General features: G+C 33.5%; 2 protein-coding genes across 2 annotated transcripts; one reads left to right on the top strand and one right to left on the bottom strand.

Annotated features, from left to right (window-relative positions):
• The first annotated feature begins 75788 nt into the window (after window positions 1-75788).
• Window positions 75789-86441, top strand: LOC137398015 (fibrinogen-like protein 1). The gene is made up of 5 exons (XM_068084114.1): window positions 75789-75864; window positions 76383-76604; window positions 77432-77568; window positions 81439-81571; window positions 86287-86441. Exons 1-5 carry the CDS (start codon window positions 75789-75791, stop codon window positions 86439-86441), a joined length of 723 nt encoding a protein of 240 aa, XP_067940215.1.
• Window positions 86442-90289: 3848 nt separating this feature from the next.
• Window positions 90290-122201, bottom strand: LOC137398664 (uncharacterized). Its single transcript, XM_068084849.1, has 9 exons — window positions 122113-122201; window positions 111125-111304; window positions 108978-109137; window positions 105862-106045; window positions 102757-102953; window positions 101776-101946; window positions 99202-99310; window positions 93334-94056; window positions 90290-90721 (listed from the first exon to the last, which is right to left on the bottom strand). The coding sequence occupies exons 2-9, from the start codon at window positions 111298-111300 to the stop codon at window positions 90579-90581; spliced, it is 1863 nt and encodes a 620-aa protein (XP_067940950.1). The 5' UTR covers window positions 111301-111304; window positions 122113-122201; the 3' UTR covers window positions 90290-90578.
• Between the last annotated feature and the right edge of the window lie 21978 nt (window positions 122202-144179).

Below are 144179 nucleotides of genomic sequence, written 5' to 3'. Positions count from 1 at the left end.
AAAAAAATCCTGAAAAATAACAACAACTGTAATTTCAGTAGTCATTGGAACACTGGGCGCCATAATACCGGCACATAAATTTGGCTTGCCCAGATACCGACAGCAATCAACTCAGGTGAGTTGCAGAAAAGTTCACCATTGGGAACAGCTAAGATCTTGAGGTGAGAGCTCAAACTCCCAGGTCTCTAGTAGGAGACTCAAGTTAGAGCAGAAATCACTACCCATATGGGTTGACAGGGTTGAAGAAACAATTTATATATATATATGTATATATATATATATAATATATACTAACAAGTTGTTTAAAATTTATCCCAGTAAAAAAAATTTATTAGTATATAGCTGCACCAATATATTGTTGAGCACTCTAACTTTAGTAATACTAGCTCATAATTCTTAGGAATTTATAGTTTATATAATAATATATATATAACATTAAATTATTATGCTAATTAAATTTGTAAAGGGTTACATATTTAGGATTAAAATAAGGAAACTGTTGTGTTTTATATTTAACAATTGTAAAACTTTGAAAAAACTAGCACAAAATCAAAAATTTAGCACAATCTTTAAGATACAAGTGGTGGAAAATTGGGTTTGCCTTGATTATATTAAACTCATTTTTTCTACATGTGAAGTATACGAAACTTAAAAAAATTATTCAACGCTCTCATACTTTTCTCCAAGCCTGAAGTAGATTTTGACTTTGATTGCTCCTACTCTCAAACATGGCGGATTAGTACAAAACATGATTCCTTCATTTTGTGAGCAAAATACCTTGATTTCATTTTGAGATTCTAAGTTCCAGCAGTTCAGTAAAAATTGTTGTGAAAAATATCTTCTACGCATTTGATCAACCTTTTTTCAGATTTTTGGTACATTAAAATCTTACTTATCCACTCTTGCACCCATCTAGCAATAAAATGTTAAAAGCAATTTCTAGTAGGTCAGCAATAAAAGTTTCAAAGATAGAATATCATTAAGCGCTATCATATTTTATCATGCAGTCAACTCTCATCATATCTAGACTTACAAATGAGCTACTACTGAGGGGAATGTTAGATGAAGCAACAAGCATGCTCAGCTGCGCCATGAACGGAAAAGTTCTGAGAAGAAAAACTCTGAAAGACAGATGGGTAGGTACTAATTCTAATAGGGGTTTGTGAAACACTGTTTAAAACGTAACATTTTAAAAGGAGAGGTTGACAATCCTTCATCATATGAGGGGTTGTCTTGTCTTAGTACTTCCCTTTTTATTTTTTATTTTATAGTGGTTATCTTTACAACCTATTGACGAACCATAGAAAAACTCAATGTTTTTTTCAAAAAACTCTTCATCAGTCATGTTTGTTTTAAGTTTTTGTTAATAATTTTAAATTATTACAATGTGATTATCATCGTTTCAACTTATTGATGATTACAAAAAAGTCACAATATAAAAAACATTAGCATTTTTGTGTCGCCTCAAAGCAAAATGGCTTGCAACACAAAAACTAATCACTTGATTTTGCTACAAACAACATTTTTTTCTGTAAAACAAATAATTAAGTTATTGAAAAAACAAACAAAATATGCTCAAAATTGAAACTTCAAACACATTCACTAACAACTAAGATAATTGATATACTTTAGCATTTAAGAATTTGTTCACTGAAGTTAAATTGAAATAGACATGGATAAAGCAGATTAGTTTAAAATTACAAATCCTTTAATATTTTATATTATGTAGTGATTTATAAAAAATGCTTTTGCTATTTTATTGCTCACACTTATTTCACAAACAATTTTTATATACATAAGCTACTTTTCCTTACTTCCTTAGAGTTCTGAAAACTTTTTCGTAATTTGAAAACTTTCACATTTTTGCAATATCAATTAAATTTTAAATAAACTGGAAATAATGTTTTTTAACTATAACCAATTTTTTGTCAGATCTTGATATAATTGACCTACCTCTTCAATAGTTAACTTCAAAAATCCAGTCTAAAAGGGTTTTTCTGCAGCAGATAAATAGTCTCTGACAAAAGTCTGAGTGTTGGTCAACCTTTTAATTGTTGCAAATATTTATTGCATGCTTTAATTATCTTTAAATTTTGGTTTTTATCTAAATCTTCATTGTACCCTAAAATAATGAACTTGAATTGATTGAGGATAAATGCTATATGCCTTTTCATCAGTAAGTTTTACAATGCAGTGTGTCTTAGAAAACCTAAATCATTTGAGGAAATAATACTTATCAGGAAACTGTTTTCAATTTTACAGTAGTAAGCAGTATGAGGATGAAAATTGTGTTTTAAATTATTGTTTTACAAAATGTTATGAATAATGATAATTTTGGTCATTTGTTTTGGTTGAGTACATTTGGTGTTACAGAACAGTGCAATGGAAAAAATAAATGAAAAAAAAAAAAATGATGTTTTTTAATTTATTCACCAAAAGATTTCTTAACCATCATTACATGTTATAGTCGCTTTGTTTACACTGACCAGTTTTCTTATATTAGTATTTTTCTTTATTTATTTATTTGTTCACATTGATATACATGTTGGCTTGCTATCTCAAAGTAGTTTACATTATCTGAAGTTATTTTTTGATTAGAGATTAGCCTATGTATAGGTTATTTATTATTACATGACTAAGTTTTGTATTTTGAACTTTTGATTAATCAGCCTTTGTATACCAATATTGATAGACATTACAAATAAACTTGACATGAAGATACAAAAAAAAATTATCAATTCAAATATAGTATAAACAATACTCAGTAAACTACAAAAAAGCCAAATAGATTGATTCCAAGACATTTAAATTCAAAATTATCATTATTAATGAGACTACAGCAACCAAGGCTACAAGAAATTAAAAAGTCAACACCATTTTTGAGTAAACATAAATTATTTTTACTCAAAAATGGTGTTGTAGCAATTTATTACTGATCCTAGATAATTAGTTTAAAAGGGGTTTTCAGAATAAACATACAATAAAGTTTTAATTTTCGACTAATATGTTCATAAATTAAAGCTTTTATCAAAACTGCTTGACCGTTACCACCTATATAAGAATAGGTAATAATTAGTTACCCACTGATGCTTGATGATTTCTGTTTTCCCTTGAGCTTGATAAACCTTTGGCAATTTGCAATTATCTCTCCGCTGAGTCTTGTCACAATTATCTAAACCTAACTGTTACATTTGATTTATATTTGAGCTGAAATATCAATGGATGGCGGTGTTACCACTTACTCACTTTAGTTAAATATGTTGAAAAAATATTTCATAGAAAACTCAATTTTCTGTTGATGGCTTGAATTTACTATTTGCTGATCCAACGTACTTTGTAATACAGATCATTTTTTGTTTGGTTGATTTACTCTTATTTCTGAAGATTAATTTTATGTTATATATATACATATATATATATATATATATATATATATATATATATATATATATATATATATAAATTTCTAAAAGAATGTCTGTAGGTAGGTGGGTCATTCCAGTTATAGATCTTAAAGTCTTGATATTAATATATTGCGCATCAATGGATGTGAACTCGCAACAAACTAATGCATTGACAAGTTTCTTATCCAGATGGTCTGGGTTTATGCAAAAGATTTTTGATTGGTGTACTTATTACATACTGTGGAACTCCGGTTTTTCAACGCTTCTTTTCTCCACCAAAATTGTTTTGAACTAAAGATTTTCAAATTTTTTCCATTCGGAGCTCAAACATAAAATCGGTTCTCAATCAAACTGGAGTTTGCACATTGAAACTAAAATAGCTCCGGAAACAACATGGAAACGTTCGGTAACAAACGGAGAAGCATTTTACGCATCACAAATTCTTTACAGAAGGAAGGACAACGCGTCCTCAACCAAAAAAATTTGCTAGGAAAATAATCCCTCCAGTCGAGTTACCCTAAATTGTTTTGGAGGAGAACTCTCGTTTAAATGTGTGTAGTAAATGTTCCATTGCCGGTTATATTTTTTCTTTCTTAAAATTTTGGATGTAACTGATCAATTGGATTTTTTGCTGTTTCTTTATCAATTTCGGCAATTTTTATTATTGTATCTTAACCTTCAAAGTTTTCAGTATTTTAATAGCCAAATGTACAAAATGCCTACTTTTGTTGTCTTTATCCATGATCATAAGAAAATAAACTTTTAGTAAAATTAAATCTGAGCTATATCGTTTTTGTTTATAGTATGTAGTATAATGTACACTTTATGATGTAAAATGTTGAAAAACTACTTTACAAAAAGTTTTTTCACATAAAAACAAATTAAAATTTACATGTTTTAGTTTCAGTAAAAAAGTTGTTTTGGATCTCGATTGGAAACAAATGTTTGTCATGTCAAAGCAGAATATTGAAAATTATTATTGTACAGTTTTAATGCCGAATTTAATACATACTCTTGTAATTTCAATAGACTTGCATGGTCATGCTCCCACATATACTGCAAAGTGCACGAAAATAACGCTTTCACTGCAAACTATGAACAAAAAATGTAAGTTTTCGGTATTAGTGCAAATCTTAAAAATTATTAAATTTACATTATCTAATGTGAACATAACCAAATTTTAAAATTTCATTTGTTTTTTCTTAGGTTTTTTAAAATACGTTTCAAATAAATTTTGTAATCATAACTGTTTAAATATATGGTTTAAAATGGGAAGGTTAGAAAAAGAAGATATGTTTTGGTTTCTGTACCTTAGAAAAAAAGGTTTCTTATTATGAAAATAGCAGCTAAGCTTTTGCTGCCAATGTAATAACACTGTAGTTACTGTCCTTGAGTCCGTACTTTATTTTTCTTTGCATAAAATGTTTTTTCTTAAGAAGTTTTGGTTGTCAAATTGAAAGTAAAAATTTATTAGCAGTATTTTAAGGTATTTATTTAGCATCTGCAGCTTTTTGGCGTTTTTCCCAAGTGCAACCTTAATGGTATTTTTACACTTTTTGCCTCAGATTACAATTTAATTTTTGCTGTTTTCTAATCCAACCTATTTTTTGGGCACTGATAAGCAGGCGCATAATTAAGAAAATTGCTAAGCAAACCAAATAATAGTTTGGTTATGTTGCAAAATTTTAGGGAAAACGTGACTGACTTTTACAGTTGAGCACACCGAAAATCATATCACAGTTAGGCATACTATATTTGGTTTAGCCACGTTTATACATCCTTGCTATGATACACATTTTTAAAGATTTTCCTAGATGTTAAAAACATCTGTACAAACCAAGAACTGTTGAGCGGCATTCAGATCCTCTCTGAGTGCAAAAATGATAAATATTACAATTTCAATTTTAGAGTTATTAATGCTATAAAAATTTATTTATTTATTTGGGCTTTTCTTTTCTTCTTTGGCGGAAGACAAAATTATCACTTTCCAAAAAATTAATTGTACCAAAATTTCTCGGATTTGGATAAGTTTGGACGATTCTCAAATGCAAATTATTTCTGCAATTCATTTAAAATTTATGTATCAAATACAGTGCCTTTAATTTAATTTGCATTAAAATTGTTTTAAATGAATAACAACATTTTGTATTCATTGGCGTACTGCTAATGGTTGTGCAAATACTTTTTTCATTTCAAGTCAAGTATTAAAGATAGCTGCAGTACTTTACTATTTTTTGACCGATGCTTTGGTAACTTTTTTGCTGACTTTTTGTAACAATTTGATGAAAAAATATTTTGGAGTCGCAACTCAATTTACAAACTATCAAAATAGTTTTTAGCTGATAATCCCCTTTATTAACCAAGGGCTTTTATAATTTTTTGATTACTTATTGCATTCGAGTATTCAGCTGTTAAATGTATAATTAAAATAATCTTTATTAATTGTTTATAAGCTGACTCAGCTAGTAAACTTGAAATTAACCTTTTCGATCCTGAAGACGCATAAATGCGTTTTCTATGGTCGAGTGCCGTAGATGCATAATTGCGACTTTCTCGGCAGTTGCTTATTAACCTCACTTCATTTTTGTTGACAACATAACCCTCAGTCTTTAGGACTTTCATGATATTAACAACTTTGTCTGAAGAAATATTTCTAAAATTAGCCCAAATTGACGAAGCAATTTTAAACTTTTGTTTGAGAAACCTCTAACCCAAAAACGAACAATTTTTGCGTGTTTTGCAAAGTACTGTGTGAGTCAGAAAACAGGTAATTATTTATGTTGATGACGTTATAGCCAATTCAGAATTAGATATTCGTGATTATACTGATAATTAAAGTAGCAGCATTGACTCTTATAGTAGTGAAAGAAATATTTGTGTAAGGGTAAGGAACATTGTGGAAGATCGTCTTAGCTTTGTATCGATCATTCGTAGTTTCACATGGCTTTATCATCACACAGAGTATGATCATTGAATTTGCATCTTAATTGAAGAGCATCACATTGAATTTTTTTGGTCATCAGTATTAGTTAAAATGTTGGCAAAATAATAATTGTTACAAAAAAAGTTCTAGCCAGAGTTTGAAATTTGAAAGTACTGTATACATATCATGAAGCCATATCAGCATTTTTCTGTGTGAAATAACTGGCATTATGCCGGTAGGTAAATTGGTACATTGATGGCACTGAAACGGTTAATTTTTAATTTTATGGTATCTCGCAGAACTCTCTTGCTGAAAATATGAAAGACACAATAGAAAAGGCGGCAACAGGACAAATTAATTATTTGAAAAGCTACGAGCTTGGACCAGGTGGTCAGCCTCCTAACATGGATCAGCAAGCAGGACCTTCTGGTATACAACAAGAAACTGTTGCAGAGCAAGAAGAGTCCAGCCAGAAATCTAAAAGACAAAAACGTTCATAATCATCTGAATCTTATTTAAGATAATATAACCATCAAGCATTTGACTTATCACCAACAGTAGAAAAAAATCAACCCTCTACTGCCATTGAAATTTCAGCCAAGAAAACACTTGTTATAAACTCTGATACTATAGCTGGTCTAAGGAAATAACAAAATAAATTACAGGTTTTTAGGATATTTGTGAATAAAGTTTTTAAAAACAAATTTTGTACAAACATGAATGATTTGGACAGTACAATTTAAATTAATAAGAATCAAGATGAACATGAATATATAATTTAGCTAAGGGTTTAGTATTTCATTTGATCTACTTTGTGTCAATGAAGTAGACTTAGAAATAACTGATTTGTCCAAGAGGGTGTTATATTATCCAGAAAAAAATTTTGGTTTTTGGAACATTTGGAGTATCTCTGATCTCGATTATTTGGTTAATAATATTAATATAGCAGTATATAAATACTAAATGCTGGTAAACGCCCGGCATTGTCCAAGTAATAACGGTTTTGGTGCTTCAAAATTATTTTCATTTAACATATAATAACAGTTACCATTCCAACATTCAAACTTCATATAATGAGAAAAGCGTTTTTTCACAGTTTGAATAAATTAAAAGAAAAATGAAACCACTGTTAAGATTTCCAAACTTTGTTGAACTAATGTAGCTATAAAATTTGATATCGCGATGAATTTTTGTGGTTAAAGTCAAATAAATTAAAAAAGAAAATAAAACTACTATACAAGTGTTTAAAAGTGAAATAGTTAGCAAGTAATACATGGACCTATATTAAGTCTGTTTTTCTTTAAAAACAAAAAATTGTTAATGATACAATTAATATGAACTGAGAAAAAAAAGAAATCCTGAATCAGTTTTTGCATGAAATTGTGTGTGCGTGTTGGGAAAATGTTGCTGTTCCTGCAGGAAGAATCTGTGAATGAAATGATACTGGTACATCTCGATACTGTTACAAATGAGAAATTGTACTGTTTTGTCTGAACATACAGATAGAGAATTTAAATCAAATAGCTACTTTAAGCAATTTGTTTTCAAAATTTTGAAAAAATTACTCAGAAATGTCACTGAACGGCCATCAAAAATCTGACAAAGCTCCACAGTTACTTTTAATATTTACCTCAATTTGAAAAATAAGATGCTTGCTCATGGCAATATATTTTGTATGACAATAATCATAAAATGAGATAAAGTAATCAACCCGTTTAGTACCACCCGTAGAGAAATGTTAGTAAAAATTAAAAGCCTTTTATTTGCTAGAAATAGTTTGGAAAAACTGCAAAATAGTTGAACTTGGTTTGTGAGTCATTTTCAATTCTTTCCATCATATTTTTTTTCAAATTATAATAAACTTTGATATGAATAGTTTTAAGCATGTGATGATTTTTTTATATGTAAAATAGGACACAAAACCCTGTACATAGTGTTTTTGTTTACATTAATTCTTCTGAGGATGAAGAACAGCGAGTGATTGATTGTGCTACTTATGAGCAGAGTCTATGAGACCACAAAATCTTCTCTATTCCTTCAAAAAAATGTAAATGGAGCCCCATATTTTGGGTTCGTATAGATCTTTTGGAAATTCTGGTAATTATCTATTAATTTGTATTATGGTAGCAGATTCCCAGCTTTGCTTCATGTAATAGAATCTGCAATAATATTATATAACCAGGTTTGTACCTACATTTAAAAACATTTCATATTTTTCATAAACTATGCAAAAACGCCAAAAACTGTTTGTTTCTTAGTTTAACAGCACTATTTTGGGTTAAAAGGCAGTTGTTATATATTCCTAATGTAACGCGTTTAGAAATAAATAACAACAGGCTAAATGGACTAATAGAAGGTATGGTTACCGGAACTAATGGATATGGCTTAAACGTCTAGGAGATACTATTATATAATAGATAATACTAATATATAATACTATTATATAATAGATATATAGTGACTAGAGACAAGAACGATAGTCACTTGTGATATTACTTTACGGTGAGTGGTTTGTTGCTCTCTTGAGCCATTTATCAGCAGAGAAGACTACTGTAAATTGCAAACCAAAAAAAAGTGGATGAAACAGCAGGCCTAATGAGATTGTAACTAATACCAGCAGCCAAAAAGCTAGCAATCCTAAATAAACATTTTCAAATGCTTTTTTATTTAATTTTGCCTCTCTTGTTTGCACAGAAAAGAAAACTGTACAGTCAAAAATGTTAAGTACAGCTTCATTACAATGACAGCACAATAGCTGTTTGCTTTTAGCAACAAACTGCTAAAGGTTCAAGGTTAAAGTTCAAAGGTCGTTGACTCTGCAAAATAAAACATATTTTTTCTTCACAACCTCCCACTTACAAACTTTTTTTTCAAAAAATTCTGATTAGTGAAGTTACACAATACCTAGGAAAAACGATGAGAAAATAACACAGAAAGGATGCTTTTGTTAATTTTAAAAAATAACTTGTAAATCCAGCAGCTAAACACTTTCTTGTAATACAATAAACTCAAATGGTGTTTTTTGTTATATCTTACTTTCAAAAAAGTTTATTTTGTTATGCAATTTATGTACGGGACAAGCTATTTAACTAACAATGACAATACAATAATAGTGATTAACTACGCATTATAGATTGTAAAGGAACATTTTTTATAATTTGCCTTGAAATAACAAGAATAAATTAATTGAGCTCTATCCTTTACCAATGGTACTTTTTGTTGTATTACACAGATGGAGAGGATGGCTTGGATTATAACGAGAGCGATATAAGATCGTTTTTCTTTAATTTTGTATTTAACCGAAAAACGCATGGTCATCCCCAGACATGAATATAATGTGCTCGTTAAATGCAAGAGTTGTCTACTCTTAATGAAAACATAAACATGAGAGGATAACTCGCACTTTTACTAATATCATCACAACATCCCTTCACAAGCTCAAAAGCTGGCATATCTATATAATGATCTACTAAGATAAATCGGCACATAAAACCTATGACAACCACATAAGCTATCGTAAATTTGTATGGGTAAATGTAACGCAAGTAAACAACAAGAATATTTGTCAAGATAAGGTACGTAATAATATGCAATAGTGATTGTCTAGAGTTCATAGTTTGTTGCTCAGCGATATGATGTAGCAGCATGTCGCAGTATGGTAGTTACCATAGTTCATAGTTTGTTGCTCAGCGATATGATGTAGCAGCATGTCGCAGTATGGTAGTTACCATACTCTTAAGCTTATGCCTCATATTTATCTGGCTGTTGCCTGAGCCGCATACTCATCCTCGGGGTTGCCGTCATAGCTGATCTGACATTAACTCTGCGTCTTTCCGCATTTACATTAGAGTCATTAACTGAGATTACTGCTGACCTGTTCCGTACCAAGTGCTGACCATTATCTCCCTCTATGATAACCTTTCGATCGCCATCTTGGTTAGCTCTGAGTACTGTGCCCTCCTGGCTACTATCTCTCACTATAACACGATCTCCACCACACACTGCTGGAAGATCTTTTACCTTAGGATTGATATCGTGGTTCATCTTCATTCTCTCTTTGTAAAGCTCATTCTTGGCTTTAAACTTCTCATGATCGGGTAGCTTTGGCATTAGACTATCAGGATGTACTGACAAAGTTATCTTCAGCATCCGTCCCATAAGCAATTCAGCAGGAGAGTATACTCCTAACTGTGGTGATGCTCTGTAGGCAAGGAGAGCTATGTATGGATCTTTTTCCTTGCTGAGCAAGGATTTTACTGTTGCAACCGCTCTCTCAGCTGCACCATTGCCGCGAGCATACTTCGAGCTACTTGTGACATGGGTGAATCCATATGCTTTTGCAAATATCTGAAAGTCCTCAGATGAATACTGCGGTCCGTTGTCAGACACTAAACAATCTGGAATACCGTGCCGGGAAAACATACTTTTCATGTGGGATATGACATTCTTTGATGTAGTATCTCTACCTAGTAAAGCTATCTCAGGGTATCTTGAATAATAATCTGTCACTATCAGGTAGTTGTTTCTCTCTAGTTGAAACAAGTCAGTGCCTAACATTTGCCAAGGGCGATCAGGGGTAGCGGAAGGTCTCAGGGGTTCGTATGTTATATTCAATTCTCTCTTACACACTTCACAATTAGCTATCTGTACCTCTATTGCCTTTGCCATAGACGGCCACCACAAACTGTTTCTAGCCCTTGCTTGGCATTTAGTAATGCCTAAATGTCCCTTGTGTATATCTTCAAGAACCTGACTTCTCTGGGATAGGGGAACCACCAATCTCATGCCTAGCATCAGCAGTCCCTTGTTCATAGTAAGTAGTCCTCGCCTTTCAAAGTACGGCCTCAAGATTGTGTCCATGGATGAAAGGTAAACTGGCCAACCCTGTTCAACATAATGAATAACCTGTCTCAAAGTTTCATCTTCCCTTTGTTCCATTTTGAATTTCTCCAATCTGTCGTAGCTTCCATTCCAATGCACACTCTCTTGTACGTAGCTCTCAATCACTTCTATTCGTACTATATCACTCTGTTCTGGTTCCCTAGTGTTATATCGTGATAGTGCATCCGCTGCCTTGTTGTCAGTTCCACTCACATATTTGATATCATAGTAGAATCTCTGTAGTCGCAATTTGAAGCCTTGAATTCTGGGAGGCAGCTTATCTAGAAACTGATTACCGAACAAGGGAATGAGGGCTTTGTGATCTGTTTCAATCGTTACATCTTTCATTCCTAAGACATAATGAGAAAATTTCTCCATTGCCCAGCACACTCCTAGCACCTCCTTTTCTATTGCTGCATAACGTTGCTCAGTTTCACTAAGGGATCTACTAGCAGCCGCCACTAGCTTACGAGTGCCGTCACCTTGAAGTTGACTCAGAGTAGCTCCTAGTCCTTGATTGCTGGCGTCTGTGGTCACAAATGTGGGCTTTTCTGTACTGTATGGAGCAAGAATGCTTGGTTTCCTGAACAGCTCTTTGACTTCTTGAAATGCACTCTCCTGCGCATAACCCCAGTGCCATTCAATACCTGTCTTCAGCAAAGCCCTCAGAGGGGCACTCTTCTCAGCCAGCTTCTCTGAGAAGCGTGCATATTGATTTGCAAGACCAAGGAAACTTCTTACAGCTGTCACGGAAGTGGGTTTGGGAAAGTCTTGTATTCCTTGTATTCGCGGTCCAGCGCTTATACCCTCCTTAGAGATGATATACCCAAGAAACTCCACACTTTTTTGACCAAACTTACATTTTGACTTGTTCAGTGTCATACCCGCCGTCTTGATTGCGGCCAGGACCAGCTCCAAACTTTTGTCATGTTTCTCTCCCGTTTCTCCAAATACACACACATCGTCCATATGAACTATCACTCCTTCAATCCCATTCAGCATTCTATTCATTTCTGCTGAAAATATTTCCGGGGCACTACAAAGGCCTTGGGGAAGTCTTTCATACATGTATCTTCCCTTATGAGTAAAAAAAGTAGTCAACTTTTTTGACTCTTGACTGAGTGGTATCTGAAAAAATCCACTGTTAGCATCAATTTTTGAAAACTTTACACCGTTTCCCAGACTAGCAAGACTGCTCTCTACAGTGGCCATTGGATGAATTTCCCTCATCACATATTTGTTGAGTTGGGTGAAGTCTGTACAAATTCTAACTTTGTCTTGGCCATTTTTTGGTACAACGACCATTGGTGCAACCCAGGGTGTTGCTTCAGTAATTGGCGTGATGACTCCATCCTTCACCATCTCATCTAATGCTTGCTCTGCTTGTTTCTTTAGCGGGAATGCTATTGGTCTAGGGACGTGTATGGCAAAAGGTATGGCATCCTCCTTTAGTGTGATGGAATGTTCACTCTTCACTTTTCCTAGACCCTTGAACAGCTGCTGGTCCACATTCACATCACTCACTTCACATCTGTCAACATCCACTGATATTAACTGTAGTGTTTCACAGGCTTTTCTGCTCAGCAATGGTGTCTGTTGATTCTCAACTACATATATATCTTCCTTTGTGGCAAATTTACCAGCTTGGATGCGGCATCTTATAACCCCTAAGCAATCTAACTGTGTTTTACCTGCACCGTATAATCTTTTAGTTGAAGGCTCCAATCTCCCTTTGAAGTGATTTGGTCCACAAACATTTAGTGCAGCTCCAGTGTCCAATTTAAAGCTGGCTGTTTGCCCCTTCTTCAAGCTTCTGTCTACTTTGACTGTAGAATGCCATGCTCCTGTGTTGATGGATTCCACTAGGTTTATTTCCCCTAAATAAACCTCCTCCTGAACCTCAATTTCATCTTCTTTTAGAACATTTATTTCTGCTCTTCTTCTGCACTGTCTGGCAAAGTGGTTAAATTTATCACAGTTTCTGCATTTTTGACCCATAGCGGGGCACCTTACTTGCTTGCTATGATTCCTTCCACATCTGCCACAAAAACCTCCACCAACTGTTTTTATTGCTGGTTTGGTTTTCCAGCTTTTCCTTTCACTCCTTACTACCTCAATATCTCCATCCTTGATTTCCTGCTTTTCTTGCTGTGGGGTGGCAGTCACATTTTTGAACTTGACTGCCATTTCTTGCACTCGAATTGCCTTGACAACCTACTCTAAAGTGAGCTTCTCATCAGGCTCTCTCATTAGCTTATCACGAAGCTTCACATCATCCATTCCAAAGAGTAGTTTATCTCTGATGAGTAAATCCCTCTGCGTTTCAAACTGACACCCTTCAGCTAGCCTCTTCAGCCTCATAAGATATACATCACATGACTCACCTGACTGAGTGCAGCCGTGGAATTGAAATCTATTCACTATAGTTCCGGACCTTGGGTTGCAATAATCTTGAAATTTCTTTAACACGTCATTTAACTCCCTCCCCTCTGTTCCTTCTTCTATCTCATGAATCAGACCATTTTCATCAGGGTCAGTTGTAAATTCTAGCTGTGAATATACTTCCCTTACATCTTCACCTCCTACATGTCTGAACAAGGCAAGCTTCCTTTTTTCTGCAGCCTTGCTTGTTGCCACCAAATCTATGGCCAGCAAATAATCTTCAAATGATCTGGACCATTTTCTCCACTCTCCAGAGAGATCATCAGCCCTCAGATCTAAGCCGTGTGGAGGCGAAACACCTTGCATGACACCAAGGAACAAGTTTAGACCGCTGCCACCATGTTGTATTACACAGATGGAGAGGATGGCTTGGATTATAACGAGAGCGATATAAGATCGTTTTTCTTTAATTTTGTATTTAACCGAAAAACGCATGGTCATCCTCAGACATGAATATAATGTGCTCGTTAAATGCAAGAGTTGTCTACTCTTAATGAAAACATAAACATGAGAGGATAACTCGCACTTTTACTAATATCATTACAACACTTTTTACCTCTTTTTAGTAGCATAAAAGGTATCTGACAGAAATAATTTTGTTACACAAATATATTTGAACAGGATGTTTTTGAGCCTTAAAATGAATATATAAAATTTCTAAAAGTGTTTCTATAGAAAGAAATTATTAAAATTCAGTTCTTGCTATCAGAACCTCTCTCCAAGAAATACTGATAAATAAGCTTACAGCCAAATGGCAACCGTAGATTACACTGTGAGGCCTTCAGTTATTTATGTTCCTTCAAACAATTGTTTAGTTGTTTAGCTGGCTCTAAGAAAAATGATATTTTCCAACATTTCATCTTATAGCAGTTTTGTTAACCATATCGGAAAAATGGCAATTGAAAAACTTTATTCAAATTTGAATGAAGGCCTGAAATTATGGCTTGTCTCAAAATCATTGATTTTTAAGCGCAATTCAACATCACCAAATTCCGGTTTACCCATTTTCTAAAATTAGTATTTAAAAATAATTGAACGTTTGAAATTTAATAAATTTTACAGAAAGATTTCCGAACTGGTTTACTATGAATTTATTACATGCATGCAAGCTTCCTGAGTAGAATATGTTACAGAAGTAAAGTTAGCAGATATTGTAAATTTGGTTCTACCCAATCGGATATCAAAACCTATAAGGCAGTAGTTAAAACTACAATAGTTTACTTATATGCTTAAACATATAGACATTTAGACCTAAACATCTGTCAACCATAAAAATAATGATCTTTAAAACAATTTACATAAAGACAGGTCCGCAACATACAAGTTTAAACAATTAATAGTAAGCAGTGTTTTTTATCAAAAGAATTTCCAAAAGATCTTTCAGCATTGCTACCTATCCAATAATTTTCATGGTCTAACTTTTTGAATAGTTTCTGGCTATAGTTTGGCAAAAGAGGAGTTCAGCTTACTCTAATTGTCTGCACAATAGGTTTCAACACACCTATTAAAAGGGTATATTTATTTTTATTCCTTATTACCCATCTGACAAAGGATTTCAATGCTTAGTCGCTGTGCTGGGAAAAGATTAGATGACTAAAATCTCAATGAATAAATAGTCTAGAAGAATATTGATTTACTGTTTGGGCCATTTGTAGAGGACTCAAGTGAAATTTGTTCAGGATTCAACAGTGTTAGAGGCCGATGGTGCTGCAATTTAAACACAGGGTTTGAGCTAGGGCTAGAGCAAGATCATTTGCAGGGGAAAGGAAATTTAGTACTTTTGCTGCTGGTTTGCAACGATTGAGAGTAAAATCAACATCAAAAATCAGCATGCACTAAAAAAGGTTGCCTCAAAATATAAAACGATTTATGAATGACATAAATATAAAATCAAATGTTTTAAACCAATACAGCACCATGAAGAAAAAATTATAAAAACTTGAACTTTTCAAAACAAAAAATTCAAAATACGGCGAGTAGCTATTTCTGTATTTCCTATATTTTATTTCTATTTTCTATATTTCTTTAGCTATTTTTACAAATATCAAATTTAAAAAAGGTCAACTGAACAGAAGTTCTGATAAATAACAATGTTTATTAATGTACTTGCTGGTGTATCGTTTTCAAAAATTAGCAAATGAGAGACGCAGATATATTGGGTTCTGAGCATTAAAATTGTACAATGATTCTTTATTGCTGTTTAATTTTAGACACACAACAGCGGGGTACCTAAATTTTAGAAACACTAGATTATTGTAGGCAGTTCTTTTATACTTGTGAACTCGACTGCAAAAGAATGTCATTTGCACCATACTCCATATTCTATTTATATAATTCTCAATGTTTTGTGAACGTAAAATCTCAAAACCTCGTGTTTCTGTCACTTGGTATGTCTAGTTATAGCTATTAAACTTTTAAAACGAAGAACCCGTATAGCCAAAGATTGGCTTTTGAACCCTTTCATTCGCCAGTCAAATATTTTACTAATTGATCTACAAGAGCTTGATAGGTTAATTAGGAAATTATATTGTTACATGGGTAAAAAATTACTACTGCTCTCGGTTCAGCGCAACTTCATGGCGTAACGTTATGGTGCAATGTCATGCAAAGCGATAGTGTAATTTTATGCAATTTCAAGTGTGAGAGCAAGTAGTTTGGTGTTATTAGTAAGCTTACTCAAAAAGCCATTGGCAATGTGCCAGGCTAATAGCAAGTGCCAGGATACTACATTACCTCTCATTGTTTATAAGCTGATTCAAAATTAAAACAAATGAATAAACTTATATAAGCGTTGAAACCCTAAATTGATTTAACTGAATGTAAATCTTTTAAAAATTAAACGATTCTATATGTAGACAAAAACATTACAAGTACAGCACAAAAAATTTTTTTTTCAAATGTTAAGGTCAAAGATCTTGCTTAAGCGCCTTTTTTGTAAAACACGTGCATTAAAGTCAACACTAGTATTGCATCAGCAAATAAGTCCCAAGATTATAATATACATATTATATATTACATATAATTATATATATTATATTGAAAATATATAGTCCAAACACTATGTATTTTTCTTGCCCCCTTGATAGACAGTCTGGTCTTTGTTATGACGACTTTCTCAACGCTGAGCATAGGCTGACTCAGTGCTCCTTTATTAGGTCTGCGAGTGGTGCTATTGTCTGCGAGCTATTTCCAGATAAAGGAAATAGTTTGGCCTGTAGCTTTTGGCAGCTGACTTATGTTTAAGGTCTTCCATCAGGAATGTGGTTCATCATTTGATAATCATTTTAGATGGTCACCTTCTAATAACAGGTATTCAGTCGGTGTTGCCATGCTTATGTCTATATATGTCAATCTCTTGCGACAGAAGGCTAGAATCATGTCATTTTAGGGCTCCTCAACTCTTCATATGTCACAATCAGTGTTCATTTAGCTGATGGGAGTCATTGATCAGAGAAGATGTTTTAATGAATTTTATTGATTCTTCTGAGCCAATATGTTTTGGTGCTGTGAATGATCTTTTTTAGATGCCTTGCAAAAATCTGAAGCTATATATTTAGAAGAGCATGTCCTCCACTTCTGCAGTTCATCTTTAAAATAGAAAGAATTTATTTATGTGTTACAGACCAACATTTTTTCACTCTCAGGTAAACCTGTTTATAAGTATACTTTTTAGTTGCCCTAGAAGTGTTACTAGTGGCAGCTTTGCAGGTTCTAACGCTCCCTTTGTGGCCCTCATATCAAACACTCCAAACTGTGAGTCCATAATTTACGGAGTCAGTTAAACTTCCCCCACAAGCTCGTGATTTTATTTTTAAGTTTCATGTGCAAAAATGGAATGATCCAATGCCCAGCAGGCATATGTTTATTACCCATCTCTCGTATGGTGCTAGTCGTCATATTGTAGATTATTTCGTTAGTCTTAATAATTGATTTTGTTGGGAGAAACTTTAGTGTCAGCTTAACATCTTGCATCAGCTTCCTATGTACATTTTTAGCATTAATATAAGTATCTTCCTTTATGGTTAAAAGCAGCTGAGAGCTTGCTGAAGAAATGGTGTTATAACTTTTTTTACCTTTAGGCCATAAGCGTAGCCATTCCTTTGTTATACAAATTATAACTGGTGGCTACCCACCCAAGATGAAGGCTGTTTGGAAGATGGGCAAATGGCATATCTATATCAGAATCTTGATGTATATTTTTCTGGCATCTTTTGCTAATCTTTAAAGTTGACAGTAAAAAAAAAGTGATAATTGTAAGTTTTTCATCAAATAAAAAGAAATAAAGAAGGAATTAATGCAGCCATGCGAGTCTTAGTTGCATCAATAATGAAGCAGTCAAGAACGTTTTTTGCCTTTAATAATTTTAAGCCTTTAACATCTTAACAATCAAAATCTTAACTTTGTTAACTTAAAAACTGTTAGAAAACAATCTGAAATTACTTGTGATATTTTGACACAGACAGATTTTTTGCCAGAAAACTGAGCACTATTAAGCATCCACAGTACGACTGATGATTGTATTTATTGTGGTAAATAATATGTTATTCTTAACAAAGTTCTGCTGCAATTTTGAAAATATATGATATAAAAAAAGATGTAATGTCTGTGACAACTAATTAGTAATGATAGATTTTGTTCTTTGACTCCTATCATTTTGTTAAAATATTTAAAGTGTTTTGCGATTAATTCATTTCATTAAGAGTAAGTAATTGTGAGAATACCAAATTTTTCTTTAACCATGTTCTTGTCGTCTATGTGCAAATTCAGCTTTTGGCATACTTCTAGCTATTTTTCCAAAAAAACTGTCAATTTGCATTATCTGTATACATTGTTGTTTAGGTTCTAACACTATCTACAACAATTTTTAAGTATTTAATTTGGCTAATATGCTAAGAAATGTACCTATCCAAAAAATCAATTTATATTCATATTGTGCATTGCCTAAACTTTGCGATGGTAAACTCACAACAAAGCTGTTACTTTCCTCTAAAATGTCTCTTACTTTTTCAACACTATTATTTTCACAACCGTCACAATCAGTGTTGTAATTTGTTGTCTTAGTAAACACTACTCGGCTGTTAGCCAGAAAACTTTGTTTTTACTTAACAGGTGTTTGCAGGTGTTTGCAGGTGTTTGCAGAAGCCTAAGAGGAACTGATTACAACTAAGAGAAACTGAGTATCAGAAAGAATATACAGTTTTTGGCTCGCAAAATTCCAATCAAAGATAACAGTTTCTTTGCAAATATAGGCTAGTTTTTGAAAGTACTATTTGGGCAGGTCAGGACAATACCGTAAAAGCACTGAAGATTGTTAATTATAAACCAATAGCATTCAGTTACCACTGAAAAAATTGCCAAAATGTGTTAAAACCAATTGAATATAGATTTAGCACAAACATGCGTACAAAAACGAAATTTTTAAAATGGCTACCATTGAAGCATCTTTTTAGCAATCGTTTATTTTCAATTGTAAAAACAAATATGTGCCAACTTTTAACAAACCTAATCAAAATTTTCATTTTTTATTCAAATTTTTGAAAAGGTATTTGATATTTGAAGTTATCAGCTTGCCAAATTATTGTAAAATTGATATAGACCAAACTTTATTGCGGTTAAAATGCTCAGAAGCAAAATGCATGCCGAAATTAAGCCGCTAGTTGCTCGGCTAAATGTCTCTCCTGTCAATGATACTTCAAGCGGCATCCAAGTTGCATCGTTATGTGTCTATATTGCTTCGGTCATTACGCCAAAGTGCAATTATAGGTGTCCTAATCACAATTTTGCTCAAATCTGGTCATTTTATTCACATTCGAGTTTTGTCAATTTCAATCTTGAACCATTGAGTCAGTTAAATCACTTTCAAGTTGTTTGCTGTCATATTAGCCAATCAAATATATATGAGGCAGGCGAGTGTTTAGGATATGCATGTGTATATATTAGACTGAAAAAACAACTAAACACAAGATAGTAACAGCAATGCATGTTAATGACAGAATATTAGACTGTGCTTATAATAGGCAGGTTAAAGTCAAAGTAAATTAATATACAAATTAATACGGAATAATTAATTCAGCAGTATTGGTCACACAAATATGTAAAATATAGTTTACATGGATTACAACATGTGATAAATTTATAACAATTATCTCAATCATCCCAAGAAATCACACGTAATAAAATATCTTACACTTTTTGACAAGATGTACTAAATTTTGTGTAAGTTTATTTTTAACCTGAACATTGGTTGAACATGAAGTTTCATATTGTTATGGTTCAAAATTAATGTAAAGTTTAAATACTTCTCAATATGGTTGATCTATTAAAGTTCAATTGTTTTAAAGACTTTCAAACTACTGTTATTTCTATAAACATTTTGGAAACACGTAATAACACGTAATTCATTAATAATTTTTGTAGAGAATCACATCAAAATGTATTTTTCGGGATGAGTAATTCGACTGCTATGATTTTTTATGTAAATTGTATAATTTAAATAAAATTTATTAATGCAGTTACTATTATGTATGATTCGTTGGCTGGTTTCCAATTTTTATAAGCTACTGAACATTTTGGTTTAGATACATCTGAAGAAAGTAAAGTAAAGAATCATGGTTCAGTAGTTAGGGTGCCTGTTTATGATCAAATGATCAGTCGTTTGAGTCACACAAAGACAGCTGGTGGTGTTATTAATGGCATCAAACCACAATTGCTTTTTTGTCAAATTCTGTCAAGTTATTTGTGAAGTAGACAGATCTCCCAATTTTGCTCCATCATTGATGACGAGAGTGGCTATGTAAAAAAAATCTGACAAAGAGTGCAGGAGTTCAAAGGCAAGCAAGTCGTCTGGTAAAAAAAGCAGTGTTTTAACCAAAAGACTAACGAAAAGAGCCTCAAAACACTGTTAGATTTTCCCAAGAAGGTCATGGCTATAAATAAAGGGCAACGCCACAAACATCCACATTCTCTCAAACATAACACTTATATAGAGATAGGATTCTGAAACGCTCAATGTTTTTCATCGCTAAGCTGAATGTCACCAGATTTTGTTTTATAGCACTTTCAAGTCTGGCCGCTTTAGTACAATCCTCCCCCCAGTGGCTGGCTGCTTTTGAGGTTTTCTATTTATATAATATGTCTACCATAATGCTAGTAAAGCTAGGTATGAGCACACCATTGTGGAGCTGAAAACATGAGCTTTCATATCATACTAAATATGAGTTTATTCTGATAAATCTAATTTATGTAACTTCAAGACAAAGAATGCCTTTTCAAAGCAAAAATGATATTTTTTCGTAAACAGAGTACAAGGTATTGCTCATTGCAGTAAATACTTTGATTGTATTATATCTACTTCTATTTATGTCTGACATGACATATTATTTCACATTAAGCCTATGATAAGACAAAAAACAGTCAACACATAGTAGTCTGTTTCAAAATTGCTCTCGCTTATTCCCAGTTCGTGGTGATCATCATCATTCATATCCATAGGCATATCACTATCTGAATTGGATCAACCACCAATTCTCCTATCCACTTCACCAGTAATCTAATACAATTATAATGGTTTTGTAGCTATTATTTATAAATGTATGAATAGCCCACAGCTTGCTTCCAAAATCAGTCGGTTCGGGCAGAGGTGGATTGGAAAAGGAGGATTATTCCCCCACACATCACCCCTTCAATCCCCCCACACCCACCCCCCACCCTTCCTATTCCTTCCATACCCCTGACTTTCTCTCCCCAACAGAGAGGAAGGGCGGGAAATATTTGCATGTAGATCATAAAATATCCTACTTTGCAGCAGTATACCCTATAGAAGCAGTTTTAGAACAAGTCTAGTAATCTACTACTATTAGCCAGTAGTCACTTACATATCTAATGTAAGTGACTACTGGCTAATACTAGAGAAAGTTACAATTCTGACATAGCCTGAGGTTTTTGCTAATTTTTCCAGTTTTATTTAAGTTAATGGCAAGATTGCTTTTTGTACACAACGCTAAAATTCACGGCTATCAGAATATCGGCAACATTAGCCGATCCAAAGTCAAGAACTAGTACCATGAACTAGCATAACCGCGGTCGAATTATTTCGATGTCAGCCACTTGGAGAGGGCAACTCCAATCGAAATAATTCGATGTCAGTCTTGAAAGTGATAGACGTTGGTCAGTACTAATCAATAATATTGACAATCAACTCTATTAATTTGTAAACTGTTAAGTAATGACTTGCTTGCTCAAAGCTAAAAATAACCTAAAAAGACTTACACTTTTCCACAAATATTAAACAGAAAATTAAGTTTTCCATGCCAGCTTTGCTGTTTCCATATCGCAATAGGGTAGCTATGCACCTTACATGTATATGGTTTTATGATGTTATTATAAAGTGTACTGTGCCCCTCTCATCCTGTCGGGATTTATTGTTGCTGTCTAGAAACAACAACAAAACGGATGATGAACCATTTTGTTTGCTTTGGAAGCGCCTTAAGGATTAATAGCATCTCAATTTTGTGCCCTTAGGTCTTTTTTTACCTTTTTTTCAAAAGCATATTTCTTTGTAGCTAAAATTCAGTAGTAAAAATACATTGATTAACTAGTTGATTCAAGTAAAGAAATTTAATTAATCGCATTTGCCCCCAAATGACGCATTAGAGCGATACATTCAATTAAAACATGAGAAGATAACTCTTAGTTTGTATTATATGTTGAGGCGTTGAATATAGCAACAGGTTAAGAGTAACAAGTGTTGGGAACTCATGAGGTTGGTAACTAGTGTTGAGTTCATAACTAACAGCGTCATAAGAAGTAGCAGTTTTTTATTCTGAGCATCCATGGTTTATTGCGACCTTGACCTGTTAAAGAACCTCCCTTGACATAGGGCAACCTATGGAAACATAGCGTGTTTGTCAGCTCAGAGTTGTGCTTTAGCCCTAGACACCTTTAGCATTCATTTTGCGCTACCTTGGCTTAACTATGCCGTTATAAAGAAATCTAAGATTGATCAAAAAGCAGCCTACGGGCAATTCAGCAAATAAAAAATTTAGTTTTTTTGAAATTTTTAAGTTTACCAAATTTGCCAGAATAACCTTTAGTTTATAAGTTATCAATCTGGACTGTAAAATGACAGTTCAGCTGTAGTACTACCCATGCTATGCAATGGCACCACAAAAAAACTGTATTTGAGTGATGTTTGACCTTCAACAACATGAAGTTAGAGTTAGACTGAAGTAGATTTCGCAAAAGATTTCATCCAAAAGTTTAATTGGTTTTTGATCATTTGCAATTGTCTTTATTTCTAGAGGTGATATGAATTTCAGGATGTTTAAAGACTTCAGTCAAGAAAAGTTTGTTGCAGTTAATATACCAAGCAGAAAACTTCTGCGAAAGACATCATTATTTGCTATCCTGACTATAGTTGATATCAGCTATTGTATTTAAGTTGCAGCGTTGGGTGCTTCTATTTAGTTTATCTCTTCACAACTAAAGACATAATTGCACTTTTTTTATTAATCTGAGGATTTTAACCGAGCTTAAGTTTTGTAAATTTTGGGCAAATCACTTCAAAGATCTAACCGACCAAAATTTTTAGAAAGATACCAATATTTTCTGCTAAAATCTATCAAATATTTGTTCCAGTCAATATTAAAGTAGAATATTTTGTAGAGAAATAAGTGATAATTGATCATACTTATGGTAAATTATTTAAAAAAGTCAAGCCTTTCAGCCACTAACACAACTTTTTTGCATTTTGTCCTTGTTAGCCTGAAGCAAGTGTGTGATTGCAATACTCGGTAGCACGAGTCGGTGTCAGCAGCTCCTTTCAATGATGATTTTTGTACCAATCTTTCGTAAATGAGCTGTGGTCAAAAGCTGCCTCAGTCCATCCTGTCGCTGTTTCCATCCTGGTGAACAGTGTGTCTTGCTGTATTTTTGTTATTGTAATTGTTGTGTTGTATTTGTGCTAACTTTTTTGTTTTAAAAAAGTTTCTTTCTCTAGTGCATCTTCTTGTTCCCTCAAATAGCTTAGAAGTCTATGATACTAGTAAAATATTGCTATATGTTCTTGTATATAATTTTCTTTTATTATGCTTTTGCTGCTACCTGCAGCATGAGATGTTTTACCAAGTTTATATGATGCTTAGATTTTTGTCATACATGTTGGCTATATTATAAATGTAGTTTATTAAAGTATTTAAGATTGGTTAGTTTATTGGAAATTAGATAAAAATTAATTGTTTTTGCTTTGCATCAATTATTTAAAGTATTTTAGATAAAATATGGCAGTTTCTAGTATCCAAATAGTTATTGTTTACGTGTTTAATAATAAACAGTTTATTTGATGATTGAATGAACTTCTCAAAACTTCTGCAAAAAAATTTTGAAACAAGAATAACTATTTTAAGAGCTATCTGATTATTTGCATTTAGTATTATTCACTGCACATAATATACTTACTAATCATTTAATTACTTTTAAAAAGTGACTTTTCAAATTTGATGATTTTTATTGCCTATAGTTATCTTACTTCTAGGTCTAATTTGCTATATGCATGTATAGGGAATTCAGTGTGATGATAGTTTGCAACTCTTCAAAAGCATGCCTTCTTAAACTTAAAGAACGCAAAAAAATCATTTAGCAATCTAATAATGGATTGTTATTTACAAAGTGATTATTTAATAAATTAGAAATCATAGGAATACAAATTAAAATAGTATTTAATTTTTGTGTATATGCACTTATCGGTCATTACAAAACACATTAGAAAACTAGTTTTTTTCTGGAGTCATTTGACTTAGGATAAGGTGGACAAGAAATAATGTTGGGTTCAGCAAACATTTAATTAATTGTTTTTTTTCACAAAAAAGTCTTTTTAAATAGTATGAGCTTCAATTCATAACTCAAATTTTTTGCTCATTTTTGCCCAAATTAAAATGCTTTAAAGGTTCCAATATTTAAGTGATTTTGTTTTTAATTAACAAAAACAAAATCACCTAAATATTATATATTTATTATCACTTATATGTTAATAAAACAACAGACCCATGTAAATTTTTTTGAAAAGTGTAAATTTAAAATAGAACATAAGCATATTACAAATTATTAAAAAGGCAAAACTCGTTTTTTAAATGTGACAATGTTTAGTTTTGTTTTTTAAAAACATGGATTTTTAGAGGCAGTAGCATTGTTGACCATTGCAACTAAAATTCAAGTGTTCGACAGTTTAGTTTGTAATTGAAATTTTTTTAAGTGAATGGCTACAAAAAATTATACATAATTTACCATTTTCAGCCATACTTTTGTTTTCCTAAGAAATTTACTACCAAAATGAAATAACTTCTGTAAAAAAAATAATATTTTTCAAGAATTCACCAAACAACGTGATGCTTCGGTACGCAAAACGCCAAATAAAACATACTTTTCAATTTAAAAAAATCTCATCTTAGTGATCTATTGCAAAAAACTGACTTAATGATGAGCTGTTTTCAGACAAGGCGATGTAAATATTTTTCAAGAGCAAGTCATCTAACTTTTTAGCATCAACGATTTGCAGGCAGGCGATATTAGCAGAGCGTACTTTGTAAAATGAATTTCTTTTAGACAATGTTTGAGCTTCTCATGAAACTGGTCATGCCTAAATTAGCCAAAGAGTAGTTGTTCTCTTATATTAAAGACAACTCAATGTCAGATGTCACTTTTTAGTTTAGTTTTATAAATGATTTCATGAAAGTTTTTTCATTGTCTCACGAAGACAAGTCCTAGCAACAGAAAACAAATTGTTGACAATTGGTTCACAATCATATTCATTTTGATATTAAAACATCCTATTAAAAGTTCAGTTGTGGCTCAGAGTTTTCAAAAGTCTCCATAGCTTTGTTCACTAAGTGTAAAGTTTGTGAGTGTGTAAAATAGATCAAAATCGCCAATTTCAAAATGTCATTCTACGAACTGCTGTATTGTATACCATGGGAAACTGCAAAATCTCTTAGTAGATCAACATATTTATAATACAGCCAAACTTCAACTTACAAGTTTGATTTCTTTATTACATCATTTCATAGGTAAAACACTATGTCAATCAAATAGACTTTGCCAAATAATTGACATAATTAATTCAAACTTTCCGCAACTATAAGATGCAACATTTGTAAAAGTTATAAACAAATTTGATGATTAACACCTGAGACAAATATTGGCTAAAAGTATATTTTTACATATTGATTAAAAATAGCCCACACTGAAAAAATAGCAAACATAGAAACAACAAATGAACGATGTTATTAGTATGTTTGTTTTTATGTTTGTTTACCTCTGAAATGGGTCATCCACTCTAAGCAAAAAGAGAGCATGGGTAGATGAAGTACGTCAATAATAAAAGGTTTTGCATCGTTGTCTTAAATTCATTCTGCTTAAAAATACATTTTTAAGAAATTTAAGTAGAAATAATTACATATTTGTCAACATAAAAAAGCTGTAAAAATACAAACAACCTGGATAGCTAAAAACCAGAGTTGTTCTATCATGAATATGCTACTGGCGGTAGAAGATAACTCCAAGTGATACAACAAACTGAAACGAAATAATGGTTCTTTAATGAAATTTGCAACAAAAACAGATTTGGATGTGTTCTAATTGCAGCAATAGAAATCAAAAGAGCACAGGCGCACAAATATCAAAGGAGATAAAATACGAAAGGTTTTTTAGTATCGAGATATACTACGTTGAAAAAATCTTTGCCAAAAATTTGTCTTACCTTAAAATTATCATGTTTGAAGTCTTTCGCAAGTAGAAGTTCCACAACATTTTTCTCAAGTGCATTATAAAATAACCATTTTCATGAAACTAATTTTTTATAAAAAAAACTTTGCTATTTTAAAAACTAGCAAAGTTCATGTATTTTGTATTTGGTGAGCTTGAGGCTAGCTTGCACTTTGTCACTATATTTGATATTTTATATATGATATAATATAGTATATAACACAACTTATTATATTACATATTATGTTACATATTGTATTATATAATATTTCATATATTATATTATATATTATATATTATATAATAGGTTATATAATCTATTACAGGTGATGACATGTCTTTTTCGTAAGATGACGGAAAATTTCGATTTTGTTCACTTTTCGCTATTTTTCGTTTCACTCACACGATGTCAAAACTTATGAAACACAAATAATACTGAAGAGAGCAATATATGTTTTTATAAATACATGAATATATTTGTATATATAACTTAGAAAATCAAATAGTTCAATTATTTATTTTCAGCTACGGTCAGTTTCTTGCTAACAACCAAAAGTGTACCTCTGACTCAGTGAATAGTTGACAATGGATGCGCTGCATTAAGCTCCACCAAAAACTGATCATGCAGTAACAAAGTCAAATATGTGCAATATGACGTAATGGGTAGCTGTCGTTTCTATAGTTGATATTGGCAGTTTTGTTCCAGTGACAGTGTTATGTGTTTCCATTCTGTCTGTTTCTTTATTAGTTCAGACGTGTCTTGCTTTTATTTTATTTAAACAGTTCAATTTTTATTGAATTTAATCTTTAAACGTTTTAGCAGTCAGATAACTTAAAAAATTACAGACCATTGCAAATGTTGAAAAAAATATGTATAGTTTGTGGTAAAATGTACTAAACATTTGTGCAAATTATTTTTAAATATGCTAGGTAATGCATCATTTCGCTCCTTTGTAATTGATTTTTTTGTGTAGTTCTTGCTCTATGTCGATAAGTCGATCTCTCTATCAATAAACGGGTTTATGGATAATAGTTGTTATAATAGTTACTTAAATAACATTCATTTCTTTCTAAAGCTATTGGAAATTGCATAAAAATATCCGCTTTATGCAGTTTCTGAGTCAGCACAAATGAAATTAACTGCCTTCTACACTTTGGAATAACTGGTCAGTTACTTATTACAGCTAATATCGGTCATGACACACCAGCTGCCAGGGTAAATTAAATGCAAAAAAATGGTAGGTGAACTTTTTCTAATTAGTGTGTATTGTCAGTTTTTTTGCCTGTTAGTATTCAGTACACAATGTTTGAACTTTGATTTCTAAGTATATAGTTTAAACTAAAGTTTTTTGATGAACAACTAGTGAAACTGTTTAAAAAACTTACTTTACAAATTATTGCGTTTTCGTGTTTTTATTTTGTTCTGTTGTTACAATACCTTCAAAATATCTTAGCTTATTACTCTGTGCTCAATCAGTGTGCAATTTATTGAAAGAAATAAACATGCATGAGATAGTCAGCTGTCAGAATCTAAATCTTCTGGCAGGCATTTTATTGTAAATTGTTTCTAAAGTACATGTACCTTTACTTTGAAACATCAAAGCTAATTTTTATACCTACAATCAATTTTTTCTAAAGGTAAAAGCATACTTTGGAAAACCCTAAAGTTTACCTCTGTTTGACTGCTTGTGGGTGACAAGCTGTTATACATCACCTTGCCAAACTGACAGTGCGTAAATAACGACTGCACGTTTTTCAGACCAGCTTGTCAAAATTTGATTTTGGCTTGTGTCTAAAACTAGGCAACCAATCATCAAAAAATGAAAGGAACTCTATTTATCAACTTCGCCGCCTCTGGTAGAGTCTTCGTATGTATAGGTGTACTCATACATGGTATCATCATTTTCTTCAATGTTAATGTTTACTGGATTAGATGCAGTTTTTTCTGGGTTGTTTTCTACAAGCATATCTTTTTCAGCCTCATCACCTTTCTTGTCAACAGAGTTTTCAGCCAGTGGTAAAGACTTTTCTTTTGTTTGGTCAGCGGGCTGGTTGCTACCGGCATCATAGTAAACAGGGTATGTCATCACCAAGGCTGGTCCAGCAGTTGTGTTTACCAAGCTGCTTGCCTGAAATGGATTTGATACATTCATCGGCTGAAGAGATGGGATCATTGAGATGGGGAGCTGCATCGCGTTGCCACTTTGTGCCATTGGGTGAGGTGGAGGTTGCTGGCCCCATTCGGATATTTGAAAAGAACCATTGTACCTAGACATAGGCGGTGCTGGTCCACTCATAGCAGGGTACCCTCGCTGATTCTGCGGGACGCTAACTCCTTTCAATTGGGATCTTAGATCGGCCTAAAATATAATTCACACTTTACACTGCTAGTTTTTGTTTGAATAAAACGGTTTTTAGTTTGAAGATCAACTTGCACCCAACTTTTGCATATCTTACCCAAAAGTTTCAGTGTTGTTATATAATTTGCAACTGCTTGTAATGTTTGATGGGATCTGACTGTCAGGATGTATCAAAATCAAAATTCACAAGACTTGATTCCGGTTCAAGCGCTCAAGAGAAAGTTACACGCAAAACTAAGTCATTTTTTGGGATCATTGATATAGTTGGTAACCGTTATTGAGGTCAAGTTACAATGGTACTCATCTCTATTTTGTCAATTTCTTCACATCTATAAGCATAATAATCACCTAATTTCCTAAATCGAGCATTTTAGCTGTGATCACCTTTTGTTTATTTTAAACTATAACCATCCTGACAGTCTGACCACCTCCAACATTATAAACATTATTAAATGATGAAGAAACTAGCCCTTTCTGATAAAATCTTTTAAAATCTTGTGTAGAGTTATTTCTAAAGAGTGATTCTAGTCAATTTTAAAAAACATTCATTACTAAGTATAAAAATATTTCCAACATTTGAAATTTTGTTTGTTGTTTACGTGATTAGTTCGTCAGAAAATTTCAGGATTAAAATTGCAAATATTGGTAGAAGTTAACACGCTCAGGAAAAAGATTGTTCTTGTTTGTTTCTCTTAGTATCACATATGCTACCGTATTGAAGGTGCAGTATTTTCTGTTTTTATTGACATTGCTTATTTGATATCAGCTCATCATTGTTGAAATAAAATTTCAGTTATAGCCTCAGAAGCTTTGCTATAAATAGATGTTTCAAATGGTTTAAATTCCTGTCATTTAGAATTTGTCCGTTGTTTTTCTCTGAGTGTTGTGTAAACATATGAGCACTCACTGCTTTCCAAAGCCAGATATTCAGACAGAATGCATGGCTTTCGACACCACTTTTAAAAAAATCTGTAAATAAATATCTTTTGAGCTTCTCAACAGCAATCAATTATTTTTAATGGCAAAACCATGTGGCAGTCACTTGACTTAAAACAACAAAATGAATCTCAAATAATAAAAAATATTTTCAATTTCTTGCAAAAAGTTTCAAGAAATGGTGTGAATTACTCTTTATGTTTTCTTTGTCGGTAAGTTTTTAAAACCACGTATTTTTTGATTGATTGCTGATGTTGCTATGAAAACTAATTTAAAACATACTATTGATGCCTCGATACTGTGAAAAATTTATTTTTTTTGAGATTGCAGCTACGCAGCCGGTGAGTAAAGAGCCTTTTTTAATAAAACGTATTATGTTTCGGATTGATATTTTGATTTGGATTTTTTGCTAGTTGATTATTTATCTTATTTTGTCAACACACTTTTTGGTAGAACAAAACTATTTATTCGTCCGCGTCACAAGAGCTAGTTATTCATTGGTAGGTAAATCAGTAAAAATCAATGTCTACGACCAACTTTTAAAAAGTTTTTTAATCTTCAGTAGCAAAAATAAAAATATATTCAGATAATGACATTCAAAATGTTGCACGTTTGATCTCTGTTTTGCAAAAAAGAAATTATTTCAATTATAGGCTTCATCTAACATGGTTTGCACTGTAATTATCTACATAGCAGTTACAGGTTTCCACATCATTTTAACTTCTGTGATACAAAAATGTTTTATAAAATTTAGGACAGGTATTATAAAAATATTTCTGTGAAAAACTTTTCAAGTCTTTCACCTAATATTTGTTTAACACAAAACGTTATACTTAAGAACTATAAAACAAACCATTTATATGATTTTAATATTTAAATGATGATTTTTTTGATAAAAAAAAACAAGCAGACATTACCATTCTATTGCATGATTTACAAATCATTTTGTTTTTTTGAAATTTCATTATTGCCAATAGAGTTGGAAATACTATATATGCTATTAAAAACAGTGTCTGGCCGTCTTGTCGTGTTTCTAAAGCCTTGCCATGAGCGTTTAAAATAAAATAGCCTTTCACTAGGATTTATCTTAGATATTCTGATCCACTGTTCAGCGCTCCAATCATTACACCACTTACTTACTCTATCATATCTGCGCCAAACCAAAGGGATGCGCTATATGCATACTTCGAGCTAATAAAAATATTTTAACAGCGTAATCTACAGTAACTGTAGTTTGGCTATGTAAACATTTTATATTTTTAATGCAATTTGTTATTAGAACTGACTGATCATGCTAGACACATGACAGCAATGAATGATTACTAATTCTAGGTTCATGGACTATGAATAATTTTTGTTAAACTGTAGTACTACGACGTTATAGTTCATGTTTTTAATAATGGTGTTGCCAGAAACTCTAAAAACACTTGTAAAACACTAAACTCAACCGCATTCTCACTCTTTTCAAGAGTTGCTGAAAAGTGTTCATTCTTCAAGGCATTTGTAGTGGACAGCAGTTCATGACAGCAGTTAGTGTATAAATTAATGATGAATAAATTGCTATCAAAAATAATTTTATAGACCATTTGGTTCAGACGTCTTGCAAGGCGAATACGTAATTATGTCTCAGTAGATATTTATTTTTGTACAGAGAGAGAGAGTTAAATATGCACAAACTGATTGAAAATGATGACCTCTCACATTGTATAGAGCCGCTAAAAAACTAGTTATGTATAACACTAATGTATAACACTAATAATTATATTAATACCAAACAAGCTGAATGCCCGGCGTTGCCCAAGTATAAAAATAGTCTTTGCACAAAAATAATTAATTTTTAATTAATACATATAACAAAAGTTATCATTTTAACTTTCAATCTTATTACACTGAAAAAAGTTTTTTTAGGAAGTTCAAATTAATTAGGAGAAAAAACCGCTATCAAACTTTTTTAATCAACGGTAACTTTTGAATTCCATATCATAAAAAGTGTTTTGTTAAAATAGTTTAGTACAGATGATCAAATAACTGTAAATATAATTAAATGTAAAGGTTATATAATTATCAAGTAGTTACTAGATAAAATCTGTTTTGCTATGATTACAGTAAAAACTACTTGTTTTACAATTACTTGATTTTAATTTGTTTCAGCGCAGACATCGAAAGGCAAAAATACTGTTTATAGTGGAATACAAACTTATATTAAGTTTCTAATGCAAGCACATCTAGATAAGACTGCAATTTTTATATACATACCTAATATCAAAAGTTGTTAACAAAACTATAAATTAACTTTATTAACATTAGTTCCTTTCAGTAACTTTAGTGTATTTAATGGATATTATCAGCAAGAAAAATTAGCAATACAATTTACTGCATACCGCACACAGCGTGGGGAGTACCTAACTTGGAGACAGACATATTACATCAACTTTGAATTTATTTTTAGTAAATTTAGCTTACTAAAAATATACTTAATGCAAAATTTTGTTATGTATTTCACTAAGCTTCAACTTTGTCTTAGGCTAAAACTTCACAACCTATCTGTTTTTAATACACTTCTGCTATTAATCATAAGGAAGAGAGCTGAACTGAGATAGCCAACAACATATATCTCTTTCAGACATTGTTGGAAAATTTTGCCACATAGCTTATCTGCATTTTGTTATTTCATTGTAGTTATTGCAATGACTGCAAAATTTTAATTTTGATGAAACTTTTTGTTGATATCGTGCGACGGAGAAAAGTAAAAAAAGAATTGTTCGTGGACGAGGAGGATGTATAAAAACGTTTAGTTCCAGATATTGAAACAAAGAAATCTTGTAATAGGGGCATCATGGCTGAAGAGTGCACTGTATTAAATAATAACTTTTTATGTGCAAACGCGAAAATGATATACAGAATATAAAAACGGCGATGGGTGCGATAAAAACAACTTAGCTTTGAGCTTTTGAGGGCTTGTTACTAAACTTGTGATTTGAAAGCCATACGTTGGTGTATTCTAAAACAGCTCATTTTCTGTAGATTAAACTTGGCCTACATTGTCTTTGGTGGCCTTAGTTCACCTACGATTGTAGCTGATAGATTAACCACAGATAGACGACTTCAGACAAGCAAACTTTCAAATTTTCTCAGATAAAAGTTAGGTTGGTAAATATTGATACGTTGAATAAAAATAAACTTTCTATATTTTGTGCAACACCGGGCATCAGGCTAAGTTTATGTATGCAAATACATGTATACATTTTATGGACGTATATTGATATATTAAAGAGTATTTATAGTAATACATAGATGTTACTAACTCAAATATATTATATTATAATATATATATATGTATAAATATTTATATATATTATACACAATATATAAATTTTGTAGCAGTAAATAAATACTTATTAACTTTTTTACCAAATGATGGTTGTCTCCAGCACTTTGTCCGGGGTCGATGGTTCGTTTTCTACCGGCATTCGCTGTTGCTGCCCTGAAAGCAGCTCTTTGAGCTTTCACTGCTAAAAATTTTAATGAATAATAATTATGTGTATTAGTAAACTCAAAGATTATCATGCTGAAATATAGCAAATACTTGTGACAACCTTTACATAATAGTAGCAGTGGTTGTGTAATGTATCAATGAATAAGCAAACAATGTATTATAGATCTATATTAGGTACAATTTATGGACTCTACGTGTTTGCAACAACGGTCTGTATATTTATCCAACGACCAAACACGAGCGAAGCGATTGGTTGGCAGATTTATGATAAATGCATATGTGCACACAACTCACAAAAGTTGTACCGAAATATCATCAATAAAGTTAACCATTTTTCAATGGAGTTTTTTAAGTATAATAACAATACAAAATATATCTAAACCTATTTAAATATGTTAGCAAGTCTTTGAAAAGTGTAGAAAATATCCTAAACCTTACCCATCTGATTGGATTATACATAAATAGACAGATTAATTCAGCCAAAAATTGTTATTAAAACATGCCAAGCCTTATTTTTATCAAAATTAAGACCGGCAAATGAAACGCCGAACGACAGAGAATAGAACCATTAAGTTGTGCACATTTCACGACAAAATAACGTGCACATTTCACCAGTCTATAGCATTGTCAAACTGCCGAAGGTTTCTGTAATTAACATAGAAGTACTGAAATATAATCGTTTCTCTTTTGCCAATTTCAAAGTAACTGAAATTTTGGACACTTTTGAGTACTTTAGCATTCTAACTGATGTCCAAAGAAGTAAAAGTAAAGGAAATGACGATGTTATTCTGTCTAACAATTCTTATGACGTTATTACATTATTTAGTTATAAGAATAATTATTTGATTTTATAAGATTTAATTATAAGAAAAAGCATTCGAATTTACAAGATTGAAGTAAAGTAATACTCGCTAATGATGCCACACCCGACCGTCAAGATTATACGGGAGCTACCCTAAGTCTGACTAAGCTGGACCGAAGACTGGCCCTGACGAATTTGGGACCAAACACAGGCCCATAGAATCAGACCGAATACTGGCCTCGTAGGATCAGACCGAATACTGGCCTCGTAGGATCAGACCGAATACTGGCCTCGTAGGATCAGACCGAATACTGGCCTCGTAGGATCAGACCGAATACTGGCCTCGTAGGATCAGACCGAATACTGGCCTCGTAGGATCAGACCGAATACTGGCCTCGTAGGATCAGACCGAATACTGGCCTCGTAGGATCCGACTGAATACTGGCCTCATAGGATCAGACCGAATACTGGCCTCGTAGGATCAGACCGAACGCTGGCCTCGTAACCTGGTTGCCGGTTATACCCCAACACGGTAACTCCTGAACAAAACTCTTGGAAGTTAGAGTTACTCGGCTTCAGGCATGAAATTATCCAACTATCATTAAATGTCTAGTTCCTATTAGTTGGCAGAACACTTGTCTGGCTGAGGTGGTGCACTAGCGTGGATGCAGCTGTGGTTCGCTGTCTAATACCACATGCCTACGCACAGCGTTACAGACTCGCCAAATCTGTCTGTCGTCCCTCGAAGCCTTGTGTGGCTGCAGCTATGAAACGCAGTCTTAAGCCACGGCTTATGAGGAGAAGACAAAACAAATAAAGCTAGTGCTCCCTACTAGATAGTCTGCTATGAATCAATTAACAACACTTTGAGAAAGCGTCAAAGTTTATTTACAAATATCAGCACAAAGCGCAACACGAGCAGAACACTCTAACAACACGATTGCATGTTCTTATATACACACAAAAATGGCAAAAACTAAGATAATTGGTTAAAATAATATAGGTCAATTTTACTGACTGTAATTGGTTACACGCATGGATAAGACAGCAAAACGATAAGATCCAGTCAAATCTTACCACAAAAGTTAGCGCAAACAAACAAAACGAGTGTCTATTACCTCCGCTTTACAAGTCCTCTCTCCGATACGCCCGCTTATTACCCATAAATACCGTAAGCTAGTTCTAACATGCTAATTCTAATGCTCCTCCAAAGCGAGTAGTCTTCGCGATCTGACCTGACTCTCGTGATCGACTCGGACTATAGCCTATAGTTCCGAGCTGATTTTTCCCCCAAAGGGCCCTCTTCAGGGCCACCACCTTGTACAAGAGTGTTGTTCATCTGGCTATGAGCGTTTACTTCACTACCCCCAACAAGAACTGAATTCTGTCCCAGAATAGCTACTTCTTTGTCAACCGGAAACATCTCCTGAGCCTTACACCGGTCCAAGTGGAACTCATCTAGGTATCTGGGTCGACGAGACTTCCTCTTTCCTCGGGGTGACTTCCACACCTGCTGTCTCTGAACGGCACTTGCGACCTGGCGGCCTATGTCATGGCTTTCTTGGGTGTCTTCATTTGTATCTGATTGAGCTGGAGTTTCCTCCATTTGCGATTGTTCCCCTCCCTGCCATAGCCGGATACGTCCTTCGTGTTGAACGGATAGCTTGCCATTTCGGCTCATCTCGTAACTCTGATATGGAAGCACTGCCGTAATGTGGTATGGACCAATGTATTTGGGCTGAAGTTTTTGGCCCCTCCCAGTAGGTTTATAGAAGGATTTCAACCACACCTTATCCCCAACCATATATTTTGATGGTTCTTCACTATCTGAGACTCGAGGCATTAGCTGTTCCCTTCGAAGTTTTTCTCCAGCTATTTGTAAACGCTCCTGGAGTTGCTGGGCATAATCTTCTTGCAGCACGGATTCCTCCCGTTCTTCATGGAGTAGATCAGGTGGTAGTCGCGTTTCTCTTCCGAGCATCAAATAATTCGGTGTTTCTTCTGTCATCCGGTGGGGCGTGGCACGTAGGGTTCTCATAATTTGTGGCAAAAGCTCATCCCATTCTCGATGCTCTGAATCACGCAATAGGGCACGCAGGGAATTCCCTACCGTTCGGTTTAATCTTTCTACCACCGAGTTCCCTTGTGGGTGATAAGGTGCCGTCTTGGTCTTCTTACAGTTCCAGAGCTTGCAGCATTCCGCTAGCAGCTGGGACTGAAATTGCGCCCCCTGGTCGCTGTGTAATGTTTCAGGAATGCCGAAATATGAGAACACCCGTTCATCCAGTATTTTAGCCACGGTGGAAGCTTTACCATCTTTAATCGGAATGGCATCATACCATCTGGTAAAATGGTCTGCTAGCACTAATATTTGCGTATTTCCCGCTTCTGTCTCAGGGAGCGGTCCGCACAAATCTACAGCAACCACTTGCCAAGGCCGGCCTGCCGTTAGATGATTCTTGGGGTGGAAGTGGCGATGGCGAGCTACCTTGGCTTGTTGACACGCTGTACATGACGCCACGAATCTTCGGATGTCTCCAGTCATACCAGGCCAATACCATTTTCGGCGAATAGCTAGTAGGGTTTTGTTGACTCCCAGGTGGGCCTGGTTATGATTTTCAGTCATGATTGGCAACCGCCGTTCCTGAGGGCACACAGTTTGGTAACTTCTATGGCGCCCATCTGGCAATTGGATCCGGAGAGCCCCGTTTGGGCCTATCTCCAAAAATTCTTTTCTTGACCACAATTTGAGAGTTTCTGCCGATGCATGCTTTTCATCAATAGCACCTGCTGATTTCACGGCCTGTAGGACTGGTCCAATGTGTGGGTCAGCCAATTGTTCGGAGGTTATTTTTGACTCTTGAATCTCTGGGTTGTCTAAGGCACTCAACTTAATCTCCCCTGTCAACCTAGCACATTGCTTGCAGTCCTGACACTCTTGGCGACTCAACCCATCAGCGTTGTTGTGCTTGCGACCGGAACGATGAGCCAAGGAAAAGTCGAATTCTGACAGTGTTTCCATCCAACGTGCAAGTTGACCAGTTGGAACAGAGGTTCGTAAAAGCCAGAGAAGTGAGGCATGGTCCGTTCGTATCTCAAACTTCCTGCCGTATAGTTGTGGCCGGAAATGGTTTACTGCCTTGACTATGGCCAGAAGCTCCTAGCGGGTGACACAATAGTTCATTTCTTCCGGGGAAAACATTTTGGAGTAGTAGGCGACAACCTTCTCACCTTCCTTTTGCTTTTGGGAGAGAACAGCTCCAGTTCCCACCTGACTGGCATCTGTGTCCAAAATGAAGGGTAAAGTGTAATCTGGGTAAGCTAAAATAGGAGCTGATGTCAGCTTCTCTTTGAGTATATCAAAGGCTCTTTGACAATTTTCATCCCAACGGAACTTTGCCTCTCGTTTACAAAGTTGACTGAGTGGCCTTTGGAGTTCGGAGAACCCGGCAATAAACCGACGATAGTACCCGCAAGTTCCCAGAAAAGCCCGCACATCAGTCTTGTGCTGCGGTACGGGCCAATTTCTAACAGCTGCAACCTTCTCTTGGTCTGTTGCCACCCCATCTGCACTGACAACATGTCCCAGGTAGTTTACTTGTTTTGCAAAAAGCGTACATTTGCTCGGCTTCAATTTCAGCCCCGCAGCCTTCAGTCGGGTGAATACTTCTTCCAACCTACTGAGATGGCTGTCCAAATCTTTGGAAAACACGATTATATCATCTAGATATATAAGCAGAGTTCGCCAGTGTAGCCCTCGCAGTACTCGTTCCATTAGTCTTTCAAATGTCGATGGAGCTGAGGTTAGACCAAAGGGGAGGACTTGCCATTCCCACAAACCAGAACGTGTGGCGAAGGCTGCCTTCTCTCGAGCTCCCTTAGCTAGCCCCACCTGCCAATATCCGGATGTCAAGTCCAAGGTGCTAAACAAGCGGCTCCCGCCAAGAGCATCCAGACTGTCGTCTATGCGCGGGAGGGGGTAAGCATCTTTTTGTGTGACCTCATTTAGCTTACGATAGTCGACACAAAAACGCCAACTGCCATCTCTTTTTTTTACCAGCACCACTGGAGAGCTCCATGCACCATGACCTTCCTTGACCAGGCCATGTGCTTTTAGTTCTTCAACTTGCTTTTCAATCTCTTCCTCTTGCACAGGCCCATGTCTATACGGTCTTTGTTTGATAGGCCTAGCTCCAGTGTTGAGATTTATGTCATGTTGTACAACATCCGTTCGACCCAGATCAAATTTCTCTCTGCTAAATACTGCGTGATGTTTGCTGAGCAGATTCCTTGCTTTTACAGATCCTTCTTGATCCAGACCTTCACACCATCTGCAGACAATATCCTCCCAGTTTTTGTCTGGTATGGCTGGGGTGGCCATGTCTAGGCTTTCTATTGCTTGCACTGCTGTACAAACCGCAATCCGTTTGCCCGCAGGAATGGTCACTGGATGATCGCTATAGTTCATCACCCGTATGGGTAAGAGCTGCCCATTAGGGCGGTGCAACGAGCTAGCCACTACCACTCCTGGGGCTGCTTGAGTGGTTTCAATACACCCAGCCCCATGTACCCAGACACGATTTAGTCGGGCCTGTATGACCAATTCTGTTTGCGGAGGAATCCTGCTTGCGTGTCTGGCTTGCACCCCGACCTGTAAGGGTTCTCCCTCTTTTGAGCAACAGCTGACTTTGATACCATCGCATTGGAACTGGCAAGTTTTAAAGTCGATTGAGCTGTCATGCTCCTGGAAAAAGTTGAGCCCCAATAAGGCGTGGTTGTTGATGTCCGCCACCCAGAATGGTGCACTTACTTGTAGACGACCCAGCTTAAAGGTTAGTGTTGTGACCCCATCTAACCGGATCTCCTCCCCATTAGCGAGCACCCCGCGACCTCGGGTGGGCGATACCGGTGTGTAACAACTTCGTGGCAAGGTCTCCAGCACCGCGGTTGGAATGACGGATTGTGTACAACCACTGTCGAGTAGCATGGGCATAGTTTTGTTCTCAAACCTGGTAGGAACAAATAGAGCAGATGTGTGCCCTCCAATGTTAAATACAATGGTTTGCCGGATAGGGTCCTGTTCAGCAGGGCTCAGGCTTGACCCTGCTGAACATTGCCATTTTCCGCTTGCAGCTTTGGGGCTGGTCTAGGCATGGTCGGACAACTCCTGGCCATATGCCCAGTCTTTTGGCAACGGTAGCATGTAATTGGTGTACGCCTGGGCTGTATCTGTGTTAAGGCAGCGCTCAGCTGCTTTTGCATTTGCGCCTGCGAAGCTACCATTTGCTCGATTAAGGCGGCCTGAGCTGCAACTTCCTTCCGCAGGCAACTCACTTCATCTGTCTCGACCTGGTTTATGCGATTGGGTCCTCTAAAATTTAGCTCCCCAAACGACTGTACAAGCTCAACCACCTCTTCATAACTGTCAGGAGTACGATGGCGCAGCTCCCATGAAAGCGGCTGACATCCCGATGGCAACGCATTGGTAAGTTCCTTAATGGCTCTTTTCTCTTGCTGTGTATCATCCAGCTCCGGAAAAGCTTTTTCTACCAATTTGCGCACATAAGCAGCAAATTCATGAACATTGTCATTCGCCTTCCACTTCAATGATTTCAATAGCTTCACTGCGCTATCTTCACTCAAACGGTAGCGGGAGGTTAACTGAGTACACATCCCCTCGAAGGATGTTGCTGTTAGTCCCTTTTTAGCAGGCCCCGATATCGCCATCTGAAATTTAATAGCAGCTTCTGGCTCCTCCCACTGCATTAACTGTGCAATTCGCGTGAACTGGTGTATAAATGTATCGACATCAGAGGTCCCATCAAACGTAGGTGTAGGTAGATTTGCCCTTTTTGATGCCTTCATTAGGTGTACAGTTTCTTCCGCCATATGATTCACATCAGCTGCTATGGCTCCCATCTGTCTTGTAATCGAGCTATTTCCAATAGCTGCCCTGGTTCGCGATGATATTGGTGAGGCTTGGGGTGTCGACATCCTCCTGTTTTATGTGGGTTCTCTGATCTTTCTTCAGCAAGATCCCACTGCTGCCACCAATAAAGTAATACTCGCTAATGATGCCACACCCGACCGTCAAGATTATACGGGAGCTACCCTAAGTCTGACTAAGCTGGACCGAAGACTGGCCCTGACGAATTTGGGACCGAACACAGGCCCGTAGAATCAGACCAAATACTGGCCTCGTAGGATCAGACCGAATACTGGCCTCGTAGGATCAGACCGAATACTGGCCTCGTAGGATCAGACCGAATACTGGCCTCGTAGGATCAGACCGAATACTGGCCTCGTAGGATCAGACCGAATACTGGCCTCGTAGGATCAGACCGAATACTGGCCTCGTAGGATCAGACCGAATACTGGCCTCGTAGGATCCGACTGAATACTGGCCTCATAGGATCAGACCGAATACTGGCCTCGTAGGATCAGACCGAACGCTGGCCTCGTAACCTGGTTGCCGGTTATACCCCAACACGGTAACTCCTGAACAAAACTCTTGGAAGTTAGAGTTACTCGGCTTCAGGCATGAAATTATCCAACTATCATTAAATGTCTAGTTCCTATTAGTTGGCAGAACACTTGTCTGGCTGAGGTGGTGCACTAGCGTGGATGCAGCTGTGGTTCGCTGTCTAATACCACATGCCTACGCACAGCGTTACAGACTCGCCAAATCTGTCTGTCGTCCCTCGAAGCCTTGTGTGGCTGCAGCTATGAAACGCAGTCTTAAGCCACGGCTTATGAGGAGAAGACAAAACAAATAAAGCTAGTGCTCCCTACTAGATAGTCTGCTATGAATCAATTAACAACACTTTGAGAAAGCGTCAAAGTTTATTTACAAATATCAGCACAAAACGCAACACGAGCAGAACACTCTAACAACACGATTGCATGTTCTTATATACACACAAAAATGGCAAAAACTAAGATAATTGGTTAAAATAATATAGGTCAATTTTACTGACTGTAATTGGTTACACGCATGGATAAGACAGCAAAACGATAAGATCCAGTCAAATCTTACCACAAAAGTTAGCGCAAACAAACAAAACGAGTGTCTATTACCTCCGCTTTACAAGTCCTCTCTCCGATACGCCCGTTTATTACCCATAAATACCGTAAGCTAGTTCTAACATGCTAATTCTAATGCTCCTCCAAAGCGAGTAGTCTTCGCGATCTGACCTGACTCTCGTGATCGACTCGGACTATAGCCTATAGTTCCGAGCTGATTTTTCCCCCAAAGGGCCCTCTTCAGGGCCACCACCTTGTACAAGAGTGTTGTTCATCTGGCTATGAGCGTTTACTTCAGAAGTATATAGTGATCGATGTTTGGCAACATGTTACTGTTGTTATTTTTTCTAAATATTTTTGTTAAATAGATTTTCTGAAAATCTAAATATCAATCACAACTTCTTGATATTGCTCGCTATGATGTTTTGAAATGTAAATAAAATTGTGCATTGGTTTTTTATTATTACTGTATCACTATAATAATAATATTGGTTATTCTAACAATATCAGTGCATTTTACTTTTAATATCGTGTTTCTCCTATTGCAGGGGGAGATATATAAATGTATAATTTTTTCTTTTCATTATTGCTGTTTGTTGTAAATAGTAACACCCACGCCCAGTACATTACAGCTACCATTGCAGTTATCTTATTGCACTGGAGTGCCATTTGGCTGCTAATGTTGCATTTCTCAACCATCAGTATCCTTTCTTTTTTCCATTGGCACTTCGGTCGTAGGCTGTATGACAGGAGAATTTCTAGTAGAAATATATATGTGTATATATATATATATATATATATATATATATACATATATATACTAGAAATTCCCCTGTCATACTGCCCATGATCAAAGTGATATTGGACTTAAGTGATATAAGGCCTGACCAATAATTTATTATACATGTACTTGATCTGTTTACCGTTGAGTGCTTTATCCGTCTAATCTTGGAACAGATTAACTTTAGTTACTCGACTAAAAACATACCTGTAGCTAGCCACAGCCAATACTGACTTAGGCTTATTGAAATGACTGAGTAACTCATAAAGAGAATGCGGTCGCGTGCTTAGTTTCATCTCAATACTGCAGCTAAGAATAATAGTACTGAAACCTTTGGGTTAAGGTCAACTAAACCAGCACTACACATACATGAGCTAACAGACTTTGAGAAGAAAATTATAGACCTGATGCATAACATAAAGTTCAAACTATACAGCAAAAGCTTCCAGACTAAATAGAAAACTGACATTAAACAAACCAAAACATGTACTAACTTACTAGTCAAAGCTGACAAGACTACAAACTACTACAAACTTAAGCCTAACTAGTACACCTCCCTAACACACAGTAACGTGACAAAATCCTACAAACTCGCACCAGATAGCCACAATGACAAGATTACTAATATAGACAAAAACCTTGCCACCTCGCTAGACTTAGATAGTAGAATTGAGAAATTAGCAGAGAAAACAGCTTTCATCACACTAAAAGATCACAAAGCCAACTTCCAAAACAAACCCACATGCAGGCTAATAAATCACACTAAATTAGAATTAGGCAAAATCAGTAAAATAATTCTTAAGAAGATCAACAAAACTCTGACTGTAAAACTAATACTAATCTATGGCAGTAAACAGCCAGCATAATTGATTGGTTTGAATGTACTAAAAATAAACAACCTTGCTCACTCCTAACTTTCGATGTAGTAGACTTTTACCCATCTTAAACACAAGAATTACTCGAACAAGCACTAGTCTTTGATGGCAACTACGTCAACATTACTGACCAAGACTAGCAAATAATCCTTCACGCCAAAAACTTCATACTAGTACAAATGATCCAACTTTGATAAAAAAAAATCTTCTAGCAACCAGACCTTGGGCGTAACAATGGATAGCTTTGATGGAGCGAAAACATGCAAATTAGTTGGCACTGCTACTCAGCCAGCTTTAAAAAAAACATCAGACTAGACAGAGACGATGAACTAGCCATCAGCACAGCCTGACAGTAAAAAATTGAACGACTCAAAAAGTTGATATGCAAAATATTTAATCAGCACAAACTAAAATTAACAATTGAAGCTAATAAAAAGTCTGAAAATTTTCTTGATGTAACCTTTAACCTCAATGCAACCACCTACTCACTCTATGCCAAACCTAGCAACAGAACATTACATATATGTTCACAAAAACAGTAACCACCGACCTACTGTAATAAAAAATATTTCACACAACATTAACTTGCGATTATCTACACTATTCAGTAATGAACATGAATTTAGCAAAGCAGCATCTCCTTACCAAAAAGCACTCAATGACAGTGGTTATAATCACAGCATAAAATACAAACACATACCGACTCAGCCAGTGACTAACAAGAGACAGCGTAAGCAACACGTAACGTGGTACAACCCGCGTTTTAACATCGACGTACAGACTAACATAGGCAGAAAATTTATAAACATCATAGATACGTGCTTCCCGCCTACTTATTCACTGCACAAAGTATTTAACAGACACACACTAAAACTAAGCTACTCTTGAATGCCGAACATGAAACAGCATATAGACTCACATAACAGGCGCTTGTTTAACAACCAACAGAGGACGACTACAAATAGGGTCGGCAACTGTAGAGTAAAGAACAACTGCCCACTAGATGGAAACTGCCTAACTACAAACATAATATACCAGGCTATAGTGCCTATAGAAGATACGGTCACCGAAAGCAGCTACATAGAATTATGCACAACCGACTTCAAATCCTGATTTGGAAACCACACGGCTTCTTTCATACACAGTGACAAACAAAACAGCACAGAACTTAGTAAACACATCTGGAAACTTAAGAATGACAATACAAGCTACCGGATTAAATGGAAAATTATGCAGAAAGCTAGACCTTATTCATGCCAAACAAAGAAATGCCTTCTGTGCCTTGGTGAAAAGTATTACATCATTTGCAGGTCAGAAACAGCCACCTTAAACAAAAGAAACGAAATAAACAATGTATGCCGGGACTCCAAAAAATGCCTATTTAGCCAATACGATCCAGGCAGAGGCGGAGCTACAAACCCCACCAACAACACCAGGAGAAGCAATCTCACCAGCCATTTAACACAAGTCACCTGAAGAGTGCACCAGTACAAAACAGACCTGTCGTTACCCCAGAGTAAAACACCAAACTGGAATAAAAATAAGTAATATTAACCTATTCCAACGCTCTAGTTAGTCATAACACTCTGCACTTTTTAGATCGTAAAGTGCTGTTAGCAGTAGGCCTTACCACTTATCTGTATACCTATATATATATGTTTCTCAAAGTTTGTCATATGTTTGTAAGGTTGATTGTCCGGTTATAAAACTTCTAATTTTGAATTAAACATTCCGTACCAAAGAAGATTCGATCTTGGACTCTGCCATTTGCCAGTCTGACGCCTTACCCAATAGACTTCAAAAGTCGAATTGCTAGCTTGCCAATGTAAGTCATTATATGAGAGCAAATACCGAACTGCTTTGCGTATGACACGGGTCATAGCAAAACGTCACGAGAAGCTGTTTGTTCACATTATTAAACGTACTGGCTGATAGCGAGCAGGCCAATTGCAAAAACTCTCCATACTTCTCATTGTTTATAAGACAAAACGCTTTTCTCATGATATGTAGTTTGATAGTTAGAATGGCAAGTGTTGTTATATGTTAAATAAATATCAATTTTCTGTCCAAAGACTTTTTTGTTACCCGGGCAGCACAGCTAGTATATATAGTTTTATTTATATATATATATATACATATATTTATATATATACATATATATATACAGCTATGTGTACTAAAAAAATACAAGTTTTGTTAAAACATTTTATTACTTAAAGTTTCGTGCGTTAGGCAAGCCTAACGCATGAAACTTTAAGTAATAAATTGTTTTAACAAAACTTGTAGTTTATTAAACGATATATGCTGATGGCTCAGCAATGTCCGTTCCGGTCAAAAACAGTTTCGCAGCAGATAAAAAACAAAACTTCAACTGAATGATGTATTTTTTGATACATTGCACTTACAGGTTACCTATGGGACCCTATAAAACACGATGCTTTCCGCCAAACCATATCAACAAATTTTTTTCGAAATAAATGGTTAATGACTGTTGTGCTGGTTTTTATCTGGCAATAAAAATTCTAAATATGTTTTCACATTTTGTATAGCTCGAAATTATTGCTTCTTCTAAATGTATGTTTAGACAAGATTGTAGAAATATTTGTAGCTTTTTCAAGTTTTGGCTTAGTAAGTTTGAGGTTGTGTGTGAGCTTCATTCATTGCGTATGGGTAATACTGATGGTGGTAGCCATATCTTTGCGTGACGAACTAAACTTTCAGCTTTATTGAGCACTATTGTTAGCAAAAGGAATAGAGTTACTGATAAACTAAGAGTTTGGTTGGACGAGCCAGGTAAGCTGATGGTTATGGGCATGGTTACCATCAGCCTGAATTTATTATGGGAAAGAAAACTGTGTTTCTTTGAGAGCGATGAAATTGGTTAAGGTTTTACAGGCTTCGGAGGAAAAAAGAGAGAGTACTTGGTGACAGTGAAAAAATTGAGTACAGATATGGATTTTGGGAATGGTAATAATAAATTCAAGAAACACTTTCTGTAGCTCAAGCATTGAATGTTTTGCGTGCTTCTAGTGCTAGGAAAGAGGAAATGCAGGAGACTGACTTAACCTGTGAGCAATTATCTAACAAATGTAAAACTACACATTTCGCTATGGAAACCGAATCTATTGTCACTGGTGTTAAAAGAGATATCAACTTAGAAGATGACAATTGGAGACTATAGAGTGAATTTAGGAACAGTAGTTCTGTTGCGCCTTTTTCATGTTATAAGTGGAGTGAGAAATCCCATGGTGAGAGTTTAATTTTTTGGGCTGTATAAAAGAGATAGTTCAAGTAGTTTTAGATTTGACAACTTTTCAGCTAGGTGGAAAGGTATGCAAAGTTATTAAGGTTCCCCAATTAGGTGATACAATTCTCCTGCTAGAAACATTGTTTGTTTTGCACGTAACTGGGAAAGAAATTTTGTTAAAGATTGCTTGCGTGCTAGGTGCCACGTTGGTTCAGGGAAAAGGCAGAGTGTTAAGAATTGTCTTAGCAACAAGCGAAGAAAATGACACAATACTAGACTTGGTTGTAGGAGATATAGTAGTAGTAGCACTAGTAGTAGAAACCCATCAAAGGCAAGGTCGTCTGGTAAACAAGGTAAGAGTTTTAAAAAAGACCCCCACAAAGTGAGGTTCACGGAAAGTAGTAACGGTTGACTATATAATTTGACATTAACCATGTTTACAAAGTACATCATAAAAGATTATTGAGTTTACATTCGATACAGGAGCAGAATTCTCTACAGAAACAGAAAATATTAGTAAAATACTTTTCCGAATTTGAGCAAACCCAATTGTACTTTATGTAGCGCAAGTTGATATTCTCTATGTATAGCTGGAGTTTGTTAAAATCAAAAGCACTTTTAGGGCTGGTGACACTCATGTGAATGTTTTATGAGCTCTAGGAAAGCAAATTTGTTATCACATTAGTTATGCGAGCTCACCTTGCTTTTAATGTTAATAGTATGCGCAAAGATGATTTGGACCCTACAAAGGAGTTAGCTGACGTTGTTCAGGATTTTAGGCATAATTCCTTGTACTTTTAATTTAATATGAAGGAAAATATAAAATCGTAGTGTTCATTTACGCCCAGGTCAGTTGCGGGTCATTTTAGAGATCAAGATAAAAAATAAGTAGACAAAATGTTAGCTAGTGGTATTATTGAACCAGTTAAACAACCTACTAATTTGTGCTCCAAACTTAACATCACGCCAAAACTTGGTGGTGAAATTAGTATGTGTGTGGACTTGACAAATTTGAAATTAAAGTGTAAAAAGAGAAATTTACGTTACCTAGAATTTTTAGATGCTAAGTAATGCAATTAATATTTGAAGGTAACCTATTTTGGAAATCTGATGCTACTTTTCGATTGTGGCAGTTAGATTTACATTCTTAGAGTAAATTGCTGAGAACTTTTTTAACACCTTTAGGTAGATTTTGTTTCAATAAGATGCTTTTGTGAAGTTTGCTCAGCCCTAAATATTTTCAAACGACTATGAATAGAACACTACAGCGATAAGATGTGGTGGTATGTTTAATTAATGATATACTAGTATATAGAGAAATTTTTAGTGAACATTGGTTACGTTCGAGGAAAACCTCGGTTAGAATAAAATGAGCTGGAATGAGTTTGAAAAAAAAGAAACATTAATTTGGTTGAAGTGAGACTTTCAAAATCCTATAGTGTCTAATGTTGGTGTTACATCTAACCCAGATAAAATTTAGACAACTTCAGACATCTTACCACCAGCAATGAAGTATAAGCAAAAAGGTAATCATAAATGGTCAACTATTTGAATGAATTTAGTAATGTTATCTTGAAGTAATGCACTATATATATGCTGTAACAAGGTCAAAATCTTATAAAGCATTTAGGTGTAAAACAACAAGAGGGCTTCGAAAAAATTGAAAAATCATATTGCTCCCATATTGGGTGCTTTTGATAATACTAGGAAACATGGAGTTTCATCTGATGTTAGCAAGAATGCTAGCAGTCCTGTTTTGTTACAGGCATGTGTTGAAAACCTTTAGCAACTGATAGAACATGCATCTAATGTAGGCTTTCGGGAGACGCTCAAGTTGAAAAAAATACTTAAATTAGTCCTAACTTGGACCTGCCAATAATTTGATTATTGATTTGGAGGCTGACAAATTGAAATTAAACGAATCACAAACTATTAGTTTTTATTATATGTGAAAAAAACAACTAACTTTACGATTAGGACTCAAAAATTCAGTTTGAGACATCTTAGATATGACTATTTCATATTTCAGGTGAAGATATGGCTTTAGTAAGTTCTTAAAGCAGAGCAAATGCGCTGTAAGTCTGTATGGTTGATTGTAGTTATTGCTTAGAAATAGAGCGGTATGCAGATGTTGTGGTATCTTCATCAGATACATAAATAGTGATGAAGAGAGAATATTCCAAGCTGTGACCAATGATGAAGTGTGTAAAACAGTAACCAAATATATGAAGAAATGATGATAGCCAGAGTTACGTGCAAACCTACATAGAAAGATGAGTCAGTTTTTTATGAAAGCAGAAATGGGTTAATAATTTTTAATGTTCTGGTGTTTTATGAATATTGCATTTACATACTTAAATAATTACAACATTCTTATTTCAAAAAATCTTTTGAAGGTTATCCAAAATTTAATAAATTTCAAAGGAAAGCCCAGTGACAGTTTTATTAGCCTAGTCTGAGTTATGATATGAGAGATTTTGTGGATCACTGCATTATTTACATCATGCACAGGGACTTTAAACTCGAACCATTTTGTGTCAGTTGACTACCCTCTGTTCTTTTTGAAGTAGTTGGATATCACATTTTTGTATTTGAACATGAACTCTATTTGTAAAATGTGGCCTGTTATTTCAGATGTATTGGGGTTATTTTAATTAGTTCTCAGACATCTAATGCAATTACTTTAGTTCTGAAAAGAACATTTTAGAATTCGGATATACTAATAGTGGTTTGTTCTGATAATTGACCCGTGTTTTGAAAGTGATGAATTCAGAAGTTTAGGTGAGTTGTATGCATTTCAAGTAGTTACTATAAGCTTTAGATATCCTCAAATGGAACGGGTTAGCAGAAATTTGTGTTCAAACTGGAAAAAAGGCTTTGAACTACATATGCAGATAGATTTTCAGATCTTTTTAGTTTGTAGGACCACTCCATTGTTTTCTGGATACTTGTCTAGTGAACACATATTCAGTAAACCAATTAAAACTAGTCTAGGTATACCATACTACAGTGATACTGATTATGGAAAATTTGAAATGAATGCTTTACTGAAGAAATTAAAGATTAAGGAAAGGGGAGACGAGACATATTAAGTTAGTGAGCAACTAAAATTCTGTCCCAGTAATTTAGTTTGAGTAAAAGCACACGAAATACCTGGACACAAGAGAATATTGATAAGGGAGCATATTCTCGCAGCAACTAGGTTGTAATAAAAAATGGTGAAGTTAGACAATATAGAAAACTTTTTTTTTTTAATCAAGATTTTTATAATGACAGTCTAGAAGAATTATACTTAACGATACCTAAAAATACATTTAGTAATCACAAGGTTGCAAATGATAGTTAGGGTTATGGTGCTGATGTTGAAAAGGATGTTGAGGACATTAAGTTAGAAACAAACCTAAGTCATGGTGTTAATGATGATGCTGGCAATATAACTGAAACTAAAAACTTACAGCCTGTGAAACTGTTGTAGACGGTCAAAAAATGAACTTTAATGAGAAATTATCATGGGCAGTAAAAAGTGACCAGGCTGAAAGCTAAACAGAAATTAGAGAACCTAAAAACGAACTGGACAAGATGCGAGAAGAGGCCAGCAAAAAGAGGAAAGCAACAATCTTTTGAAAGATAAGAAGATGGTTCGGGGTAGTAAATGTGATAAAATGTTCATGGTTTGTAATAGAAAAATATACCATAAAGCTTTAGGGTGCCTTGAACACTTTTGTAATAAATGCAACAAAGCCATCACTGCGCTAGAAATTTTGACCTAAAGAAAACATATGGCTGTTGAAAAACTTTAGCCACCATTATTTAGAGTGTCTTAGTTGAAGCAATAGAGTTTATAGATATATTGAAAAAAAAGTTGACAGTAAAGACGAGACTAAATCTAGTGGATCGGTTTCTTAATCTGCGCTAGTTATTCTGGTGTAGTAAAAACAGAGAAAAGTCCTGAAATTTTCTATATTGAACAAAGAATAGTTTGCTATATATAGAAAATTGACAAAAACAAAAAATCTGTTTGAGAGACAATACAGTGCATGTTGAGGAGCGAATGGGAATTTTGGAAAGGAGAGAAATAAAGTTAAGTGAGTAGTACCCCAAACCTTTGTCACACTTCAAAGTGTCTCAGCTGAAATGGCCAAGGATAAAGCCTGTCTGCGTGTTAGACTTGCAAAGGCTAGGCCTGCAGTGAACAGCATTTTCACCATTGCCTCTGTTAAAGCAAAAAAAGGCTACTGGGCCCAGCTCTTGTAATCCAACCGAGGTGGGTGATTCCAAGGAGGATAATTTGAGTGTGGAAAAGGTCAGGGTAAAAACTGTAGACGTTGCTGAAAGTTCCCTAGATAGAGGAGTCTTTTGAGACCCCGGAGTTGTCCAAAAGCAGCAATCCGGTCAGTACGACAAATGCCTGCACTGGTAAAGAGGAGTCTATGACCCTGAACATAACTGCAGATGACGATTTTTTGAAAGCAAATGAGTTGATGAACTATTTGAAAAAGACGGAAATTTGATGGAAAGTAAGGGTTCAGAAAAGGCATGTAAAGTATAAACATTTGAATTTTGTATTCTCATTTTTTGAAGTTGGTAACTTGATTGGTTTTAATATAATAATATGCTAAATGATAATATATGATGTTAGGATCTTCCAAGGAGGTCTTTTCTTTGGATAGGGGGATTGATGAGTAATTGTGTTTGAGGTCTTATGTAACGTAACAATGTTTTTGTAAATGGTGAGACTCTACTAAGAGTCAAAGTTAATGATGATACTGTGCTAGTGGTAAAGCTATCAGGTTAACAGTGTAACATTCACGGCTTTCTTGGCTTGTTGGAACAATTGAAATATGACATCTACAGACTTAACAAATGCTCTTATTCTACAGTTTTGTAATCAAGTAGGTACCTGCACATTATTTAACAAGAGTAACACCTGCACATCCACTGTTGACTTAACCAATTACCAACAACAATCAACACAAGTGAGTTGTAGAAAAGAGCACTGGTAAAAGTAGAATGCTGGCGAGCTCAAAATTAGGTCTTAATATTTTTTTGTTATGTGATAGCCATTTTGATATTTATAGAAATCTATTATAAGAAGCAGAGGCAGGTTTTAGCAAACCTCTATTATTCCCCTCTAATAAGCTTAAACTAGCGCGGGGACTGTTTTGTATAAAAATTTTGCTTAAGCATTGTATACAAAAACATTTATAAATGGTAACAGGCTGTTAGAGTTATACAGTACTAATTATGACTTGATAATTTTATTTAGGAATGACATTTTAATAGAGGCTTACCGCGTTTCTTCTGTCTGTGGCGTAGGCAGTTATAGGTGAGAATCGTAACATTAATAATGACATATGCTGAAACAATGATTACAATTCCTAGTATGAGTCCAATCGTCAATCCATCAAATGAATCATCTGTGTTTTCAGGGGAGACTGTTGTATGGACAGTGTAAGTTGTTTTATTACCTGCGTAGAACAGCTATATTTATCAGCGAAACTTTTACATCTCACTTAATTTAGAATATTGTTTAATAATTAATGATTTTGTTAAGTTAAAAAATAGCATAAGCCTAGATAAATATTAGATGACGATCGTCTAAATGTATAAATTTTTCTATTTTTAGCCAATATCTTTCTAACACGCAAAATATTCTCCAACATATTTAAATTGAAATTGCTTTAAAGATTGTAAACTTTCATATTTGGCTTGTGTTTTAATACCTCATAATATATTATTATTATTGTTAGTAGTAACTTGCAGGTTTGTAGTTGTTTTAAGCTCTAGAACAAAATAAAGCATGCAGTATATGCTCGTAAAGATTTGGCATCAAGTTACAACAATTTTAACATATATAACTAAATCCAAAAATGGAATAACTTTGTATATCAATGTGATTGTAATTCAAACAGAATAGAATACATTTGTAACTCGTGATGTTATTTTGTTTATAACAAAGTAGAGTCATTTTTAGGTCAATATTTCAATGCACTTTAAACACTATATAGTCAACTTATAGATCGAAATCTAACTGCACTTTTAATGGTATACATTGGATTGGTAGTTTAAGTTGTTGCTGTGTTTTAGAAAGAATAACATTTTTTTTAAGGTTAAGATGTAATATAATCTTTAGGGAATGTATTCCTTTACAACAGCTGGTTGCCTTATAACACAGAGAACACCACACTGAAGCCAGGGAAGTGTTTTGCCAGCAACTTTTATCTTTCTTGTATTGTACCCAGTAGATCTCAGAACTATATAGCTTCAATTATTTCTAACAGGTGAAGAAAAGATCATCTCGTACATGGTGGTTATTTGACCAATGATTTTTACACGAATAATGCAGAAAGCATTACAATAGAGGCTTATATAACTTATACTTCTTATAGCGTAAAATCCATAAGGCGTAACAAGAATTTGTATCACATGAAGTGTCAAGTTAAGGAAATTTTTCAAATTTGATTAAAATGGTACTAAATTTTACCGAATACTACTTCTGCAACATTTTACTTCATCATGATAGATTTTCAGATGTGTCAGAAAAGTTGAGAATACGTAGTTGGACAATTGTTAATAAATATTGGTGCAGGTGCTACAGCGTCGTTCTACAAATCTGAATGTCACGAGTTTGGCTTATTGTCAACAAATTCATTTTTCTAAACCTTGACTCCTGGATGCAGAATGACTATGAACCAGTAGACACTGCTTTTTATAGCAAAATACATCTTTTGTTTTATTGTCGACAAATAAAATTTATTTTATTAGCTTTACTTTTCAGAATAGTCTTGGCTGTCTAGTAAAAAATTAGCAAATCATTGTAAATAAACCTTAAATATGTGGTGTTCCCCATTACCATTGTAAAATTACCGCAATCATTATCTATAAAACCAGTAAAATTGATCAGAGAAAAGAGACAAGTTGTCGATGCAAACTAATAATATTACAGTTATAATACAATCAACTAACTAAAAAGTTAAGTCTAATTGTTTATAGCAAAAGGGATGAATTTAAAAAGGTATTTGAACTTATTATGCATTTTTTTGTATTTCGCTGTTTTTATAATGTTACACCCAATCATGTAAATGTTCCTAGAATGGTTTATTCATGCTGTTTGACAATCTACTATATTTGAAAACACATCTTGGGCACTGTTATTGAACTCATTAGATGGCTAGTTGGTCAGTCGTTATACCGTATGACACTGATGCAGTAAAAAACTGAAGAACTTTTTAGACCTACCGTAAATTTAGCCGTCTAGTAATTAGACTAGGTTTATGCAAAAAAATCGGTGTTTTATATAACTATGCACATTTGTATCAAACTTATACCTTACTATAAACTGAAAAAGAAAAGTAATACTAAAAACAGTCCAGCAAGAAAATTGAGCAAATATTAATAGTTATAGAAAAGGGTTGTATTTATCTTTACAGCCACTGTACGTTTGATTAAGTGTCTTGCCTATTGTCAAACCACTACTTGATGATTGACCTATATGTATAATTATATATATACTAGGTGAATGTCCAGGGTTGCCCAGGTAATATAGGAGCCTTAAGACAGAAAATTATGTCTATTTAGGATATGCAACATTTAATGTGTCAAATTTTACAATTTGCATCATAAGGAAAGTGTTTTGTGCAGTTTTTATGAAATAAGAAAAAAAATTAAGCAACTTTAAAGGTTTCCAAAATGTTTCAAACAACTATAACGTTGAAATTTTGTATCATGAAAAAAATAAAACAAAACTGTATATGTTTATAAATATAAATATGAAATCATTAGCAAGTAATGGCTAATTATAGTTGGGTTTCTGTGATTATAAAGAAAACTGGTTTGGTATGCAATTATATTGTTTTTGTTTGGTTTAGGTTTTGAATCATAAGGCAAAATTGCTGTATAAAGTTGTATAGAAACTCATTGTAATTGTCAAATGCCAACGCCTTTGGCTAACAATCATTAAAATCAAAATCATTAATAATTTTAACAAAAAAATATGGTAACTTTTGTAACTGTAGATATGTACCTAAAATAAATGTATTGCATTTAGAGGTTATGATCTGCAAAAAAATGTAACATTACAATATGCTACACACATTACGTACCAAATAGAGTTGTTACCTTCAAGACAGACTCATAACCTAAACGCAGAATCTGACTTGAATAAATTTAGCTTAGGTAATACACATACTTAAAGGAAGTTTGTTATTTGTCAGATGGACGGCGTGATGGTGCGTGCACTTATTAAAGAAAATCACGATGCAAATCTAGAATGAGTTCTACAGACACTCCAAGAAGCTGGAATAATGTTCAATCTAGATAAGTCTGAGTTTGCAAGACACTCTATCAAGTTTCTAAGATATGTCGTTGACAAAGGCGCAATACATATTGATTCTGAAAAAACAAACCCATTGTTCAGTGCCCAGCACCAAAGAATAGGAAAGAGCTCCAAAGATTTTTGTGATCATAAACTAAAGGAAGTTGGTAAATTCCAACCCTACTAGCCAAATAAACGTCAGCCCTTAGGGAACTGCTCAAGAAAAATAGAAAATGGGTGTTGGAAGTATCACAGATGCAACAGTTTGAAAGCCTCATGAACAAGCTCTCAAAGCCAGCTGACTTAATACTATACAAGCGAGAGGCAGAGACAATGTTAAACACTGATGCTTCATCATATGGTTTTGGCGCTGCCTTGTTAATAAAATCAGGATAAAACTGGCAGTCAGTAGCCTTTGCATCTAGAACAATGTCAATAAAAGAGAGCGAGTATGCTTGATTTGAAAATGAAGCTCTGGTGATCAACTGGGAATATGATAAGTTTAATTGTTTTTTTAATAAGAAGGAAATTTAGCATCAAAACAGATAATACACTGTTGATTTCCATACTAAAGACCAAAGGGCTGGTTTTATTTTTTAATAAGATTGCAGAAATTCAGACTTCGGCTGTGGGCATGCTTTTATACAAACTTTTACACACTGAGGGAGAAGTTAACCTTAGCAGATGCACTACGTATAAATTCTCCCAACGACCAGATCACTAGTAAACCCTATATCATGATACGGCTAGTATAGAAAATGCCAATATCACAGGTAGGGTGCCAAGACTGCAACCACCAGCGGTTGACGATACTAAATCAAATCTACTTCTACATTATATTACACAGTCTTTGCCAACTTATCACAAAGTTCTTCCGCCGATAGAGAGATTCTTTGCCTTCTAAAATTACTGGACGGTCATTGATGGCATCATGTTCAAAGATGACCAAGTACCTATCCTAAAGAGAGAGAAAGGGTATTCAAAGATATTCATTGCGAGCACCAAAATTGTACTAAGCACATTTGGCACGCTGGTGAATCGGTGTGGTAGCACGGAATTTATACGCAAATCCGGAGCATGGTGCATAATTGTACTGTGTGTGTTGAATACAGACGTGTAGCCTGCAAAGAACTTTTATAAGACATTTTTTGGAAGACCATGGTGTCATTTGGCAGCTGATATACGCAAAGAATGAGAGTCAAAACCAGTTGTTAATGGGAGATTACAACTGAGAAAATAGATAACTGCAAGATAAGAACCAGCTGCAGTGTATTTCAGAGTAATAAATGCAAGCTAGGTATATCACACACATTAGTGACTGAGGATGTGGTGTATTAAAAAAAAGATAAATTCCAACAATTTCTAAAATTCTGGTATGTTCAGTCCGCCAAATCAGCTTTAATATACCCACAGAGAGACAAAGGAGCAGAGAAGTCAGTTCAAACTGTCGAGGGTTAACCGGCTAAAAGCGTTAATTTTTAAGCAGCTCTTTGCAGTTATTTTGACAGCCCACTAAAATGATTATTAACTACCACGGCTATTGCTTGGCGGAGGTCTAAACTTGATCAGCTTATGTAATCCTCGCTCAGTCGATGAACAATGACTCATGGACCGAGGTGCTCAATCCAAAATTTGCAAACTTTTGAGTTCAACGCTCGACGTAGGGCACGCAGAAGGCAACAAAAGGAAACCACAGATAGCAACACTTGTATGGACTAAGTGTTAAAAAGTGTTAGCTAAAAATGTGACAGTATTTTACGATGGAGCTAAGCGCCTTAATCCAAAGATGGTAATCTGATAACAGACCCTACGGCGCAACCAGAGACACTACCCGGATACACAATATCCTGAACAGTTTATAGAATTGTCAGTTACAAATTTTCCATAAATGTCAGTTCTAAGTACTAGAAGAGGAAGAGCCTCGAGTTTTCTGTAGGTGATAAATCCTAGTTCTGATGCAGAGACAGCTTCCTGTACCTCGAAAACCACAGCTCCTAATACTTGGGAATTGTCAGACTCCAGTGGCCAGAGAATGTCAGCTCCTAATACTCAGGAATCGACAGAATCTGGGTGCCAACGAGCACTCTTTGACACTCAGCACGGTGCCGCCTACTCATTCTATTGGAGCAAAAGTTTCTAGGATACAGCCAAGTTTTGTAGCTCCAACAGACAATCAACCTGTGTCAACAGCAGTAACTACATTATTACAGTCATCATACGATAATCAGTCTAGTGGGCCGGTAGCCGCTAACCGGAACTTTGTCTATGGTTACAAAAGTTGACCAGAGCATATAAGCAAAGCTCTAAGGAAACTGAATTTATGATAAATTTTATCATCACCCTTTGGTTGAATGTTGTATTAGTTTTTGACATTTTATATTGCATATACAATGTATTGTGTTGTTTTTTTAGCATGGCTGTTTCTCTTTAAGGATCTTTAGTCTGTAACCTGCAAGTGCCCTATGTTGGGGTCATGATAATACCAGGGCTCGATTGGTGCGTGGCATCACACTACATATATACGTGCCAACCGCGAATGATTTTGGAACAAGCTAGTTTTCATTGTTGTGGGATCATCGGGGGTCACTTTGCGACACAAGAGCCGTAAGAAAATGCATTTGTAAGTATTTATATTTTCACCGTCAGAGAGATTTTGGCACCTTATTACAATTCCGTAAAGTTTCTTAACATTCAAGTTATACTATGTACACTGTTTCTTGTGAATTTTTGAATGTACAATTTACTAACTGCAAGAACGCTTATTGTGTTCGCATTCTACCATAAATGTAGTGACATTATTAAAGGTCATGTGGTCATAGAGAATAAAAAGATATTTCTCTTTAACGATGAGAATAATATGACAACTCCAAATATATCAAAAGCTATTTTATAGTTAGACGAGGCAAGTATGTGTTTCCAGCAGATTGACAGATTGCTCAATTGAGGAGCAATTTACAATTCAATCAACTAGTTAATCAATTTCTCAATAGAGCACAACTTATGATGGTGTAGTAAAAACCACTGGAGAAGTCCAGAAAGTTTCTATATTGAGCAAAATCGGTGGGCTTTTTGATGAAGTAGAACGTGACAACTTTTACGATAAAAATAAATTTGAGGCGAACCGACAAAAAATTAGTTTAGGTAGGGAGAGGTTACAGCGCATGATTGAGAAGCAGATGGAAAAATTAGAGAAGGAGGAAATAGAGTTGAGTGAGTGATACAAGATTTTTGTCTCCCTCCATGGCGACATAGCTGAAATGGCCAAAGTGAAAACTCGTTTGCTCACTAGATCCGCAGAAAATAGGCCCAAAGTGGCAGCTCAATGGCAGTGTTTTGCCAGCATCTGTGTTGAAGAAGAAAAGGCATGAAGAAGAAAAGGTTGAGCCCAGCTCTTATAATTCAAGCCTAGAGGGCGATTTCAGGAAAAAGGCTATGGGAGTGTGAAAAAAGTTAGGGAGAAAAACTCCCTGAAGGAGTCTCTTGAAACTCAATTTTTGTCCAAAAAGGGCAACCTTGAGATCTAATATTTGTTCTAATATTATGCAGAAAGGAGTTCGAGAAAGTCGTCAGACTTCTCCCAGAACACCAGCTAGAGCGTGCAGGCATTTTTGGTTATTTTTATTATGCACTCAATTTCTGACATTTTGCACATTATTTGTATCACCTGTATATGTAAATCCTGAGCTTTCATTTTCTATAAGTGTATTAGAGAGGTTGATAGATTTTGGTCTGGGATGGTATGATGATTTCTAGTTTAATGGTGTAATAGCAGTTGTTGGGAACAACAAAGTTGTACTCCTGGAAGCAGGTGTGGGGTAATGAATGTGGCCTTTATGGGCATGACCCAAAAGTGACTTAGTAATAGTCAGTTTAGAGCGGGAAAGAGTGAGCGGAGGATTAAGCTTGACGCAGGCGGGAGACAATGGTGAATGACTTACCGTATACCTTAACTAAAGGTAGGATTTATGAAATACTGCTTGCATTGTACAACAGATTTATGGGTGATGAACACACTTTAACAAAATTAAACTCTTTGCTAAGTATACAAACATAAAATAAGGTATCAGTCTAAATATTACTGTAAAGAAATATTTTCTAGAAAGGTTCATGGTCCAAATTTAAAACAATTACATACGTTCGCACTAACTATGTAACCTAAATTAGAACAGATTACCAAGTAAATTTTGCACACAATCTTATCAATTAAATCAAATAAGCGTTTTATCGTTCATGTTGTCTTTGAATACTTAATATATGGCTCAATCTTTATCAATATAGCACAAGTATCAATAAAGGGTTCATATTGACTAACTATCTTGGCTTTGAAAATAGATAATGAGTCTAAATAATTATTTTTTAATTTACCTCATGTTTGTAGAAATAATACTTTAGTGACATTTTTAGTTTTGTCATACAAGTTCTGTCAAATGATTTTGTGATATTTAAAGATTTTGGCTTGAGTTCGATGAAACATAATATTTCTAGGAAAGTTTTCATTTCAACATTTCCAAACAACTTATAAATGTTACAGTGGCTCATACTTGTGATGAAACTCGAGTGATCCTCATTAATAGTATATTATAAAATAAAATGTCATATACCTACATCAATTATTATAAAAAATGGTTTAAAAATGAAACAAACTTGTGTCATAAGCTTTTGAGTATTATTTTCTGCATGGTTGTTTTGCCTTATCACCGTTTCATCTTACAAGAATCTCACAAATGATAACATACCTCTTGGCAACATGCGTTTTTTTGTAGTTGATGACAGGCATTGTTGAAGATATAATATTATTAACAACGCTGTATTGAAGTTGCCATTTTTATATTCATTCATTTTTTCTGCCAATTTTCTGTCTCTAAAAAACATAAAATAAAAATTAAAGCCAGCTTTGCTATAACTAAGGCTGCCATAACTAACATATATAAAGCTACTATGCACACTGTTGCAGTTGTAATAGTTATCAAAAATTCTGTAACACCATGCTGAATAATAAAATTGTCTGGCATGTGAGTAGGATTTTGTGCACTGAGCTGTGTATCGCCAGGTTCTAAAATATTCTCTCAAACATTTACCTTTATTCAACCAATATAGTTACACCAGACTCTTCGATAAGATATATCTTCTCTTACATAAATTCAACATAATGTAAAAATTTTATGTAAAGTTTTAGCACCATACTACATAAAACATCTTATACAATTTAAACTTGGAAGTCAGTACAATTGCTTTAGTTTAATTTGATTAACAGAAATCTTGTAACTGGTATTAAAAACATAGCTTCCTATCTTGCAGCACTTAGAACAAAAAAAACACTACATTTATCTCTACTTTGGAAACAAATACCTTGGAACTCTAGTCTAGTCAGGTGTTTTGATAAAAGGCAGGAGATCAGCAGCCGCAAAATCGTTCAAAAATATGTGGAAGTTGTACTAATAGATGACGAGGTTAGGTCATCAGCCTATTAATTTAAATGTCACATATTGGGTTATCTTCAAAAGCCAAGTGTAGCCTAACTTCATTTTTTCAAAACAAATAAACAGGTAGACAGATAGACTTGGTTTTATTATAGCAAAATATATTTTGTTTGGTTTGTTGCCTATGCATGAAATATTTTTCCAAAACATTTTTTTGCAAAATAGAGTTTACTGTTTAGGAAAATTAAAAAAATGTTGTAAATTGTTGTTGTAGTAGTGTTTTTTGCTTAGCTTACTGTACAGTTATCTCAATCATGAACACAAACCAAAGTGAAACTGTCAAGAAAATGGAGAAAAGTTGTTGATAAAACTCAATAATACTACAATTATGTTACCAAAAAAAATTTAAAGTTAAGTCAGGATTTTAATTTTTTAAAGGTCAAAATAGTAAGTTTGGAAAATTTTGAAATAGACTAAGCAATTGAAGTTTACTTTTCAGTTAATATAATGCAAAATCTTTAATACGTGAACATTTCTGGAACCGATTATTCACATTGCGGAGACATTCAAATTTTTTTCTAATTTTTAATTCTGTCAATATTAACTTGAAAATTTCCTGGGGCATATTATTTATAAAATTACAGGTTTATACCAAGGGAAACCATTTACTTTTTTTTAGACTATTTACTGGTCGGCTAGTGTGAGCAAGTATGTTGTTTCGATTGGTCAGTTCTAAATTCTGATTATCTCATATCTTATCATTTTTGCTAAATTAAATTTCAGCATTATAAAACAGTTGGTTTCTTTGGAAGGATTTAAATTTCTAAATTTAAACAGAAAATGATGTTGGCAACCAGCATCTAGTATTTCCAAACTAATGTTTGAATTTTGTTCATCTAAACCAATTTACTCAAAAATGTAAATAATGTTTGGAACAAGATAAATGAATAAAAGTTAAAAATAGAATAATCCAAAGACCAAATATGTGTTTAAACGTTGCTTTGTAGCAATCATGTATTAAAAAAGAACAAGTATGCATAATATATGTATTTCAATATTTTTGGTAAAAACTTTGCATAGTTCTTAAATGATGTAATACTTAAATTGATTTTGTATTAAACTGTTTTTGAAAGTAGATTTTGGAAACTTGTTTCAGCCTAAAACTTAAATTTGCTGTATTTGTTTTAATTCAATACTACACATAGCCAAATTTTCCAATTTAGAGAAATGGGTTGAGTACCAACAGACCCATTTGAGTAACCTCCTAACTTTTATTTGCGAGAATTATCTCCATGAAAAACTGCAAAACAGGCAAAACGAGCCTACAATATAATAAAAACTGCTCAAACGTCTGTCGAATGCTGTTGTGGAAAGTTTGAAAAAATTTGTTTTACCCAAGATTTGATCTTTGTCATTTGCATAAACAGTCAAGAACACTACTATTTGCATTACTCAATCACAATGCTGCTTTTGGGAATAACTGTATGAATACTTATTACCCCTGACAATCTTTCACTGATGCTAAAGTAATAGACTACAGAAGCTGTCAATCGATAGATAAAATAAATTTTATTAAACATAATTTTTATTCAGAATTTTCAAATTGATAAGCCGATAGCCTAAAATTTGCACTAATCAGGTCTTACAGTGTTTAGACTGGTTGTGCAGATATCATAGTTGCTATCCCTGCTTTATCAGCATGCCTGATAATCTCTCTCACAACACCAGGGTACTAGATGATTTAATTCGAGATAAACATTGTTTGTGAACTCAATTGATAGGACTACCCCTGATCATGCTCTTTAAAGACTAACTAACAAAAAATTTTCAAAGATTTTAACAGAATGCATCAATATTTTTATCGTTACCAGCTGTTTTTTTATGTGTGAATGTATTTGACAGACAGGACGTTTCAAGAATAAAATCAATAAAGCTTGATTTCAGTTCAAACGCCCATAAATAAAATACGTGTAAAATGACGTCACTTGTTGTTATCATTGCGATAGTCGATGTCATCTATTGTGTTCAAGTTACAACATTACCAGCCTCTGTTCTGCGTATCTCTTTCCCGTCACAGACATCAAAAATGCACTTTCACCTGATTTGATCAATCAAGTTTTGTCCATTTTAATCTTGAGATATTTTGGCATTCAGATCAATTCAAACATCAAAACAGTCGTAATTGATGGCAAAATACTTATACTTTTTGATACAATTTACTAACATTTTGTAGAAGTTTGTCTTTAAACTCCATTCCTTCTGATGCTAAAATAAAAAAGAGCTGTTCTCTAAAGGATTAAGCAATACTCACCATAATCAGTGCCTCGGCAGCATAAGAAGTAATAGCAACATATATCCAAAAGTTTAGAGAATTTGCTTAGCTTCCTTCCTTTTAACACTGAAGAATAAAATGACTTTCGTTGCCTAAATAAATCTCTTGCATCGCTGCCTAGGTGAAGAATTTAAAACTTTCTCAACAAACGCAGAGTACACAACGATCTCAAAAGATAAGTAGTTGCGTATTGACTCTTTCATTCCAAGAATATTTGCCTGCGATATTAAGAATTTCAAAGCGTGATTAGGTGTAGCAATAACTATTGTGGATGTTTTCATGTATTCGATTGAGCTTGAGAACTGACTTTCCGGAACGCAGCCCGTCTGTCTATAAACGGTCCAAAAAACTTATCTATTCTACAGATCAATCAGTTCAGGTAATTTAATTTACACAGTGAGTTTTGTTTTTTAGAATTTTATGATTTAGTATTTACTATTTGGCTAAAACTTATTGGGTCAAATATGTTACTTTCATCCCTATTCAGTGGTAAGTTCAGTGATTCCCCGAATGTTTTTATTATCAATTGCGGTAGATAGCCTACAGGTGGGCGCTTGAGAGACTTAATGTCATGAACTGAATGAAGCTTTAATACCAGGTATTAAAGCATCCTAAAAGAAGGCACAGCATATGCGTGTTTATTTGTATTTGGCCAAAAAAATGTGGAAACGCGTGAAATTGAACATTTTTTTAGCTTTTTGGAAAGACATGAGAAATACAGACAAGCTTTTAACAAATATTTTTTATCCAGTTCTTTTGAGCTTACGCTAGTGCAGCTGACAGTTTTGGATAAATATTTTCTCTAAACGTAATTCTCATATACACTAGCCTTTATACTAAAAATGGTTTGGATCTTAGATCCACTTCTTACTCTAGCCCCATCACATGTTATAGTAAATACTGAAATATTATTTAACTTTTGAAACTCTGAAACTTCTCTATTATTATTCATTAGAGTAAGTGAAACTATGAGACATATAAGAACAAGTGACACTTTGTGACACTTATGAGCAGGTGACACTCTGTGACACATATGAGCAAGCAACACTCTGTGACACATATGGTCAAGTGACACTCTGCCAACCATGTCATAAGTTTTTTACTCTTTCCAATAAATAATACAATAGTCAAAAGTTTAAGCCAAGAATACATTAGGCAAGAAAAGTGTAAAAAAGCATAGGCAATGAAAGAATATTATTAATCGCCTTTCAAACATTTTTGTAAACATATTCACTGACAGCCTGTGTGACATTGCAACCCTTACAAACTTTTTCCGGTTAAAGCCAAGCTTAGCAGGAGTTTTTCAACCTAATTCCACTGCAGATGACACCAGGTGGTGTTTAATCGAAGCAATCTACTTAACATAAGGTTCGACTTTAATAATATTCATTCAATAAAAGCTATTTACGTTAGATAGAAAGATCGGAAGGAAAAATGTTTATCATATGCAGGAGTTGAACTCAAGCATCTTAGGTTCATACCCAAGCGCACCACACACTGAGCAACCAGACCACTGCGCTTAAGCACAGAATAAGTGTGCATGTAATTATTATCAACGGGGAACTCACATGGCGCACATACTGCCAGTATACTAGTAATGCCACTGAAAATAATGATTAAAAAAATAATAATATTTTGTTAGAGCAGACAATATGCTTTAAAAAGACATTCACTAAAAGATGGAATTATGTTCTCACTAAACTGTGAAACCAGACGGTGTTTACCAGATATGTAAACAAATCTACGCATGAATCAGTTAGTTGTCTGGAGACAGAGGTAAGAGGCAAGGATATCTATAGATCTTTTATGTAGACAAAATGGTACATCAGAGCTGACATACATTGCTAACTTACGCATGACTTGCTAGTTGCAAGTGGTGTACACCTTGTATTCGGTGTTAAACAGTGAACTGTAAAATAATATTCTTATGATATTATTAAAGTTTTATGAATATAGTAACATATATTATATTCATGTATATATATACATGTATATATATATATATGTATATATATATATATATATATATATATATATATATATATATATATATATATATATATATATATATATATATATATATATATATATATGAATATAGTAACATAGTGCTGGTATAGTTCAATGTAAAATTCTGCACAATTAAAAATACAAAAGAAATAATATATGTTAAATATAAACTTAAATCTTATTGGAGGTTATTAGAAAGTACTTTTCATATTTTGGGATTGTTTTTGATTTTGGAACTGATCTGAGTGTCAAGACTTTTTAGGACTAAAATTGACCAAACTAAAATCAAGATTAAAACCCTTTGAACAAAATATGTGTGAAATGACCTCACTAATTTCTCTTGATACTATAGTTGACATTAGCTATGACGTTAGAGCTGCAAAGCTTCAAGACTTTATTCTTTTTGGTATTCTTAACAAGTATCAATATGTATTAATCACACTTATGCTGGTCTTGATCATTTTAAAATTAATCAGATTTTGTCGATTTAAATCTTGAAAAATCATGACAATCAAACCGCCTTGAGCATCAATGACACTCACCAATCGTTGGAAAATGCTGATACTTTCTGAATAATTCTAAAATTTTATTCAATTACATCTTTATTAAAACCTAAATGTTTCAGAAAGCCAGCAGGAACTGGTTAATGGTAAAAGTATTTGTACAAAAAGCTCAAACGCTCAAAAACCAGGTTTTTCCAACATTCTAACCATGGCTTCCACCGGATAGACATGACCGTTTTTATAGTAGAGATTTTAGTCCATCGATGGTTTGTTGATTCTCATCTGTTTTATTACTAGAGTCAGACAGTTTCAGGCTAAGTAAGTTGGTCAGTGACATCTAAAGCTAAACAAGTTAGAGTGCAAAGTCAAACGAAAAGATCAATGTTTCTTGCAGGCATTCAAGTATCTATAATCACCATTCTAGACAAACAGCTGTATACTTAATCAAGTGGTAGCTACGCAATTTCATTTTTATTGGAGAGATTTTTTGCCAATCCGTCTATTTGTTAACAGTGCAGTAGCCAAAAGTAGAAAAAAAAGTTGTATAATGCAAGATTCAAGCTATCAAATTTGGGCATGGTAGATGGACATTCTAGCTACTGAACTCATCATCCGCCCATTGGTAATTCAGAATAATTGTACATATAGTTATTACACCTGACGATCTCTGACAGAATAGTGTACTGCCAGAATATGAGTAAAAATAGTAATAATCTGTAAAGAATTTTTAAAGCAAGCTTCAAAAGTGGGAGTTGTGTCCTCTCAAAAAAGTTTTGATAGCTCTCCCATTAGTGGGCCAGTAAGGTGACCATTTTTTTCAGGTAAAGAAAACCTTTACATATAACACCCTGGCCACAGCTATTGAGATACGACTACTTAATCGTAATTTTTTTTCTTTCAAATACCTAAGAGTATCATTTAAATTTATCAAACTTTGCACCAGACGTAATAAAAAAAAATTATTTGGAGGATTTTTTCAATAGCAAATTAAAAAGACATTGTAAACTTATATGTGTTTTTATACTAGTTTTTTAAGCATTTTTCATTGATTGCTAAATTGGCTAGTAGAGTATTAGAACAAAATAGCTTTTGCCACACTTGTTCGTGAAATTTTTGAACTACTAAATGACATTATTTAATTACATTTCTTTTTCATCTTTTCAAATAAATCCATTATAATGCCATTTCTGTTCATTAATAAAATTGTGAAATAAGTCACTATTCATATTTTTCAAGATTTCCAATTATGTTTATTCAATCACTTTGAATACATGATGGTAAGAAGTTATCTTATTTTGAGGTCATGTATGGGAAGTTGTCTGCTCATCAAAATCCTAAACATCTGCTATAGCCCCTTATGCATTCAAGGAGCAGACAACTTCTTTTAGAATGGTATTTATTGCCAACGAGCAATGATTCCATGTAGGTGAGTAAACTAACTAACAACTAACCAGGTGATGCCCGGGATTTCTTATTATCAATCAGGTAACCAGGTGTTTAAGTGGCTGGTTCTCACGAACAAGACAAGTCTCAAAGCAAAATCTTGGATGATTTTAGTACTTAGTAGGTGCGCCTTCATCTTTAATAACTTCTTTACACCTCTTTGTCATGCTCTCTATCATGCGAGTCAATCAGGCAAAAAAAATTATTTGATGCAACAGGTTGATAGCCTCTTCAAGCAGTTATGATTTACGAGGTCGCTTGTTCATCGCTTTAATAATGTCAATATGGGGCAAAAGGTTCTCATAGGGTTTGTGTCCAAAAACTATGCTAGCTATGGAAGCAATTAAACATTCTTTACTTTTTCACTGCCATCGATGAACAAATTTAGCCTTCGGCCAACTACCAGCCGTTTCACTGAAAATTGCTGATTTTGCTGTGCAATATGGATAATTTGTTTTCCATTTAAGCCCTATCTAGAGAATTTGTTATATATGTTATGTTTAACATGTTGACAAACAGAGCTATGCAAAAACTTCAGCAAATCTACACTATGTGCATTACTGAAGCATTTATGATCCCCTACAATATTTCTTAATCTTAGAAAACTATAGCTTTTAGCACCATCAGAGTCAGTGCTGTCACTTTAGTTAATTCTGAATATGATTAAGCTATAATGTCATCAAAATAATGTAACTTTAGTTCCTAATTTGGGGAGAACTTGCGAAGGCAGTAATACCACCAAACATTTGAATATCGGAAAGAACAAATGAGCTACGAGTTATAAAATCCCATTCAAATATATAGACTTGTTTCACAAATTTAGGCTGATTTATAGAGAATCTTTGGCAACACTGTCAATCCCATAAAACACTACTAAAGATTGTTGGTTTTTTAGTAAACAAATGATAAAGCGTGTTACTATAAAATTGCTAGTAAGTTTGCAAAACGACCATAGATTTTGCATAAATGTGCATAGGACAGTAAAAGGGTTAATGTGGTTCTAATATTTGTATTTTTTGCTGTATAATAAGGCGTGTTGCCATGCTGTGTGATATATATATATATATATATATATATATATATATATATATATATATATATATATATATATATATATATATATATATACATATATAAACATGTATGCACATACATACATTTATGCACCTATACATGTACGTACATGTACATTTATGAAATTGTATACGCGCATATGTGTATACATGTATGAACACTACAAGTTTGTTCATCAATTTTTAATTTTTAATTTGTCAATTTCTAATCTAATAATCTAATCTGTCAAGTTCAACAATAAAGTTATAACAACATCAAAACAGCTTGAAATGGCATATTTGAAAATTACAATTAAAAATAGGTAATTGAGTAATTTTAAAAGACTTAAAACCATTATGAAAAAAGTAAAACTTAAAAGCGATATTAAATAGTAATAAGGTTTTAAAAAATCTGTAAGAATAAAAGTTAAAAATGCTAGGAACAATATAGCCTAGTGGTTGCAAGCTTCTTAGTTGGATAGCTGTTAGCACATCGCGAGTTCAAATCCAGCAGTTTTTAGTCGCTATAATTTCATTGCTATAACTTGACAGATTAACGACAGACAAACTTTGAGTTTTCGATCAGTTTATGTATGCATGCGTATCCACATGTACACATGTACACATACACATACACATATACGCGTACACGAGTATTCATGTGTACAAAATTCATGCATACTTCATCAGATGTATCCATGTATATATGTTAGATAATATACACTGAAATTGTTTAGTTTCATAAAGGTGTTCATACATGTGTGCACTGTATACATGTATACACTTTCATATATGTATTTATGCGCATATATATATATATATATATATATATATATATATATATATATATATATATATATATATATATATGTATGCGTATACATGTATGTAAGTGTGTAAGCATGTGTATACATGTATGTAAGTATGTAAGCATGTGTATACGTGTATGTATCTGTATATGTGTATATAGATATACATACATGTATGTATATATACTATGTATACTACATATATAACATATATTTTATATATAACATATATAAAGTTTATATAGTGTGTATATATACAAAAAACTGTGAAAAGATAGATAAATGTTACTACGCCATCCTTTATTGTGATAATGAATGCATTTATTTGCCTTCTAGTGCTTGACTTTGTACTCCACAGTTATTTGCTATGCAGTCTTTGTTCTTCCTCCTAAAACTGGAGCACAGTAGCTTATATTACCGGTGCTGGGTGTAAATACATAGGCTCTGATGCAGCTGGCTTCTGAATCACAGGGCTATGCCGAGATTGAATGAATGCATGTCGCACTTAAGGAAGCTTAGCTTACTAAATTCATCACAATAATATACTATATTGTAGTTTTTTTTAATACTGCTACTGTTATTGCTAAATTATAATGTAGTCAAATAAACTGTAATTTAATATAATACAGTTAGAATTGTATTATATTACATATTTCATATGTATCATATATGAAATATAGGAAATATATATTTTATATTTCATTTTATGATAATAAGAACGAATATTAAATTGCATAACGTGACACAAAAGGATGTGAAAAACCAAAGTGTCGTATTCTAGACAATCATTTGTTATCTTCTTCATGTAGTTGTTCGATTAGACATGGTATATGATTGTGGCGAGTGTACTATCAAATTACCTTCTCTGCTCATTTGGCTTCAGACTGTAAAAAAGAGAATTTAGAAAGGAAGATACATTTCAGGCATGATAGAGCCCTCTTACAGCTCACACTTGCATCATCATCCGCATGTTTGCTTTGTTGATGGTTGTCATATCTTTGCATATTATATTTATATTACTTTATTGGCAATAATTTTATTTTAAATATAACTGTTTTTTTTTAATTAGACCATACAACAATAGCAAAACAAAAGAAGAAAAAAGTGAAACAGTGATCATGAGATATTTGCATCTACTATTGCAGTACCTCCCTGAGATATTTGCGTTTACTATTGCGGTACCTACATGAGTTATTTGCATCTACTATTGCAGTACCTCCCTGAGCTATTTGCATCTACTATTGCGGTACCTCCCTGAGTTAGTTGTTAGTTTCTTTTAACCATCGCCGAGCTAGCTGCAGTGCTAGTTTTACTTCTGTGCATCCTCATATCATTTGTATTTTTCCTTCATTTTTTCACCGCTAATCATGTTTTCTTTTCTCAACTTATGGCTAAATAATATTTTAACCATTATATAGTGTCATTTGTATCTAAATTTTGTGTGAGTTTAAAAAGCCTTTACATTTAAAAAAGACTTTGATGACTTTTTAAAAATATTTAAGCTTGAAAACAAAGTGGGATATAAAAACATATTACGTTTTATTCAAAATGTCATGGAAATGAGAAAAAAGCAGTGATTCTCTACTGTTGTAGGCACCTATGTTCATAAGATACATAAAAAGTTGAACGTAAACATTAAATAAAATCTGTGAAATTTATTTCTACTACTGCCGTTGTTTTAAAATAAATCTGCAGAGATGGCAGTGTTTAGGTTTAACAGTAGAGAATGTGTTAGAAATAAGCAGCATAATGGATCTAGTTTAAATTCATTGAATTTACTTTTCTTTTTTGTTGTATAATGTTGTTAAAATTTTGTCAGCTCGTTTGCTTTGAGTTTCAAAACTGAAAAGTTTCAATAAATGTTGTGCCTACTGTATAGAAATTATTTTTGTGTATCACTTTTAAAAAGCTCATAAATAGATGCGATAATAAGCAAAGTTTTAATTTGTTCTTTTTTAGCACAAGAGAAGCAGTTTTGCAGTGCAAACACAAATGTTCTAAAGCATAGAGTTTACTGAAACCATTTATAGGGAACAAACAGCTTGATTTTTACTACTATTACACACTAGCCAAGCCTTTATTGACTCTTTGACCTCTAACGGCTGGTATTACAGCAGGGTGTAGGGTGTGTCAGAAAACTTAACAGTCAGAATTCCAGCATTCCATGGCTCTGTTTACAAAAGTTGTTTCTAAGTAACACCGTAAACCAATCAAATTAATTTTTTGCACAATATGTTAGACCAGCAATTTCTCTTTCATTTTTAATAGTTTTCATATTCCTTTATTAACCTCTTTCATTATTAGCACAATATCATCAACAAGTCGATACAATTCATCCGTTGGTAGCTCATAGCTGACTGTGATGCAAAGGAACTATTTTATGATACTAACTATACATTTCCAGTATATATTGAGTCATGAAATGATGATGAACATGTGATCGAGAAATATGATACTAATGTAAATGTTTTTTACGAGTTTTTAAAACCATACAGACATTTATAGTTTTAGCCCAAAAAATGGTGAAGTTCTCTTTTTTTCTGTTTGTTGAAGTTAGATGTGAGTGACCAAACTTTTTTATAAGTGTTTTATTGAACATATTTGTATTATGAGCACACTTAGATATATTCAATAAAAGTTTAAAAACTTTAGATTGCTAAACAAGTTGCCCAGGGTTGCTGGCATGCATTGACAAGAACGGCCAGGTTTCAAAAGGTTAAAGTATGTGTGGATATCGCTGCGGTTTTCTTCAAGAATATGGAGAGTAAATGGGCATGAGTTACTGACACTGTTTACACATACCCATTTAAACAAACGCATACGCCTGCTTGATAGTTCTTTGTCTGTGGACTAATCAAACACTTACCGACAAAGAGAAAGTAATCGAATCAATTCAGCCGCAGACAAAACTTTCTTCAAATGCAGTTTTAGTTCTCCTAATTGACTTGTTTTGACAAATAGACTACTATTGATTTCTTTACATACTATGTACATATTTTAATATTTAATTAGCAACTTGCTTAAAAGAGTCCATTACTGACAACTGCAAGGGTTTCGTGTTCGGTGCTAAACTTAGCTGATGCGCAGCTTTTTTGTTTCACTATATGAGCTATTTCAGAATCATCATTTTATTCGAAAAAATGAAAAAAGAGTTTTTGCACATGTTCATATACTCTGTAAAAATGCTTATGTTCTTTTTGCTTCTCAAACTTGAAAACCCACTTTTTGCTTATGGATTTCAAAAGGTTGTTCGAAATTATAATGCAACAAACATAGACTGGGACAGAGCTCTTGAAGTACATCCTATTATACCTGGTAAGTCATTAACACCACCAGTTTCTCAAATCAATATATTTAAAATAAATATGTTCTATAGTTTGCAGTTTGATTATAAATTCCTTAGACTATTTTAATCAATTTTACATATATGTAGGTTGCAAGCAGTTTTAATTATTTGAGTATTGTTGTGTGGAAGTTAAGCATATGGAATATGAATATAGCGATCAAAATCCAAAACCATTTCAGTGCTTTAAAAAATTTGTGTCACTCAGGTTTGTCAATAAGTTCCTAATAGTTACCACTTGGGTAGTAGTAACTACATGTAGTTAAGAACAATAGTTAATTTTAAATTTTAGAAAGAGGGATATGGCACAATTATAAACACACTATATTGTGCTAGATACTTTGGAAAAGGCTTGCTTTATTAAATATTAGTATTTGTTCTGCATGATAGTTTGGAACAAATCAAATGATCTCAGAAAAATATTTTAGTAACAATAACACTAAACTTGTGTAGAAAGAATACTTCACTAAACATTTTTTTCTAGCAAATATCACATGGTTGATTTGAAACACTCAAAAAATTTTGAGTCGTGAAGACCCTATCATCTCTTGAAGCGAATACTTGTCATTAACCCAAGCGCAACTTGGGTTTTAATTTCTTTTCAATCAGGTAGCCAACAGTCCATTTGTAGAGCTTTAATGCAATTTGCCACACCATTTTCATGACAGCATTCTATAAATAAGTGCAATAATGGGAGGTGTCTTTATTGCATCTGAAAAGGCATTCTAGTTTTCCAGTTGGATAGGCGTTTAAAAAATTTTTTTTTTAAACAGACTAGATTGGAAACCAAGTATGTTAAGTGCAGGGCAGAAAGCGCAAAGAGTATGCATGGAAAGTTTGAACAAAGTCTTCATCATAAATGAGCCATGCAAAAAGCATTAACAAAGGAAAAACCTCACACTGGATTTGAACTCTCAAACATCAGTCTGCAGACAGACTCACTAAAATCTGAGCCATGCTGCTACTTTTTCTTACTTTTCAATAATTGAATACACATTATTCACACAACTATTTTCTATAGTGATTGTGTTCTAATCAGCAGTAAAATAAATAAACTACAGACTAATAAACACACAATGATAATATAGATTGTTAGTTATTAACACATCGTGATAATAATCGTTTACATACAATGTAATTTAACGACTTTACCAGGATTTTATCAAATAAATTCGACCTCCTTTTTAAGTACAAAAAGTCTAGTTCTTGATAGTAATACTAGTTTTTTTAAATAAAAATTTTTCATGACCAAATGTACAATTAGGTTTTTCATGAACTTGAAAACATTAGGACTACAAAGTATAAGTTTTGGGTTTGTTTATCAGCTAATATATGTATTATATTTTGCTATTTCTGTATTTGGCAGTTGAATTAAATTTATTGGCAAAAAGCCTAATTTGAATTTATCTAAATTTAAAGGAACTTCAGTGACCTTTCATTGCTCTACTTGGAGCAAGCCACTTGTTCGACTCTGAATAATACGTTTGTAATAATTTACTGAGAATTGGTTAGAATATGCCCATTGATGCAACTGTTCCCATGGAAGATTTTTGGGTTCTGCTTATCCGGTCTTGATGACTTCTCTAAAAATAAAAAAGCTTTGCTTCTTGCCTTCCTAAAGCCGATTGATCATTCTCTCAGCCAGGCCAGTCTCTTTTCAGCCCGGTGCTGCTAAACTGTTTCTATCTTGCCCCAAAAGGCCAGAATCTTCTTTTCGCTGGTGGAGCAGGACTGAAGTTGGCTAAGCTGCTGGTTGTTTGGTCAAGCTAATACTCTCCCAGCGTCTTCCACATAAATATAAAAACATCATTTTTTAATTAATCTAATAGAACATTCTGTCAGGTATCTATAGCTCCAGTTTTAGCAAACAGTTCACTCATTGGTCTTTTTCACAGCACGCTTTCAGAGCAAGTAGAAATGTACTGTATTACCTTCATTTAGGCGTTACAATGTAGTATTTTTTCAACACTTGTTCTAGGATGGCGTTTTATTAGAGGTGACATTCAAATAGGGGTCTTATGGCAGCTCTGGTCGATTGACTACAAATATTATGTCGATTTGTGCTTTTAGGTGCTCCCGGACTGAGCCAATGCTCCCAATACTGTTTTGAACACACGGACTGTCGTTCTGCAGTTATAAATTCAGACACCAACGAGTGTACACTTTTTCCAAACAAGTTTTCGCAAGACCCCGCTGAGGCTCTTTCTAACTTTATCTACCTGATGGATCAGTGCAAAAATTGGCAGGCTGCCCCAAATGTATGGATGCGTAAATGTGTAATAATGCATATCCAGATGCAATTTATATGATTTGCTAGCTTATTCAATAGGGTTTCGACTAGAACAAAATTTCCTGACAAGAATTCCTATCAGCTCAATGGCTGAAAACAAAAATATTGCATGTAAAATATACATTTTTCAGCTCATGTTATGTCATGAAGAAGCATATTTATCCTAACAACAGAAGTGTCCGTATGTTCAAAGGTTCATTTGTCTAATCTCAAGGTTAAAAGCTAAAAAAATTGTTTTATTTAGGATTTGATTCTCTCCTCATCTCTCTACGCATCCCTCGCTTGTCATTTTCCGTATCCTCTTGTCTCATTTCATCCCTTTGTCTATCTTTATTTTTCTCTATCTTCATCACTCACCGTCTTTTCCTCTCTCTCATTTTCTCTGCAATTCTGACAGTAATGGAGAAAAAAAGAGAGAGACATAAATTTTGCCCTTTTGACCTTTGCTCTCTTGCTCTTTTGCTCTCCTGCTCTTTTGCTCGCTCTCTCTCTCTTTCTCTCTCTCTCTTTCTCTCTTGCTCTCTCGCTCTCTCGCTCTCCCGCTCTCTCTCTCTCTTTCTATCTCTTTCTCGCTCTCTCTCTCGCTCTCGCTTTCGCTCTTTTGCTGTTTTCAAAAGTCTCTAGAGTAAAATTTTATCTTGCATATCAGTGCTTGTATACCAGCTGTATATGAGTAGAGCTCTAGCAACTGCGCAAACCAAACACATTTTGGGCTTCAACAACGATGGTCTTCATAGTTATTCTTTGACTTTTATTGATATATCTAAAATCTTATCACGGCACACTACATTCCCAGTGTACTAACTTTGCATAATCTATCGTTTTCTATAATGGTTCACTAGGCTTGAGCTTTATGTTGTTTTTATGCTTTTCCAGCCATTGTGAAGTTAGCTGCTCACTAAAAAAAAAATTATTTTGATTGGAACAATTCAGCTAATTAAATATAATATAATATTAGATATAATACTTTATACAAACAATTATATTCATGGGCTCTTACCCATATGCGAATAAACGTGTTAGCAATGGGAACATTTAAAATCTGTTAGCAAATTATTTGCAAATTACATTTGGAAATCATTAAATTTTTATCTTTAGATAAAAGTTTATCACAAGCAGGAGACTAAAGAGCATAAACACTTTATGCCCTGTAGTGCATCCATTATTTTAGCAGCACAGTATTTTATAAAATTATTACTAAATACTACTTTTCAACAGTAAAATTATATTAATATGAATTTTTTTTTCAACAGTGTATTGTTTTAAAAAAAATGTTCACTAACTAATAATAAATTAAAATTTAAAAGTAAAAAAAACGTTTTTATTAAAAAACTCATTAAAGCTGATTGTAGATAAATGTCATTGTTGATTGGCGGAGTATTAATTTCATGACGTATGCTTCTCTCTTTTCTTATTCTGCTTAAAATTTTAGAGCTGCTGCAAGTTTGGAGCAATCACATGCATGCCCCGAGGTTACACCCTGTACAAAGGTAGGCTGTGGAACAATCTTGTTGCATTTAAAAGCAGTATTTGATGCACTAAAGACAAACTCATATCTGTAAAAGCTGCAACAATTTCTCTCGATAGACGTAACCAATTTTATACGCTTTCATAGACAGTTTTATGCTTATTTAAATAAGTGTATACAATTTCCGACTGCATTTTGTTATTTTATTGATACATCTAACCCTCGCGATATGATATGAAAACTATGATGATTATGATATAATATGAGATACTGTGAAAACTATGGTTCTAAACAAACAAACAAACATTTAAGCCAAGTTTCTTCGAATCGCTGCTGCCCACATATAGACTATTTAAACTATGCTTTACTTCTTCATGTTGACTGTTTCTTTTATTTATGTTGGCTGTTTAACAATACGTCCAATTTTTACAAAAGTGTATTTAATCCTGCCTTTTTTAGCTTGCTTTTTAAAAATTTGAACACGCCAGCAATCGTTATGGTACCTCAAGACCGGTTCAACCTATATCGCCGTAACTCGCCTTTGATGCCACAATACTTCAGTGATAAAATTGTTTACCCTACCATAATCACATGCTGTAGTTTGCTCTCAATTTCCACATTGTTTTAAATTTCTCTTGAAAAACGATTTTACTGTCTTGTGTTAGAATCAAATACTAGCCCTGAAGCAATTATTACAAACCTAAATATTTAGACCATGCTCTCCGTGACAGTTTATCTTTGTCGTAAAGATGAGGGACATTGTACAGGCTGTCATTGATGCTCGGCAGCATATTTAAAAAATCTTACATTTGCAAATTTTCCAATATACCTTGCGCTGCTTCATTGACGCCATTGGTTCACCGCGTACTTATACGATGATGACGGCCAATCGGAAAGCACTGACCTACAATGTTGGTGTTATTCAGAGTGAACCAGACTCTAAAATACATGTGGGTAAAATTTGCATAATCCTTTTTTATTATGTTTATTTTCTTTGCATTTTCCATTTGTTTTAACCGAAATATCCTGGCAGTCATGTGGACCGTAAGAATTGCCAAAGACTTTTTTTCATTTCAAATCAATATCCTGTGGGTAGGTGATTAATGAGCTAGTTCTCAGAACTCAGATAGAGTTTCAACACCAAACATTTTAGTGACTTGTTGTAAGATGAAAGGAAATCCATATAAAGTTTAACCACGATCAGCCAAAAAATTATGAGAACCCACAGCGTTTTCTGGGACCGACAGACATGCGAGATGACATTGCATAATGGTTAATATAGACTGAGCACTTGTTAAAATTTGTGTTTGACAAAAAACTTGACATTTATCATATGCAAATCCAAAAATAAAAAGCAACCAAAACAAAATATAAGTAAAACACAAAATAAAATTGAAGATAGGAATTATAATCATTTTGTGGCTAGAGAGCTTAATTGCTTTTCAGAGCTTTTATTATTTGTAACTTCTCAGACTGTCAAGATGCCTTTGAAAAGGGAGAAAGACAATCAGGAGAAGTTTATTATCTTAGCCCACCAGCTAAAGCGAAAGCAGCAGTCAAGGCCGTTTGCATATTTGATGGATTTCAGGGATGGAACCTAATCCAGAGGAGAATAAATGGAACTACCAGTTTTAACCAGTCATATCATAAGTACCACATAGGATTTGGTGACATGAGAAACGAATATTGGATTGGTAAATATATATTTTGCACACATATTTTTAAATTTTCAAATAAATTACTGATACCTTGTTTTGTTATACACAAAATTTTAAGTAAATGTAACTCTTTCCTTACAGATTTTTTTTCTTTAGAATGTGGTTAAATTTCTAAATTTTTATTATCTCTGAAATGAACCGCCACTCTTACTACATTTTGCAATTACCAATCCAATTGTCATGAAATATAAATGAAAATCATCAGTAAATTTATTTCCACAAGTTTAATTAATTTTAATAAGTATAATTAGCAGTAGTCATATCTTCAATTTTTTTTAAATTTGACTTTGAAAAATTAAAATCCTTCACTAAACTATTTTTCCTTAATTTGTGTTTTTTCAAAGCATTAGCTACAGCAAAAACACAGTCACCATCACAATCTTACGAGTCACTACCCTTTTACTATTAAACAAGAAACCAGTGTCTCAGCGAGATGAAATATTTGCAGCTTTTTTTGCACCTAATCACAAAATCTTTTTTTCAAACAGCATTCATCTGGACAAAAAAGCACTAAATCAAACTATTGATTTAATATTTTTAGTTTTGAATATTGGTCACGATATTTGAAATTTTTTTATTTAGAAAAAGGAACTATTAATGACTAAAACCATCTGACTTATTTTGCGAATTCAGGCATTTTATTCCATATGGAATAAATCATGTACATGTTACCAAATAGCCACGATGTAGCCAACAAGTTGAAAACTACTTACGATGAGTAAGTAAATGACATAAAATAAATGAAATTGTTTTTCATCAGCATGCTGAAAATTCTAACAGAAGACGTATGTTTGTTTTTGCAGGTTTATTAGGCATGAGGTTTCTGAGTCTCACTAACAAATTCTTAACTGTCCATCTGGAATCTCATGATGGAGAATGGAGAACAGCGAATTATTCCAACTTTTACATCGATGGATATGTTCAAAACTACACCGCTCATGTAAATGCTTTGATTATTTTTGAGGAGTTTATATCTTAAATATTAGGTCAATTTTGTAAAAGTTCAAAAAATCTTAAAGGTAGGCAAAGGGTTAGTTTTACTGTTAAAAGTTAACTTACTCAAAACTTTAGTAGATTTTACTGGAAACTGTCAACATTTTTCTTTGTGTTTTAAGGACAAAATTACACAAAATTTAAGTTTGTTCTATCCTTGACTTTTTTAAATTTAAAAATAAACCTACACAAAACTTATGTAGTTCTTTTCTGAAAGTATCAATATTTTACTTTATATTTCGAGGATAAGCTTACCCAAGTTTTAGTAGTTTTTATTAGAGTATCAATATTTTTTATCATTTGCGACGGTTGTTGATGTTTGAAATGATCTGACTGCCAAGGTGCTTCAAGATTAAAATCAACTAAAACTTCATTGCAATTAAAATACTCAAATGAAAAATGTTTGCGAAATCATGTCACAAGTTGTTATCATTGCGATAGTTGATATTGACTATTGCTTCCAAGTCGCAGCGTTACATGTCTCTATTTTGGCGGTTTCTTTGCATTTATTATAGATGTCACAGTTACACTTTTGTTTGATCAGAGCCTTTCAACTGAGACCAAATTTTATCAATTTCAATCCATAAACATTTTGGTAATCAGATCAATTTATAAACTTAGAAAGAATTGCACGTGAAACAAAAGTTCTGATAAAATTTACTAAAATTTTTGCAAGGTCGTTTTAAAGTAAGTCAAAAGAATTAGTAATAAACTTGAACAAAAATATATATTTACTTTTGAAAATTAGATAGTTTTTTCTACTAATGCTCAACATCGTTAAGCTGAAGAAATCATATAGGAGTCAATCAGATTGATTCATAAAAAATGTTTTCTGTGATACCTAAACTCATGTCATACACCGTGTTGGGCTATCACTTTTTCACCTGCACCTCATGTCATTCACCATGTTGGACTAGTACTCTATCGCCTGCACCTCATGTCATTCACATTGTTGGACTAGCACTCTTTCACCTGCACCTCATGTCATTCACCATGTTGGACTAGCACTCTTTCACCTGCACCTCGTGTCATTCACCTTGTTGGACTAGTACTCTATCGCCTGCACCTCATGTCATTCACCTTGTTGGACTAGCACTCCTTCACCTGCACCTCATGTCATTCACCATGTTGGACTAGCACTCTTTCACCTGCACCTCATGTCATTCACCATGTTGGACTAGCACTCTATTACCTGCACCTCGTGTCATTCACCTTGTTGGACTAGTACTCTATCGCCTGCACCTCATGTCATTCACATTGTTGGACTAGCACTCTTTCACCTGCACCTCATGTCATTCACCATGTTGGACTAGCACTCTTTCACCTGCACCTCATGTCATTCACCATGTTGGACTAGCACTCTATTACCTGCACCTCGTGTCATTCACCTTGTTGGACTAGTACTCTATCGCCTGCACCTCATGTCATTCACCTTGTTGGACTAGCACTCTTTCACCTGCACCTCATGTCATTCACCTTGTTGGACTAGCACTCTTTCACCTGCGCTAACCAAGTAATATTTAGTAAAAGAAATAACAGTGCTTCATAATTAGCAAAATAAATTATAAGAGAAAATAGTTGTTGTAAAGTTACAGACTGCCAGAGCTCCTAAAGCTTTGTAGATTGAAAGTCTACAAATGTAGATTTTTAATGCAAAAGACGGTTGACAGGTAGCAATGGAATCAAATGAATCCAGCGGTAGAGCAGTAAATATTGATTAGCTTTTTACAAAGGTGTATCAATCAATAAACTCCTTAAGTAGAACAGCTGAGAGAGCGCTTCATCAGACTGTGTAATCAGCTATTGTAAACTCAGTATGTCATGAGCAAAATTTTCATTCTATATGAATAATAATTTGTCAGCACATTATGTTAGAAGGCCTAGAATTTGTTATAGCAATTATGTATTCACAGTGACCAGTCGTAGCAGATGCATCACAACTATAGAAAGTTCATTAATTGTAGATAAATGGACTTCTGATGATTTTCTATTAAATAATATGTTTAGTGAGATTGTTTAATCTATTTCTAGCAGTAAAATTAATTCCATTAGCTGTAATAGTATTGGTAGCTCCTATGACTCAGAGCCTGCTTATGTTGTTGCTTGTGGTAGTAGGGGAAGGAGCCAAAAAATTTTCCAAGCTTGTTCCAAATTTTAACCTTTTTATGACATCAGCTAACATAAAGTTTTAGGCCGATTAGAAAGTTATTCTATCAAATGGCAGTTGAACATTGATAATCAGAGTCCTAATCAAGTTGGCTGCTATCTGCACCTCTCAATCACCTTTTCAATTTTTAAAATAATGTATAAGATTATATAACATTTAATAATATATAACTATTATTATTACATTAAATTTATTAAAACATCAAATTTAATAATACATAGAATTCAATATAATATATTATTAAAGCATATATAACATATAATAATATATAAAATTTAACAATACATAACATTTAATGATATATATTATTTACTAATATATAACATTTAATAAAATATAGCATTTAATAATATACAACATTTAATAATAAACAACATTTAATAATATGTAACATTTGATAATATGTATCATTTAATATTATTTAACAATTAGTAATATATAAGCTTTATTATTACATAAAATTTAATAAAACTTAAAATTTAATAATACATAGAATTCAATATTATATATTATTAAAGAATATATAACATTTAACAATACATAACATTTAATGACATGTAATATTTAATAATATGTAACATTTAATAATATGTAGCATTCAATAATATATATCATTTGATATTATATAACATTGAATAATATAAAACATTTAATAATATATAACACCTAATAGCGCACATGGTTTTCGCACATGAAGATATTTTATGGTGCGTACAACTGCCATTATACTAGGGATAGATGTATGGTCAAGTATATAGTTTTACTAGGTGAATGCTTGTAATGGCATTTAACGACTAATAAAACCCTTGTGCGATAAAAAAATAATTATCCAATAAAGCTGAGTAATTCAAGCTAGCAGCTTAAGAGAGCTATAAATAAATTTTAAACTAGTAAATTACCTTACTATAATAAGAGCTGTGTTGCATTACGCGTCATTTTCTCCCATTATAATCTTCAAGCATGGTAGCATTAACCAATTTTGTTTTGGAAGTGCTTCGAGCGAGCGTAATTTAGCTGGCGTAATAAGTATAGGCACCAATATTCCATTGTAAAGCAATGTATCGAGTGGTGAGCATACCTGTTAGTAAACATGGATGTTGTGATGTTCAAATTAAAAAAACGCGTATGTTTTGTTTCTATAATTTTATTGGCATAAATGGACGCAAGAACACTAGACAGACAAACACTAAGGTCTGTTTACATATATAAACAAATTACTCTTCAACCTATGGTAATGAAAAATTACTTAATGAATTTGGATAATTTACCTCGTAAGCTAGTAGTGCAAAGTTCTACTAAGGCAATAGCAGTTTTTTATGCCAGTTTAATACCCGCAATTATGTTATGCTTGTTATGCTCTTGTTAATAACCTAAAGCAATGAAAGTGTGAGCATGTTAACCTATTTTGGTTATTAACTTAACCATAACCATTATTTGTTACGGTTAGTTGAACGCTAATCATGAAGTGGTTTAAATTACTAGTTTTCAGAACTTAAGGTACTGAGATCAAATCCTAGGTAAATCAGATTTTTAATGTTTGTTTTTATTTGCTAGATGTTGGCACAGGAAAAACCAACTAACAAAAAAACCCTGAAATTTAATATATACCTGCAAATGAGTATGTTTCAGGCGATTTCACTTTGACTTTAGATAGAGGGATACTCAGGTGATGCCGGTGATGCCTTGTTGGCTACAGATAACAGCATAAACGGGCAACAATTTAGTGCATATGATAAAGATAATGATGCCAGTGATGATGAAAACTGTGCTGCCAAGTATCAAGGTAACTGTAAAACAAAGTCATAATTCTGAAGTCAACTTCAGGACTAGCAAGTAGATTTCTCCAACTTTTCAAAGTATTTACATGTAAATGTACTTTTGGGTCATGTTTATGAAAACTAAGCTCCTGAAACAATGTTTTCAAGGTTAGTTGTCTAAGCAGAATCACTGCGTTTTCGGTCATCTGAAGCAGCAGTTTTGTGCAAATAGTAGAATTCTTATTCATGTTTGACCATGACCTCTAAGAAAACTAGTTCTGACCAGTCATTGAATTATATGCATGATCATTAGCAAATGGCAGCTGGCAAAAATCTGAAAAAATTGAGCCTTTCACATGAAACATCTGTATATATATATATATATATATATATGTATTATTTTATTGACAATAACTTAATTTCACGAATAAAAAAAAATTTCAAATTAGGTAGTATAATAATAGTAAAATAATAAAAAAAAGGAAAAAAGCCGCATGTAGCTATTAATTTTGAATAAATAGTTCTGACAAATAGTGTTAAAATGCCTTTCTTTGCTAAGAGAATGGATATTAGGTAGAAGATTGTTAAAGCAGTAAAGATTTATATGACACAAAATGATTTATGTCTGTCGGTCTGCTTAAAGTTACAGTTGCAAATTAGAGATAAAAAAGCAAAAATTGTCACAGAAAAAAAATAATTTGTCAGAAAATTCCATGGGTGCGAATCCTTTTACGTGATATGGAATTCTATCCCATGACTTACAGCGCAGCCTCCGGGTACACTGACCCCAGCACCGATCATTTAATTCAGAACTTTAGCCATTATTATGCAAATAGTGATTTTCTGTGTTTTATTGGTACACCTGAAAATATTTCATCTCACACCAGACTGCCAGGGCCAGTAGTAGTTACTAGATTGTTAAAAACCAATAGAAAACCGTCAAGGCAAGTATTTTTTAATAGTACAGTACACCCTTTACTGATACGATAAAACCATTACTGACAGCGCAAAAACTACCAGCAAAATTATTTCAACCTTTCAAGCCTAATGGCAGATATTTCGGCAATGCGAAAACGGTGTGTCAGAATCCGTATATGCTGGAATACTGACATCGAAATTGCTCTGTATACAAAAGCTGTTTTTAAGTGAGAGAAAAAGCCTAATAAATTGACTTTGGCAAAAGGGTTAGAAGGAATTTTTAATTTTTGTTTTTAGTCCTTTTCAAATATATCTTTCTATACTTTTTTGTTATACAAACAATTTTACTGGAGCAATATCGCGAAAAAGACCGACACGACATGGTTGTTGGTATGTTATGAAGGATTGTGATAAAGATGAAGGATTATATGATGCTATAATTTTGCAGAATCGGGTTATTTTGAGTCACCAAACAATGATGAACGTATTGTCGGTAGACACGATGCTACTCTAAAGGTTTTTAGAAGTTTTTAAATTTTACAGAACTTTTTTGTTTATAAAAAAATAAAACTTTTTTTTAATTTTTTTTACATTTGTTGTGTGTTGCTGGACTATCTACTAGTTTTTATCAGTTATTATTAAATTATTAGCATATTATGGTTATTCATAAAAGATTAAAAACTTCCTATTGCTCGAGAACTTTTGCGGAGATGCTGAAACATGTCAGCATCAACATTATTGCTTTAAACCATGAAAACATAGTTCCGTAAAACCTTTGTTTAAACGTCATGTCACTTCATTTTTCAGACCTTCAATTAGAGTCGCCCTTTATTAGAGGTGACGTTCAATTAAAAGGGGAGGGGTTAAAATATGGGTTTGTTTATGTATGCATTTTAGCCAGGTTGTTCAACCTGTGCATAGTCTAACAGGATCTTTAAAAATCAACTTCAGTTATGTGTGGTCTCAAATGGATGTTTTACAACTGGAACACACGCAAATGGCCATCTTATTCATTCCTATTTCTCTAAATGTTATCTTCAAAACTAGTTCTTGCTATATGCCATATGTTGGTGTTAATACCAAACTACTTCAGTAATCATATGTTATAACAATGTTCACTCTTTTTCAAACCCATCTGAAATTAAAACAGCAAAATGTTTACTTCATACTGTATTTATCATATGATGCAGTCATGAAACTAATAAAGTACTAGTATTGCAGTAACTGTCATGGGAAAAAAATCAATTTAGTAATCTGTGCTGGCCAATCACTATTGCCAACGAGGTGAACATTGCACAAGCTGTTGTTGATGACTGGTAAACTACTGAGACTCTTTGACAGCTGCCATCATTCTCGAGGTATTCATGTTGTATCAACCATGCCATCTGTTAAAGGCACACATAATTTTCAAATAATTTCTGAGAGGAAAACCCAGAATACCACAATTTTGTAGGAACCGGCCTCAGCTTCCCCTTTTGTTTTTACAAACAATAAAATTGTGATATTCTAGTTCATTATTTGTTAGCTTTTTCATGTAGTGTTATGGCGGTTTTTCAGCATAGATGGCATATTATTAGCGCTTAAATTCAGATAAGATAATTGGTCATATTCATAAAATGTATCATATTTATAAAAATAATTGTCAAGATTATTTAATTTCACGTTTAACATTTAACTAAATATTTCATATATTTTAAACAATCTGTTAAAACTAACCATTCTTTTGCAGACGATATATGTTTTTATTGCCATATCCCAATTGGTCATTTGGCATATTTGTCTGTTAGTTTGCGTAAACTCTAAGCAATGTCACAATTTTTGCCAATTTTTTACCAACTTCATGCGTATGCTTCATGCCTTCTGTCTGGTTACTAAAATATTGTGTTTTAAAACTCAGACTGGTTCTTGTGAACCATTTTTTAAACCACTCCATTGGGTTATTTGAGTTAAAGTTCAAACAATCTAATCAAAAAAGTAAGAAATATTGGGTATCAATTGACTCATGGCTCATACTTGATATTGCTTCACTGTATGGTAAATGCATTGTATATATTGCATGTAAGTTATTTCCAATTTTAAAATTTTGGTTTTTTTCTGTCATGCATTGTCTAGAAACTAAGAAACCTAGCGGTTTGAACTGAGTGAACGATAAACAATTCGCTGCACAATTCCTATAAAAGTGCCATCAGAGTTACAAAATAAGCATGTAACCTTGTCCTGCCTTAGCTCTTTGTCTGTTCTTTACATTTGGGCATCTCGATAGTCACTGAGGTCCCTTGCTATTAGGCTTAAACAAGTTTAACAAAGGATCAAATACTCAATGTTCTTATCCGTTCACAGTTTCCACTTGCACCAAAATGAAACTGGTATTATAGCCAGTATTTTAGAAATAGCATACAAAGGAATTGTGTTTGATTAAAATGTTTCTTCAAGCAAGAACTTGTTGTCAAATGGCATGTTCAGTGACTGACCTATGCTAATCATACTTGGACTTGATTATAAATGCCTTAAAAAATGTTTAACAAGCAAAATCAAGAAGGCTTGACAGACAGACAGACAGACAGACAAAAAGATTTATGTAAGAATATGTAAAACTATGTGAAGGTAACTTGAGAAAAAAACATATAGAAAAATGTTGTGAATTTGATCAGAAATTATTGGTATTTTACTATCATTTGCAATTGTTTCTTTTATGTTTGGGTTGCTTGGAATGCCAAGACGTTTTAAGATTAGAGTTGACAAAACTTGGTCTTGATTAAACGCTCAGAGGAACAATATGTGTGAAACGACGTGAAACGGTGCTTTTGCATTCAAGTCGCATTGATACATATATCTATGCTGTCAGTCTCTATGCAATTAAAGATGCCATAATCACACTTTCAAATTGTGGCTGTCAGATCACCTCAAACATCAAAACAGTCCCACATAATAGAAAAGTACTGATTTTTATGATAAAATTTGTTAAGAATATGTGCAAGCTCATCTTTAACTCTATCACTGCCATAAGAGCATTTATGCGTAATCTATAGTCGACTGCCATATGCTCAGTTTTGTGACTTTCCGAGAAATTGCTTAGTAACTAACTATTATTATCCGTTGATAACATAACCAACGATCTCTGGGATTTTTATGGTATTGACAGTTTTGTTTTAACATTTATCTATAAAATCTGCTTTAAATCAAAAAGCAATTTTAAATTTCAGTCTGAGAACCGTTAACTTGAAAACGGGTATTTTTCCTTTCTGTTGTACAAATTATTTAATGCTATTATGGTTTTCGTAAGTACATGTATCTCCCAAGCTAGTAGAAAACAGAGAATTAATTATGTTGATGACATTATAGCCATCTTGCATTCAGATTTTTGTTCTTACACAAAAATTAAACTAGCAGCACTAACTCTGACGGTGGTAAAGTAATAGTCTTGTAAGAGTAACAAACATCGTAAATGAATGTTTTAGCTTTGTCGCAATCGTAACTTCAAATGGCTTTAGCTATGCCCAAGGTGTAGGGACATTTAATTGATTGCATAGCACTATTTGGTAACATTTTGGCAAAATAAAATCTATAACAAAAATGTTTTAGATAGAAGTTCAGGTCGGAAAAAATTGTATGCATATGAACTAAAATCAGCAATTTTGGTAAAATGGCTAGCAGTAGGCCAATAGCTAAATTATTTGTACATGGATGGAACTGAAATGGTTAAAAGCTAAATTTAAACATTACAAAAAAATCATAGAAAATAGAAAAAAAGGCGCTAGATTCATATATTTCAAACAGTAACAACTAAAAATATTGATCAGTATATGACAATCTATTATTTTAGGGGGCTTCTGGTACAATAACTGTTCTTCATCCAGCATTAATGGACCTTACCAGTCTAATGGAACCATTCAAAGACCTGGATTAGGAATGACTTGGACTCCATGGAAAGGTCCATGGTACTCTCTGAAAACTGTATATATACTTCTCGGCAGATAGCAGATGCTGATGATAATCTGTCACTTTACCGTATTTCAAGAGAATCATGTGGTTACTTACCTGACATTACCCTTGATCATATTTGTAAAAATATTAGACAATTGAGGAAAAGTTCTGGTCTTCAAAAAGTTAAATTGTGGTGTTTTTGACTCGTTAGCAAATTGGGTTTGTTAACATTAATATTTTGAGATTTTAACCACTTTTTAGCTCTTCTTTTCAACACTTATTGTTTTTTGCATGTTTGTAACATAAAGTTCAAAACAGTCGTTTGTAGTTTTGAAACTTTCATTTCCTTTTTCGCTAGCAATGCTGGAATTTCTGACTTTTCACTCATTTCCAGAGTGACTGTTTTTTTCTGTTTAAATATTATTTTAAAACTTGACAAGTTATCATGAAGATAGTACTGGTTATTTTATCAAACTTGGCTGCCAAAGTCTTGAAACACAACAAAGCAGAAGACTCAAGCAAAAACTATTGTCATTAATTTGTTGATGTGCGTTTTCTTTAGCTTTTAAACTTTTGATTAGGAGAAAAATAATTGAATGCCTTTTTACACTTTTAAAGATTTTCAAAGTCTGCCACATAACTGTTATACTTTGTTTTGTTATTATTTTGTAGTGAATGTTGAAATTTTGCCATTATGTAATGATTGATGTTATTATTATGTAACAATTGATGTTATTAATTATCTGTCTCATGAAGGAAGATTAAATATACGTAAAGTGAAACAAAGAATCATTAAAAATTGACACGTTTGCTGGTGCTTTTTCTCATCATCTTTCTTATTTGCCATTTATTCTAGAGACCTGCTCGCAAATTATGAAGTAAATTCTGGCTTCCCCTGACCAGATTTAGCTTCTCAACAGAGAGATTATGGTATTCAGTAAGCACGAGCAGGTCCAGACATGCTAGCATTTTAATCTGTTGCAGGGGCTGGCTAATAAATAGGTTTGTTTATTTTTGCCATAAGAAGGGTGATCATTTCAGCCTCATCTCTGCCTGACATTTAGCCACATCAGGGAGAGATGAGCCAGCATCTGAATGAAATATTTGTATGAGAAGATAACTCTAATTGAAATTTTGTTATTTATTCTATATTGAAGCAGGTCTTCTGATCTTAGTATTAACAACATCATGTTGACTGTAAAAGTACTTAGAATAGCAAAATTATTTTCTGAACTATCCTTTTAAACCTTAAAGCTTTAAAAAACTCAATAAGAAAACATAACTCACATATAGTAATGTTTTACTCTTTAAAGAAGTGAGGTCTCAGAGTAATTTAATTGAAACAATGCATTAATTGCAACACACATATCCTGATAGACTGCGTGTATTTGTTATGATTAGAAAAGCATATAGTTTTAGGGTAAAGCTTTTGTAGCTGAAGAGAACAGGTTTTCTAGCTTTTTCTATTTTTTATCCTGTTTTACGCAGAATTTCAATCAGTTTGTCATTAAAGCCTAATTTTCTATCTGCAGAAATTGCTTACTTTTTGCTTGATTAGATTTTTCTTTGGTATTTTGGCAATGTGACAAGAAATAATCATCAAATAAAATTCAGACTTTTTAATTACGCCAATTAGCTATTACGCGCAACGTGACTAAAATTTTTTGTTTTACACTACTCAAAATCTTCAAAAAAGCAGAATTATGATGCTAAGTTTAGTCAGGTAAAATATATGTTGGGAAGCCAATTTATCACTCATTTTTGGTCGTGTGTTTGAGCTTTTAAAGAAATATACATATCAGTTCAAAAGCTTTTACCGAGTACTTCCTCAAATATTTTTATTAGTCCTAAAGATTCAGACTGTTTGTTTGGGCTTGTGGATAAGCTTTTTCTTTCTAGGTATCATTAAAAAAATTGACAAATATGTTGGTAGCTGCTAACAATAAAGATGTTGTCAGGCTGCCATGGTTTAAGTATTTAGGTTACCATTGTTGATGCCAACATTAGCAATAATCTACAACTCAGTACAGTAGCTGCTCCTAAAACGTAAATTTTCCTGTACGTAAAATCAAGTTAGCGTAAAAATATATTTATAGTTTTTGCTTCGTACTACAAAAAAACTTCTACATAATATACAGCAAACGTTCAGTGCAAGTTGTCAAGTCTAGTGCGCATGGAAAGTTATTAGGTTTGTAAAGCACAGAGAAAAAGTAGCTGCGCAATTATTCAGAAAAACCTAAAGGTGGCAGAACGGTGCAGTTTTTAGTGTTGTACTACTATGCGTAGCCTGTCTTGACAAACTGTTGTTTTTGCAGAGTTGTCCCCCGTCGAGCGGGCGAGCAACACAACAGCTTGTCACAAGACGTACTGTACCTGATGCATCAGCTGCATTTATAGGGAGTTTTTCTCTTCCGTCTATGCAGATTGGTTGCGATGTTGTGTTGGTCGCTCCATTGGTAATCATAACGGATTTCGCACAAAAAAATGTAGAAAAAAATAAGATTACAACTTTTAACCAAATACTGTTGGTTGTTTATAACTCTGTTGTAAACTTTAGTAAAACTTAAGAATAAAATAAAATCCATAAGAACAAATAAAACTGACTGATACAAAATTAGAAATTAAACTGACTGAGCGAACAAAGAACGACATGTTTAGTCGCTGTTGTTGCCTAAGTTCTCAAGTTCTACTAAAGTTTACCACAGAGACTGGTCGCTGGTTAAATGTTGTAATCATTTTTTTTACATAATTTCGTGTGCAAAATCCATTATGATTATCAATGGAGCGACCGACATAACATCACAACCAAGCCGCATAGACGGAAGAGATCAACTCCCTACATGCGCAGCTGATGCATCAGCTGCAGTACGTCTTGTGACAAGCTGTTGTGTTGCTCGCCCACTCGACGGGGGACAACTCTGCAAAACCGCAGTTTGTCAAGACAGGCTATGCTATGCGTGATGTCACACGTAGGAGTCTAATCAAAAGCAGTATTTTATCTTAACCTCAAATCCTTGATTTATACACATGGTCGAACAGACAGCACTGCTCCTGGTATAGTAAATAAGCGTATATTTTTGTTTTACTTTAGTTTAGACAGACAATATTTATCTTTTTTGCAGCATAGACCTAATTGTCTAAAAAGAGGGAAAAAATTAACTGAAATTGACATTAAAGGTGGTTGCCCCCTGTAAGCTTGGTTTCCATCTATGCCACAAGCACTGGTGGCACAATCGCAGGACTATTTGCGGTGAAATGGGAAACTACTCGCTGGTCAACTGAACAGTTCAGGGATGTTCAACTTTTGCAAAGAAAAGCAAGACATTTTTTTCTAGAAGGCAATGTACAGGTGAAAATAAAAAATTTCAATACCGCATTGTGAGTAGCTATTTTTATGTGATTATCAGCGATGCAGCATTATGTGAGCACCAGCCACCGAGCCTAACAACCCAGGCATTCAGCTGCATAATATTACTTCCGATATGTGAGCCACATTTTCAAAATGAACTTACATAAAATGTTAAAGAATTTTATCAAAAAGTATTAGTATTTTTGTATCCTTTGCAAAGGCTTTTAAATTTTGAGGCGATCCGACTGTCAAGAAACTTTGAGATTAAAATTGACAAATCGTGATCGAGGGCAAAAGAAAATACTTGCAAAATGAAATCACTAGTTGTTATCGTCGCAATAGTTGATACCAGCGATTATGTTCAAGTTGCAGTAATCATGTACTACAAACCTAGCAAATGTGATAAAAGAAAAAATATGTGTTCATACAAATGGATATTTAAAATTGTATAGGGTAAAATCCTTATAACGTAACGGATTGTGGAACAGATTGTTTGCGTTGTAGAGGCTTCTACTGTAATTGCTACCAGGGCGATGTTGTCAAATACTTGTGATAAGTGATTAAAATTTATTTGCTGTAAATAAAAAAATAGTATAAATTTAGCAAATTTTTTTTCTGATGCAAGTATAAACATCATAGGCTTATGTTTATAACGCTACACACCAAAAAATTGTCACTAATGATTGTGCTGCAAAATCTCTATTTCAATTTTAGTTATACTACACTGTAACTGCAAAGTAGTATACTACATTGTAGTTAGCTACACTTCAAAAGGTACATGTAGTTATCCAACATTAAGGTGAACAAAGCTTGCAAGAGTTTGTCAGACATGTTGCAGAGTTTCACTTGTTGAGTTTGTAGAAAAGAAGAGAGCATGTGCTATAGTTCGCCACTACAAGAGTGTCACCATCGACGGTCATGTCAAAAACGTGATAACCACTTCCTCCCGAAATAGCGTCATGAGATATTTCAGACTTGACCTCACCTGAAAACAAAATCAAGTACTTGAATTTGTTCAGGATATACTCTATAGCTTTCAGTTGAAAGTATTTACAATGTGAGTTTGCGTCATGTATTAGCTAAGATAGCTATATGAACTCGCAATTCAAATGAATTGATATCCGAATTGTTCTACTTATAAAGAAATAAAAATAACCCGAAGATAGCAAGCATGATGTAAGAAACGGCTTCCAGATTAGGAGTGTTTGTATTCGTTAGGGGTGCTCACTGTCATTTGGAGAGTTCAGAAACCATTTTAAATTTTTTTCTATGTAAAAAATAAATATCTCTACATCGTCAATCCTAAAAATGGTCTGTATAATTTACATGAGGAAGCGCATTGTGAGCAGATAGCAGAGAAGAGGCATGAAAAAAGGGCAAAAATAATAAAATAAGTTTTCTCATGCGTTGCTGCTCAGTTAAATTGTTTCTACAATTAATTTCAAATAACATATTATTTTCATATAGTTCAAATTTGAATTTTTTCATTTATTTAGCCTTTTTTAGTTTCATTCATAACAAGGGCGTACAGTATTGCCCTAATCGAGCGTAGGGAGTTTAGTGGTAAAAAAGAGTGAGAAGCATTGATCTAAGAGATAAAAATGAGAGTTGAAAAAACATTTGTTGCAGATGTTACATTCTCACAGCTTTTAAACCTCTAGTAAAAAGTAACTACACATTATTAACCTCAGCAGCAAAATAGAATTATTGGACAAAATTTCAACAAACTTGAATAATGAAAAACCAAACTTTATAAATCTGCTTTTAGTGGCAATTATAGAAAAGCAGGGTAATATTGTTTTGTTTGCATTTTTTAAATTTAAAAGACTTTGTTTGCAACGGTTAAAGCGTACTTTTATCACTTTCTATCAGTGTTATTATAACATATATTGATTGGAAACTGAATCAATTGATTTTCACATTAAAATGATGACAGAAATTTTCGATTTCAAATTTCTTTTGAAGATAAGAATTTTTTGCCAAGCACAAATAAATTCAGATTTGAGCTGCTCCAAAATTTATGTAATAAAAATGAAAATTACTTATAAAAACCAAATAAATTGTTTGCAAATAACTAGTACCCTAGTATTTCAGTGTGCTGTGAACGATTTTCAGATGCACTGATAAAACACAAAAAAATTGGTGTCTTCACACTGATTTAAAATTGTTTTAAAGTTGACCATTACCGCATTTTAGTATTAGTCCTGTCTGCAAACCTAACGGTTGTGGGTTTGAATCTTATGTGATGTCATTTTTTTTAGTTTTCAACTACAGCATTAACCAGATGGATGGGCAGGTGTAGTCCTTATTATATTAAGGATATGTTGTAATCTTAACCACAGTGAGAGCAAGTTCTGTCAAACATTGGAACTAGTGACATTCTACTCAGTATACTGACACTCTAACACCTGCCCCAATCGGTCAACTCTTGACAGTTTAGAATAATTGTGCACATAGCTTATTGCTGTAATTTATCAATTTTCTAAACGTAATCACTAAAACAAGTTACAGGTAATAATTTTGCAATAAATTGGTAAAAACTGAAAAAACATAAAAGAAAATTATGCACACAAAAAAACAGTAGACAACCAGTTCTTTACTAAATTTTTTCAACTTTCCAGAAAAGCCACTCCTAAAACCCAACCACTAAAACAATTTAAAGGCTAGACCATTAAAATTATCAAACTTATTATTTATTATTACACTGAAGCATTTCAGTAAATATTTAATAATGTAAATTTGTCAAAGAAAAACTTCTAATTTTTTTGGAAAATTAAATGTTTTCTGGACCAATTTTAGTGGCTTTTAAAAAAACCTGAAAAAATTATTTAACCAAAATATGTTAGGGAGTTTTCTGTTTGTACTTGAAATGAGTCTTTACTATAATAAAAGCAGTATCCATCTGCCCGTCTTTCAAAAGCCATGGATACAGATTTGGATAAAAGACTGTATAATGTGAGATTAGAACTCATCACTTTCGACTTAAAAGCCTTTCATCCTAATACCACCGTTAATCCCTAGCTGCATTAACAATATTTTGCTTAATACTCATTCTTTTTAGCAAAGAAAGGGATTTTAAACACTATTTGTCAAATTATTTATTTATTTATTTGTTGCATGGCATAATTTGAAAAAGTTTTTATTTTAAATGAAGTTATTGCCAATAAAGTAATGTATAAATACTTATTTATAGCCTATATATATGTATATATATATATATATATATATATATATATATATATATATCTCAAAGCTGATATATATATCAGGAAATACCAAGTCCTTTATTTCCTGGTATTTGTGACTTTTATTATTTTTTAAACTGTGAATTATCATAGCGACGCTGTGTGTGTACTGTATTTTATGTGTACACAAATAGCAAACTCTTTTCATGACTAGTTTGGTGTGACCATCATAGAAAGTGATTCAAGAGTAGTATTTGCTTTCAAGCAGTCAAACAGATTTCCCATTCAAACCAGTTTTCAAGTTAAATAATGGAATTTTGCCCATATGGAGGGTTTTTAAGGTTCACAATTTTAGCTGAAAAAAAGCAAACTGATTGCCGCATCTCAAACTAGTACAAGAAACCTAACTTACCTGTGCCTGCATCCAGTACTTTTATTTTGGTATTTCCTTGACCTGCAACCAGGACATACTCATCTCCATAGCAAGTGACACCCTCCGGCAAACGGACACTGCGTGAGGTCCACAATGTCTGCCCAGTGGTTACATTTATACAAAAGACTCTGGATGAGCCAAAGTCTGATACGACCACACGATTTTGACCCATGGCGGCGAGCGATATGTAGTCTGAACTGATGGGACAGGTTATTCCTCTAGTTGGGCCTCCAGACAGAGGATGGATCGCTAGCATCTTGTTGACACGGTCCGGCACGACGACGTGCTGCCCGGTAACAACAACTCCTGTATACTGATTGTCTGTATCGATATGCTGCCATTTTGTTATAAACTTTTGCGAAAGATCATGAACAAAAACTTGACGAGGAGGTCCAGTTAGAAGAGTGTAAGAAAGTTGTTTGTGGTGCGTTATGGCCTCCACATTTGAAGGGAACTTTAGATTAGTTGGACAGAAATTGTAATCGGATTCAATTTTTAGGACTTCGCTAGAGTTTAAAAGGCTGACATAGGTTATTCCTTTACAGCGACTGACAGAAAGTGGAAATTTTGACAGATGAACAGTTTTTAGATGCGTCAGATATCTCGGCATCACCCGCTCTACAGCTTTTATACCTTCCTCACTATCTATCGCAACTCCACCCTCTGTGACAGCGATCGCAAGCTCAACACTCCGGCATTTCCCTAAAAACCAAAAAGCCTCAGCATATTATGCTACCATAACAAAAATACACAACAGAATTTTGTATGCAACAAATCACATCAAACTACAAGTTAATTTACTTATTACGTAAATCTTTTGCAGAACTCAATTAAGGTAACTACATCCTCTGTTATCCGAAAAATAGGCATGTTAGGCAACCATAAGTGTGAAAAAGTTGAAAAGATTGTCTCCTTCTTTACCACAAGCAAAAGCTTTGTAGGTTTTTTAAAAGCTTTTCTGACAATCATTGGCTCTGTTATCTTGGCTAGACATTTCTGACTCTTGTGAAAATGCAACTGCGACAATTAGAGACCCCCGTCACAAAGGGAAATTTAAGGTCGGATGCCATTTTTGTAATCGCCAATTTAGGAATTGAACTTCAAATTGGTTAGGCATTCTATACTACTAAGCCAGGGTCAGTCTTCTAAGCAACCACAATCGTACCAGGAAAACGTGACATACTTTTTTTGCCAGAAATCACATCTAACTGCGAGTCTATTTACTGAGTATCTGATTCTGTGGTTGCTAATTTCCACTTGATACATCTGAGCTAGTATGGAAAGTTTTTCTTATTCCATTTTAGTGAATTTGGTACAATGGTTAGGCTAAATATGTAAGATATAACTAAAATGAAATTATGGATGAAGTGAAAATTATTAAATAAAATAATTTTCTGCTAAAGTTAACTTTTACAAACCCCAGTGGCCGCTATACATTAATGTGCAAGATTCAAGAAAAACAATTTGCATCAATAAATCTTTGACAACAAAAAATGATAACGATCTTCCCTATATGAAAGCACCATTTTGTTTTAATTGTTTTAATCTATAGCTTTATTATTAGTTAAATATTGCTTGTAGGTAAAGAATGTTGCTACAGTCTGATTTGTTTCGTTTAAGTTTAGGTGTTAGAAAATAACTTTGATGGTTCTCAGGGCTGCTTTCTTGATGCTCATTATAGTTGTGTGTCTAACTGAGTTTGGTAATGTCCCTGACTATACAGAAGATGGTCCTTAAAGGTTGACTTGCAAGAAAATTCACATTACAGTATTTGGTATCAAAAATTCACCATGTCTTACTCTACTTTGTGGTAGGTGCAAAGTTTGTGGAAATATTACTGCACACTCTTAAAAGCTAAAAAAAACAAACAGCTGATCGCAGCCATCACGACAACACCGTAGTTTGAAACCTCTATATTTTGATGATGTTCTCAAACATTTTGGTAATTGTTTCGTCACGTGATGTTATCAAGTGAACTAAAAGACAAATAAAAAGCTCAATATAAACTTCTCGAAGCATTAGTTTATGACAAACAATTCAGAGTTTTTCCGAAAAGCTAGTATCAAATATAAATACTCGCTACTTTACAGTTTTTTTTGCTTGGTCTAATTATCTAATCGTAATCTGATCATGTGACCCATACTTCCTGCCAAACAGCGCGAATAATTTCTGCAGCATTTTTTCACTATCACAGGTGACTTACAGGCTCGGCTTGTTTATCAGAGGATTACATGCAATTTTTCAAGCTGAGGTTAAAAATTAAAGTAATTTTTACGGTAGGTTTTAAATTATCTATTTTCAAAGTGACAGCACTACAATTGCAATGAAACAGGCGCCTAAGGACAATAGACATGGTTTTTTAATGCGTAACTATATTTGTGAAAATATTTCGACAAATGAGGCTGCATGAAAGTGGAAACATAAGCCATCGTGTTCAACTAGATCTCATTTGAACCGCTTTGAAGTGGATTCCGATCTACAGTGTTCTCGCGATTGCGCCGATCAACTGTATGTTTTTGAGCTTTTAGGCGCTTGTAATCACATTTCCACATATTTTGCACCTACAACACATCACAGTAAGACATGGTGAGTTTGTTGGTACTAATTAACTGTAATGTGAATTTGTTGCCAGTATATCTTTAAAATGAAAATACATTTTATAAAGGTGTATGGTTTTTGGTGTAAGTATCTTACGCTAATTGAACACTAAAATTGGAGTATGATACTGCCAATCTTTACAAGTAAAATAGGCTATAAGGTGTTTGGAATGCTCTAATATTACACATTTCCAAACATGTCTGTATGAAACCTGATTATAATAATATGATAAACAACACCCTTTCACTCAACCCATCTCATCAAGTACACCATTTTTCCAGCAAGAATATCTCATATTTAAGTTTTTCAGTCATATTTTTTTCTGTTTCAGGCTTTACGGTTTTATGCCATTGTTTCAAATATGAAGTTAGAATTATCAAATCCTACCAAATATCTTAAAATTATCAAACTTTGTTGCTTGTTTATTGTTCGCACGAGGCAAAGCTGAATATTTCCAGTTGGCTAGCATTACAAACTTCGTAGTTCAGTTACAAAAAAAATTAAAGTGTAAGTAGTAAAGTAGCAGTTATCCACCCTTGTTCCAGAGTACGACAACTCTTTATCCTAATTTGAAAAAATCAAAATACTGCCTTTTTAAGTTGTAAAACTATTTTTAAATTAAAGATTTAAGAACACTCATTTATTGTCTCCACAGTTTTTGGTGTTTTAATACCATTTCAAAATTTAAATAGATATCTCAAATGCATTTTATTGAAAGCTTATGGCTTGTATAATATGCAAGTGATGTAAGAAAAATCATAGAATATGTAAAACACTTAAATCAATAAAATATGTAGCTAACTGAACTATTGTTGATGGAACCAATTTCAAAGCATCTAAATATTCATGACATGCGGTATAATATGGCCCTATTTGCAAATCACAATCTGACAATTGCAACAAAAGGCATTTTCTAGGATGATAAAAACATAAAATGGAAGATTTTGAATCGTTTGGATTGTAGTAATATTATTTTCAAAATAATTATCATTTTACCAAAAAATATATCAATAATCAATATAAATTATAAAAAGAATGTATTGTTTTTTAAACTAAAATGAACTTGTACAAAATGTTAAGCAGTTCTAACAGAAAGTATCAGCATTTTTTTATTATGTGTGATTGTTTTTTATTTTTGAAGCTTACCGACTTTCAGGATGTTTCAAAATTAAAATCAATAAAACTTGATAACAATTAAAACGCTCAGAAAAAAGTATATGTAAAACGACGCCACTAGTTGCTACAATTGATCTCCAGTATTGCTTTCAAGTTGCATCTTCGCTCATCACTATTCTGTCAATTTCTTGGCAACAGGTGTAATAATTGTTCTTGTGCTTCATCTGAGTGTTTTAACCAGACTCAGGTTCTGCCATTTGTAATTTTAAAACTTTTTTTTTTCAGATTATCTAAAACATCAAAAGCAATCGCGAGTCATAGAAAAAATGAATACTTTATGATAAAACTTATTACAATGTTGGGTAAATTTGTTTTTAATCTTGGAACACTTTTTAATAGTTTTTGAACCGGATGCTTAGAGAAAAAATAATCTGCATTGTAGATTCAGTGGACTCAGTTAATGTTAAAGGTGTTTGTCACCACCGGTGGCCTTTTTTCTACAGAACTACAATTTTCTTTTAAACCAAACCCAGAATTCAAGAGGTTATCCATAAGCACATCCTAAATTTATCTGTTAAACACATGTAAACGCTGTTAATATATACACCGCATTACCTATATATTTGAATATAAATACGTTTTGAGAAAAAAAACCTGAAAAACCTGATTAGCAAAATGCCATTTCAGAGTACTGCAATTAGCCTCAGACTGGTCTTGGTGGCGTGTTGCATGCTGGCATGCTGTCATTTTCATGGCATTTAAATCATGTTGATGGGTGGTCAATTCTATTGATACCAAGTCCATCATGTTGGCAGCATGTAGATTATGTCAGCATGTAGATCACATTTCTGTGCAAAGGCCTCAATAATTGCTCAAAATTTATTCTCAAAGTACAAGAGGGTTTTATATATGAGGAAGGAATTTTAATTTTATCTGGTCTAGTTACTCTGAAAGTTTCAAACCATTTAATTCTGAAAATTTTATATTTCAATGGTTTTGTAACTACGTATGAAGCAAAGTCCATTGAGTGATGATTCTTTCTGAATTTGATGTAGAATTACCAGTATGAGGAACAAAAACTAAGGGGTTTGAGACTATCATATGCAGACGAATATGCATAAGGAGTATGCATAAACTTTTCCAATTTTAGCTGCGTACCTCTCAAATTTTTAATGAATGTACATGTATTCAACTTTTTACAACTAAGGTAAATAAATTAAAAATGTAGCTGGAAATCCTTATAAACAGCTATAGCCTGTCAGCTATTAAATATTTCGGCATACCATCTTATGACTAGGTTACACATGGATACATGAATGGTAGCTATTTTATCACAGATAGGTGGATTGGAAAATACAGCCTTGGATCTTTCCAAATGACTATGGTTTGTCAGCCATTAACCATTTTTATTAGATCTCATTAGGTGAACATATGGGATTTTAAAATCATTTTTAACATTTTGAATTCTGAGCCCGAGATGAAACCGATAATTGCTTTTCACCTGATCACTTCTCAGCGCAGTTTAACATGCTTTTTTTCTTTCAGCTGGCAAAAGATGATGAAATTTTTTGCTTTGTGCGCAATATGTTTCTAACATAGGTGCTGTTTTAGTCCACTGGCTTATTAATTCATGAAATATTGGCTAGAATACCGAGGGCACATCTAACAAACCCAAAAATTAAAGATGGCTGCTCATAGAAAATAATAGTTTTTAATGAAAGACCGATTAAACTGCATCATAATAATGGATCAAAAATAGACAAATCTAGAAAGCAGCTTTTCCTCAGCGGCAACAGCTCTACACTTTAAAACTATTTGTTTTTCTTTTCATAACATTATATATACTCAGACTCGACTTACATCAAACGATATGTTTTTCAGTTACTTCTAAAACATTACTTTTTTGCAAAAGTTGAATGAAAGCTATTTATTCTACTTGATTTCCACCTATTCATTGAGTTTTGAAAGCTTAGATCTTCAATATGCTATTCATTTTAAAAATAGTTATTTTACCCATTCTCACAGTTGAGCGAAAGTTTATAACATTGCTTATGATATGAAACCTTCTTTTATGCAAAAATTTTTACTTCAAAGTATTAAAATTTAGCTTTGCAGTTGGCAGAATATATTTACCTTTAGCTTGCAGTCCAATTACTGAGTCTATAGCCAGACCAGGAATCACCTGCTGCGTGAGTTTAACCATAGCATTCCGAGTTCTCCTAAAGGCGGGCACAATGTCACACTAAAATTAGAAGTAGTTCTTACGTTTAATGAGCGCATGTATAAAGGTTATGAAATCATAAATTATCAAGTCTTTAAAAAAAATTTAAATCCAAAAATCGACAAAAATTCAGAAGTCTAAAAATAAATGTTTTTTTTAATGCTGTAATCTATTTGCTAGCGATGTGCCACTTTCGTTGTCACTGAGCATTTTTAGTAACTTTGGCATCAAAATTTTTCACTTTAGAGTTTTCTTCTACCTTTTTATCTCTCTGCAACAGTTTTATGGCATAATATGACAATACCTTTCTTTTCATTTATTTTTGTGACATCATGTGCAAAATATTTTGTGTGAAAATAAATACAGACTCCTCAATGAAAGCATATAAATAACATTTTGAAACCTTAATATTAGTGTAAACCTTAATTTTTTTCTTCATTGGTGTAATAGTCTGCTGATGGTATAGTGAAATTGTTTTGTTTTAAAGTACGTTACAAAGGTTGAGTCTGTTAAAACCAATGAAAATCTATGTGAATAATTCCACTTTTTCATTTTGTGTGTCTTTCTGTTAATCCATGTAAGTGCCACGCGTTTCAACATTTATTTTCTAATTTTGTTCGTACTTTATGCGCATGTGCTCCATGATTTTTATCAGGTATCCATAATGTTTGGTTTTAAAACTTAGCTTGGTTTTTGAGACCTAGTCCCTTAAACATCTACATGCAGTTTATTTCTTAAAAAAATTCTGGGCATTGCTGAGTTTACTGCTAGAAGAGTTATAATTACAAAGACTGTACAAATGGAAGCTTTTAATGTCTTTACTTGTTGATTTGTGTTGATTTGATTTGATTTCATTAAGATTTGTGTCTGACAATTTACTTTTCTCCAATTACAAACAAGTGTTCATAGTTCATTATAAAAATTTATTTGTTGCACTATGTATCAAACTAGGAGTTACAATGTGCATTACATATTGTAAAGCTTTTACTAAAATCAAGCATGCCAAAGGCATTATATACTGCATATTACATTACAAAAACCATAAATAAGCTATTGCAGATTAAAAACCAACTTTTTACTAAGAGTATTCTCAAATTTTTAATAACAGCAGTGTCTGTCTCTTCATACATCTGTCCGAAGCCAGGCCAAGAGTGTTAATCATTTTTAAAAAAATTGAAAAAATTGTCACCTTTAAGAATTGGACTTAGGCACTCCGATTTATAATTCAGCGCTCAAAACAATTTTACATTTGAAAGGATAATCAGACAGATAATTATTGCTCCTGCGAATCTCTCACAGTGTATAGGACTGGCAACCACACTAACAGATATAAAGCCTGCTCTAACAGTACAAATTACACTGTTACAGCAGGCGGAAAGATGAGTCAGCCAATATTCTGGGTCTGAGTCTAAAAAGATATAATTGCATTATTGATTTACAGGTGAGACCCTTTGCTATACGTATCTCCACTGTTTACCCATATTGATAAAATGTTTGATCAGTTTTTCTTTCAAATGAACCAAATCAGTACATAAAAACATATTGTAAAATAATGCCTGACTACTTTTTAATATCATGAATAATTATTGCATGGGCGCATTAGGTAAAGATTATTTGAGTGGTTTCTAGTAGCCATTCACAAACCGTAAGTTCAGTGAATGCTTTATCGATCAATTTTTATTCCTTTTTGCGATTGATTTGTATGACTTTAACAAAAAATATAATATTTCAGAATTAGTTCAAAAAACTGGTTACTATTAAATTATAGCAATAAAGAAAGCTCTCCATTTGATCTGTAATGCTATAAAGCCAATTAGGTCTTTTTTTACTTGGGTTTTAATTCCAAATTCCACTTACCAAAATAGTTTACTTGTCTAAAATATGAAATTCAAACAGTTTTTTTTTTATAACATTTTTAATTAGAAGGATCAAACTACAAAATATTTAGAAAAATGTTACATCAATTATCTGTTTAGCAGCAGATTGTAGCACAACTAGGGCTTCAAAAAAACTACCTTTGAGATTGCGTTTCTTGCTTGTTGATCCTAAAAAGACTGTTTTTTTTAACCTAAAAAATATAGCTTCGTTTTAAACTAAAAATAAATCTGATTTCTTGTTCATCCGATCATGGCGTCTTGTCATATGGCTCAACAGCATGTTAGGTTTAACTGCTAGAACTCTGGCCATTTAGTGTGCTATTAGAGGTCATTAGCGGAGCAATAACACCTATAGAAATGCTATCTGCGCAACTATCTTGATAGGCAAGAAGGTGATTGATTGGTGCAGTGTTTGAATCAACTAATAAGCAAGATTTTGTGAGTTCAAATACCATACAAGGTTAGAGTTTATTGAAACCCTCAACCATTTTTTATGAACTTACAGACAGACGTAACTCTCACTATACATAAGATTCCCTAGCAGTAAAAACCGTTTAGAATTTATATCGAGTCAAAGGTTTTTTAAAGTTCTAACAAATCAAAAATTACTTTTGCTGTCTTTTTGTAGCTTTCTCCCAAAGTTTCCAGCTCAGATTTCAAGTTGGAACTCTGTGTGGCGAGAGCTCCATTCACGTAATCTCTCATCTGAATTACTGCAGTTTTTCTTTTCTTCAGTAGGTCTTCTTCAAGCTGCTTGTATGCCGAGGTGAGGGCATCCATCTGTCAAAGAGAGCAAAATCTTTATGTTTGAAGCTACAATATTAAAGTAAAAAAGTGTAAATACAACATGAAAAGTTTATATATATAAAATAGCATTATATCGGGCTTCAACAGCTAAGGGTAATTATAGTATTAGAGCGTTTTTTAATTAAAGCAGACCGTCAAAACGCAGATTAACATAAAATGAAAGTGTCTTTAGCTGAGAAGGAGCTTTTGTAACAATAAAAAAATACATTTAAACAGCTCTGAAGTGTCCGGTTAATTTTTTTAACGCAACCCAATTTTTGTTCACAAGATCTATATATTTTTAAAATGTATTGTTTTTTTTATTTAACCCACAATTACCAATATATGGAACCTCTTTTTTTAATCTTGTGAAATTGCGCTTTTCACTTAATTTAAAACAATATAACAATATTAAATTAAATGCATGAACATTTTTACATCAAAAAAAACATATATAAATCAGGCGCCTGAACATCTCTAGGTTAGTATTATTCTTCAAGCATCTCAATTTACACTGAAATGCTTTATGCCTATTATAAACCCAACTCTCTTTTCAATTGTAAACTCTTCAAATATCTGAACATCTATAGATTAATATTATAATTTATAAATGTTTCAGCTGATGCAATGATTTTAGTTTTTCTATTCTAAATCCAATTAATTTTTTAAATTCTAAACCATTCTGTTTACCTGATCACCTCTAGATTGATAGTAACATATAATCACTTCAGCTGGCACCCTAAATATACTTTTTCAAACCTAAATAAAATTGAATTTTTATCAATGCCAAACCATTTTGGTTACCTGATCATCCCTAGTTACATGAATCCTCTTTACTAGATTATCTGTTTCCTTCTCATAGGCTACAATTGTGGAGGTAGTCAGCTTTACCAAAGCCTCACACTTATTGTCTTTCTCTTCCACCTTTTCTTTTACGTTTTCTATCTGTTTGTTCATAAGAACGATGAGCTCTTCGATGGCAACAAGTTTGTGAGATGTCCCTGCAATTAGACATCCTTTTGTTAGGAGAGAAAACCAAAGTAAATTACAAACTGTAAACTCACATAACTATGTTCTTATTGTTTAAAGGTAGTCGTCCCAATAAATTAATTAAGATATGCATCTACAAAAATGAATGTTTTCATAAAAATATGCATTGAAAACATGATTATTGTTTCTGTAAATGTGCTAAACTGAATATCTTAACAATAAGACTCATTTTGGGCTCAGTAGGCCAGTCTTTAACTTGCTTATCAATTATTAGAATTGCATAACACTTGAAAAATTCATTCCTACAAATATTTTTGCCAATCCAAAATAGTATCTTGGATTGGCCTAATAATTATATTATATTTGGCAGCACATTTACGGAGTTGTCTGTAGTTTAACAATTTTGAAATGCAAGAGCAGACAATTTTCAATATAATGTGGTGCAACTGACAATCTTTTAAGTACGTTGTTTACAGTTCTTCAATTTTTACGAAGTTTGGGAAAAGCCAGTTTTTTAAAAGTCAACTAGTCTGAAACTTTTTAAAACTTTCGAAATATTCTGGTGAATCTGAGACGTGAAAGTGAAAAAAATATCAACCTGTTTTCGTGTATTCTAAAACAATCATGACGCCATTTTATGGAAATTTGGAGTTATCGGCAGACATACTATCAAAAGGCTAGTGAAATGTTTTAGATGTATTCTAATTCATATATTCTGATTACAAGTTAATAATATAAAAACATTTAAGAATGTTGTATTTGTTATGTAGAGGTATATTAGGTTAAAATTATTAGTTATGATTTTAGCTGTTAAAAGCTGCGCCTAACTTAGGGTATAACTAAGTACGCGGTTACACTCTTTGAGGCAGTAAAAGCATCTTTACTTCATTTCGTGTTTGCTTGTGTGTATTTACAGTACTTCTATTTTGCTGGCTAATTTTAAAATGCAAAATATACAGGTTTTAAAGGATTTCCAACTTGTGTGCCCATAATTACAAAAGATTGTATGTGATGCTTGATAAAATACTAGGTTTTTTTTGGAAAGCTAAATTTAGAAGTATTTCTCAAGAATTTTGTTCTACTAACCTAACCATGAGAATAGTATATTTAGCGTCAGGGCAAGCATTGCTAAAACTAGCCTCAGCCTAATCAGGATGAAATAAAAGTACATCAAATATTTTATAAAAAGTAAACTTGCAAAAAATCTTTGTGGATTTTATCAGAAAGCATCGGTATTTTTTCATCTATTGTGATTTGTTTGTTCTTTCAGGTAGTCAGACTGTCAGAATTTAAAATTGAAAAGCTTGACCACGATAAAAACCCTCAGAAGAAAAATTTCTGCAAAATGACATCACTAGATGTTATTGATGCGTTACTTAGTATCAGCTATTGCATTCAAGTTTCAGCCTTGCATGTCTCTATTTTGTCAATCTCTACAATTATAGACAACTTAATTGCACTTTTGCTAAATCTGACCACTTTAATCGCAATAAGGTATAATTATTTTAAAGCACATCGATTATATCAGTACTTTTATTATATAATTATTTCAGTTCTTCAGAGTCTCGGCTTTTGAATGAGTCTACATTTAATACACAAAAAATAATAGATCTATGAAAAATAGGGTGTCAAGTTATGTCTTGCAATAAAAAAAATCACTTAGTTGTGGTTCACACAAAGTGATGTCATAATTAGCATTCAGCCTTAGGTCCTCGATCCCTTCCGCTGCCATTGAGGTTGCAATTTTCTGTGACAATCAGTGCTCCTAAACCCAGAGAGCGCTAATAATAAACTAGGATTCTAGATAATCAACAATGCCCGAGAATCGTGCTAACGCCCGACTAATACAAACACATTTTCTGGGTTAATAGATTTTGGGTGAATGTTATAGTTCAATTTTTTTCATTTTTATTTGTAGTAGTATTATTATCGGAAAAATTCGTTTTGCTGTCCATGTTGCTTCCTAAAGATGATTATGCTTCAATAAATATACTGTCGTTGGAAAAGGTAGGGAAATCACATCGATTAAATTGTGACCTGCAGTAGCATGGCCCTAGGACTATATGTAAATTGCACTCACGTAATGCTTGAAATTAATTAGCCTCAGCTGTTCTGCTCAACATCACAATAAAAAGAAAGAGCCAATGCACAACATCATCAGGTAAACATACTATGGTGTTTGGAATTTGAGCAATTTATCATATAAATAATATGTACATAGAGAGCTAATCACGCTGATTCATTTGTAATTTTCATTGGTTCTCTAGAATCATCCTACCTTTACCTGTCACTAACGTCATTATCATAGCTAATAAATATAGGCAGTAAACGGTAAAAATAAGCAGTAAGAGCACATAACATCGAATATCAAAATGGTGACGCCATAATTTGCGCGCCTATGCCATTGAACAGTTCTGTGGTACAGCTTTAGGGAAATCCTGTAAACACCAACCAAGGTTTGTCTCACAATGTCAAACAATGACTCATTTGAAAGCCAAGATATTGAAGAACCTGAATAAGCCTAAACAGTACTAATATAATTAATGTGCTCTAATCTCAAAACATCTACGCGGTCAAATAGCCTCAAACATCAAAAGTAATCACAAATGTTGGAGGTATACTAATACCTTCTGATAAGATACACCAAAGGTTTCGTGTAACTTCGTCTTTAATAAATGAACTTACACAAAGCCTTAGTACATATTATCAATAAATATCAATATTTTATCAATCATTTGCAATTTTTTATGATGTTTGAAGTGATCTGACTGCCAGGATCTTTCAAGATTAAATCGACAAAACTTGTTGCGGGTAAAGCACTCAGATGCAAAATGAGTGTGAAATTATAAACTGTTGTACCGTACCAAATGCTCCAAAGCGTGAGGGCTATTTTTCATTTGTTTTTTTGCTGTATCTTACCATCAGGGCATCCAGACAAGTTAGGGACGCACTTCATGCATATCAACATGAGGCATCTTTTACACCCGAGGCCGGCTGGCTCCTCGTTGTGTGCGCTACACTTTACTTTCATGCTCCTCTCCACTTCTGCGAGGTGTTTCTCTATATCAATACAGCTATGGCTCGGGAAGAAGGATTGGTGCCACTAGAGGTTATATAAAAAACAGCTAAGATAAAGTCAACTAATTAGCAAAGATGTTCAGGGATCAGCTGAGATTTTTACAAAGTATGTTCATAATGAAATTGCAGTTTAAAAATGCAAGCTTTTTGGTTACTGGTATTTATGTTTTTTTTGCACACAGCCCTGAATTAAAACATGTCACTTTTCTTTATTTCATGTTTTTTCACACTATAAGACAATTTGTTATAATGAATAATAATATAATATGAAACTATATGTATAATATTATATGTATAGTGTCACATTATATGAGGTCTGATCCAAAAGTTTGCGTAATGGAGTTGTATACACTTGCATATTTGCACGATGGAAAAACCCATTACAGCGTTTGCTGGAAAACACCTTCGAAGTGTTGTCACAGAATTTCAGGTTCCTATGACAACACATTCTGATTTGAGCTGACGATATGTCAAGGTCTGTCAGGTACATCCATTGCTTTTTAAAAACAATTATCATCATATCTAATTGAGCCAGAAAAGTTTATTTGCTTTAAATTTTGTGTGAAATTAGGAAAAACAAGGATATTATGACCTTCAAAATAAAGTTTTGATCATTCCTGAAAGCTCCCTTAAATCGTTGCAAGCGAGCATCTTGAGCTCTTTTTGGTCATCAGTTAGCAAGCGTGGCACGAACTTTGCTGCGACTCGTCTCGTGTTTAAATGGTCAGTTAAAACTTTTTGAACAGTTTCAAAACCAAGTCCAGCCTCTCCAGGTATCTCTTTAGTGGTTAAACATCGATGTGCCATAATTAGTGACCTCACACTCTCAATTTAGGAGCAGGTTCTTGACGACGCTGGTATGTCAGACCTCGGGTCACCTTTAGTGCTGTATCTACCTATACGAAAGCATTTGTACCACTCAAAAATTTGTGTTTGCTTCAGAGCAGTACTTCCAAAAGCAATAGTCAACATTTCCACTGTCTGAGTAGTTCTTTTCCTTAATTTCACACAAAGTTTAATGCACATGATGATAAATTTGCTTTTAAAAGTGACGAATGCACCTGACAGACCTTGACATATTGTCGGCTCACACAAAAACGCGTTGTCATAGCAACCTGAAGTTCTGTAACAACACTCCGGAGATGTTTCCCAGCAAACACTGCCATGGGCTTTTCCATCGTGTGAATATGCAAGTGTATGGAACTCCATTCCGGGAAATTTTAGATAAGGCCTCGTATTGTCTTGTCAAGATTTTTTTACTCAGGTAACCACAGGTGGCTATATAAATGAGTGGTTTCAAGATCCAGACAGAGTTTTGAAATCAAGCATTTTGGTGAGGTGGCATAAGCAACGGGGCATATGCGTGTGAAGTTGGACCAAAATCAATTAGTAATTGTGAGTTGTCAAGATCATCACACATTTAATCAATGGCTTTAGCCTGTTAGTAAAACTGTTATCTACAGTTGCTTCATCCTAAGTTTTAAATTAGTAACGCTTTTATTTTTCTCTGAATCTGACATTTTCTTAGCCTACTGCCTTCTTTTGTTATGAAAGACCGCTAGTAATTGTCTTGTTATTAGCCTACATAGCTAATATAGCCTTTGGTACAAAGTCTTCAAAAAATATAGACATGATCAGCCATAAACTACTAAAGCTAAAATTTAAATAGCTTCATGAAATTAATATAACTAGCACCATGGCAGTTCAGCTAGCTGTGAGAGATAGTCATGTGCGTCGATAATGCACACAGACTATCTATTTGCACAATTATCTGCACTGGTGGTTGTTTAGAGGAGTTGTTAGGGTGGAGGGCTGTTCAGTCAAAAGTTGTGAGTTTTAATCTTGGATGATGCAATATTTTATCCCAACCACTAACCGAGGTTTCTAAAAAACGGACAGACAGATACTGTTCTTGTTAAAGTAAATACTAATTAGATGTATGAACAGACAACTCCTTCATATACCTTGGTTTTTAAGTTATCTTAAACGAAAAAATAATATTTGTTGTAACACACTTCATTTCCAAAGTTATGTGTAGTTTGTCTATGACAACTTTACATCAATGAACATTAACTGAATTGCCTTGTGTAACAATAAATTAAGCATCTGATAATTGGTACATTGACCAACCTTTAACTTGTTTCAGTGGTCAAGTTTTTGGAGTTGCTTTTTCTTGCAAAATTTCGAAAAAATTGGTAAATAACTTGTTGTTTACTGCTTTCTGTTTTATGCATAGCGGTAATGCTCCTTTAGGCTTTTCATGTTTTGACAAAATATTGCAAAATTACTGTAACTCATATAAAGCTCTATTATGAATGATGCAGTCTATCTACTCAGTCTATCTACTCAGTCTATCTACTCAGTCTATCTACTCAGTCTATCTACTCAGTCTATCTACTCAGACTATCTACTCAGTCTATCTACTCAGACTATCTACTCAGTCTATCTACTCAGACCATCTACTCAGTCTATCTACTCAGTCTATCTACTCAGTCTATCTACTCAGACTATCTACTCAAAATGCTGCACTCTTCTGGAGTACAACCTGATGAAAAGATAATTAAAAAAATTGAGTAGTCTCACTATGGGTATTTTGAAATAATAAAAAACCACATTTTTAACAGCTTTTTCTATTTCATCATAAAATCTGAAATCTTCCTTTCAAAAAAACAGTTTTCACATTGGTCATTCGTAATTGAATGATCTTATGGTGTCATACAAGATCATGTACAGTCATTCTTAGTCATACAAAATCATCATAAAAGCGTACATGAAATGCTGCATGAGGTTGAACTAGGTCACACTAAATCACCCAAAGTTTCAAAAGATTGAACAAGGTCTTTACATGGCCGTAAAAGATCACCACGAGGCCAATCCAAGTCTTGACAAGAGCATCTAAATATCATCACAAGATCATCACAATGTCACTACAAGGTCATCACACAATGACGTCATACCTCGCGGTGAGTTTTGCAGTACTTCTTGTCACAGCTGTTGCAGAACTCGATGGCTGGGTAATCATCATCACCCTTTAGAGTGCATGCGTCGCAGTCTACTGCACCCACTGGTTTCTTTGAAGCTTGAAGGTTGGCTATTGTAGGCATCCGTATTTCAGCGCTGCAAGATGAAAGTTTTAAAAATAGAAACAGTTTGAGACTTTAGCATGTTAGGCCTTTGCAGAAATATCGAGAGAGTTTGCTAGCGTTTCACAGTGATTGATGCTGAAAGTGAAACCTAATCTATTAGTGTTTAAAATTTTTGCGCGCTGTTGTGTCACAATTTTCTTGGTGATCAACAAAAAAAGTATTTTAAACAAAATTTTAAATGTATCATAAAACCCTACTTGACTGATAAACAAATCATATCGCAATATTTCCATAGGTAGAGAACATGTACCAACAAAATTGTATCTGGTACTACATAGTATCTCTAAGTGTAGAAATTTACTACTTTTATCCAAGTACCAATTTTTTAACAATACTTAGAGATAAAACAGCATGTTTTATTTCTAAGTACCATGCCTTATGAAAACATAGGTGATCATGGTTTTTCTTCAAACCCTATAACTATGAATTTTTTGGAAGGTTTCAACAGTGGTTTGCCATCGCCTTCCGTAGGGTGTTTTCATTGAGACACAATTTCTAACTAGGTTGCCTTTGGCTCGCATATGGGCCAATTGTCAGGTTTTGTTTTTAGTTCTGTATGGTTGCTAGCCACCCTCCTCATTCACGCCAGAGTGCAGATTCGGCGCAGGTTTATTCCACCAATGAACCGACCAGATTTGACAGAGAAGAAATTGTGTTTGGATGCCCTTCCTAACACCATCAATAGTCTTTGTATGACTCAAACCCCTGACCTACTACAATAAGCCAGCACCCTAACCGCTAAAGGAAGTGAGCCAAAATGTTTTATAGGTTCAAAACTTCAAAATCAGCAGACATAAATGTTTCTAATGATTTACTTGAAAGAAACCACAAGAAGCAAACGTTTAAAATCCACCACTAACAATATTTTACTCAACATCTAAAATAAATTACAACAAGAAAATGCAAAGGTTTTTATAGCATTACACGCGCTCAAATCGCTATCTTGTATACTGTGTATATTCATATACTCTGGTTTCCCAGTGTTTGCGTAATATTGAACTAGTTTCAAAATTGCTGATTCAAAGCTGAAATAGAAAAAGCTAGGCCTGCTTTAGATTTAAATCACAAAAATATGAAAAATACTCATAAAAAAGCATTTTTAGAAAGAATTAACTAAACTTCTTCAAAAATGTCTAGTAGTTTTGAGGGAAAATAGTTTGAGCAGTGTGACGACAAACAAAGTTTAAAATGAGTGACAAGAGAAAAGTTAAAAGTGACCAGATATGTAAATAAACTTAATTAAAAAGCAACAAATATCAAGGATATTTACATGTATATTTAATATATGTAGTACAAGAGTAACAAGCTCTGGTTCTCTGAACACCGTCTCTACCAATAGTAAACTTTAACTCACTGGTTATTAGTGCAAAGATGACCAGATAACAAAATCATTTTTATTTTTACCAACAGTAAAGCAAGTGATTTCCAGAATTGTTTTTATTCAAGTAGCCCACAGGTGGCAATTTAAAGGAGTGTTGTTTAAAAACTAGATAGAGTTTTTGAACAAATATTTATGGTGAGCCAGCAGAAGAAACGAGACATATGTTTGAATTTTGATCAAAATTGATTACCAGATGTGAAAGTGTTTACTCAGACAAACAGACAGACAGACACAATGACAAAGTTGGATTTATTAATATAGATTATATTATTAATTTCATTTTTTAATTACTTTAGCTTTATACATGCATTGTTTTACGTTGTCTTAAATAAAGCATATTTTAATATAAAATACAGCATATTAATAAGATAATATTTTCATTTAGGCGGGATTTTTCAGCTTGCAAAAAATTTTCAAATTTATTGTTTCAGCCATATTAAAATTTTCCAAAAAATAAAAGGCAACAAAGACGAGCTGTAGCGCCAAACCTTTTAATCAAAACATCCTCACAACCACAAATATTTTAAACATCCATGTAAATTTTATACCAAGGCCGAAAAACAAAACAGTTTCTTACCCACAGCCTGTCAAAGGGCACCTGATTTTATTGTCAGTCCTGACAGCAGATGCTATGCAACCTTTGCAGTGTACGTGAGCACATGGCAGCATTGTTGGCTCTGACATTGCCTCATTATATCTCTGACAGAATCCACATTGGATAATTGTTGCTGTGCTCTTGAAAGGATTCGACATGATGCTACAACAAAAAGTTAACTGATATGTCATAGTTTGTTTGATTATTCGCAACAATTATAGACAAGTGTGTAAAAAACTTCTCCAACATTTCATCACATGATGGAAGTTCTAGCCGCGGTTTTCTGCTAATAAGCTTTCAAACTTTTTTTGAAGAGCTTGAAGGCCAAAGTTTACAAATCTAGTAATTATGATAATACCCTATTAGGTCCAATTACCAAGAAAAGCTTCTTTCGATCATTTTCAATTATCAATAAATGTTTTTTAACTTCATCTATATTATCATTAGCTACACCGGGCAATACCGTGCACCATAACAGATTTTCATGAGTAATCAGTGTATGCAGAATTTATTTGTAAAGTGAAAAGGCAGCCGAGTAGTGCAGTGGTTATGGTATTGGTCAGTAACCTAGAGTTCAATTCTGGTGCGGGTCAATGTTTTTTCCTAGGGTAGATGATAGACAGGTAGACCGATGAGCACTGCTTTTATTCTAGTCAAGGTTGCCAGTTCTGTTTTCTTTTTCTGTCATAGAAGCACAGAGTACTTGCACAACTGTTCTGTGATTGCTTATTAGCATATTATTATTGCAGAAAGCCATGTTGACCACAAATTATCTGTTTCGTCCGTCCGTCCGTTCACTTTTCCTAAAACTTCTTTGCCTGTTTTTGCTTCTTCTCTTTACCTAAATGTGAGCTCCTTTGACGCATTACAAGTCACTCGTACAACGTCTGAGCAAAACGCTGTTTGCATGCTTGTCAGTGCAGTATTTAAGCCAAAGGGGGGTTCCCCTTTCTCTCTAAAGCTCCATTCAAATAATCAAATGAAAAGTGAATGTGTAAACAGAAACCAGTGTCAACATTAAGCTATCATTCATCACAGTTTAATTATTCTGGAGCTAATTAACTTGTGGTTTTTGAGTCTATTGAAAATAGGTTCAAGGGGATGCTATGAAAATCTATTTTTGAAACAAACTTGTATATGGTAACTAACGTATTGCTTATATGCAAGGTAATCAAATGAGACATTTTGAGTCTACACAAGATGCTTTTGTTTTTGTTTTTATGAGACATATGTACTGTTACAGTGGTCTAAAACCTTCACCCTCTGAACCCTGGCGGTCCTTATGAATGAGTGTCTGCGTCTCTGACAATTTTGTCCAATGATAGGAAGTTGTTTTAACTTGTAAAACATGTTTAAGTATGCTCATAATTCATTGATATTTAATAAAACAATAGTAGGAAGTCTGGTAACACACAAAAAATCTCAACAAATAGAATAAAAGTGCTTCGAAGTTCTCAGTGTTAAACCAATAAAAATTGGTCCAACTTTCAAAGCCTGTAAAACTTTTACAGTAGCATCATATTGATCGAGCCCATGTTCATCACCATTTCATGACTCAAAATAGTCTAAAAAGTTATATAGTTTATACCATATAGTGTATTTCTTCATCTGCATCACAACCTCCCATGGCATACCAACGAACGAGTCATATTGGTTTTTTCACCATTGCTCTCCATTAAAAATTGTTATGATAATGAAAGAAGAAGACGCAGATATATTGAAATGATGCCATTAAAATCTCTCATGATACTGCGTCATCTACAGTTAAAATATTCTAATATACTCTGATATCACATGCGTTCATGTAGCTTAATATCACAAGATATTATGTACGACAATATAACATGCTTTCAGTACACCAAAACCGTATGCTCTAAAGTACATCAATATCACATGCATTCATGTAACTGGATATCACAAGATATTATGTACAACAATATCACATGCTTTCAGTACGCCAAAACCATATCCTCTAAAGTACATCAATATGACATGCGCTCATGTAATTTAAACCATAATTGTCACATACAGCTTTTATAGTAGCTTTTAGGTAAATCAGCCAAGCTGAATCCGATTTTATACTCAAAATAAAGATTGGTCCACTAACCTTCAGTCATTTAGGCTTTTTTAAAGTGTTTCAATATCTATTTTGAAAACAACACAATCGGCTTTACAAGCTCCCCCCATAAATATGTGACGAAACGTCACTTTTTCAGAATTGGAAGTTAGGAATGTTTAGCCTGATTTAGAATAATAGAGATGAGTGTCTTAAAACCCATTATTATCCAAACCCAGCCTGTAAAATAATCTCAGTCTTATATAAAAGGTATATAAACTATTTAAAATTGCTCATAGCTTGTTACATGATGTTTAAATAGGCTGAACACCGAGAAAAATGAGTTTAAAAGCGTCGTTTTATCACAAGCTAGCGTTGTTATCGTGCTTCTTTAAATATGCAATGTTAAATAGCTTATCTACCTTTCAGAAAAGACTGAGATTAATTTTAGGACCGAATTTAGATATTAATGGATTTTAAAACACCCATCTCTATTATTCTAAATCGGTCTAAACATCCCTACGTAACTTCTGTTCCTAAAAAGCTAGGCTATGTCTAGTATTTATGGGCGGAGCTTGTTGTGTCGATCGTGTTGTTTTCAAAACCGATATTAAAACGCTGTAAAAAAAGCCTTCATTACTCTGAAAGTTAATGAACTAATCTTTATTTTGAGTACAAAATCGGAATCAGCGTGTCTGATTTACCTAGTAATTACAATAAAAGTTGTACGTGACAGTAATGGTTTAATATCACAAGATAATATGTATGACAATATCACATGCTCTCAGTACGCCAAACCATATGCTCTAAAGTACATCCATATCACATGCTCCCATGTATGTAAATATCACATGCTCTCATGTACCCCAATATCACATGCTCTCATATACCTCTGTAAAGCCAAAACCTACCACAAATCTTTAATATTATTAGAGGTGACAGCTAAAATCTGATTGCTTCACATGTTTTTCCAATATGTATACTTCCTTGTAAAGATAATGAAAGTGCCCTCATTGCAAAAAAATACCATTTTGTACTGCAGAACAGTGTTTTTCAGTCCAACTGTATTAGCGATATTATAAGTGTAGCTGTACGATCAACAGTATTAGTACAGAAACCAGAGCACTGTGTGAATAGATTTGAGAGAAAACTTTGCAAGTAACAACTTGTCGCTACATGAGTTGAACTCAATTAAAACTTTTCTTAGTTTTAGTTTATGTTACATATGGGTAGCTGTATTTTGATTTGAGTTGTCATTTTTTGATGCAGTAGTCTTTAGTAATGCCTCTTTGCAAAAGTACCGAAACACAAATGAAAAAACTGTTTTGCCACAAAAAATCTAATCTAACAAAAGCAAAATTATTGTTAACGAGGTCAAACCCCATATGATACAATCTCTTTTTTATGCCTCAACCATAGCTTGGAAAGAATAGGAGGAGGGCTGGTCCCGCTCTTATTATTGTTAAAGTTATAGTATTTTTGTTTATTCAATAGAGTGCAACTACCAAACAAATCCACCCTGATGCCAAACCCTAATCGGCTAATTAATATTAAATTTTACCCACTTAATTTGTCTATTTAAAGTACTTTCTGAACATTGATTGCAAAGAGTTTGATAAAAATTTAAAAAAATAAAAATAGTTGCTCATAAAAATTTTGAGTGACTATTCCTAACCGTAAGTTTTGTAGTAATGTTTTGTTTTTTTTTTTCTTTTGCCGGTGTGTCCCAGTTTTTTGTTAGATGTGATGTACTCCTTTGCTCAAATTACCACTTTAAAAAATCTAAAGTCATCTAAAAATCTTTACTATAATAACAGCCGCGTCATCCCTCTGTCTAAAGCTACGCTTGGAGGTTAGGAAACAATATTACATTCAACAAACATTAAACAAAATATTGTTATGGGTTGAAATAATTATACAGTTATTTATTACACCTGCCAGTCTCTCACGACGTACTAGATAGCCATGGTACTAGTAGTACTAAAATAACCTTTTAATAACTTTATATACCACTACTATTTTTATTTGGCAAAATAATTATTGGTGAAACATCACTTTGACTTACTAACTAAATTGATTGTACTGGAAACTATGTAAGATTTTTTTACCATTACTGGTGGCTGACTATATCAAGAAAATGAATCTTTTTATGGTGGCACAGCAAGGCTTCAAAACCACAGTTATATGAATAGGAATACAGGCTATATCAATATTCTAAATTAAAGCCTATCATAGTAGATGATTGAGCACCCTTTTACCAAGCATGAAAGAACAGAAAAATTTGTGGTAACAAAAACTTTCGCGCGGAAAAAAAATTTAGTTTTCCACGTCGTAACACACAAAAAGTTAATCATGTGACATCATAACCCGAGGGTGCACTGTACACTGAGAGCAAATGCAAACTGAAATCTTTCCGTCTGACCAAAATATAGCATATTTATATATATTACATAAAGATATAGATTTTTTTTTCAAGCTATCCTGCGCAGCTTTTTGGAGATGAAATGTAGTCACAGAGAAACGTAAAAAGGGGAGATAAGTCTCATGTTTGGTAATCTCAAAAGAGTGGCCATCTTACCAATTTCAATAAAAATCATTCTAATTGAACTATTTGGAAAAATATATGCTTCCTTGCTGAGAGTATCAACAAATAAGAAACTTGGTTGTCTGAGTTCCATCTCAATCTACAGCAGATGCCTAACTAATGTTTTTATAACTTTTACTTAAAGAATAGAGAAAGCATAATACTATTATGCTTTATTAGTTATCTTGAGGTGTTGACTGATGTTCTAAAAAAGAATCAAGGAGATTGACCCACTAGAAGCTGGGATATAGCCAGCCAAACACAGGTCTACCTAATAAAGAATCAGAGGAAAACCCTTCGAAAATCTCGAAAACTGTGACGTATAAAATCGACTCAATGTTCATGTGCCGGAGTTGCGCACCCTTGCCGCCGTTACGTATAATGATTGTTTTGGCTACGAGATGTGAAAAGCTTCTCGCGATAGTAAATAATTTACAGACTAGCTCTGGTTTTTCAGGAAAATCAAGCAAACATTGTGTGGTAAAGGCATTTGCCCACAACCCCTCGCCGTGATTTGTAAAAACAGAAGAGCATATTTTGACTATAATTGTGCTTCAAATTTTAACTCGATCTCCACGGATATGCTTCGAAGATCCTCTGTTCAACGACCGGCGCGTGTATAGTCTATATGCGACATCCGCGATTGCAAGTCGTTTAGAATGAGAATGTGAATTTTTGTTCATTCATCATTTTTCTATTGTGTATCTACTGCAGCATTTAGTTGATTTTCATGATTATCGTCACTATTAACAGACTGTAAGTTCACTACAGCCATAATCTTAACAAGAATAATTTGACCATGCTGCTCTTGCTGTAAAAAAAGAAAACGATAACTTTTGATTTGATTTTTCTATTGATCTATTATCTTATCTATGATTATTTTTTATGATTAATATTATAATCATAATGCATATTATACAAAATAATGATATAACTGCGTATAGATTAAATGATGTAACTAATATAATTTGTAGAAAGTGACAGCAGAATGTTGCGAAATAATATATGCGTGTAATTATTTTATTCTAAAACTAATCTACACGTCAGAGGGACTGGTTTGGAATTCTCAGAGCAATGATTGTTAGGCCCAATTTGATTGTTCTATACTTCCAGGGATTATACCAATTAAAACGCCGCGATTGTTATAGGAGAGCGCATTAGTTGGCTTAATTGACCAATGGCACACAAGTCGATTTCATAAGTCATATATTGATGACTACCAAAAAACTTATGTTTTTTGGTAGACCTGTGTTTGGCTGGCTATATCTCAGCTTCTGGTTGGTCAATCTCCTTGATTCCTTTTTTAGAACATCAGTCAACACCTCAAGATAAATAATATAGCATAAAAACATTATGCTTTCCTAATTCTTTATTTAATGCTGAAATGAAAAACTGAGCATTGAAAATTTTATGGATATTTATCAAAACTTTTTTTTAAATTCATTCAAACTTGTACACTATGAAATGTTTTGCCTTGACATTTGTGGGAACAAACTAGACCCACAGGAGGTAAACATGATCAGCAATTTTAAATAACTCAAGGAGTTTACGCACCGTCAACAGCTGTGATTGCCAGAGCTATGAGCAATTGTCTGTGAGTGCGTACAGTAAGTCCTCATGCTCAAGCCACGCGGCTTGTCGTTGGGCGCAGCTTCTGGTTCAAGGTCATAGGCTGCGGCTAAGGCCATTCTTTTAAAACTTACATGGGCTCAGGGCGGCTTTTCGATAAACATTGTCTCTGCTCAGCTTCCGCGCTATATCCATAGAATCGCATTCATTATACACTTTTGTGTACGGGAGGAGAGGAGGGAAGGGGGAGGAGGGTTTTGGCGATCTACTTGTTTATTTCAAGGTCATGTTTATGGAATTCTTTAGAATAAAGAAAATTGTATTGCTCCAAGTGGAGATGAATTTGTGACACACAAGTGAGAGACAAGTGTTTGGGAGTGTGTTAATACCTGCTGACATCGAAGCGGAAACTACCGACCAAACTGAATGCAAAGCTCACTAGATCAAACAAATTGCAGCAAGCTACAGGTGTTACGTTATTTCACATCGTTAGCAGCAGCAAGAATGAACTCATTAACTTGATTCAACCATGTCCACTAGTGCTAAACCTTCACAAAAAGGCTACAATGTAGCCTATAAGTTTAATCTAGTGGGATTAAAATATGGGATTTTCTTTCAGCCAAACGACAGACAGAGGCAGACCGGATAAGCTAACCTCACATTCTTATTAAAATTATCAGTGAAGATTTTATTTAGTTTGAATTCATGACATTAAATTTCTTGGGTGTTTTTTTTTTGTTTTTTTTAAATAAATTTAAATTTCAAAAAAAACTATTATTTATGAAGATGATGAGGTATGTTTAACTCACCACAGTCATAGGTTATAAACCGTTTCACTGCCGTAGACGCATAAATGCGTTTTCGTGGGACGACTGCCGTAGATGCATTATTGCTACTTTCCCTGCAATTGCGTGGTTACCTCATTTTATTATTCGTTTACATCATAACCCACGGTCTTTAGGACTTTTATGAAATTGACAGTGTTGTCCGTGTTTTTGGCTATAAACTTAGACTAAAATAACGAAGCAATTTTAAACTTTTGTTAGAGAATTTTTAATTTAATAACGAACATTTTTTGTGTGAGTTCATTAATTACCGCACATGAGTCAGAAAACAGGTAATTAGTAATGTTGATGACATTATAGCCATTTCATATTCAGATTTTCGTGATTATACAGATAATTAAAGCAGCAGCACTGTCTCTGAGAGTGGTGAAAGTAATAATTTTGTAAGAGTCAGAAACATGGAAGATCGTTTTAGCTTCGCATCGATCATAGTATCACACAGCTTTATCATCGCACAAAGTATAGATCCATTGAACCTTCGCATAGCAATGATGGCTAAAATGCTAGCAAATTTAAATATGTAACAAAATTGTTCTAAATAGTGATTGAAATTGGAAAAAATACTGTTTACATATTATGAAGCTATATCGGCAATTTTCGGTAAAATGGCTGGCACTTAGCAGATACCCAAATTTGTACATGCTCGGCAGTGAAAGAGTTAACACCTTTTCATTCTTGACCGGCATCTTTCCATAAACATGAAGCCCTCTAACAGTGCAATAAAAATCTAGCTGAGACATGGCAAGTAAGTTCTTGATGCAAGGGTTCAGGAATTTTAATTCGAACTTGGAATTAAAAGAAAATTATTTTCACATGTGCTGATGTAGCCTGTTTTCATTATAAGAGGAGGGGGGTATACCAAAACCTGTCTCAAAACTTTTGCTCCCTAAGGGGGTCAAGGACGACAAAACCTCAGTCGTTAGCCGCGGTCTGTGGGCATATGCGGCTTGTCAGTAAGGGCGGCTAGATACCACAGATGGCTTGTTGGAAAGTTATTTTTTTCCTTTGTGAGTCATATGTTTGTAAGCACAAGCCGCACGACTTGAGCATGAGGACTCACGGTACTTTTAAACCTAAAGCTATCAGTGTTCTTTCCTATTTTCTGCCAACCACTGAATCTAACATGGACTCAAATAAACAATTTCAATACCTAATAAGGTTTCTCACTAAGACATATTAAATATTCAATCAAACCCAGTGTTAGACCGTGGAGAACATAAGTTGTCTTAACTTGTGAACCACATCTACGATAAATATTTTACACTAAATTAGTCAGCATAAAATTTTACATCAGTTGATGCCATAGAAACATGTCTACACATACAAATTATGCTGCAGAATGAGCTTTGATTCTTTTCTCGGTCTCTCCCTACTGCTGTAAGTAAAATCTATTTCATGGTATCATTCTGAAGGGTCAATACTATTATTATTTGAGTTAAAACGATCTATGCCTTTGGTACCACTATTAAATAGAGAGTCATAAATAAATTCATGGATCTATAAACCCTGGTAGCTGAAATGTGTGTAACACAGCTAGTCATTGCAAAGAAAAAGTGGGATGATTTTTTAATATTTTGCTAAATGAAACTCAACTCAGAGTAAACTGGAAAAATGTCTCGTTTTTTCTTAACACAGCGAAATGGTTGTTTCTTTTTGTTCAAACACAATAACTGCTCAGTAATTAAAATCCTTTCCTGTGAAGCCTACTATACCCGCATCATAAGGCTCTTGACTACATGAACGTTGCCCTGAGCCTCACTACGCAGTGCGTGATATGCAAAGGGTACACCAAACTTCAAAAAATGACTATTTGCTTTCCTATTTATTGTCTTACGAATAGAGTTGAGTTCAAAAAGAGATTTTCCAAGCTTTCCACAGACTTTAGTTTTCATAGAGTTAAACTGCAATGCCATTAAAGACAGATTCATTGAGCTGTGATGAATGCATGCACTAAGTCAATATGGATGTTTATCTATGCATTGGTTAGGCCTATGCCTCGTTTATGCCTTTGTTTAGGCCAATTCATGGCTGTCTATGAATGCACAAAGGGAAATTCCCTTCAGATAAACAACTCAGTTCTCACGTAACACCTAGTTGCACCAGTGATAATTTTGCTGGCAAACAAGCCATGGTTTTATAGGGTGATGTATTAGAGATATGGTTGTGTGATGTCTTATTTCAAGGTTATATGCATGACCTGCGCCACACAAATGCGATGTCGTTGTTTGTAAAGGCAGTTTATGACACAAAGATAGGGCATCAAGCGGATGTTCATTTTTAAAAAGCGACATTGAACCACAACAGATTGAGATTGACCAGACGTTTTTAGGATGGCAATGCAATGCCATGTGTGGATTTCTTGCTATATGTATGATATAATTATATGGAAACATGATACTAAACGCACCAACAAAGCACGCCAACATTTTTTTACACAGAGCTCGTACACTTGTGTTGTAGGCAAACATCTTACATAACAAAATATAAACCAGCCTATTTGCAAGGAGTGAAGAAGAGGAAGTACATTTATGCAAAAATATTTTTTGAGAATTTGAAAAAAGAAAAAGGCAATTGTTGATAGCAAGGCCATCTACAATAAATAATATAATAATTGTGTGCTAATCAGACACCTTGAAATAATTTTGCAAGTACTTAGTTTCTATACTTTTTGGCAAAAAATCTGACGGACAAACAGACGAACAGACAACGAGCAATAATCATATGAAGCAAGTTTCAAAAAGACCGTTTGATGATAACTCCCAAAGCGCACCGTCGATCTCTCACGGCACTTTGGTTGGAAACCACTGCTCTGGTGAACTGGGTGTTATTCTCAATATTTCCTATAATAAGAGCTGTGTTTGTCTATTCATCTGTCCATAGCCATGTTTAGAGATTGTGAAACAATATTGCCCCTGACAGGATTCAAACCCGCAGTGATAGGCTTAGGAATTCATTGCGGTACCATCTGCACCAATTGGCCATATTAGACAATAGGAAATAATTGAGCGTATAGTTTTTTCCCTTGCATTATCAGTTCATCTAATGAACTCTTCACACTACAAAGACGGCGAGAGTACTAGTCTGCACTATAATAATAGTCTGTTTGTCTGTCCGAAACCACGCTAAGAGTGTTAAGAAAAAAGATTGCACCACAAAAGAATGGAACTCTGGCATTTGAGTTTTGAGCCAAGTGAGTTACTGTGGGCACCACCTTTCTAAAACTACGAATAGTTGTGCATATAGGTATCACCTATTATACATGACAATCTCTTATAGTCACAAAACAGTGCACCAGTCTCTCAACCTTTTGGATTTAGTCTGTTTTACTAATCTAGCTAAAAACAAAATATTATCTTTCCACAAAAACCTAAATGCTAGCAAACAGCTACACATTTATAAAATAAAAATGATATACCAATAAATAGTACAAACTTGCATCAGCGAAAAGAAGCCTTTTAATGAAAAAATTTAATTTTCAACTATCTTTAGCTTATTGGTCTGGCTTTTGGTCAGATATTATACATGAGCATACTACAGAAACATAGTAGAAAATAACCTAAAGCTCTTCTTTTGCAAAGCACTTTTTTAATAGTTACGTGTTAAATAGTAAATCAAAATCGAAACACGCTAAGGTTAAAAGCTGCTATATTATGCAAAAGAACGCATTTCAGTACTATTTGGCAGAATGATATTAGCTGAGATGTTAGATACAACAAACTTTATAATTCTTCATTTTTATTAAGGGCTTAAACCGAGTTTAAATTTTGCCAATTTTAATTTTGAAGCTTCTTGGCAGTCAGCCAGATCACCTTAAACATCAAAAACTATCACAAATAATAGAAAAATACTAATACATTGTGATAAAATGTACTAAAGATTAGTGCAAGTACATCGTTAAAGCTGCTGAGTTAGTTACCTTGATAAACTTGCTGGGATGTCGAAGAGCTTGATTACAGCTAGTCACCTGAGCAAATAATAGTCTACCACCACTAAGGGGGGGGGGTTGTTATGTGCACTATTGATCGGATCGGTTCAGTCATTTGCTATTCTTTTTCTTTTCATTGTTTGACCGCTTTGGCAGTCATTGAAGCGTGACTCAACCAACCCCGCTTCAAAATCAATAGCCACTTTGCAAAAAACGCTAGCCAATGCTTTACGCAAAAGTAACGTTAACTGAAAGTCATAGCTATAGCAAAAATCTATGCTCATAGCTATAGCCATAAGCCCTGGTCATCCGTTTGTCTGGAGATATTGTTTCAGGACGCAAAAAAGGTTTGCATCATGTAGGATTTGAACTCACAGCATTCAGTTCACTACCATGACACTTCAAAACCTGCACCAATCAACAAACTTCCAGCAATTTGCAATAATTTTGCAGATAGCTATTCTCTCCCGTTTGTCAGCACACCTGACAATCTTGTACAGTAAGCCGAACTGCCAGGGTAATAGCCCATGAATCTGCCTTAGGCCATTATTGCATGTTGGATAAAGGATCACTACCTACGAGGTTGGAGTTGTGACCTCATTTGGCAGTAGTGGATCAACACTCTACCATCTAAGCTAATGGCATATTTGACCTTTTCTCAAATTTTATTACTACTCAGTCGCCTACTAAATTTTTAGAATAATTGTGCACATAGTTATTCTCTGGGCTTTATTTGTACGCCTTACAATCTCTCGCAAGACAGTAGACTGCCAGGGTACTAAAAAACTAAATAACTTACTGCATATAGATACATGAAAGTAAACTACAAACATTTTAAAAACATGTAAAATGCATGTTTATCATGCAAAAAATGTAAGCTTTGCACCTTTTTATACTGTCCAACAGCTGAATGTCCGAAGGTAATATGTTTTGAAGTTATTATAAGATTATATTATGATTTGTTCATTCTGTTAGACACTAAAAATAGACTACCATAAATGGTACTTAGTTTACATGCATTTTATAAAATCATCTCAAAAAGTGTAAAAACGCAAAAGCTCTAGCTAAAACCTGTACATGATTTTATATTAAAATATTTTTGATATTTTTATAAAAAATATTTTTTTCGCCATACAATTTTAATTCATTTCAGTGTTGGCATCATAAAGTGAACATGTCGTATAGAGAGGCATAGAAACCCCATAGTAATTATTTAATGCGAACATCCACAGGCAAAAAATCGTTAAAACATTATATACGTAGTGTACAAATGAAAAACTAGTAACAAAATAGTAGGTTAACTTTAGTAATTATAGTTACCTACAGTAACCTTTGGGAATTTATTGAGTACGATCTGCAATTAAATGTAAAGTTCCTATGTACAATGTAGTATGTGCAGTACAAATTGTTAAGAGTTTCCACCTTCGAGACATATGCATAACATAAACTTTGAACGTCACTTTAATGAATTTAGCTTTCTAAACAAATATTTGAAACTGAGTTTTAGTAAGTATTTAACTGAAACAAACTTCATTTTGTCATAGACTAAAGCTTTTTCATCAAACTGTTTCTGGTTTTGTTTTCACTATAACTATGAACGAATAACATGGAACTGAGAAAAAGTGAACATTGCATCTCTTTTAAACATTATGAGAATTATTTTAGTATACAAAGTATACAAGTATTTTACATTTTTAGTTTACCTTTTACCAAGTTTAAATTTCAAGATAATTTTTTGCAGATACTGTATTGCAAAAAAAGATTCGATTTGTGGGAACAAAGACGACTTGTTCCACTTCGTAATGTGAAAAAAGGGCATCGTAACCCGAGGGTGCACTGTACACTGAAGGCAACACATTCAAGTTTGACAAAAACATACACGTAGCATATATTTGCATAATTACATAGATCTATATTTGGCTGCTTTACACAGTTTTTTTTAGAGGAAATACAGTAACAAAGTAACACGAACAAGGGTGATAATTCCTATGTTCAGTAATATCAAACGAATGACCATCTCAGCAGTTTCAATGAAAATCTTGGTAATTGAATTCTTTAGAAAAAATTATACTTCCTTGTTGACAGGATCTACAAATAAAAAACTTTGTTGTTTGAGATTCTTCTTGATCTACAGCAGATGCCCAACTTTAATCGTGTTTTAGTTTTGCAACTAATTCTTTTGAAATAAAAAATGAGGGTAGAATGTTTCATAGCTATTCATCATACTGTTTTCAAAGTTCATTCAAAACTTGCAAACTGTAAAATTTATTTTTATAAAACTGGTGAGCACAATTACTAGATAAACAAGTCGCAAACACAATCAGCTATTTTAAATAACTCAAGTTCACGCACCATGAACATATCCAATAGATAAAACTTCAAATGCTAATAGTTGTATTAGTTGTCTTTGAGTTGTCTCGTGTGAGGAAAACTCCAAAGATAACTGCATTTTTATAGCTGAACATACTGGTAGCATGTACCGATTATACAAATGATGCCACTATTAAAGTGACTCGACAGTGTTTCTCTGACAATTAAAGCCAATGTTAAAGTAAAACAGTTGATGGATTAAAATTATTGCATTGAAGATAATACAACATTGATACAACTTGGAAACAATTGTTACAAATAATCAAAAAAACCTGAAATCAAAAAAAATAATTTGTCAGAGCAACAATTCAGAATGCCAAAAATTTTAAACTGCAATTTAAAAAATTGTTGAAGCTATATTTCATAACTCTTGTGATGTTCTTTCAAGTTATTATTATATGTTGTGTAGCAGAGCCTAGCAAGTTCTTACAATTTGGTAAAAGAAAGTATTGTTCTATACTGAATGCTTTGACGATGCAACAACCATCTACATAGATATCAACTATTTTATGTACTTGTGAAGCGATTGAAATGTAAAATAATATAAAAAGACTAGATGATACATTTTATATAACACAGATGTACGTATTTTTAATATACTGTATATAATAAAAACACTGCATTTGTAATAATATTAATTTTTACCTTTAGCAGTTAATTTAATAGCTTGTTTATTGTAATTTGTTAATTTACTTGCAGTATTATTCAAAGTCTCACTCACAAAAATAATTTCTTTGTCTAAAATATAGTTAATTATATACCTTGAATAAGCAACTAAAAGTTTGTTGCGCATTTATTGATCAGTATAATAATTTTTATTTGGCATGTATAACCTATCATAACGGTTAGGAATAAAACTAGCCACTTATTTTAATAAAAACTCATGCCTATACTAGTCAATGAGGGTTATCTAGCCCAAGCTCAACAGACCAATGACTTTCAAACCATATTTATTACTAAAATCTTTATCTAAACTGCTCATGTTTGCAGACGAGCGGCTGGTCATAAAAACAAATCATATTACAGTGAGCGGACACACAGTATAATTTAATAATATTTATATTTTCATGTATGTAACGTATAATATATATATATATATAAATGTAGGCCTACAATATAATATATATATATTTATTGGTTTAGCTAAGCACTCTGTGAGAGGTACGGCACTATTAGCCATTGTGCAAAGCTCATCACTTTTGTGATTGTAGCACTATGGTGCCAGCATATTGACTTTTTTAAATTCTGGTGGGCAAACTAGTTGTTTCATGGTAGGAAGTCAACTCTTATTGGTAATGGGATTTGTGTCCCTTGCCTAAGCTCTGAGCTGCACTGATGAGGCTTCATTAGCCGAAACAGTACTGTACTAAAAGTGCCGAAGCAGTACTGGATAAACCTTAGTAACCCATTAATTTACAATTAGTGAAATCTTCATAGCTTCACTGAGTCTGACAAAGTCCGCCATCGCAAAGAAGCAAATGCAAAAATCATTAAATTTTTTGGCAAGGTTAAAAGTAAGCTCAGCGTGGGCTGTAATCAAATTTTTATTTGCTCGATGTAACTACAGACGACTTCGCTTGGCTCAGTGTAAGAAAAAAAAGATTTCTATTGGCTCAATGTAAGAACAGAATTGTTTCCTTTTGTTCAAGAGTAGGCATGGTGCCATACTGTGGACTGGACAAATGTATTAACTATGCTCTTATCCTTAGATATCAATGTTCTTTATTAAAACCTTACATGTATGTGTGCTTTTCTATTATACCCTATTATGTAACACTGCATATCTAGGCCTGCCTCACAGGCCTGCCACAACACAATTAAGGTCCGGCCACAAGTAACGAATTGTTCGTTCAATCTGACCAAATCCACGAATTTCACAGAATTCACAGATTTATTCCGCCGAATATCATAGATTCGTCTGAGCTGTGCATGCACACCGAATTCGTTAACGAAACGCCTTTAATTGGCTAACCAATTTTTTCTAGCGAGCACGGTTCTAGTAGCTTTGACAAGTGGTATAGTCCAAGACATGTACGACGACCCACAATAAAAGTATCACCGCGGTATGGCTTGATACATACGATGCAACGGCCTATGTGCGCTATTGTTGGTTCTCTCTCGTTGGTTCACCATGACAGGAACTTCTCATCGTGTATCCAGAATTTTATTTTAGATGTTTTAAAAGCTATGAGTTATTTCTTTTTCAATAATAATAATTTATTTTATGTAACAAAAGCTCTGTCGCAAAAACAGTCGCTATCTCTAGCGCATATAGACAGTTGCATCGTATGTATCAAGTCATTTCGCGGTGATACTTTTATTGTGTGTCGTCGTACGTGTTTTGGACTATACCACTTGTCAAAGCTACTAGAATCGTGCTCGCCAAAAAAATTGGTTAGCCAATTAAACGCGTTTCGTTAACGAATTCGGTGTGCATGCACAGCTCAGACGAATCTATGATATTCGGCGGAATAAATCTGTGAATTCTGTGAAATTCGTGGATTCGGTCAGATTGAACGAATAATTCGTTACGTGTGGCCGGACCTTTAGATGTTAAATAAATATCTAGGCCTGCCTCACAGGCCTGCTGCAACACAATTAGGTGTTATATAATCATTATGTAAGTGGGCTGAGTAAGACCCATATATAAGGAGGAGGGGCAAGCCACCTCATTAGGATAATTATTGCGAGCTTGATGCTGTGTTACATGTATTCATGATTATATATAATTATAAATAGACTAAATTCACTCACACGGACTGATCACGTTTATGCCTGCCTGGGTGGCTAAAGGTCCGGCCACACGTAACGAATTATTTGTTCAATCTGACCAAATCCACGAATTTCACAGAATTCACAGATCTATTCCGCCGAATATCATAGATTCGTCTAAGCTGTGCATGCACACCGAATTCGTTACCGAAACGCGTTTAAGTGGCTAACCAATTTTTTTTAGCGAGCACGATTCTATTAGCTTTGACAAGTGATATAGTCCAAGACACGTACGACGACCCACAATAAAAGTTTCACCGCGATATGACTTGATACATACGATGCAACTGCCTATATGCGCTATTGCTGGTTCTCTCTCGTTGGTTCACCATGACAGGAACTTCTCATCGTGTATCCAGAATTTTTTTTTTAGATATTTTTAGAAGTTATGAATTATTTCTTTTTCAATAATAATAATTTCTTTTTATGCAGCAAAAGCTCTGTCGCAAAAACAGTCGCTATCTCTAGCGCATATAGGCAGTTGCATCGTATGTATCAAGTCATATCGCGGTGATACTTTTATTGTGTGTCGTCGTACGTGTCTTGGACTATACCACTTGTCAAAGCTAATAGAATCGTGCTCGCTAAAAAAATTGGTTAGCCAATTAAACGCGTTTCGGTAACGAATTCTGTGTGCATGCACAGCTCAGACAAATCTATGATATTCGGCAGAATAGATCTGTGAATTCTGTGAAATTCGTGGATTCGGTCAGATTGAACGTATAATTTGTTACGTGTGGCCGGACCTTTAGTCAGGACCATTCTGCCAGAACTGATCTGGCTTCAAATAAGAACTGCTTGGGAGATACCTAAGGAAGGCTAGAGGTTGGCTACGCTACAACTGGACCTGATCAGAAATGCGATAGCATTAGAGATCAGGCCCTACAGTAAGCTAGCCCGGGACCTAGACTAGCCAAGATAGGGTCTCAGAGAGCAGGCTGTGTTAGCGTTCCAAGTGAGACTGAGATTGGGGCAACCAGCCGCAGCCTAATCAGACCACTAGGTGCGTCAGGCAGGCCGACGAGGGGAAGGCCCAGAGTTCAGGCTGCACCGGCTTGTTAGGAAAATAAGGCTGGCTCAGCTACCAGGGCCAAGCCTTTACAGTACTATAATAATTAGTGGTTGAATCAGTAACTCTCTGCTTAGCTGTCAATTAGTGGCCAACCATTCAGAGTAATTTGATGCTAATGTAATTTGAAGGCTAATCAATTAGTCACCGATGAGAAACTATTTGCGCAAAGCTTACTAACACTGCACGACACAGCATTTGGCTATATGCCAACACTGAACCAAGCCTTGTATATGGCTTGCAGTGCGTGATAAGTTAGCAACATCACTGTAGCCTCTTCTATGCAAACAACCCTGTTTTTCTTGAAGCTATTTTATAACTACCAACTACCACTACGACTACTACCAACATGCACTGCATCGTTGCAACATCGCTGTAAAAACTAGCCGAATAATTGTCCAAGAGGGCCAGGAGCTGCTGCACGAGCATTATGACCATGTACAAAAGACGAATAAGATCAAGATTGCCTAGCAATAAAGACGAGCTGCATGTTATCATCTACACAAACAAAGGCCTGCCACGAAGCAAAACATCCTCACATGAGCAAGCCTCAATCCAATTCCTTTGTCAGCAGTTTACAAAGTTAGACATAGTTTTTCCTCAGCGCAGTAACCAACTGAAGAGGGTTTACATGTATGAAACTTGCTGAGTATCTGACAGTATTGATTTGTATTTGGCACTGAATTTTGATTTGATATTTGAAAAGAAACAGGTCGGTCAAGCTCTAAGGTCTGCCTACTTCACATATAAACAAGGAACCCTTTTGCTACATGAAAGGTTTCAGCAATACTGTTCTACGGCTGACTGAGGGTTTGTGAAAGGTGTGTGCATATTTGCACACATGCACATAATTTTATATAATTTTATTTATATATTTATTTATATACATTTAAACGCTTTTATGTAACTTTATATGCTTGTATATGTAGCTGTGTGCACACAGCCTAAAAATGTTTATAAAAACAAATTGATCATTTTAATTTATCTGCTGATTGGCTGAGCTGATTTGCAGTGTTACTCTGGCTAGGGAGCAGAGTACTCCATTGTATGAAAGCATGTAGATTTTTTTAACAGCTCGATAATAATTTGGAAGTATTAAAAAAGAAAATATAACCAAATCTGTTAAGAATATACTTTAAATGAGCTGAGATTTCATGCATTGAACGTTTTATGTTGTACTAAACATTTTTATTTATTATGTGAATGTAAATAAATACATTTAGAGTTTTTTGGTTCCCAATTTGTCATGTTTACATTTCCCGGATGTCTTTTATAAAATATTGTTCAGTTAAGGGTATTGAGCTTGTTCCATAATAACCTTGTGAATTACATGTACTTGCATTTAAATTTTACAGCTACAATATCAATGAGCAGCCAATATCTTTATTATAAGTATACGAAAATACAGTATGTCAAGAATGCCGATTAGCCTAGACTAACCAGATGCAGATAAATTCAGAAATACGGACAGCTGAAGGGGATTTGTCATTTCGGAAGGGGGCTATTGAGACGTGTTTTTGAATTGCTGTCACAGCGACTTGTTCTACTACTATCAGGTATTTATTAACAGGTATGGGTGATACATATAATTATATATTTAAACAATTTATATATAAAGTGCTATTATACATATTTAACTATATTTTTAAAATTAAATATATATTTTTAATATATTATAATAATAAATACACATATAATTTATATATTATTTTATATAATCATGAACAATTATATATATTGTTTATGATTTTATTAAATTAATAATTATATATATAATTATATATAACTATCTATAATTATATATGACTAGAAATTCCACTGTCATACAGCCCACGACCAAAGAGATGGCCAGAGATACTGCCAAAAAAATAAAGGGTACTGATCGTTGAGAAATGCAATATTAGCAATCAAATGGCTCTGCAGTGCAATAGGATAACTGCAATGGTAGCTGTAATGTACTGGGTGTGGGTGTTATTATATAAAACAATAAGCAATAATGAATGGAAAAGATGTTTATATTTTCCCCCTGCAATAGGAGAAATGCAATATTGGCCAATATTAGAAGTAAAATGCACTGATATTCTTAGAATAATCAATTTTATTGATATAGTAATAATAGAAAAACAATACACAATTTTGATTACATTTCAAAACGTAATAGGTAGCAATATCGAGAAGTGGTATTTATATAGGTTTTTAGAAAATTTATTTAAAAAGTGTTTGGTCATGACAAACAACAACAATGAAAGGAAAATATTACACGTTTATATCTCTCCCTTGCAATAGGAGAAATGCAATGTTGGCCAATATTATAAGTAAAATGCACTGATATTATTAAAATAACCAATATTGTTAATATAGTAATACAGCAATAATAGAAAACCTATGAGCGTTCATGCGTCTCGAAGATTTCTGCAAACTGCAGCAAAATAAAAGCTGTTATTAAAGTGTTATAAAGCAGTAGGCCTAATTTACTGTAATGTATGTAATTCAACAACAATAAAGAAATATGTTTATTATAACTCTGAAATGCAAAATTAGAAGTAAAATGGCAAGCTACTGTGTACTATACACAGTTTGAAAGTTGGTTGCGTTGAATGTAGAATGGTTTTGATAAGCGATATTTAACAGAAAGCGAATAAGAGTATTCACGCGTATAAAACTGTAGCAAAATAAAAAATGTTCTCGTCATGAAGGGGCGTTGTAGTTCGGCCCCAGCTTGTACATAAGTTGTAAAGAATTTTGGTTAACGTTTCAAATAATGAAACCTTCGGTGATTGGACAAAAAACACAGGCTGATAAACTGTGTACCACAATTTCGTACCTGTAAATTGGTCTACGCCTCAAACAGTCTACGTTTATTACCGAAACCTTCGAACAAATTCGATTACAAGTGAAAAATGCCATAGACTGATGAAATGAGCACGGTTTTCTCGTGAAATGCGCACTGCTAAATAGTTCTACAATCGGTCGCACGGCTTTATTGGCGTTTCAATTTTCGGTCTTAACTTTTAGTAAACCGAGCTTTTCAAGCTTTTTGTGGCAATTTTCGTTCAAATTAATCTGTCTATTTGTGTATAATCCGATCAGATGGGCAAGTTTTAAGATATTATCGTTGGTTTACAAAGACTTTGTAACATATCAAAATAGGTTTAAATGTGTTTTGTATTGTTATTATACTTTAACGACTTTAAATTCCGATGCTTAAACTTTTTGATGAAATTTCTTGACGAGGGTTCGTCTCATTGTTGATGAATAATTTTCGTAAGTTGTGTGCGCATGCATTTATCATAAAACTCCCACACTTCCGCTCCGCTCGTGTGGTCGTGGGAATATATAATGTATAATTAAATTTGATTATAATATTAGATAGTTGTATATATTATTTATATAATTTATATAAATAATATATGTAACAATTTACATCATTATGACATATATAACTGTAATATATTTGTGCTAAAATTAAAAGCTAAACTTATAATTTTTACTTCTTTTTGCAGTATTTTCAAATACATGTATCTTGGTTTGCTGATCTGCAAAAACTACAACAGGTTTATACGTTGCACCATGCTACAAAAAACATATTTCAGAATAGAAATAATATTAAACTGCAATCATCATGAAGTGCAAAATAAGAAAGCACATTTAGTGATGATTTTGTGAAAAACATTTTTGTCAATTTATTGCTTTCAGATATTATGCAGGAGAAGGCAACTCTACCAATGTACAATAAAGCTCGGACTAATTTTTAAAAGGAAATTTTTATTATGTGTCTGTTTTTTGCATAATAAATTTAATGAAACTAATGAAACTTTAACGAATTGTTTTGGAAAAGTCTTCTTATAACTAACTTAATTTATTTACATTAAAATAAATTTCCTGAAAAAGGTGTTTGCTTTAAATCAACAACGTTTTTATCAAAAACTTTAATCTTAGAAGTAAAGTTTTAGACATTTCATTGTCTGAGAAACTCTGTAATTTAAAATTTACAAGTTGATTGTTAATAATTCAATATTTGGGATCTAAAAATGAGATATTCGAGATACCACTAAGATGCGTTTTTCAAAAGGCTTGGAGCTGTTTACTGTAATAGTATTGTATATCAAAACAAATATTTAAACACATAAGGACAAAGATTTTCCTCAAACAAGCATTTTCTTCTCAACTAATTTTCTTTTAGAGGAGGCGGAGGGTGAAATTCTTTCTTTTGTTCCTCTTCCGGCTACAAGAGCAAAAAAGAGTTTGAATTATCAATTTTATCGCATCTCTTAAAAAACATATACATCTATGAGTGATTGTTTTAAAAAATCAATAGCTAATACTTTATATTAAAACTAGAAGCTAAAAAACTCTCCATGTACATGTATTAGGTTTGTACATTTCAAGGAACAGGTGTATTCATCAAATAAAATGTATAAGAAATTTCTATCTGCTTAAATCTTTTGTAACATCTATAATGTTAGAAAGAAAAAAAAATTATACCAACTTTGTGCTTCAATCGCTGTTGCATTTTGGGATTTATTTTAACAACTTAAAGATTTGTTTTTCTTGGTCTGCTGTTTGTGTGATAGAGTGCTGCAATGGTGGCAAATAAGCATGCTGATTGATGCATGCATAAGTACTTTATATATAGGTTAACTGTGAAAGGGGGAAGGTTTTTGGCAGTGCAGCTAACATTGGGAAATTTTGTCTATGCTGTTTTTAAAATACTCAAATTTGTTTGAAGGAATAAATATTTTTTCCGTAATATCAAATTTTCCTCATTTCTGGTTCAAGCCAAAATAATACTACTGCTTGTGTTGGGAAATTCCTGATAACAACAATTTAAAAATCGTTTAAATACAAATTCAAAAGTTTACGTGAAGTAGAAATATACCTCTAATTGAAATTAGTAAAATATATGTTTTTATGACAAGTTACGGATCTAATCTAAAGCAATTTTTAAAAGCTCAGAGCAGCAGAAGCTGATGGAGCAATGTGTTGTGGCCCTGAGTATTAAGTTATTTGAGATTGTTTAGGAAATAACCATTTACCTAAAAATAACACACATTGTTTATAGTCAGAAAAAAACAGTAGGAAAGCTATAGGATCAGCACAATAAACCGGTGTAGTATAGGGGTTATTGTTGGATGCCTACTCTAGGAACACTAACCGTCATTGCATAACTCAACCACTAACCTAATGGTCACAAGTTGATGCCCCAACCATTGCATTATACGTAAACAACTATAGCAATGCGACAGATTTCGTTATTTTTCCTATTGTGTAGAATCATGCCAAATAACTACAGATTTTTTTTGAGAAAGTTACGCTAGATTAAGTTATCTTTTTCTCCACAATAATGGGACAAATTTGATACTTTGACATAATCATTCCTCTCTAACTTTTTTGCACCCAAACTAATTTTTTTAATAATGCGTAATTGAATATTTGGTAAAACTTATTATTTTGCAAGAGCACATTTTAATTCTTTTAACTTATGACAAGGCCTATAAAAAATATTTAGTTGCCAAATTTATTGGATTAAATTTTTATATTAACTGATGCTGAAAAATGGCAAATATGTTACGGAATAAACTAGGATGCCTTTTTTACCACTTTTCTACTACCCTGAGTGTGTTCTGAGTCAGAGGAGTTACCGATATTATTATTACTTCTAAAAAAATAAACGTTATCGCTAATACTATTGCTCAATATATAGAATATATGTATAAGAATATATACGAATATAATAATACATATTATATAATAGTATTATAATTATTATTTTATTTTATTAATTATTTTGTGATTTTATTTTTATAACTTATATTAATTATTATATTGCAATAATATAATAAGAATATATTGTATAGAATGTATGAAAATATATAGAATGTATAGAACATCAATATAGAATGTTTATAGAACAACAGTTTTTCGACAATTAGTGAAACTTTTGTAGCTTCAATGTGTCTGACACGGCTGGTCATAGCAAAAAAATTACAACGAAAATAATTTTCGCATAGAAAAACTAAGCCCAGGATAGGCTGTAAATGTGTTTTCTATTGGCCTAATGTAGGTGGATGACTATTTCCTTTTACATAAGTACAGACATTATATGTTAATTAATTAACTACTTAGTAATCTAAAATTGTTTGTACAAAGCCTATTAAAACCACACAACATTGCCCTTGGTCATATACAACCACTGCGCCAAGGTAATAGTTTAAAAATTTGCGAAATTTAAACAAAAGCACCAAGTTGATTAAATGAGTTATAAAGGTCACCTTAAAGTTTGTCTTGCGGATATAAATAGCAGAAGTTTCTTTAGATCTACTTTATAATGGACCACCAAAAGCAGGCACAGCGACATTGCAATAAGAGTTGGTGTATAAGTTATTAGGATCTGCAAGAAACACTATGCGAGCGCAATAAATAAAAGTTAGACAAAACCACTCAGTGGAAATGAATACATACTGAAAGTGGAATGTTATCCTCAGCAATCCACATTTGTTCTTTTTTTACAAAGTCCATGATTTTGGGGTGCTTCATGAAGTACTCATTTGTCAGCTTTATTACCTCCATTGTTTTCATCTTGTTATTGACAGCGAAGGTATTTGCTGACCATTCAGTAGTGAGGAGGAACATCTAGAAAAAATCGTGAAATTAATATTTATCTACCTTTAGCATAATCTTAAAGAAACGTCTTGTAAAATATTTTTATACGAATTGCTTCCTTGGCTTCTTGATGAATGCATGCTCACTGTGATAGTTAAAAGGCTGATGACTTATTTCTTCTTCTCCTTTCCTCCCTCTATCTCTGCCTCTTTATTGCTCCTTCCCTTTATTTCTGACTCTTTTTTTTTTTGCCCTCCTTCCTTTCCTTCTCTTTTTTTCTCTCTCTATCTCTACCTCACTCGACTCTTTTCTTTCTCTCCGTCTTACTCCCTCCCTCCCTCTCTCTCTCTCTCTCTCTCTCTCTCTCTCTCTTTATCTCTTTATCTCTTTATCTCTTTACCTCTCTCTATTTCTTTCTCTCTCTCTTCATCTTTCCATCTATCAATCTCTCTCTATCTGCCTTTCTGTTCCTCATTCTCTCTTTCTTCTTCTTGTTTTCTTCTCTCTCTATCTCAATCTTTTTTTTTCTTAACCTCCTTTACCTTTCACCACTCATTTCTCCATCCCGTAAATTTGATTTTAAATTGCTTTGTTTATTGAAAAGCTAAGTCTTCACTCATAAATTTAGATTAATAAACATCTCAAAATTATCTGACATATTGCTCATTATTTTTTATGTTTAATTATGGTTTTATTAACCTGAAATCTTTTTTTTCATATCAATATTAAAAGAATTGTGCAACAAAAACCCTACAACTCTGAACAAACAGATTAAAGGTAAATTAGTTGAATGAACCAAATTAAAAACATGATCCGCATGCTATCAGTAACAAAAGTTGGGATAAATGATAGTTGAACAATTTTTATTGGAATTGCCAACTATGTTTTACTGAAAGTTACTAACTTTTGCTACAAAAAAACTTTACCGACCGTTAGAAAGCAATAGCTAGAGCTAAACAAACGCCAAATATTGCTACTAATAGCAATTATAATACTATTCTATTTTAGCTAATTTACATAGGCCAGGAGGATAACATTGGCATTTGATCTCAAAGAGTGCATGAGAGTCTCTATTCATTCCACAATAATGATAGGTTGAATGGTACATTTTCTACATCTATAAATTTGTGTTTTTTGTTTGCCACTCCAATTTTTGTGCGTCCAGTTTGAGCTGTCAAGTTATGGAAACAAAAAATACATTTAGTACCGAAGTACTGCAAGCATTAAGCGATATACACGTAAGCATATATATATATTTATATATATATATATCTGTTTCATGGTTGAGTAACCTTGTCACATTACTTGACATTTCTTTATTTATTGAAGAGTTAAAGAGAGAATACCACTTATTAAAATTATAAAAGCAGTTTTTCGTATAAAAATGTAATGCAGGTGAAGCACAAAATTTGCAAAGAGCAAAAGTTTTTAGAGCACATCCAAGTGAAACAGCATCTGGTTAAAAAAGCAAGTTGAGTTTTGTTGTTTTATAATTTAAAACTAGATTAAGAAAATTGAAGATGAAACTCATGAAGTTGAAAAATTTAAAGTAAATGTCTAATTTTCAAATCGCATGGCTAGAGGAACTAAAGTTTGATTGTAAAATGAAATTTTAGTTGAAAGCTCAAGTTAAAAATTGAACGATTTAATTGCACTAATCAAGGTCAGGCTGTTTAGATATGAAGATAAAACAAGTATTCAAGTAATCTAGCTTAGGCTGAGAGATTGTCAGATGTGCCAATGAATCACAGAATATAACTATCTAAACACTTATTGTGTGGTACTTGAAGGTGGTCGATTGGTAAAAATGTGGGTCTACCACTCCGAATGGCATAAGCTCAAGCACAGTTTAAAGCAACTTTTTATTTGAACCACGACTTCAGACCAGCACGGTTCTTATCATCATAAAAATTAGCAAATCGCCACAAAGATACTCGTTAAATAATAAAATAATTAAAGGTTTAATTACCATGTATATCTTTTGTCTTGTTAGTCCATTTGAAAGGTAATCGTCAAAAACTTCAAACAGTCTTGCTCTGATAGTATCAAGAGTCATATCTTGGGGAATGTATTCTTTTGCATAACAAATGGCTGCTGCCTGAAGCGGATCAGTTCTGACACACGCATCTGAAGCGAAATTTAGAGCATTGCTCATCAGGTTGCCATGTTACATCAGTTTAGACATTTATAAAATAAACATTTTAAATAACGAAGCGTTATAAACAACACAAATAGTAGCCCATTGGAATGCTTATTTATGAGTTCATTTTAGAAGGCCGTTTTTATTTTTGACTAACTTTTTTCGGATGAGCAAATTATATGTTTAGCATTTTATTTACATGTATAACATAATACTCTACTTATGATAACTAGTATGTATATCATCTAAGTTATAACATAATACTCTACCTATGATTACTAGTATTTATATCATCTAAGGTTTAGCATGATACTCTACCTATAATTACTAGTATGTATATCATGTAAGTTATAACATGATACTCTACCTATAATTAGTAGTATGTATATCATGTAAGTTATAACATGATATTCTACCTATGATTACTACTGTGTATATCATCTAGGTATAACATGATACTCTACCTATGATTACTAGTATGCATATATTCTAAGCTATAACATGGTACTCTACCTATGATTACTACTATGTATATCATCTAGGTATAACATGATACTCTACCTATGATTACTAGTATGTATATCATCTAAGTTATAGTATGATACTCTACCTATGATTGCTAGTATGTATGTCATTTAAGATATAGCATGATACTCTACCTATGATTACTAGTATGTATATCATCTAAGGTATAACATGATACTCTACCTATGATTACTAGTATCTATACCATCTAAGTTATAGTATGATACTATACCTATGATTGCTAGTATGTATGTCATCTAAGATATAACATGATACTCTACCTATAATTAAAAGTATGTATATCATCTAAGTTATAGTATGATACTCTATTTATGATTACTAGTATGCATATCATCTAAGGTACATGTATAACACGATACTCTACCTATAATTACTGGTATGTATATCATCTAAGGTATAAAATGATACTCTAACAATGATTACTAGTATGTATATCATCTAAGTTATAACATAATACTCTACCTATGATTACTAGTATTTATATCATCTAAGGTTTAGCATGATACTCTACCTATAATTACTAGTATGTATATCATGTAAGTTATAACATGATACTCTACCTATAATTAGTAGTATGTATATCATGTAAGTTATAACATGATATTCTACCTATGATTACTACTGTGTATATCATCTAGGTATAACATGATACTCTACCTATGATTACTAGTATGCATATATTCTAAGCTATAACATGGTACTCTACCTATGATTACTACTATGTATATCATCTAGGTATAACATGATACTCTACCTATGATTACTAGTATGTATATCATCTAAGTTATAGTATGATACTCTACCTATGATTGCTAGTATGTATGTCATTTAAGATATAGCATGATACTCTACCTATGATTACTAGTATGTATATCATCTAAGGTATAACATGATACTCTACCTATGATTACTAGTATCTATACCATCTAAGTTATAGTATGATACTATACCTATGATTGCTAGTATGTATGTCATCTAAGATATAACATGATACTCTACCTATAATTAAAAGTATGTATATCATCTAAGTTATAGTATGATACTCTATTTATGATTACTAGTATGCATATCATCTAAGGTACATGTATAACACAATACTCTACCTATAATTACTGGTATGTATATCATCTAAGGTATAAAATGATACTCTAACAATGATTACTAGTATGTATATCATCTAAGGTATAACGTGATACTCTACCTATGATTATCAGTATTTATATCCTATAAGTTATAACATGATCATCTACCTATGAATACCAGTATGTATATCATCTAAGTTATAGTATGATACTCTACCTATGATTGCTAGTATGCATGTCATCTAAGATATAACATGATACTCTACCTATGATAACTAGTATGTATATCATCTAAGTTATAGTGTGATACTCTATCTATGATTACTAGTATGTATATCATCTGAGTTATAGTATGATAGCTTAGGTATGATTATGGTAAAAATGTTGCTTAAAAGTGAACTTGCACAGTTTTAACAGGTTTTGTCAAAAATTATCTGTGTTTTTTCATAACGTGTTGGCTTTTGATGTCGGAGGTGATCCGACTGCAAGGAGTTTTCACGATTATAATTAGCAAAACTTGATTGCAGTTAAACGCTCAGATCAAGCAAAAGGATGATTATAATGTCTGTAGTTGTAAAGAGATCATCAGAATAGAAATGTGTAATGTTGAAACTTTAACGCAATTGATGATAGCAACATTAGCAGCAATAGCAAATAGTGATGTTAATTCGCGCATAGTGGTTTTCTAGCGTTATCGCCGTGATAATTTTTGCTGAATTTGATCTTAAAACATTCTGGCAATCAGATTACATAAAACATTAAAAATAATCACAAATGATAAGAATTACCAACCTTTTCTGACAAAATCTACAAAAAAGCTTATGCAAGTTCATCTTTGTGACCTTGCATAATCTTTAACTGGCATGTGAATTAGTTGATCGGTACAATTGACATACAATCTAGGCTAAATATCAGTGCTGTAGCTGCAAAAGTGATCATACTGTTAATTAGGCATATGGAATAGTATCAACTGGCTAGTATAATAATCATAGAACACTTTTGACAAGCTGTACCAAATTCTTTGATGATTGCAACATGATGTGTCAATGCTTCAGCCATGTATCCACCTCTTTCTTCATACCTCCTGAGTGGAGAAACATAGTACTTCCTCTCTGCCAGCCTGTAACAGAAGCAAATGTCACCTAGTAGGAGTTCTTTTTAGTTGGCTCTAGCAATTTTTCTTTTAATAAAAAAAAATTTGTATTAGTTTTTATTTATTTATTAATAAAGGTTTTCTTTTAGTGAGTAATATTATTTTTGTTGCAGTAAATATAAGTAGTTTTTAGTAGATACTAGTAGATTCTCTGTTCCATGTTACTAGTAGGTAATAAAATTGTTCCACACTTTTCACCTACAAGTGGCAACCTGGAAATCTGGTGCACTGCGGGATATCTTCCGGTGTAATAAGTAACTGCCCAATAATACCAAAATACTTCCAGTCGGTCGATTTGTTCAAGTGGAAGGGTATTAGTCCACCAGCCTAAAATTTGGTAGCACAAATTATGTTAAAAGCATTTTTTTTCTTAATTTCTGTGCGTGGTTTGAAGCAGATGGATAGACTCGGCATTTATTGACGAAAAAACTAGTACTGTGATAGCTCGGTATGAGAAAGATTGTTATGTTTAGCAATTATCTGCACAATTATTTAAAAAGTAACAAAGTGACTGAGTGAGGCAGTTAATTGAGTATCTGGCAGCTAATCTGAAAGTCACAAGTTTTATGTATGACACATTTCTTTTGCTCTACATCTAGCTGTAGCTTCAGATGAATGGATACAACTCCTAATGTAGTAAAAAAATTCGCCTTTTTTTCAGTAATACTTAGTAGTATCGATTTTTCTCAAAGTAATGGTGCATGGAAGACTTTAGAAAACCAGCACAAAATGTGTGCAAAACATGTATGGTGGTGCTCTAAACTATTTTTTGCATAAGATTTTGTGTGAAAATCCAATTTATCAGTTGGCTCTACAAAAAGCCTTTGTGATTTTTAAATTTAATAGCAAATTCATTTTTGATTTGATTTTCTCTCGCATCCATTTTAACATCGTAGTGGGCTTTGTTGCCTTTCATCCCAACATACTTTTGTTTTATCATTTTTGTTATACAGTCTTTTTTCACCAACTCTATCTGAGAGTGGTGGGTCAGCAAATATTGGTTAGCCGCTTATCATTGGTACTCGCTGCCACCGTTCTATTCATCTGACCAATCGCAACTTAAAACAACCTGACATTTAATAAAATACAGGTTGTGCGTTAGTCTAGTAATTTGCAACTTGATTATGCCACAAAGTGAATCTGATCGTGGAAGACACCACCCAACTATTATACATTACTGTTACAACAGAGTATTACCTGATTAAATCAAAGCACAGGTCAGTATTCTATTTAGTTTTCTATAAAATTTCGTCATTCTTGTAACTATACAATTAAAAATTTGTTTTTATTCACTTTTGGGCTATTATATAGTGATTTACTAAAATGATTGGCAACTAATAACCAACAATGTTTTAATATCACCCTATTCACAGTGTGCTTAGAATTGATAGAGTCAACTGGTAATTCTAATTACATCCCTCTGTATTGGTTCTTGCTGTAACTCTTAAAAGATGACCTCACACAAAAGTTCAATAACTTTTATCAAAAAGATTGGTATTTTTCTATCATTTGCAATTGCTTTTGTTGTTCGTGGTCGTTGAATTGCCAATATGTTTTAGGGTTAAATTTAATAGAACTCAATATCAACTAAATTATTCAGATTCAAACAAAAGCAAGAGTATGACATTTTTTCCATGAAAGAATAATTAAGCACATACCCTACAGGATGAAAATATTCGTTGCTCATAAAAATTCGCGATTTCGCGAACAGTCAATCCTGCGAATTATTAAAGTCCGTGAAAAATTAGTTCTGTTTTTAATCACAAGAGAACATAACTAATGCATCAAAATGAAAACTAGTCGCTAGCCTAGTTTTTAATATAAATACTAAACGTAATTGAGTTCGAAAACATTTTTAAAATCATTGCCTGAGCTTTGAGCTAACACCATTGCCAATGCATCACATTTATTTACAAAATTATTCGAGGTTGTCACAAGATATGCAGAATGGCGTCATCGTGAAAATAGCCGCTAGGCAGAAGTACTAAACGTAGCCAAGTTCCAAAACTTCTTTAAAATCATCGCCAGGCTTCGAGCTTTATCGCCATTGCGTCAAACTTTACAAAATCATTCAAGGTTTTCACAAGTTATTCGGCATGGCTTCAGCATAGCAAAAAAGCTCTCCTAATGTTTTTACATTAAAATCAACTCCATCAATCTCTAATACCGAAGTCAAGGACGATCATGATTCTGATCTGGACATTATGGTATTATTTGATTTGCAGTGCAGATACGTTTTTCCATAATCAACTGCATTAGTTAATTCTTTTGTTTAAAAACTGATCGCTTTTATTAAATGCTTCAGCTATTGTTTTTGTACTTACTTAACACTCGTTAATATTTTTTCTTTTTTGTGTTTACTGCAGATTGAGAATGAAACAACCTACTCCGATTACAAAAACTAGAGACAAGTAGTAATATTCATCAAGGCAGGAATATTGGTAGAAAAGCAACCAGTCAACCTAGACCCCTTCATCGACAACAACTCCTTGATATCGCTGCAGCAAACATGATTAAATTATATATTTTATTTCATGTATAGATATATTATAATTTATTACAAACTTGAGTGTACAAATAAAATATTTCAAATACAAATAAAATTTTACAAACGATGAATGGAGTAAATATAAACAGTTTAGTCAATATAGCGGTTATCTAGCAATAAAACTAAACTGATACTCTTGCTAAGTGAATACTAGCTGGTGCTCTCTAGAATGGTGCTCTCTAGACCTGCCAACCCAAGAGTGGGGCAATGCGTGAGATTTGGTTTTGGGGCAATTGATGTATCGATGATAGTATATACAAAATTGTGGAAATTGGGGCAAAAATCTCACGCATTTTCATTTTTTCTTGGGGGTGATTGCGTGAGTCTCACGCCCAATGCGTGAGAGTTGGCAGGTATGTTGCTCTCTGACTAGTTATTTTGGTAATAGCAGCTCTATATCGCTGTCACTGTCTTGGGTAGATGTTAAAGGCGATTATCTCACTACTACATGGCTGGTAAGGAAGTTATCATCAGAACTCTCCTCGTGGCTTACTATTGCAAAGTTCTGCCGGTTGGCCAAAGATTTGTGCTCGTAAAAGCGCTTTTGTTCCTTTTTAAAAAACATATATTCTTCTCGTAAGTAGCTGCGGTCACTTCAACCTCAATTTCCAGACCTCCCTGAATGATTGGTGATCTTCTAAGAATGACATCTACCACCCTTGCAATCATTGTTCTTCGGTGTATGATGAAAAATCTCTCTCACACTAAAACAAATAATGAAGCAGTAGGGATGGAAAAAATTAGTATTGCGTTTTACCGACGTAAAATTCAACTAATTTAGTGAATGTGAAAAACTCATTACTTACCACAAGTTGTTGGCTTATCAAAGGCCTCCAAAGCGATGAATATTCATGAAAACCTCTGGACGCTGCAAAAATTGTTTACCATAGCTTAGCATGATCGCCTCGCAGGATATAAACCGGAACACGCGGTGTGCGCATGCGTAGGAATAACTCTATTACTAGCTGCAATAAAGTTAACTTTTCCTAGAGAGTGGCAGTTTTCAGCCGCGAATAAATTCATCCTGTAGGGTAGTTGATACATATGATGATCCTTTACAACAAATGGGACTGCCGATGTAGTAATTTTTCTAATAGTTAATGCACACACAATTTTCTTCTTATATCATTATCTTTTTCAAAATGTGTTGTAGAATTTTGCTTTGTAAATAACTCTGTAAAAAATGTTATGCAAGAAACCTTAGAGTTAGTTATTCAATATAATGGATGAGCTTTTAGAAATATATGTTTTTGACAGGCTAATGCGATTTGAAGATTTCAACATTTAATTCATAATCTTAAATAATTTTTTGCAACACAAATAATAGTCAAATGTCAATTAGTACTATTTGCTAAATAATAGTCGATTAATTAATGAAAAAAAGCTATGGTATATTTCTATAGCCAATATTGTATTATATATTGTATATTGTATGGTATATTATAACAATCTATGGTATATTATTTTATTATATGACATAATATTATTTTATTTTATTTACAATATTTATAAGATATTTTATCATGTAAGTTTGTTACTAAATGCATATAACACAAATTTATATTATGATATAAAAGTATATGATGTCATATCATACTATTTTATATCATATATACTCATTGTTTTATGTCCTATTTTATTCATAATTGTTTTAATAATGTTCATTACATTGTAATAACCTATATGTTTAGATTTCTATTAACAATTTATTTGCGAGTTCAAATTGGACTTCACCAAGATTGAACATTCATGGGTTGAGCTAGAGTTAGTTTTTT

The sequence above is a fragment of the Watersipora subatra genome, chromosome 6 (genome assembly GCF_963576615.1).
Source record: "Watersipora subatra chromosome 6, tzWatSuba1.1, whole genome shotgun sequence".
In the NCBI taxonomy this organism is placed as follows: Eukaryota; Metazoa; Bryozoa; class Gymnolaemata; order Cheilostomatida; family Watersiporidae; genus Watersipora; species Watersipora subatra.
Note: the sequence above shows the minus strand (reverse complement) of the source record. Positions and strands in the feature narration are given on the sequence as shown.

Bases quoted from the DNA above. Each gene is read 5' to 3' on its own strand.
- LOC137398015 (XM_068084114.1), top strand. From the start codon at position 75,789: ATGACGGCCAATCGGAAAGCACTGACCTACAATGTTGGTGTTATTCAG. The intron at 75,865-76,382 runs GTAAAATTTGCA...GTAACTTCTCAG, and splicing joins AGACTCTAAAATACATGTGG to ACTGTCAAGATGCCTTTGAA. The intron at 76,605-77,431 runs GTAAATATATAT...TTGTTTTTGCAG, and splicing joins GAGAAACGAATATTGGATTG to GTTTATTAGGCATGAGGTTT.
- LOC137398664 (XM_068084849.1), bottom strand. From the start codon at position 111,300: ATGTCGAATCCTTTCAAGAGCACAGCAACAATTATCCAATGTGGATTC. The intron at 109,138-111,124 runs GTAAGAAACTGT...TTCATCTTGCAG, and splicing joins TGCCCTTTGACAGGCTGTGG to CGCTGAAATACGGATGCCTA. The intron at 94,057-99,201 runs GTAAATATATTC...TTTGGTTTTTAG, and splicing joins AATTGGACTGCAAGCTAAAG to GGAAATGCCGGAGTGTTGAG.